This window comes from Cottoperca gobio, chromosome 11 (genome assembly GCF_900634415.1).
Source record: "Cottoperca gobio chromosome 11, fCotGob3.1, whole genome shotgun sequence".
Taxonomy (NCBI): Eukaryota; Metazoa; Chordata; class Actinopteri; order Perciformes; family Bovichtidae; genus Cottoperca; species Cottoperca gobio.
Window position 1 is genome coordinate 10,834,173 of NC_041365.1, and position 142,252 is coordinate 10,976,424.

The following is a 142,252-nucleotide window of genomic DNA, read 5'->3' on the forward strand; positions in this document are numbered from 1 at the left end:
CAATCTATTCTTATTTACATAGAAACAAAAATGTGCATGTATGTTAACTGCTCATAAATAAGTAATGACTTTGAAGTAAGGTGCTATATGATAATGTAAAACAGTTTTGTTTGGCACATTTTGGCAGCAGCTACGTGCCTTTGCGTCACCATGTTACAATCAAATCAGCTGGCAAAATACAATTTTAACTTTCCTAAATTCTTAACCATCTATGTTCATATTTATTTATTTATTTTATAAATTGTACATCTTCATTAAAAATGAAGCTGCAAATTATTTCCTAGATTCACCATTTCATTAGTTAGTCTATAAAATGTAGTAAATCTAAGAAAATAGTGAACAATGGCCATCACAAGTTCCCATCATATCCTCACATAAGAAGCTGGAACCAGTACATTTTGGGCATTTTTGCTTGAAAAATAAATTTTACCGACGACTAATGCTTAGGGTTAGCAATGATCCTCTGTATTTTCTCACTTTCATAAGTGATATGTTCTTTCTATTTTTCACCAGTGTTATGAAATCCTCTACCGTTAGGGCAGCGTCCCACAAAATGAAAAATTACAAAACTGAGCACTGACTGCTTTTACACATTACCACATGTAAAGTATTTCCAACATCTTTTTAACTTAGTAAAAGTAAATAGAGTGCAATAACCGTGTAATCAAAAACCGCACTGGACAGTTACGGGTTAATGAGTGTTTCTCTCCTCCTCCTCCTTTTCTGGTTTACATGCCTTACAGCCATTACAGCCTGGCTCTGTGCCAAACTTTACCCTTATGCAATCAAGTGCGTCCGATGCCGTCACTCTGGCTGGCATGCAATGGCACCTCCATGTGGTAGCAAGGCCAGCTAAGGCCAGCTAAGGAGAGTCAGTTGTCGCTTGTTGTCATGATGTCGCTTGAGGACACTGAGCTGTCCTGTGTAGCAGGGCTTTCACAAGGGGAGGGCAGGGAACTCTCAGACCGCTTTTCTATCTTGATACATAAATATGACGGCCTGTTTAAAGTGCCAATGCTGAATGTAAACTTGTGTTCCTCAGCTGATTCAACGCTTTCTTCCTCTGGAGCGCTCGGTTTTTTAGGTGATCCAGGAAAACACGTGGAGACGGTGTTAAGAGGAGTCGCAGCCAGGCAGCTCCCTTGTTGATAGTGCTTATGCTTGGTTGGGACCTCGCTGCAGTCTTTGGGGTCTGACCAGCTCAGCTTTCTCTTCTGGAACAGAAAAGTAAAACCAAAAATAAGAACCATAACAAACCAAGGTCTTAAAGGGAAACTACAGTTAATGTCAACTCTCGCGTTGAGCCGAGTTCTTTGGAGGTACGATATAAAACCCAAGATTTAATAAACCATTCTTTTAAACAGCTATGAAAAACACAAGTTTAAGCTGGCAGACTCTGTGTCATCTGCTGAATAATGCCTTTAAGCCTCTTATAATCATGCGTTATATATTTTCTCCAAGTCTTTATGGTAACATTGTTCTTCAATCTCTTTTCATCTGGCTGTATATTATAATATATTTCACATAGATGCTTGGTTGTTCCAAAAAACAAGCTGTTTATAAAGTTTAGTATTGACATTTTAACATATCAGGGTCATGAGGCCCATGGTTGATTAATGCACACTTGTAAAGGCACTTTCATACGGTAACAAAGGTAACATTCAATATGAAGCTCACCTTAACTGGCATGTGGAGCTGATTTTGTCGCCAGTGTGGTCGGAGTCTGGGAGTGGTGGTCTGTTTTGGTATATCTGTGGACTGAAATGCCACCCGAGGGAACCATATTTTGAGCATCATCTCTATCTGCAGCAGGTTTTGGAGGTATTTCTCACTGCAGGAAAAAAAAGATTTAAAGAACAAGCATTAAAAACAATGCTGGGTATGGACAACAATGACAATATCCCCTTTGTCACTACGATCGTAATAGATAGATAGATACTTTATTCATCCCGAGGTCTAATATTAGGCTTGCTACAAGTCTTACCCCATTTCAGGCCTCTGTATAATTCCAAGAATCCTCTGCAACCTGTCTATTGCAACACTCTGCTGGAAACTTGATAGTCCTGCCACAATTAAAATAGAACATTTTAAAATCAAACCATATATGGCACTTTAATTACAGGATGCAATAAAACAGAGGTGGTCATAATGTTTGATATTGCTCAACCACATACCTTTGTCAAATCGCCCGGTCTTTAGTCCATGTAGAAGCTCAAGCAAAGGACAGATAAACCTCCGCAAATCTGCACACTGAGAAAATATGAAGAGAGATTAGCTCCACTACTACGACTGATCAGCTATTTGGTTGACAAAAATACGGAAACAAAGACATTGGAATAATTTCCAGGACGCTCACTTTCTGAGCGAAGGCCAGGTCCCCTTGTGTCGCTGAAGATGAGCCTAACTTGGCAGCTGCAGGCGAAGAGGCTGGGGCGAGATGCTTAGTTTCATCAGGGCAGCGCTCAGGCTGGTCGCTCTCAGACCTCGAGTGCAGCTGATCTGAATGAGCTGGGAAAGCAAGGTAATTTCCAGAGAGTGTGATCTCTTCATCCCCTGAGAGGGACTTTGTTATTCCACTGTCTCCTTCTCCCTCTGAGAAGACGTCTGCTTCATCCTCAGTCTGCTCACTCTCACTGAAGAGAAAGCTCGAGGTGGAGGTTAGCGAGTCATAAGATGGCCATTTGGAAGAACTGCCCAAGGAATTCATCTGTGGAGATAGAAAGATAATAATGTCAAAACAACTTTTGGTATTGGGCAAAATCAACAGGTAGGGGTTACAGTATTACATTATCACTAAACTTCATACTGAAGAAAATCTGTTGATGTTGATGACATTTCAGTCCCCATGGTGACTATTCTGTTGAATATTTGGTAGAATGTGGTACTGGCAAAATGAAAGGTCACTATACTTTTGTGCAAATATTATGAATTTTTAGAATATTTTGAGATATATTACTCATATACAAGAATTCAAGTTTAGAATTTGTGTAATAGACAAGGAAAATACAAGCTATAATCACTGCAAAAACATCTGTTCATTACACAGTAAAGGGTGTATATAAACCTTGTTATTCATATCGCAATCCGGATATCCAGAAAAATAACCCAATCACAAGCCTTTTGTAAGTATCATGCCGTACAAATTTGAAATGGTATTAGTTACCAAGAGTTTTGTTAGATTATCACATAGGAAGAAAGCACACAAAGGACCTAAACGACTGTGAAATCAACTCCACCATGAATCGCTGGTATTTCCTCAAAGAAAGACACGTGTGTGTGCACGTACTCAGTGCTCCAGCATTAACTTGTCATCTGAGGACAGATGTTTACGTCGACTGATTACCTCGTCTCACCTCAACAGCAATAACAAACATTTACACTTCTGTGTAGTGGCGGGGTGTAGTATGTCTGCTTTACATTAAATGTCTTGTTTTCAGCATGTTTGGCATGACTGAACAATTTATACAGCCATGACTACATTTGTTTTATGTTTTAATTCTAACTTGCTTTCCAGTTACACAATATCGTTGCGAAAAACAGAAAACATGCATAACAAACATAACGTATGACGGTTTAATCCTTAACTATTAAGATTAATAGATTAATATTCGAAGTCATGACCAAAAGTTGCTACTTATCAAATGTAACGTCGCACAACAAAGTATAGGCCTACGTCGAGTCTTAAAAACTGCGAATATTATCTCGAAAAGTGGCTGCTAATGAATAGACTCTGAAAAACAACCTACGTTTAATAAAAACAGGAAGTTCGCAGGAGACTGTTCTTACCTTCGAGCAGAACTGGATTCACAAAATCGGTAAAAACCAGACGCGTGAGAGGGCACGTTACGCTCCTTGAACAAGTTCAACAATTTCGATTCTTACAGAAGTAACCTCAACAAAGTGAAAGCTATCTTTGGGCGCATATATAGATATATATATATCTATATATATATGTAAATGAACAGCGGTTACGCTTGTTATCCAGTTTACTCTCAGTCAGGCCTAAGCTGCTTCTTCTCTCTGCCCGTGTTTCGTTCACTTTGTCAGATTTCCAACCTGTTCGAAATCCACGGAGCACAACACAGCGGACGCTACACGTGCAGGGTAGGTAGAGAGCAGCGATTGGCTGAAGGGCGTTCACTCTTTTCCCTCATTGGCTCAGAGGTCTGACCAATCAGTAGCCTTCGCAGCACCGGTTGGCTTGTATATCCGTAGATCTCACCGCACCTCTCACTGCAGCACGTGTGGGTGGTGTGGCTGCTGGAGAAAACGAGACTAACAGCCAGCACGCGGCAGACACAGCATGTGCTTGAAATTTTGGTATGCATTGCAAATCAGGTCACATTTGGCCTTAACAGTTTAGTTACAATACTTATGGGAAAAATAATAAATGAATTACATGTCAGGCTGCTGGAAGTATTTATTTCATAAATCCCACTCCTCTTTCAATTTTGTTATGTTTTTTGTTAGTATAAAGCGGTTATCCTTGTTTTAGCAGTTTGGCTGTTTACTGTGTATGTATGAAAAACCTTGGCCATTAAAGCTGATTCTGAGTATGTTTGTGTTAACCTTAATGTAAAGTTGTCCTCTATTTCTCAAAAAAAGGAGACAGGCTATATGTGTAAACATACAGATACTGCATTAAAAATTGACACAGTATAAAACAGTTGTAGCGGTCAACAATCAGCGGTCAGATTTATCTGTACAATTTAACAATACTTAAATATATGGCCATCCTTCTAGTACACATTCTCCAAAATTATCATAAAAGTCATGTCATTTTGATAAAGTGCATCTGTTAGGTTTAACAGTTATGGGCATTTATAATACACTTATAAGGAATAGTGTGCACCTTCAGCAAATTGAGCCAAATGAGACTTTGTTTTTGTTTGTGCCGAAGAAGCTGCAGAGAAGACTATGAGATTATGAGATGTGGCATCATAGGCCTATTAGAGCCAGACACAGAACACTTGGGACACAGTCTTACGCAGTTACATAATACAATTGCTATATACTGAAGAGTGAATCACTTATTTTGTTGCATGCACAATTAGGTTACCATTACCTGCAGGAGGCTGTGGCAATTACTTGATTAGCTGTTTACAAAGCTGCTTACAACCAAAAGGCAAATATTTGTTATGATCATGATAATAATTATGAATGATAATTTGTTTTATTAGTTTAGGGAACAAGTAAGAGGTACTGACGAGGCTGTCAAACATCTGTGGAGAGTGGCAAGAAACACATTTATAGTTCAAACAATACTGTTGAATTTTCATTGCTAGTTTTGACAAAATGACTTAATTAAAGTTGAACAGGACTCCCAAGAGCCCGTTGAGTTTCCAAGTCTTACTGGGTCACCATGCATATCAGCAGATTAGTGATCTTCTTTTTATTGTACATTGTTTGTCATTTTTGCCAGGAGCTCTATGAAAATGAGCTTGATGCATGCTCCTGATTTATGAATCAGGACATTCAGTTCTAGATCTTTTTGATCGCAAAAGAGATATGGTATAGATACGATCACCACGCAAACAGCATTAGACAATACTGTGTCAGGTGGTTGAGAATCCACACAAACAATAGTGGCAAATACTAACAGCTCTTTATGCAGAAGTGTGAAAATCTGAAGGCTGGTTCTATCATTTCTTCTTCTGTTAGAAAGCTTTTGATGTGGGTATTTTGATGCAAAATAAAGTACAAGCAAGCTCAGTTGATATTGTTTTAGATAATATCTGTAAGAGAATAATTCTAAGCTAGTTATTATCAAGCCTTGGAGCATATGGCATATATCCCTTTACTTTTTGCAGTGGTACTTAGTACTTAGTTTGTCTAAATGTACCAAATGTAACAATATGTATAGGGAAGACAGAACTGTGGCCCAGGTTCTAACCAGGTGTGATCAGGTTAAGTTGACAGGTGGCTTAATAAATGAATATTTAAAGCAGTCACATGTTTGTACACTGTGGTTGTTGTTTGTCATTGATAAGGAAGTGGCAGTGTATTTTTTAATGTGCATCTTGGGAAGGTGCCAGCAAAAACATTTGCACGTGTCACAATCATATTACTGAACATTGACACTGACTGCACAACAAATGTACAGTATATTACATACAGTAGACGGCTCAAGTGAAGCAGATTTCAAACCTTGTGTGCCCTCTTTACTGATAAAAACCTCCTGACGACACTTATATTAACAGACAGAATGAACTATTTAATTACAGATGTGCGCAGCCAATGTGTTTCACTTACGGGAGTTTGTGGGAGGTGGCCAACATAAATCAATTCACGCCACACTGTGCAGTAGTGACCTTGAATTAATTAACAGTGATGCTGATGCTGCTGACCTGAGACTACATTCCCACAAAAGCGTCCCCCGCATTGTTTGAGTTTTCTGCAGCAAATGAGGTCAGATCTAGGTACTTAAGTACATAGCTTTTATTTAGTAACATCGATAAGTCAATCAACAGAGAAACAATCGGCAACTATTTTGATAATCGATTAATCTTTAAAGTAATTTTTAAATATGGAGATTTCCTGCGTTTCTGTTTTATATAATTAAATTGAATATCGTTGGGGTTTTGTACTAATAAAACAAGGAACGATTATCAAGAAATACTTGTCAGATTAATCTATAATGAAAATAACTGTTGGTTGTTGCCTTACTTATGTGGGCAAAATATCGATTAATGCCGTATACTTGACAAAAGTAGATACCCAACTTAAGATTTTAGGAAATGTCACATATTTATTAGCTTTTTTATTAGCAAGATTGTGTGGGAAGATTCAAAACACAGAATGTCATAAATTGTCAATAACCGGCTCATTACAACCAAGAAGTACACCACTGCACTTTTAATGAAACATTTTGTGGAGAAAAATAACTCCAAAGTTGACTTGACAATGAATTCACGTCTTCAAACGTTTTCTTTCTTTGACTTTTAAACAATGAAAGACACTTCTCTCAGTATTTTCAAATCCATTTAGATCAGAGTGACATTGTGTTGGTCTTCGATTGCTTCTTCCACTTTGCGCAACACGTCCATAGATAACGTCATGATTCATCATACTCCATTTCACTAGCAGCCAAGCCAGGGATCTTCTCTGTTTTTCATGGAGACAAAGGCAACTTTCCTGTGCATTTCTGTTTGGTAGATCCGCCTGCAGCTCTCATAGTTCTTTCGCCGACGCTCGACGCAGGGCTTCTCGAAGAAGCGCTTGCGATTCACTGTTTCAATAATCCCATCCTTACTCAGGAGCCTGGAGTAAGTAGAGAAAACATGTGAATAGCTGAAACTTGGGGTTGCAATCAAGTCACTAACAGGTAAATGGAAATAGCAATACAAGTGACACTGGCAGACCACTTACAACTGAAAATGAAAAGTAGTGCGGCAGAAAACATTTAATTCATGTAATACTTGCATTACTCTAGGGCTGTAACTAACTTCATAATTATTTTCATAAATCGTTTATTATGCCAATTAATTGATAGATTAATCAATTAATTGTTAGGTCTATAAAATGTCAGACAATAGAGAAAAATGTCAAACCCAGTTTCTAAAAGTCAAAGTTCTTTAAATATCTTGTTTTGTCAGTCTAAAACTCAAAGAGTTTCTGTTTAATATGGTATAAAACAGAAAATATTACCTTGAAGTATGGATTTATGGATATTTCTTAAGTTAGGTTTGCACATGTTCTCTACAACACAAGAAAGCATCAAGACTGCTTACATCGACCAATACTTTACAGTACTTGTAATTATCATTATTTTAAATAGATTATTTAAACTGTACCTGGGTATTGGGTTTGAATCAAAATACACATTAATAAATCCAATCACCAGATATGGTTTGTGTGCAGTATTTGTTTTTCTATAATAATAATAATAATAATAATAATAATAATAATAATAATAATAATCATCATTATACAGTAGGTCAAACAAATGTCATATTTTGCAATGTCAAGAACTCATCTGGTTGGACAAGCATAACAACCCCAATAACCTTCTAGTAAAAGGAAATAATTATCAACCGATGTCAATTTCTAAATTTGGCTCGGGATTAATAAAGTATCTATCTATCTATCAATTTAATCTCAAAAGGACATCAAGTCTGATGTTATTTCATCCTTCTTATTTTGTGACAGTGTTAATGAAAATAAAAGCAGGCTTTGAACATTTCTTAGTAATGTCTATAATGAAATTAAAATTGTATCCAATGAAAATAAGTTAATATGGACATGAATGATAATTTCTTTTTTTTTATATAATAATGAGCTTCTTCAATTATTTCACGTGCTGGTTCATTTACATATTTTAGAAAATATATTCATATGATTATTTATTTCATAATGCCTTAAAAAAATGTAAACACTGAATGTTTACAAACACATTATGCTGCATGAAAAATAGTATTATTTTTACTCCAGTTTCAATTTGAGATTCTTATTCTCAGTCGATGAATGTACACAATGTTATAATATTGCCAGAAATAGCGATTAAGACGCAGCAGACTTTAAACCCTTTTAATTTAGTGTTGGCGTTATCTTATTTACCTCTTTATGGATCTAACGAAATCCCTAAAACTATCAAAACATCAAAATGACCGTAAACCGTGACACCACTGCGCAGGCGCAGCTCTGTGACATTGAGCGGAAAGCTAACATTAAGTTAGCTAACATTAGCTTCTCGTCCCCTACATAACAGCAACCTTTATAATATATTTCATCTTAAAATCATGAGTTTAACCTGGTTAAAGTCTTGTACGCCCACTCAACGTCGCCGTCTTTGACCATCAGTGTCCGCGAAACGAACCGAAGGTGCCTCGACATGATGAGACCGGTGCTTGCTTAACACCCAACCGGCTGGAACCATGCAACTACAAGAGGTTCCGGATACAAGAAACTCTTAAATCAACGCTAGGTGACGCTTTTCCCCATTCTCGTGAATGGATATTGTCGTTTTAGAGTTTACCCTTTTCCAATTCTATATGTTTAGCAGCAAATGCCTTTAAAATCAACAATACAATTGTATCATATCCACATATATTTGTAGTAACATTTCTGTATATATATTTAGTATCCTACCCTTCAGGCATTTATAATTCAGACACATGTAGGAATGTTTTGATCTATGCTTGGTATATGTGCACATACATCCTTTAAATTATTCAGTGTATTTTTACTAGACCTTATGATTTCCTGAGTACCATCATTTTACATTGTTTGGTAGGCCTATACATTGAAATATTCGGTCACATTGTTGGTTAAAAAGTCGAGGACAGGGCTGCCCCCAAGTAACGCACCACAGACGGGCCCCATGTACGAAGGCTGATTCCTTAGCAGCGTTCCCTCTCCACAGCACAGGGAGCAACAACAGTTATTGTAGTTTATATAAAGGGAGATTGCTTTCAGGGGAATCACAGATTAATGATACTACATCCGCTGTCATAGCAACAGGGACAGCGGTGTCCAGTGTTATCCTTTCATCAGGGCCATTCTCCTCTTCTTCTTCTCATCCCTGAGCTGCTGTTGTCCTCTGTGTGTTCTCAGTCTGAGGTCAGCCAGCGGTGAATGCTGGCCTGGATGGTATGTCTAATTTGCATTCAAAGGTGCTTTTAATGTTTCCCTTCTCTGTATAAAATACACGGTGAGGTTGATTCCCTTGTTGTTGTAACTCTATAGGGTACAGTAGCTACATGGTGCCACAGGGAGGAATGCTTGAGACAAACCTGCGCTGATAACATCATGCCTCCTTTTGTTAGGTGAATGCACTGCATCATGTTTCCAGAGGTATCCCTTTTGATCCACACCTGATGAAATATTCTTGGCAGTGTGTGTGCGCATGTGTGGGAGAAAGAAAGAACAGAAAGAGAGTCAATAACATAAAGAAAATTAAGTTTGCACTAAGAGGCTCTGCCAAAAAATGGTAATCCATATGGGGTGCTATTATGAAATACATCTCCCTGACAGTACTTGAGGGGAATTTAAAAAATGTTTACTCATCTATTTTTAACTTGCAAAACCAGGACATCGGAAAAATATATTGAGGCCATGATTTACAAAATTACAAACCAGATATAATTCATTACCTTACTTTAATTAAATTGTTTCTACGTTTTGACAGTGCACAAGGCCAAGTTATTCATTCCTGCCACCAGCTGCTTCAGACATTTGTCCTTGTGGTTGTAGATATTTATGGATAGAGTAGCTATGTTGGACATTCTGTTGCTATAACAACATCTACTGGCACAGTTGAAGTTTACCTGACGTTGTTACATACATCATTGTGTCACATGTGACCACAGACAGTATACTTTTATATACAGTCTATGGATGTGACCAAGCAAATATTGTCAAGCATCTTTATCCATCCTCTGATTTAACTATTATCCGTGGCACTCCACTTCTCATAGCTCTTTTGAGGTTAGCAAGATTGTGTGAGTTGTTTGAGGTATTATTTTTTAACGCTAACCAAGCTAGCCATTCTCATAGCTTCCTGAAGCTAATGTGTTGCTAACATAACATTCGAGCCTCGGTAACAATTAAATTACTGTTGGAATATCTTTCATGTAGTTTTACTTTTGTGAGTGTATGTTTACTAGATGAATTACTATTTTTTCCTGGCATGAAGAACAATGTAACAAATTGCATCTCTTACGTATCTCTTCTTTTTTTTGTAACCTCTATCGTTGAGTCTGTTGTGTTTTATAATAATGCTCATTATTGCTTCCAGTATGTGTTCAGCGCTCCGCAGGACAGAATAATATTTATTTAGTTATACAACATCTAATTTCCTTGTTTCTTTTATTCTCTTTTTTTCACATTTTGATTATATATTATATTATTATTTATATATATATATATATATATATATACAGGACATTATAACCCCTGAATGTCCTGAATTACCAGCTAGGCCAATTTAGACTCGAATGTAAATTTAAATTTGAGAGAAATAGATGGCGGGTCAGTTCCAACTCCCTTGGGGTGTAAACAGTGTTTGTTTACAAAAATAACATGTAGCCCTGAAGAGATGTCACCCAATTCAGATAAAGACAGTAATGTTGGGTAAATGAGTATGTGCTATTCAATTATAATGAATAAACTAGACTGATGTGTCTCTTCTCACTCAAATGTTAAAATTAAGTGAAAATGCTGATGGCACCTTCCTGGATGGATGCCTCCAGCTGTAAGTCTTATCTTTTTTTGCTCTTTCATTACCAGCGTTACAACCCCCCACTCTGAACACATTAACCCTGATATCTGATTTCACATTCCAGATCTAGGAACACATGGCTTCAGGTTAGTATGAAAAGTTTCATCCTATTTCATTTAATTGCTCACTTATTTATGCTGCCTATCACTTCTTACTTCTTGTCAAATAATTGGGACTATACTAAATTGGCATCCACCTGAAAAACAAAACAATTAACACTTAATATCTGCTGCACATCAGCATCAAAGGACTTACTGGAAGTGCATTTTCCAGCTCGTGTCCAAATCTTTCACCATGCTGACAGAGGTGGAGGGTACAGTCAGATTCAGGGGGAAAGTCCCTCCCTGTCAGCGGCCTCTGTATTGGCTGGAGCAGCATCAGATGCAGGCGAGCTGTCAGCCAATCAATGGAGGCGCAGATGCAGGCAGCGGAGACTGCTTTACAAGCCGGTTAACGGAGGGGGACAGACAGACAGACAGAGAACCGGAGAGTCTGCAGTCAGAATCGGCGTCTAATCTGCAAAAATCATGGAAATGGAGAAGAAAACCACAGATTTCTCAGGAAAATGGAAAATGAAGACTTCGGAAAATTTCGAGGAACTTTTGAAAGCTCTGGGTAAGAAATTAATTTGAGGCATTTTATAAAGCAGATTATTTATTTAATTTGTTTAAACATCCCCAATAAATTTGTTTATGTGCAGAGGTGTAGCGTAGACCCACTCAGATATTTTACATAAATGAAAGTCTTAATTCCACAGTGTAGAAATACTCTGTTACAAGAAAAAGTCTTGCATTCAAAAAATTTAAGTAAAAGTATTAGCATCAAAATATACCAAAAGCACTAAGTAGCAAGTACTCATTCTGGTCAAAGGCCCATTTCAGAAATATATAGGCCTATTATATTATTGGATTATAATTATTGATGCATTAATGTGTTTCTTACTTTAATGTTGCAGCTGGTAAAGGAGGAGTTTATATTTTATAAACTGCAGGGTAGCTTGTGAATTACACCAAGGGATCAACAAACTTTATCTTAACCTATAATGATACGTGATACATTATTTATTGATTAGATTTTCTATTATTATCTGAATCCGTAAGGTAACTAAATTGACAAATAAATGTGTTGGAGTAAAAGGTACAGTATTTGCCTCTGAACTGTAGTGGAGTATAAGTATGAAGTAGCTGGAAATGAGAAAGTAGATTACCAGTAGGCTACCTCAAAATTGTACTCAAGTACAGTATATTTGTAAATGTACTTAGTTGCTGTCCATCACTGTTTATCTGTCCTAAAAAGATTTCCAACACAAGACAGGGTTGCATCCCGTTTTTTTTCCATCTTTAGATGAACATGCTTTACATGCAAAATGCAGTTTAGAGTCAAGCATCATATTGTTATCTGGTTTATCATCAACCATTCTGCTCCATTGTTAAAATGCAAAAGGGAAAGGGAAGCATCTCCTGCACAAAGACCTGTCAATCATGTTGTCAGTTGCATTATCTACTGGAAATCCACTTGGCTTAGAGGTCAACTGGAGAACCAAAGTGGTCTGAAGTGGCTCTCTGTGGTTAAATTGGTTTGCTCCAGTCCTGTTAACCTGTGTCCATGGGAATATTGGTCTTGTTAAGCTATACGAGTCAGTATGGACTCCAGTTATAAGAGAACGCAGGACAGCGAGAGGTCAGGTGAGGGCCAGCCAGTGGCATCCATTAAAAATCTGGAGACAAATAGCCTGTGGAGGAATGTTAGATTAGACTCATCTGAAGCAGGGTCCTCCTCATGCGGTTGTAATTAGAGCCAGAGTAAACGGAACTAAGCCTTGACATGGGCCCCAGCAGCCAGCCGGATCTGAGTCTGACTTTCCTTCACTGCCTTGGGCCTCCCTGACCCAATCTAGGGCTGTGTGTGTGTGTGTGTGTGTGTGTGTGTGTGTGTGTGTGTGTGTGTGTGTGTGTGTGTGTTGCCTCCTTTAGTACCACTCCATGAGCAAGTATGGTCTTAACTGAATCAGATTTGTGGGGTAGTCTTGATCTTTTCTGTAGGCAGTCCAGTATAATGTAAAAGGATCAACAGACAGTTTACATTTGTTTTACATTTCTAAAATATCACCTCACATCTCTACTGACCCAGAACCAACTCATGGATGAATAATGATCCTACCAGGCTCCTGGGCCCAAGGGGTGAGGGCACCAGGTCCGGAGCGGCTGTTTGAAACGACTGATAACATTGCTTGTTGGGGCGCCCCAGGAGCTCACCTGGTAGAGCGGGTGACCCATATACTAAGGCCTTCTGCAGCAGCCCGGTTTTGAAACCAACCTGTGTCCCTTTGCTGCATGTTGTCCCCCCTCTCTCCCCCTTTCCGGTCTATCTTCAGTTATACTATGATTAATGGCAACAACAAAAAAAGTCCCCCAAAAAAAAACAAAGCAAGAAAAAACATTACTTGTTGGATAGTCAATCAAAAGACCACAAAGAGACAGACAATTATGCAAAACAACAACAAAGAAACACAAAAACTACGACAGACACATAACGAGCATACAAAGACACACAAAGAATCGCAAAACTACTACAAACAGAAACATAACAACGACATGTAAAATACAGCTACACATTTTTATCACTTACAGACCATACCTGTGGTTTTGCATGTTGAAATCTGAAGCATGCCATAAATTCTTTGATTAATTTCCTTGGTTTTAGTTAATCAAAGTACAACTACAGCTAAACAAAGTCAGCGTGTAGAGACTTGAAAACAAAAAACGAATCACAATGAACATTTCATTGCCTTTTCTTTTCATCAAAATGATGTTATTATTATTTGGCAATGCAGCAGCACAGACTGCTATGTAAACTTTGAGGCTGCCAAAAACAATTGCATTCATAACCTTTGTTGTGGGACCGTCAAACTGAGAAGACAAATATTAAGCAAACACAGACATTGTGAAAAGGATGACATACATTTGGATGTTACTTGTGTAATAAAGACTGCAGTGTGTCCCTGCTCGCAGCTGCGTCACCACGCAGCTATAATGCAACATTGTCAAAAGAAGGAGCTTAAAGATTCAATTTGATGGAATTAATTTCATGCTATACTGAATGAACTCAGTGCTAAAAGTAAGAAATCAGAGTACAAACGTATAATATGCCCTGGATGAAGTTTGGTTGTTTGAGCTATAAACATTAAAAACCACTGGTATGCTCCTTATATTCTTTGCACTCATCACAAACAAACACTGGCAATGTTTTCACCACAGCTGACCGTTTGAAATGATCCTTTTTTTGTGTGAACAGGTGTGAATGTGTTCCTGAGGAAGATTGCAGTGACAGCGGCCTCCAGCCCGGCAGTGGAAATCACCCAGCAAGATGAGAGTCTGTCCATCAAGACATCCACCAGCGTCCGTACCACCCATGTCTCCTTCACCGTGGGTCAGTCCTTCAATGAGACCACAGTGGATGGACGTCCCTGCACGGTACACATTCCTGTATAATGTCAATGCATGCATAGCAGCATCTAGATAGCCACAGTTATGCACAGATGGAAATCATTTCGGTGCAACTCCAGAGTGAGTCCTGGTGATACTACATGGATCTGTTCTTCATCTCTTCATGCTGAGTGAGTGGTGAAGGACATACTTCCTGACAGACAAATGAATCGACATGCAGCGATCAACACACTTAGCTCCAGTTATGTTGAAAAATACAAACTTTGCAATAACTTTATGGAGTCCAAAGCACATAAATGATTCATAGTTTTCTTCTTATGAATCCCTGCAGAGTTTTCCTAAGTGGGAAACCGACAGCAAGATCAACTGTGAACAGACTTTACAGAAAGGCGATGGGCCGAAGACGGCGTGGACCCGAGAGGTGACCAACGATGGAGAACTGATACTGGTAATTATTTTATGTACAGCACCAATACACAACTTTATAGAGAAGTGTATCAGATTTTTTAAAAAGAGAGCTTTACAAAATATATTTTTAAATAACACCCTTCATAAAGGGGTTGATTGAGAAATGCTTTACTCATGTTTTATATAGATCATTTATAAGAACAACTTTTAGGTCTCCAGGTAGTAAAATAGATCAAATAAGTCTACAGCCTTGCTAGCAGCTTTGTGAGCTACTTAAATTATACTACACATTTAGTTTTCCTGCTTTTTACCATTAGTTACCGCTTATAACCCATTTATAATGTGTGTGCCCTGATAGAAAAAGTAAAAACTCTTCCCTGTTGTTGCTGTTTTTTTCAGACAATGACTGCAGGGGATGTTGTCTGCACCAGAGTTTATGAGAGGGAATGAGGAAATGTTTTCACCGTCATGCAATACTCCTGTTTTGTGCCTCATGCATGGTTTACATTTACTCGCCTTGTTTTCTTCTTCTTCGTATTTCACCCAGCCAGACAGATGTTGGGAAGATCTCAAACAGTGCACTGTGTAGAAAAAGCCTTCAGTTTCCATCAATGTATGTTGGCACAGTAGTTGCTTTTATAACACCAAAGCTGAACTTGCTCTTTATGTATCTTATAGAAATGTCACACATTCCTTTTCTAAAAGCTGTGTCTAAATCCTTTTTCAATATGTTAATAAACTGTTTTATATGGAAGTACCATTTGATGATTCCTTTCCAAACACTCGTTCTTTATGTTGCCTCCTCCCATTCCCCTGCCGACCGTCTGCATATCATTTTACATCATTGTCCGCCATTCGTATTCTCCTGATTATTCCACACCCGTTCCCCTCCTCCATCTTTCCATTTGCAGTCGAGTACCTTCTCCTCTGTGTGCTCTTGTGTCATCATAGCTCACTACAATATGTACTCAATTATCTTTAAAAACTCCCAAAGACAATTCATATTTGATAAACTCTGCTTTGAGGGACGTTTGGCAAAGACAAGAGGGAGTAAGGGAGCGGAAAGGAAAATGAGAGGGGGAAAGAGAGAGAGTGGTCATGAGAAAGTTATTTCTTAGCATCGGGAGAGGTTATACTTTGTATGTTCCCCTCTCCAGCTGTACCTACTTACAGAATGAGCTCAATAAAAAATCCCCCACCCCTTTTGCTTTGCACCCAGGTACAAACTGTTAAGTGGTTTTCTCTTTTAAAAACTAACCAGTAAAATACTGAAAACAGAAAGAGAGCTGAAAATAATGGATTACCAGTATTTACAGTCCCTACAGTCTGAGGCGGACTTCACCTTGCTGTGAAAAATGGACCTTGAAGGTCTCTCAGGCACTTCCTGAGGAGAGTGCTGCTGCGGTTCACAGTCTGGCAGTGATGGTTTTTCCAGTTTTTTTTAACAGTGTGAAGGCAAGCGCCCCTCTGAAGTGCTTTCCAGTTTATACACAGTGTTGAGCAAGCCGCGGGAGGACTGGGCCTTGTCCAGGATGAACGTTCTCAATAGCCTCTGTGGGTAAATTCACTCAAGTAAAAGTACCGATACAACAATGAAAACATTTTCTATTAAAAGTAAAAGTCCTGCATTTAATGTTTTCTTACAGAATTCCTTTTAGCAGAATTTAATTAAAATCATTTGTTTCAACTATTTCATTGTTAGATTGTCAACACTGCTGCATGATGCATCATTGTAGCAGCTTGAGGTGCAGCTAGTTTGAACTACTTTACATACATTTAGGTAATCTTGTCCAGTGGTTCCCAATCTAGGGGTTGGACCCCTAAACGATCACAAGGTAAATCTGAAGGGTCATGAGGTAATTATCGGGGCAGGAAAGAAGAAAAAAAAGGTTCTGCCACACAAAATTGGATTAATTTTTTTTATATAGGAAAATTTGTACATTTATTTAAATGAAACCATGTGAGAGGTTTAGATGGGAAATGCCTCTTTGGTGGAACAAACCCGACCTGCTTTTTTGTGAGGTTTCACAAGACAAAAACGTTGGGAACCATTGGTTTAAAGGGATAGTTTGGGACTTCTGAAGTGGGGTTGTATGAGGTACTTATCTATAGTCAGTGCATTACCTACAGTAGATGGCGGTCGGCACGCCCCCAGTATGGAGAAACAGACAGGAGTATCGGCAAAGGTGAACATTTGTTTTAGGTGGCTAAACTACAGAGAGAGCACTCGTCCACAGCAGTACATTGCTTTGCTGCTGTGCTGGTACTCCTGTCTGTCGGGCTCAAGCCGACCCGAACTATCCTTTTAATTGTTAATCATATATTGTATTTTATACACTAGTTATATGTCTTTATTTATAAAATCTTAATCTGTAAAATAACTTGTAACGACAGCTGGCAAATAAATGCAGTGCGGTAAAAAGTAGCAGAAAACAAAAATGCAGAAGTAAGAGTGGATTAACTGTACTGTATCAATGATCTGCATATAAAGTTTTTGTCTGCGTGAAAGAAAGTATGCATGGCTTGCACAACTACAGACATCATTTTTCGTGCTTTTATGTCTCCCAGGCAGAAAGTATGTTTTCAATGGCCTCAGTGAAAACCCATGTTATTGTGTAAGCACTCATCTAAACCGCAGCGCTTTAACTGCACTCTGGAGGAGATGGAAAGTTCCCTGCTATTTGCTTAATAAGAAAATTGGCACTGCACACACACACACATCCAAATACATGAAATGCCTGATTCTGTCTAAATGACCCCTTTGACTTATAGTTGTTATAGCCTCATAGGAGCAGGCTAAACCACACGGTCCCTCCTTGTTAGCCGGGTCCTTTTCCACACTCAACTGTCAGTCAGTTCATTCCTCAGGCAGTGATGTCATGGAGCCTTTCATTGCTCGATGGACTGAGGAATGCTGTGGTTTTAGGACAGGGAGACACCCAGAGTCCAGCGCTTGAATCGGGTCCATCTGGACCAATCATGACATGGCAATTAGAGAAAATGATGAGTCACAGGAGTCAGCTGACAGACACACGCATAAACACAAATGACGCGGAGTCTGTGAGCAGGTTCAGTCAACACAACAGTTGATCTAAAGACACTTTCATCTCTAATTTGGCTGCTCATTCTTTGCTATTCATGTCATCTATTTCCAAGCATCTACATGTGATCACTGCTTCTTCATGGGTGTCCATATAAAAATGTTGTAATTAATTAAACTTTCAGTGGCAGTAATTTAAGCCGGACCAACCAAAACAGAAGTTCCACTTTCACCGTTGGACGTTAACTTTGGCCGTAACTAAGGTTTATTTTCATCATCAATTCATCTGCTGATCAGTAGTGGAAAGTAACTAAGTACATTGACTCAAGTACTGTACTTAAGTACAACTTTTACTTTTGATATTTTAAGTATATTTTTGATGTCAATACATTTGTGCTTTTACTTAGGTAACATTTTGAATGCAAAGCTTTTTTTTCTGTTATTATCGTTGACATTTTTATTACTATTATTATTATTATTATTATTATTATTATTATTATTATTATTATTATTATTATTATTATTATTAGCTTATATTTCTACACTGTGGTATTGCTACTTTTACTTAAGTAAAATATCTAAGTGCTTCTTCAACCACTGCTTCTGATTATGTTTTTACTTAATTAATCGTATGGTCTCCACATTTTTTTATTTACAGTTGCATAAAAGCAGCAAATGCTCACATTGATGAAGTTGGATCAAGCTAATTATGTAATTAATCTGTTGCCAAGATACTCGATTAATTGACCATTTGTTTCATCTCTGAAAGACTTTGCTTTTTGTTTTCCCATAAGTAAAAACAAACGCTTACATACATCAGTGGTTCTCAACCTTTTTGACTCTTAACCTCTTAAAAACAAACATCTGTAATCGTTGGACCTCTTGTCACAAGTTGCATACGTGAGCTCTCAGCTTTTTTACTTTTTGGATTGCTTTAAAGGCCTGAAAAGGTAAAACATTCAAGTGGAGAGCCTAAGGTTTCCAGAGATGCCAACTATGTCAAGCTGAATTTTAGAGAAATGCATTTAAAATGATGCAGAACATTTCCATTTTATAAAAGGGTGCAGCCATAAAAAAAAAAATACGCCGATTTTTCCAACCTTAAAGCTTCTTGAAGGGGAAATTAAAGAATACTGGAAGCAAAGTCGCTTGTGATCTTGTGACCCCTTAAGGCGGTCCTGACTCCCACTGATGTACATTATATTTCCATAATGCCCAACTCCTATTTATACATATATATTTATTGTTAATAAATGTGTGCCTATACGTGCATAAATAGCAGTAGCTCTGTTCATCAATAAGATGGTCCAGAAACGGTTAATGTACAGTATGAACAGGAGTGTGCGAGTACTGTATGTGTGCGTGACAGTCTGACCTATGTAATGAAATCATATGACTACCCCTGTCGACTGCCCTAACCCATGTGACCCCATGTGACTTGTAGGAGAAGAGAATGAAAAGAGACCAGGCTGAATTGTACAAGGGCATTAGGCCATGATGTTAGTATAAACTAAAGGTGTAATCCTTTCTGCTGTTGCTCAATAGGTGACTGCAAGTGTCATATATGAGCAGTACAAAGAGAAACCTATGAAAATGTCCTTTAGGAAATGCACCCTTCGTACAAGCACAGACCAAAAACAACTCTAGGAAACTCACATGGAATAAATTCCATAAAAATAACAAGCAACAATGATACAAGAGGGATTTTTGATGTTAAAGTGCATGTGTCCAATGTAATAAATAAATCACATTTTTGTTTGTTTTACTGCACCTGAACAGTTACCTGAGGTTCAAAATCCCACATTCCTCCTGAATCACAGTCAGCTGAGACAAAGAGAAGTGACGTAAACTATTCCTTCAAGACACAAGAGTGACATCTACTGGAAGAGGAAGAACGTTTCTTTTTAAAACAACAAAACATGAATATTAACCAACAGTTACATAAACACCAGGCAAAGAATGAGATCAAACAGACATATATGTTTAGCCTCCAGCAAAATGTTAAGAGTGGAGTTAGGTGCCCAAATTAGGATTTGCATATTGAGTTTTTGTCAAAATTATTAGGTTTATAATTCACTGTGAGTTTAGTTGCCATTGTATGCTAAAAAGCCAATCAATGACAAATCTACACTGCACATTTGAGCAGTAAATCAATCAAATGCAAGATGTATATTTAATATGAATCATTTTAATTAGGATAATTTTAATTGTATAAGATAATTGTTTTAACTTTTTTCTTCTTTTTTATGTTATTAACCCTTTAACCCCTGTCTTATTTATACTATTATTGTTTGTATTTCTATATTTTTAGAATACATAAAAAAACTAAATTATGATAATTATTTTTTGCGTATTTTAATTGGTTTTTGAAATTGTGTTTTTAATTCCTAATACATCAAAATATCACAGCAAACTACAACTAAGACAGGACAAGCAAAATAAACGACAATAGAGACAAAAGGAATATAACAAAGATAGAGTGTTATCATCATATTATATAAACTAAATAACCCCAAAAAAATATACATAACGTATAGCAGACTACATCACATTATATATATATTTTTTATTTTTTTTATTAATCTTTAGCACATCAGGTTACTGTAACAAAAAGGGCCTCATATTTTCATGAAGGCCTAGATATCTAGACATCAGCTATTATTTTCATTAATTGATTCCCGAACAGAGGTGTCAAACAGGCGGCCCGGGGGCCAAAACCGGCCCGCCAAAGGGTCCAATCCAGCCCGCGGGATGACTTTGCAAAGTGTACAAATTAGTTGTTTTGATCATAAAGTAAAATACTATATTGTTCAGTTCCAGATACCTGTGACGAAATGTTTTGTGCCTTTGTAGATACAATGTGATCTATAAGTTTTAATGCACATGTGTAAATGATAAACTGAGGCATAATAATGTTGATATTGCATCTTCTTTTCTTTTGGCCCCTGAACTAAAAGGAGTTTGACACCCCTGGCCTAATAGCTCTCCATCTTTAGTTATCAAGTGTTTATAGAACCTGTAATACATGTTATACTGCACCAACAGATCTGGTGGGCATTCAGACCATATGAATTAATTGTATTACATTCTTCATTAATTTTATTTTTTTTACCTTTTTTTATTTGTTGACAGCGCACATGCCCGGCCACGCCTCCCCGTGTTCTCACGTGCTTCTCTGCCGCAGCAGCAGTCACATGACCGCGAGACTTCGGCTGGTTACTTCCTGCTCCACGGCTGTTTTTCCTGCGGGAGAAAATAACAAATCTGCTTTGGTGTAATCCGGACCCTGATAGTCAGGACTGGAGAGGAAACACCGAGGAATTCAACCATCAACCTGCACGTTACCGTGTTCACCTGTTAGCTAAACTGCGGGGAGATGACCACCGGAGGGGCGGGTTGCTAGTTGACTGGATAAACCGACTAACACCGCCCGCCCTTTCGAATTACAAAAGAAACAAACGCATCTTCTTTATCTGCTAGAAGAGACACCGCTACTGCTTTGTGTTCCTCTCCGTGACTAACGTTAACATTAGCACCGAGCGGTGGCTTATTGACGTTAGCTCTCCTTTCCCAAACAACCCGCCATCGATATGTCAAAATACACAAGCTTTCCAGAGCCGATGGACGACCCCAACCCTTTCCAAGTGGGTGAAATGAAATATTAATCTAATATATTAGTCTGTGTCTGTACAGTCTGGGATGTTGTGTTTGATGTGTGGACGTCACTGATGTTGGCTCTGTGTAATTGCAAGCGTGTTGTTGCTCATGTGACGTGTGGCTTTTTATCTGGGCCTTTCTGTCCTCCTTTTAGTCTTTGCACACTTGTGGCTACTATTATTGACAATGAATACATCAGTAGAAGCAAGTCAGGTTCGTTGAATGAGGATTATTTTTCCAGCAGACCAAGTTACATTTATTTCTGTGCTAATTTAACCATAAACCATTTGTTTTTTGTCTGCTAGGACCCTGCAGTGACTCAACACAGCAGCAACACAGGATATGCCACACTGGACCTTTACAACCCTTTTGATAATACTACTGGGGTGAATATGATTTCTTTCTTATCTGTGAGATGATAGGGGATAATTGCTGATAATGTACTGTACAGATAATGTGAAACATCAGTCTGCTTAAGTGTCTTGCCTTGCCTTGTTTTCCTTTTGTGAGGAAAATAATAATTAGTCTCTGAGATTTAATGATTGATTTTTACATTATTCTGGTGTTTATTTTGTTTTTTCCTATTGACTTTTATTTATTTAGTTTTAGTTTTTTTTTGTCTTGCTAAATTATATTTTATAACATTATATTGTTTTCTAAGTGAAGCATCACTTCGGGCTACATGTTTGTATCAAATGTGCTACATAAATAAAGTATATACTTTATTTATTTATATTATTTTTATGTTTTTATAATTACAATATTATTCAGTATCTAACATAGTTTCAAATACTGCATGCCTACATCATCCATTTATGTTAATCTGAAAAGCCCCCATTTTAAGATTTGTGACAAACTGAAAGAACTGGCTTCCAGTTTACTGTGAGGTAATCTGAATGAATAAAAGTTAATATAGCCATGTGTAAGCAGAAATGTAGCCAGATAATCAGACTGAATGGCCTTTTAGTTAAATGTTTAATCCAATAGTTTGTAGCTTTTCTATTCAGATGTCTGTTGTGTTAGTTTGTCTGTCAGAGATGGCTGCATGTTAAGGGTTGTAAAAACTACTGAATAAACTCTCATCTTAAAAGTGAATTTGAACATTTTACATTTTCAGATAAAGTAACTGAATGCATTTAACTTTGTAAATCTCTGCGGTGCTTCAGTAGTGTGATAATCAGACTGAAATGCCATTGTGTTTCACTTCCTTCATTCATTCTATTTGAATCGCTGAACAAATTGCAGATGGTGACAGTTCAGTTGTCTGGAGTCAGGCAAGAAAAACCTTGAGTAATAAAACTGCTCCCCCAACTTAACGCCTTTTTTATGTCAGCTGATCTTGTGCTTTAGTGGTGTAATATATCAACTGACGTAACATTTTAATTAAAATAGCCCAAACCGGTTGACATACAGTAAGGCTGGAGAGTTACGCTGCCCGGCTCGTTATCCAGCCTTAAAGGCACAATGAGTGGGATTTGTCGGTTGTGGTTTGTAAACTCAACATTCAAAGTTAGCTCCAGCAGCCGACCCCAGATTCACATCCAGCAGACGTCAGGGTCTCTGCAGATACAGACGGCGCCGCACATTTCTAGTGGGTCATAAGGGATGATTGAGAGAGATTCTTTCGGTTTTGAGTCCATACATTGTTTTTAGTCGTACTCATTGTGCCTTCACTGAGGACTGGATTGTATACACATGTAATTCATTCTTTATGTCCTAAAATGTTCATCAAAAACTAAGTCATTGCCATGAAAGCAGACATGAAAGAAGAGCTGAAATATACACCTTGCTTTGCTAAAGGCATCTTTATAAAGTGTTTCTGTTGCTAGGAAACAGCTTGGGTTCATGTGTACTTCTGGACAGCTGTTGATATTGGCAAATACTGAACTACAAGAACTACATTTGGACTTGTTTTGAAGCTGAACTAGTATTTGTAAATCTGTGATCGCGAACGCCTCATGCCCACAATGACTGATGACGTATGAGTTGGGAAACGTTGGGAAGGTCTCAAAAACTGAAAGAAAGAAATTGATTCAATCGTTTTAAACTCTTAGCATCAGTAAAACTCCCCTTTTGGCATTATCCTTTTTGTTAATGCCACATTATTGTATTGTAACTGCAGTATTAAGCTTTTTATGTGAAGCTACACTAGATTTAAAAATAACAACTTTCAGTGCAAGGCTGGTGAAATTGAAATATAACTATTTTTGATCAAATACAGTTATTATGATATAGATATAATATCGAATATATTGCCTAACACTATTTCAGTGTGGAAAGTGGTGAAAGCATATTCTTTCTGGGCGTGTTTACAGGATGAGGTCAAACTGATGTATGATGTCTGTTTTTTCTAACCAGCCTCCACCTCCGTATGAAGCCACCTCTCCCTCTGCTCCATCTGTGCCTGCACAGACCCCACCCAGCAGGACGACACCCACTGAGCCTCGCAACTATGGCTCCTATACCTCGCAGGTACACGCGCTGCGATGTGAATACACTCGTTGCTGCATTTGTCACTCAGAGACTAGGATACCATCTGACCTTAATGTCAGCACATTCATTGGCAGTAAGACGCTAGTTTTTAGTTCTCCTTTTGTGTTTTCTGTCTCTAACTATATCTTTTTATTTATGCTGCTGTCCTGATAAATTGGTTAAATTAAGGTTAAATAAAAAAAATAAGATGGGATTGTGCTGTCATTGTCATCGGATCGTGAAAATCAGAAATGTGTGTTAACGTCGATGCTGATACATAAATTCCTGTACACGCCTCAAAAACCTGTGACTCTCTTATGATACTGGATCTATTGCGTAATACTTTTCATTATTTATGACACGTACACATCCCTTTTGCTTTTGCAGTTTCACTTGCATCTTTTACTTTATGTCTTACTCTGTTAGACGGCAGTGAACGCTACCACAGCAGAGCTCCTGAGGAAGCAGGAGGAGCTGGAGAAGAAAGCCCAGGAGCTGGAGAGGAGAGAGCGGGAGCTCGAATCACACAGTCTGGGACCTGGAGCCTGTAAGAGAGGGAGGAGAGGAGGGGAAATACATACCTAAATGTATTATTGATTAAATGATTTCGAATAGAAGTCGCCGTTAGTGACGTTTTCCCACTGTTCTCTTCATCAGCCCGTCAGAATAACTGGCCCCCGCTGCCTTCATTCTGCCCTGTGGGCCCCTGCTTCTACCAGGATGTCAATGTGGAGATCACGCAGCGCTTCCAGCGCACCGTCACCATCATGTACTACTTCTGGATGTGTGAGTTCCTGAAACTCTTAATATGAATTCTCAGCATCATTGTTGCTGTGTCATAACGGAACATCATTATTAAAGTGTTTAAGCTCTCCAGAGGTTTAGCAGGGGGGGGGGGGTTGCTTGCGATGTCCGAAAACCTTTAATACAAAAAGATATTGTCTTAATGTAAGTAATCAGCTGGGAAAGGTGATATCAATTAGTAAATGCTTTTACCCTATACATCTGGAGTGTCTCCGGTGGAAGGTGGTGGCTTTGTAACTGAGAGAATCACTTAAGAAATTGAACCTCGAGCTGACTCATGTCCGTGGGACTCCTACTGTACTGTGTGGAGTGCGAGCGGGAATGTTTGTACAAAGACTCTGACACTTGACTGCCAGATCAAGGACTTTGGCAGGAACCAACTGAAATCAGTGTCCCCCAAAAGGTGAATATGTTTCAGCTGTCTTTAGCCGGGGGATCTACTGTACACAAATAACAATTCACCCTCCCAAAGCGTCATCATTGCTCGCCACAAACCCTGTCAACAGGCACACTGGGAAGAAGTTAAGAGTCTAAAACTAAGTTTGGGTTCTGGGATGATTTTGAAAAGACAGAAAAAAATAGCGTCTGCACCGAAGAACATATATTTAATTACCACCAAGTGTACGTTTTGAGCGTCAAGCTCTTCTTAAGACTCTTATTGATGGTAACTGAAGTTACTCTGTTTCCCGGGGCTGCCGCCAGCTTTACACTCGGCGAAACAGCCTCCTGGCAGCTGTGAGGACGAAGCGAGGGGGTGCGGGTGTTTTTCTTCTTTCTGCCTTTTTAAATGTAATCCAAAAAACAAACTATAAAACAGACATGGAACATGGCTGTAATATTTACAAGTGAGTCAGGCAGCTGTGCTTCTGTACTCTGGTCTGAGGGAAGACTGCAGTGACTCTCTATCACCACCTAGAGGAACAAGTGGTATTACACACTGGACGGAGCAGAACAAGTCAGTTAGACTGCTTATCTCAGTAGATATCTCTGCAACACAATGTCAACACTGTAACCTCGTCACACTCTGCTGGTAATGTTAGTTTATTGTTTTAATGTTTTAATATTTTAAGTTAAAATTCTGGCACATTGAACCTACTGACAGAGAGCGAGAGAAAGTGAGGCAGAAAGTGACCGCATAAGAGCGGGAGTGGGCGAGCATAAAACATAATATTAAACATAAATCATGAGGCTTGAGCCTGGACTAAGGGACAACTCTAAACGCAGCAGCAGGCAAAGGAAGGTAATATATTCCATCATATTGCATCAGCCAAAGTCTGGGGTGTGTTGGGTTTATCCTGAAACTGCAGCACTGTTCATTCTTGTTCAACCTCTCCCATTCATCCTTCTGACTCCTTTTTTATGCTTTTTCAGTCAGCACTTGTACGATGCTCTTCAACCTGATCTCCTCCCTGGCCATGTTCTGCGTGGACTCCTCGGGTGGTGTTGGTCTGGGCCTCGCCATCCTCTGGGCTCTCCTCTTCACCCCCTGCTCCTTCATCTGCTGGTACCGCCCCGTGTACAAAGCCTTCAGGTGTGTTAATATGATGGAAAACTCATTTTTAAACTTGTTTTTTTTTTGTGAATTGGGATTACAAAATATTATCCTGATAATCATCTTAGTGCTTAAAACTCTTGAATTGGCACCAAGACAGTACTGGAATCACTTTATCTAAAATAAGGAAATCATAAGGTCCCACTGCATAAGTAAAAGATGACACATTTAATAAATCAGGCTCTTTATTTTAGTTCGCTGCCACTTTTCAATAGATCTTCACGATCAACCCGATAATGGAAATTATTATTATTATTTTTATCGAGATCTGCAATAAAAAATGATGTCGTCCCTTAAACAGAGAAAAGTCAGAAATCTCCATATTTGAGAGGCATAAAACATTTTATCCCATTTTTGCATGAAAATGTACGTTAACAATTAATCAATTATCAGAATAGTTGCCGATTCTTTTTCTGTCGACAGCTTTTATATAAAGCATAAAGGGCTTTGAGCTGTTACACTAACAATATGTTTTCTCTCCTCTAGGAGTGACAGCTCCTTCAATTTCTTCGTCTTCTTCTTCGTTTTCTTTGCCCAAGTGGTCACCTACGTCATCATGACTATCGGTATCCCTGGATGGGGTTTCAGGTACGCCTAATGGCCCAAACCATCTCTGTGTTAAGGCAGATGCACGAGGCTTTCCCAGTTTATTTCTCTGTCTCACTGTCTCTTCTCCCCAGCGGGTGGATCGTGAGCCTGGCTGCTCTGAAGACCAGTGTCCCTGTCGGTGCGATCATGATGATGAATGCCGTCCTCTTTACTGCTCAAACCGCCATAGGGGTTGTCATGTTGAAGAAGGTGAAAACTGAATACATTTGTTTGACGTGCAGGGAAAATAGACAGGTAGTGACTCATATTAAGGTTGTACTTTGACACGGTGTCAGTCACACTGTCCCCTGTATCTAATTCAGGATGTGGTCTTTTTATGAGACATGAGAAACCTAGTTGTTCATACAGTATCTGTACAAACATGATCATAACAGTATCCAGGTTTCTGATCATCTGACAGCAGATGTGTTTTTAAATCCTGAACATCTCACCCACTCGCTTCTGAGGATAAAGTTTGAACCGTGCTGCATTAACAGCTCTGCAGAATTTAACATTCACCTTCACATCATTTCATTTTATTGACTTACTTCTATGTTGCTTGAGTTGAGGACGCATCTTTGCACACGGCACAGAATTCTCAGAAACCTGGAAAAGGCGTTTACATGCCCTCGATCCAGCTAACATATCCAGGATTGGATTATGTGAATTAAGTGCATCCAATGTCAATATGTGAGGTAAATGTTACATGTACTGCACACAGTTCAGAGAGTGATTCAGATCTCTGTTTTAGTCAGACAGATTGATTACAACACAGGTTAAAGGAATATGTACTCCCAAAGTGATAATTTGTTACTCAATTACTCTCCCCGTGTTTGTTAAGGAAACTTTGTTTTTCTCGCTTGCCTGCCTGTGAACGAAGAATCCAAAAAATGGAGATGAATAAATGTAGTATTTGAAATGCAGGCAATGAAACAAAAAGGCAACAGAATCATCAGAATTGTTCGTCCATGTAAAGTACTCATTTAAAGCCAATCAATTAGCGAAAGGACGAGTAGGTCTAAGTCAAATACTACTTGAATATATTATGTATATGTTATATATTTTGCTCTGTGCGTGTAAATGCTTTCCAGAAAATTGTCAAGCTGTATTTGCACTTTCTATCTCATCTGTGGAAATACTTGCACCCGCTGTGCCCAGGTGGTCCACCTACCATGAAGCAGATAACAAACAGTCCGAAGAATAGGCACGATATCGGGTTCTGTGTATCATTTTCACCCACACAATGTGCATGATATGAGGATGAATTGCTACATGTATCGGGTGTCACCACGCTCTTCCTCTTTCCCTCTTTAGATCCACAGTCTGTACAGGCAGACCGATGCCAGCTTTCAGAAGGCCCAGGCCGAGTTCGCCACCGGAGTCATGTCCAATCAGGCCGTACGGCAGGCTGCCACCACCGCAGCCACCACCGCTGCCACCAGCGCTGCCCAGGGGGCCTTCAATGCACCTCGATAGAGAGGGACGTGGGGGGTTGGGAGGGTAAGAAGGGGGGCCCTTTCAGCTTGATGGAGGATCTGTTTGGTATTTATTTCCCCACAGGTGATTAGAATTTGTCTGTATAGTTACCCCTGAGCATTCGAACTTCAGGGCACCTGCATGAGACCGAGGTGGGGTTGTCTAATTTCAGAAGGTGTACAGGACAAGTTAGTTACATTGCCAAACCAGGAGTTAACAAATCTTCAAGTGTTGATTGAAGGAAAGGAAAGATGATGTGAAATGTAAAAAAACCGATAAGATGCTGAAGCTGTATAACACTAAACACAGTCGTAGTGTCAGTGAATGCAGGGAAAATACTTTCTTTTGTATGGAAAAACAAGCTGTGTGCCAAGTAGGACAGTGTTAGCCTGGATAGTTTTTATTTTAAATGACTTGGATGTACATTGTGTTTACAAGGAGCCATGTTTGAGTCGGAGCTGAACACTGAAAAGTTGCCGCTTTAACATTTGATCCATAACTGAGTGGCTCAACGCTATTTTTATTTTTGTTTCTTAAATGTAAACTAACACATTTTGTTATTATTCCAAATGAGAATGCCTATTTACCTGTTTGCCAAAACCTCTCATACTGTAAAGATTATGAACTTGTGTTGTTTTGGTTAAAATATATCTGTTACTGTTCTGTTGGTGCTGCTTGTGGTTCTTATGATGATTATTACAGGTCACTGTCTTGGTTTTAATAAAAATATATTGTCATGCTTACACGGTCTACTGCGCTTATTATTGCCTTATCTTAGTGACACGTTAATAACAGGATACTACGGAAAGCATTAGGGCCAGGCATAAGGAGGAAAAAATGAGAGGAGGAAGGTTTTTTTAATTCCTTTTTGCATATTGAAAATAAAGTCAAACTGTTGAGAATAAAGTAGAACTTTTAGTATATGTGCTTACATGTGTAGTTGTATTAATTTTGTTTATTGTCAACATTTCCATTTTATTCTTGGAATGGGATAAAAACATTCTCCTTTTGATTTATCTGTTGTTATGCCAGGCACGAATACTGAAAATTCAACTTTATTTTCTAAATAATTCCCCCCATATGCCTGGCCCTAATTCTATTCTCTAGTATCCTGTTTTTTTATTATTGTATTTAAGTTTTAATTGAGTCAAACCTTCCGTTTTAAGCAAGTTTATCATCCTAGAATATTAACACATTATGTTAAAATTGTATATATAATATTACGGAATTTTATCATTGGTATTGTGTTGCTAGGAGACCGCTTGGGTCTAGTTCAAATTTGTATTTTTTTAAAGGAACATTTTTTATTCTCCGTCGACACGCAACATACTTCTGCATCAGCGATCCAACAACGTGTTGCTTTTTGAGCCCTTGGCCTCATTGAGCAACTTGGTCTTTGCAGCAGTGACCGAAGCAAGGCCACAGGTTGTTTAACAAATCTCTCCTTTATAACAATGACAACGAGCGCAGTGTGTTGGCTGATCCGTAACGATGTTAATGTGCCATCTGCAGCCGCGCTTCTCTGACACGGAGGACCCTCTCTGACCTGTGAACAGCCGTGTGGGACTTTTATGGGCTGCCACACCGACGTCAGGCAGTGCGCGTCACCGTGAAGATGGCGGAGGCTGCGGAGACACCACAACACCGGTTTTTCTGTCACTGCTGTAAATGTGAAACAAACCCCAAACTCCCGGTGAGTCACTTTGGAGAGTGTTTTTGTTCCACGCGTGCTGCTGGGGATCATTTATGCGGACATGGAGGGACGGGTTAACATTTAACAGCTCTTTCTTTTTTTAAACTTGCAAAATTAACTGATTAATTTCTGTTTGCTCTTAAACTATAATTAGTGTGACCCACTAAAACACACATATGTGTGACAGTCTGTTGGTGGCTGTTTATGTGCGTAAAGCATGCGCCAACGTCTTATATTCGAGAGAGAGAGGGAGTCAAATCTGGTGATTCACGTTGCCATATTTAGAAGCACCACTGCTGGCGACTCTGTGCAGTTGTCTTCTGTCAACTGCTTGTGAGAGACGTAGGAGGGGCTGTCTGGGACTCACCACATGCACCACAAGCGCGTTACCTAAACTGTTAGATGCCACAGAGCCGCAAATAGGTGGTGCCTTGTTCCCCTAGTTGTCCCAGTGAAGCCCAACCTAAAGACACAATTTAACTTTTACTGATTTAGTTGGATATTAATTTCTCCTGATGGTTTAATTCGGAGGAACGGGCTCCCGTTCAGCGCATTTGTTGCGCAGCTGGCACTTTTGATGGCACGATTACGCAACGATATTGTTATGATGAGCAAATGCGCACGTGGGTTTGTGTGTGAGAAAGAGAGAGAGATAACATTGATCAGAAGTATAAGACCAAAAATATGTGGAGACCCCTATGCAGACATTTGTATGCTATATTTTAAAAATCATTTTTTGGCATAGCGTAAAAGGGATGCCTTGTGAAAGGTCCGAAGCCGGAATCAAACTGAGGACAATGCAATCACAATGTGCCTAACCTTAACCCACAGTTTGGGATCCTTCATTTAAGCTACATTTGGAGGTTTTTGTGGTTTGGGCTATGTCCCATACTTCTAGTTAAGGTAAATCATAATGATATCATAATGTGTCATACAATAATATTTGTGACTGTCCTGCACGGAGCCCTGACCTAAGCCCCACCCAACAACCTCTGGGAAGAACTGGAGCACTGACTGTGAGCCAGACCTGTTCACTCAATATCAGTGGTGACCTCACTAACGCTGTTGGGGTTGAATGAGAGCAAATGTCTGGTCCTAAAATATTGCCAAAAGCCTTCCTAGAAGAGTGGAGGCTGTTATAGTAGCAGATTAATCCCCATACTTTTGGTATGAGATAAGAAATGTGTGTGCCCACATTCTTTTGGCCATGTAGTATATAGATTATTTTCTCTTCAAGGATTTCGTCTGCCCCAGATGTGACTCTGACTTCATTGAGGAGGTAACAGAAGACTCCAGGTACAGCTCAGTTTTGGTGTTTACATTTACTGTTCTATATACAGTAATTATACTGCTTCTCATGTTTTAAAGCAAGTAATAAAATGCATTATGGTCACTGTAGTTAGGGACAGTGTCAGGCTCCTGAGATTTTTTTATTTTACACCACTGATAATACTGTTTTTTATTTTTGCTGTCTAGTCTCCTGCAGAACAGTACACCTGTGGCCAGTGATGATTCAAACTTGTTGTTCTCGGAGGTATGTCCTTACTAATTATATTTTTACTACGTACACTCCTCTTTCTCTGAGGCTTTGTTTGACACATTGCTTCTTTTGTCTCTCCAAGTTATGGCAGCTGCTGTTTATGGAGCGCTCTGCTCTGCTGTCGCATCCGCCCTCCTCAGAGTCCGACCCGGATGACAGCGAGCAGGTATCTGCAGGTCAGAGCTGTCCTTCCCCAATGTCGACAGAAGGCGCTGAGGCTGGAGAGCCAGAGTCTCCCTCCCAGCCCGAACAAGAGAGGGCGTCCAGGCCTGACCAAAGGCCTGACCAAAGGCCTGCAGTGGAAGGGTGTGTGGACATGGTACACAGAAACATCACCAGTGTGTGCTGAACTCTGACTGTAAAAATCATTAAGTATACCTCTAATGTGCCAGGTGTCAGGTATTGTTTTCTATTTATGTCTTGATTACAGTACATAAAAGGTAGACATGTAGAACCACCAACATACACCCTAAAGCTGTGTTTATGTACATGTTTATACACCTTTGAAACTCTTTTTTATAATGTAAACTCTTCATTGCATGGGATTGCTTTGCTTCAAAAGGTGATTAAACACTTTAGTACGCTGCCATACTTAAGGATCCAAAATCATTCTCTCTCTTCTTCTTCTTTCTTCCTCCTTCTCCTCCTTCTTCTTCGTCCTCCTCTTCTTCTACGCATGAGAGGGACAGGCGATCAGGAGGCGAGGATCCTTCTAAGAAGGAGAAGGATCAGACGGCGAGGGAGGAGTCTGCGTAGGATGAGCCCGGCGGCGGCGGAGTCTTAGGAGGCTGGGCTGAGAGTGCGCTTCGGCTTCTCCTCCTTCTTGTTCACTCCTCATTCTTCTACCTTCTTCTCCTTCTTCTTCTTCTTCTTCGCCTTCTTCTTCTTCTTCTTCTTCTTCTTCTTCTTCTTCTTCTCTTCTTCTTCTCCTTCTTCTTCTTTCTTTCTTCTTCTTCTTCTTCTCGTGCAGTATCAGTATCAGATTTACTGTATATGTAGTATGCTGTACAACACTCCTAATCTGTTCTGTGCCTTGTTGTTTTGACTGACGAGAACAGCTGCATGTAGCAGTGGATTTACTAACTCCGTGTTAAATCAAAAAGGCGCGGCATGAATTGAAACTGCTGAATGTACAGTAAAGTATGTGTTTTCTACCCTCTCAAGGATCGTGCAGCAGTTCTTGGCCGACCTATTTTCCAACAATGGAAACCCCGGTGCTGCCCCAGCTGCCCTGTAAAACCTTTTTACATTTTCAGTTCACATCATTTACTTTTCATTTCATTTCACGTTGTGTGATAACCTCTCTCTCTCTCTCTCTCTCTCTCTCTCTCTCTCTCTCTCTCTCTCTCTTACTGTTTGTCTCTCAGATCCAGTATGCTACAGTTGCACTCAAACCCAGGAGATTATGCGTGGGGTCAGGGAGGTCTGGACGCTGTCATCACAGAGGTCAGTGATATCAGAGGTGGTGATTTCTTCTTCTTCTTCTTCTTCTTCTTCTTCTTCTTCTTCTTCTTCTTCCCTCTCTTTCAACCTTTTTAAAATGAAACAGAAACCCCAAGATTCTGTTACCATCAAGTTACAAACTGTTCATTTGTTATGTTTTTCCCTTTCATTAGGACTCTCTTGTGTTGTCTGTGTTTCCCCTCTCTGCCTCCTCATGTCTCCTCACATATATCCATACTCTTTGTTTCTTCTCCCAGTTGTTAGGACAGTTGGAGAGCACAGGTCCACCCCCTGCAGAAAAGGAGATGATCTCATCCCTGCCGACAGTTTGTATCTCTCAAGAACAGACAGGTATCCCAACACGTCTTCTCCTATCTTCCTTCCCTCCTTCCACCCATCTTTCCTTTCCAGCTTTTATCTCTCATTTCCTCATCTAATCTTTCCTTTCCTCCTCGTATCATTCCTTCCTCCCTGATATCTTTACTTAAATATTATATAATAGTTCCCCCCCTCTTATCTGTCCTTCCCTCCTTTCATCTCCCCATTCCTCCACATTCCCTGTCTCTACTTCCCTCATCCCAGCTTTCCTTTCCTCCTTCTCTCCTTCCTTCCTCCCACTTTTCCTTTACTTTTCCTATCTCTTCTTACTTCCTCTTATCTTCCCATTTATTTCCTTTGCTCCTCCTACATTCCCTTTCCTCTTTGCTTTCCTTGCTTCCCTCTTTCTTTCCTTTCCTTCTCCTATCTTTTCTTTAACTTCTATTATGTTTCCTTCATCTTCCTATCTCTCCTCACTTCCTCTTATCTTTCTTTCCCTTGCCTCCTAGCTGTCCTTGCATCCTTCTGTCTTTCCTTCCATCCTCCTATCATCTTCTTCTTTACCTGTTTTCCAGCCTGGATGCAGACTACTTCTAAGACATAGTGAAAGGTTTGACTCACAGCCTGGTTTTATTTATAAATAATGACTTATGACAAATGACAAAATAATATATACAACAATCACGACAATATGATGACATATAAACATGTTATTTCAAATAATTAGGTTAAAATTTAGAAGCTGAAATATACATATGATAGGTAGGTTAGGGTTTTATGTAGTCCCACTGTTCACTGGAGCCATTTTTTTTTACCATTTCATGTTGTGTTGTGCGACTTTGTAACGGTTTGTATGAAATTACTATTACAAAAGCATCACTGTGGTACAGTCCTAGAGCAGTCTTGCACATGTGAGTAGTTATGAATCAACAAAACCTTTTTGTTTTGTACTCTTCTCTATGTTTCTCTATCACCCACTCTTGTGCTTTCTGTTTCTGTTTTTCTTGTTTGTCTCTCCCAGACTGCAGACTGGAGTGTCCAGTTTGTAGAGAGGAGTATTCATTAGGGGAATCAGTCAGGAAGCTTCCCTGCCTCCATTACTTCCACAGTGAATGTATCGTGCCTTGGCTGGAGCTGGTAAGGGGGCGAGGAGTGGATGTGGTCAGTGGGTTTGAAGCTTGGTTAGATTTACCTTGAAGGTTTTAAGTGTGTGTCACACATCCTGAATTGAGGGCTGTGACGACAGCACAGAAACATTTTGGTTACCAAATGTTTTCTCAGGTTGTAATGATTAATACGTGCATATATTCCTCTCCCTCTCACAGCATGATACCTGCCCAGTTTGCCGAAAAAGCCTAGACGGCGTCGACAACAGCCTCCCGCCAACATCAGAACCCCCAGAAGCTCGCTCCATTAGGACGGAGCAGCAGGAGAGGCAGGCGATCTGAGAAATGGGTCAAGCGACTCTATAACTCCTTGACTGTTTTCAAGAGACACAGATCTTTCCCTCCACACCGACTGCTTTTAAATAAAATACAGTACATGCACCACCGTCATAACTTTCAGCTTCAACTCTCCCTTCATTCATCTCTGCTAAGGAGCTTTATGTTTTCCACTTCACCACCTTTTTAAGCTTCTCTACACACAAAAGGACTGTGCCGTTGCAGACAATGTGGAGTCGATGTGTCCTTCTCTACATTGGTTGTTGTTTTTCTGAATGACTGGCGTTCAGATCATGAAGTTGCCAGTAGTTGTCAAAATGATGGGAATTCACAGAGTTACAAAATAACACTTTTGCATTTAGGCTCTTAGGGTGATTTCTTAATGCAGAATATTTATGTTTTCCCACCCATTCTGATTCAGCATTGATGTCCTCTCTATATTAAATCCTAATTATGTGATCCCCACCCTCTGAACCTTCTTTCATCTCCCTAATTATCACAGATTCTGAGGCAGATACTGTATATTTTTTATGGTAGCGTACAATAAAAGCGAAAAAACGATTCACAATCAAAATACTCTTTTTACACATTCCATGACCAAAAAGGAGCTGGGAGAAGAATAACTCTTATTTTTCTTGCCTCTTACTCAAAACATAAATAAACAATGTTCTGGTAAGTTAGATGGTCTGTCAATTAAAGTTACTTACAACAAATAATTACAGTAACTTGAGAAAAGAAAAAGTAGAAACAAGAGCCATCTATGGTCTTCGTCCTCTGAATTAAAAACCAACAACTTTTCTATATTTTATGTTCTAAGTCTGCTCTTTTTCCCGTACATAACTAATAATGTCTGTTTCTCCACTAAATCTTTAGGTTTCAATAGCCCTGACTTAATAAACTTGAATCCACTTTATGAATAATTCATAGCCATTCTGCAGACTTATTATTAGTCTACCAAACAATCTCTTTAAATATCAGCACATTTGAGGCTTTGCCATCGTACCTTTTGCATTTTGTGGTCAGAACTGTTGTAACTGCTTTATTGATGACATTTGTTTTTGTTCGATCTTAAACCTCAAAAGAATGGAATAGAAAAGTTTACCTGAACATGCAGTGTATGCAGAATGCAAAACAATGTAGCCTAAACCAATTAAATATAATCTGATCAAACAGAGTAGTGCAGTATATCATACACTTGACAGGTATATAAAATATAGAACTCTGTTTCAATATAGTAACATATAATTGTTGGCTATGGAGCAGAATACAGCGGCGTAGAATATAGTGCTGAAACAAGTCAATAAATTGAATAGTTGATTCAAGGTTTATTTATTGTCATGCTGCAACACAGAGTTGCACAACGAATAACAGATCATGTTAATTAACTAATTAATCATTTAGTTAATAAATGAGCGAAAAAAGTAGAAAATGCCCATAACTATATTCCAATCCCCAAATTGACACCTTCAGATCATTATATTTATGTGTGACCCACAGTCTGAAACACAAAGATAAGAGAGATAAGATACTTTATTGTCACCCATCTATATACAGTGCAGAATACATAGAGGAACACAATTGTGATTTCTTAGTCCAGGTGTAAAACAAAAGAATAACACGTGAGGTGAAAACAAGATAAAAAAACAGGTACAGAATAAGATACAAGGTACAAACATATAGTGCAATAACAAACATGTAGTGCAATAATAGAACACAAATAAAATATAGTGTAAATATAATATTTATACTATGTAACTTAAAATGCTAAAAAAAGCAAATCCTCACAAGCTGGAACCAGAGATATTTGGAACCAGAGATATTTGGCTTTTTGTTTGCTGAATAAATGTCCGATTCATCGACATTTAAAAAACATTTGCCGAAAATGAAATAAACTTAAAATGAATAAACTGATAGATTAGTGGACTAATCCTTTCAGCTCTAAAATAACAGAATAATTGACATCCTTATGGAGCAGAATGATTTATTTATAGGCTAAAGTGCTCCCGTCGCCTGTCTGTTTATACACTGTAACGTGATGTTGACACTCTGCGCCGCCGGTTTGACAGATGACTGTTGCATTCCAGCAAACACACCCTGAACCGACCCGAAACACAGCTCTAAGCAACCGAACATAGTAAAATAATGAAACACACATATTTTGTCAATGACCAGGGACCGCAAGAACCGCGTACGACGACCGACATTTGCTCTCCTCTCTTCCCCTCCAACCGTCCTGCTCCCCTCCCTCCCTCCTCTGTCCGTTTTCCTCCCCTCCCTCCCTCCTCTCTGGGACTGAGAATGCCTGTGTTGTACTGACACAGTAGCGATACGGGCTGAGTAGACATGGAGGCCCGATTAACGAGAGAGGCCCGTGCTGACACATCCAGGCCTAGCTAACGGAGTGTCGGAGAGGATTTCGGAGCATCTCGGGAGATTATTACGGATACCAGTTGCTGTAAGGAAAAGGGATTTTAAAACCGAGGAAGAAGAAATAGAAGAAGATCCATTTCGGGTCTCTGTTGATTCAACGCAAGCCGCCATTTTGTTGACAGTTAGTGTTTTTTTTAATAACCTACACGGCGCTGCATCTGTTATTTTACAACCGCTTGAATTTAACTCGCCGCGTTTTTTGCGTGTGTTTTTCTATCGATTTAATTGTGCGTTTGTGTTTGAATCAACGTTGGAAGATTTTTCTGTTTTAGCTGACATGCTAGTGCATCGTTAGCCGTCGTAGCTGAGATGTAGTAACACGAGTGCCTACGAGAATGTGACGGAGATGTAAGATTATGTGCATCACTTGTCCGGGGTTGTGTCATATTCACTCGGTTTACACTAATTGTTTGAAAGCTGTAGGCGTTTGCTACTAATTTGCAGCCTTCATACGGACTAAGTTAAAGCTGTGCCGGGTGGAATTTGCCTAAATCGTCCTCAATCCCTGCTGATAGATGGCTAGTTAGCCGCTGCCAGTGCCATTGATACAAAATGTAGCATAGGCTGTCTATTATTGGACGAATGGTAACTACCAGCTTGTTACGAAATAAACACCAACCTTTCACAATGCATGGGTTATATTAAGCGCTAAGTAACCATGCTGTCCCCATGACTTTACCGCTTTGCCTGTTATTATCTTACATATCATGGAAATGCATATTTTGGGGGGGATGCTTTACATGGTGACACTCAGTGTACACCATCGCAACTTCGTGTTTTGGAGGTGGCAAGGTTAACATTATTTTTTAGGAGGTGGTCAAGAGCTGTGTGCATTGATTTATACTTTGATTTGTGGCTGCGTTCAAGCTATTATTACCTTGTTATAACCTATTTGGCACATCTGAAAACAGCACAAACATGTGTTGTGCAATTGTAGCTTATATACTTGAGACAAATGCTTATTATTTAGATTGATGCTTTAGCTTAAGGTACATGCATTAGATATATAACATTGTTATAGCTCAAATCTGACATTTGTCATGTTTTGGTTTTTGGCAATTCAGCACTTGGAAGATAAAATATGTGGCCACCACGTTGATACACGCGAAGGGAGGACACAGAGCCAAATAATGTGAACACCGTCACTGGACAATTATAGAGGTGAGTGAAAATCATCTGATACATTTTAATAGATTTGCTGATTTATTGTTGTCGTTGCGAAACAGGGAAAGAACCACATTGCTCACTTTTAATGTTATCAGTCTCTTCCGCCGTTTTAATGTTTACGAGCAAGTAGATGTTTATTAAGTAATGTTCAAGTTCATGCATTGCAGTGTCATCTTACAGGCTTTCATAGTCTCTGAGGCCGGATTTCTTTACGATTGAGACAATAATTATGCATATGACTAAACGGGGATGGATGTGCTGAGTGAATATGAGTAAATTACGGGTGATGCGGTTGCAGTTTTACGAGTTGTTGCCTTGAGGGGCAGTGTTGACTGTACAGAAAACCGAAAGCAGTTATTTAGTTTGTTCAGCTCTCCGCAGGACAGCCACGTTTTTTGCATAACATGGGGGAAAAGTGTAATTATTCAAAATGATATACAGTGTATTTTCAAGCAGTTAGTGACATAACAGGAAAGTAACTTCCCCGTGCTGCTACAGACTGAGGTTTGCAGGGTGCCGCTCTGACTGACACCTGTCATTCCTGTCCAATTTATTGCCCTCTTCTGCAATATTCGAGGTTTAAACATTATAACTTAAGGCCATTGTGTGTATCAATCAAGTCTGAGCACTTCCGCTGTTAGGTGATTCAAACTAATGGTAGTAGTAAAGGAATTTGGCTGTTTCCCCCCCTGAGCACGGTTCTGTATTGGGCTAATACCGATAGAGTAAAAGCCCCTGAAATGACACTGAGCTCTGAGGGCAGACGCCAGCCCTAGTGTGAATGATGTGGGGGGTGGGTGGCGTTGGATACTATTGCTATGGCCAAAGGGAAATCAGCAGTTATGAACAACGTGTGCAAAAGTGAGGGAGGGAATAAAAGGAGGGAGGGAGGGAGTAAGGGGAGGAAAGAAATGGGAGGGGGCGCTGGAAGTTGTTTACTACGTTCCTGCCTGCTCGGCCATTTCTTAAGGTTGTTGGCCTAATATTGATTATTGATTCTCCTGTTTTTTCATTTTAATTTCTGACATTTGTTCTTTTTTTATATGGTAGTCTTTCTACTTATTGCACTGAAAGTAAAGGCAAACAGGCATGACTGATATCTGTCTTTAAAACCAGTAGCGCTGTCATTCTCCTATTTTGCAGGATGACTGTAAAACACAATATGACTGCAGTGCTTATTGCTTTGTAAATTCAGAAGTAGCTTAACATGAAAATGATATGCTTTAGTGTTACAGCTTATCATTCACAAATTAAAAAGCAGTTCCGGCCAGTATCAAGTCATTTACAGGAGAACATGTGCCAGTAAATTACCTGGCTTGGCTTGTTAGAGGTGAGAAGAATGTGTCGACTCCCTCCGGCGGCTTTTCACAATACTTGTGTCAGTAGCCTCTCGCAGAGTTAGGTACTACAGTGGCTTATTTTTGGCATAGCTGCTGTCAGGCAGCGGAAGCAGCTAGTATCACTAGGAGCGGTTAGTATAAAAGAATGAGGAGAGCATTTGTCACTCTGTGAGAGAAGGACACAGGGAACAGAGTTGGGGGGGGTGCTGGGTGAAATGTGTTCTTGGTTAAAGAAGGAACACGGTGACTTAAGTTTGTGTGTTGTAACTACTGCTTTCCAAGTTTGCAAAATAGAGGAGGAAGAGGACGGAAAAGCTTAAAGAAAACGGTGAAAGAACACAGAGATTGATGGAGTGTTAAAGAAAAGAGGGAGGTGTGATTTGAGTGTGGTATGTGGAGCGAGGGGGAGTCTGCACAGTTTTGAGGCGAAATGGAGTGAGTAATTGAAGTAAACACAGAAAAGAGGGTGTGGGGGAACTGCAGGCCAGACTCCAAAAATCGAGTTGCAATAACTGTGGTTCAACAAAACAAAATCTCTACTACTGTTTTCCACAGTCGTCATCCAAAACAAACATTCTCTAAGACTCCGTGTACGGTAGATTTCCTTTTTTTTCTCTTGCTGTGACACTTTAGTGATGTGTCGACTTGTATGACTTTCCTTTAGCTCCATTAAGTGGCTCCTTTAGTGCTCTCCACTAATGTAGGGTGCAGAGAAACCGCCGGCACGTTGACGCTCTATCACTCACTCTCAGTTGCTGCTGGCGAGGGCTGGGAAAGGCGGCCGGATCCTCTGTCTAGTCCCAGAGGGCCCAATGTGCTGAGGTCACAGTTCTGAATTGCCTCCAAATGACTTCACCCAGAGAAAGCACCTGCTTGGGGGCGAATCTGCATTAAATCACTCAGTGGCCAAGGGGAACTGTAGACAACTTCATTGAATTGGGCTGTCCTTTTCGGAGCACAATTAAGAAACATCCTGCTCTCTGCTGCTGCTGTGCTAACGTCGGGTATGAGCACTTTGCAATCGTCACACTCCAACTAATGAGGGAATTTAAGGGATTGCTCATTTGGCATCTTATCTTGTAACACCAGAAGGAAGTGTCAGCACTGGGATAGAGTATTGACTCGGGACCTTATGGGATTTGTAGTTCTCAGATGGACAATTCAGAGTCCTTGAGCCTAAAATTACATTTCTCATGTAGAAGAGCCATGGCTGTGTATGTAGGTCACAGATTGTTATAGGCCGTGAGGACGGACACACCATAAAAAGTCACCCAGACAAGATGAAGGACGCCCTCTAACCAAATAGATGATACAAATGGTTGCCCTCTGTCTGTGTTTCCACCATCATTCATTATAAGACATTTTGTAGTACTCAGTTGCAGGGCACCGTTTAAAACGGTCAATGTTTGGTTGATGTTCTGTGTTACTGTGCCGGTGACTAATGTGGAATTTGTTTTTCCCCCCTCCCTTTCCCCCTCTCTCCCTGCTATACCTGTCTTTACTCCGACAGTTGAAGGACGGAGAAAGAGGGCTGGACAGCCGAGGAAGGGATAGAAGCCACCTCAAAACAAGGAGAGCTTCACCTTCACCGTTATCCCCCTCCCCCTTTTCCCCCTCAACCCCTATCCCATCCCCCAACAAAAACTCTACCTCCACAACATCTCCTCCCTAGTAAACCTGCACACCCTGTGAAGTTGTGATGGATCCGAAAAATCAGGGTGGAACTGCAACGCCACCCCCTCTTCTCTCAGGTGTCCCCTCTGGGGAGCGAGAGAAGGAGGCAGGGGGTGGAAAGAAAGAAGAGGAGGAGGAGAAGAAGAGAGACAGAGAGAAGGAGGGAGCTGTAACTGTCTCTGCTGGTCCATTAGGAGCAGGAGCAAGTGGGCCAGGAGGCGCCGGCGGTGACCAGTCCCATTTCGCCATCAAAGAGAGCAGCCTGTCCGAGGGCAATGTCAAACTTAAGATTGGCCTTCAAGCGAAACGCATGAAGAAGCCCCCTAAGATCTTGGAGAATTACGTGTGCCGACCAGCCTTCAGGGCCACTGTGAGGCACACAGGGCGCGGAGGAGGCGGTGCTCGTGGAAACCGTGCAGCGGCTACTGGTGATGGGGCAGGCATTCAAAACCAGAGTTCTTCAAATGGCAGGGGAAAAGATAAGGAGAAGAGCCCCAGTGTCAACCGACCAGCCTCATCATCTTCATCAACCCCCTCCGCTAAAGCTCCCACGCCACCTCCTCCTGCTCCTTCCCCCACCAGCACTACCACCCTGTCACCCTCCCAAGTGAATGGGAGTGCTCCGGCAAAAAGGGTAAGGCGGGAGAACATGGTCATATGTATTTTATAGGTGTGGGAATCATCAGAGACTGATTACTTATTTCACTATATATATACAATACGTCACAATACGATCTTATTACGATTTTAAACATTTTGCGATTGATTGATGTAGGCTTTCAGTCTGTTCATCCCATTTTACTATTTTTTATTGCTGCAAAATAAGATTGTCAAGCAGACAGACTGACCAACATTGTCAAAAAAAACATGTCATCAATGTTGCGTGCACCTGCCAAACTGAACTGTTTGTATTACAGTCTACAAAGTTCAACTTAACGGAATTTAAACGTGTGGACTACTACGGGTATTTTGAACAAAAAAGGTATGCAGGCCCTTCCGCAACTGGGGGATTTGAAAGAAAGTTACTGTGAAATATATATATATATATATATATATTAGGGCTGTCAAGCGATTAAAAAAATTAATCTAAGTAATTACAAGCTTTGTGATTAATTAATCGCGATTAATCTCATATAACAATATTAGCTGTGAGAGCTCCGTGTGACGGGCGCCGGCGACGGGTGCTGTCAGAGCTCCGTGCTCCGTGCTGTCGGACCAAAAGTCAGGGGCATCTAGGAGCGCGATTATTCTGCGTTAATATTTTTAACGCGTTATTTTCTCTGTGATTAATTAATCGAAATTAACGCGTTAATTCGACAGCCCTAATATATATATATATATATATATATATATATATATATATATATACATACATGTACTCTTTAATTAAAATAAAATGTTAAATAAATTAAACATGTACTCTTAAATTAAAATAAATAAAATGTGCTAAAGGTTGCTGCTGGCCTTTTAACTAAATTAAAAAAGCTAACTGAAGGTCTGTCACCAGAAAAGAAGCAATTGATAAAAATGTTTTACTACCAAAAAGTTAAATTTGTATCTGCTATATTTATAACATGTATAATGAAAGGTTGATACGTGGCGTCCATGTATTGATACAATGTTGCCACGCAAAAATATCGAGATACTATGCTGTATTGATTTTTCCCCCCACCCCGAGTATTTTGATTCAGCAATGGATTCATTTACTGCCAAAAGTGAATGTTCAGTATTGCCAGCCAGCATATTCACTAATCTATTATATTTATTTGTTGTACATACTTGTGTACATTTACCATACTTCCTTAAAAATGTATTATTCAGTCCTCAGTAAGGCAGTGGTCCACAAAAGGGTAATAACCATGTTATTGCACAGATAAAGAGCAGAGCATAAATTGTTCTTTAGTTTTCTTTGTTTTCTCTGTTGGCCTGTCCCTATCCATCATGCACTGCCCCCCTCCAGTCGTCCTCCGTCTGTGTCTCTGCACGGCCATGTCCTCTCCACCCCCTCCCCTGCATGACCCCCTCTCTAGCTCTCCCTCTCTGTCCCCAATCTGACCCTGATAATTGTTATTGAGTTGAGTGTAACTTCCCCCCTGGGCATGCCTGGGGAGCAGCAGACAGAAATCTTATCAATGAATTGCAGTTTGTAAAGGGGTATAGAAACCTATTTCTGATTGATAGTTGGTACTTCTAGCGGCAACTGTCTCTGGTCAGATGGGTTATGTGCAGTGCCGTTAGTGGCACCATAGCAACTCTCACATCTGTCATTAGATATCACAAATTACTTAAAGAAAGTTTTGTTTAGAGAAAAAAACTATACGTACATCCATGTAAGTTAAAAATGCTGGATTGTGTATTTCTTAAATGTAAAAATTATTTTAATAATTATTAATAAATTGCCATTTTGTCCTTTTTTTGTGCGTGTGTAGGGTTCACCAAAGATGGATTGCAAGTCTGATGCAAAGTCAGACTTGAAAACAGCCACCATTACATCTGAGAGACCCCTTAACCTTCACCGCCCTCCAACAGACAGCAAAACGCATCCCTCTGGGAAGAAAACACCAACACCAACTCCACAGCCCAACCCCCGGACATCTTCACCTTCTCCACCACTACCTGCATCAAAAGAACCCAGCTTTGAAGCTGGTAAACCTCCTCAATACAACTACAGCACTGAAAGTCAGAGAGACAAAGACAAGGGTGTTCAAAATTGGGGAGCACCCACAGTCACTGAGAAATTAGCTCAACTCATAGCAACATGCCCACCATCAAAGACACCTAAGCCAGCCAAACCCGCAAAGATTGACCCCGTTCCACCTCTCCCAAACTCAGGCTTTATGGCCCCCACAGCTAAGCAACGAGACAGGGCTATGGCCAATAGGAACACATATTCAAGAATGCTACACCTTTCTCCACCACCTCCTGTATCACGGCCACCTGGTCGGCCCTATGGTTCTAGGAACAAAGACAGTGTTATGGAAAATTCACCCACCCTGACACCACTGAGGACAGAGGACACAGAAGGGGCTGAGAAAGCTAGTAGCAGCAGTGGTAACAGCATAAGCAACAGCAGTAGTCGCAGCAGCAGCCCAGCACTCACCTATGGCAATAACCGCCTGTCAGCCATGTCAAAGGACGGTAACAACGACAACAGCAACAGTAGCATTTCTAAGCCACAGTCACGTCCAGCTCACTGCCTACCCCACGCCACATCTTTCCCATCTTGCCCCCTTTCATCCTCTTCCAGCACTTCAGCTGAGCAACGGACATTGTGTGCAGTGAGTCACCTGGGCTCCCCTTCTCCCTCACAAGGACACCATGCACGAGAGAGTCCTGCCTTGGCAGAGGAAAGCAGTGCAAGTGAGAGAGAGCAGGACAGTGACAGCCCCAGAGACTTAACCAACTGCCCTCTTCCAACAGGAACAGGAAAGCCAGAAGGGAAAGACAGGGTTCTTAGTAATCAGTCACTGCGAGTTGAGAAGAGCTCTAGTCCAAGTAAGCGCAGTCCCAATCGGGATATTAGCCGACCTGGTCGGACTTGCAGTCCCCCTGAGCCTCTAAGACACAGGTCATCTTCTTCACCAGAGCCAGATGGTGACGAAAGCCCACTAACGCCTCTTAGAGATGATTCTCCTGATTCCTCCATAGACTCTCCAGCAGAGCAGGACAGCAAACCCCTTAAAAAACGCAGGGGAAGGAAACCCCGCTGGAGCCGTATCATGAACAAGACGCAGGGTCAAAGACCAGGCCAGGACAGTCCCTTCGACCAGAGCAAAACCACCTTGCCTTTATCTTTAAGCATGGAAATGCCATCACCGCCGGTTAAGAGACCTGTGGGCAGGCCTCCAAATCCAAATAAGATAAGACCAAATCCTGTGCCACAAAGTCCAGCGTCACAGCTCTTCCTACCCCAGGCTAAGAAAAGGGGAAGGCCAAAGTCCAAAATGCCAAGGCTTGACGCTCCGGCCCGTGGGTGCCTTCCTAACAAGCTGGCCCCCTCCAAGGTCTTTTCATCTTTACTGAAGTCCAAAGAAGAGCAGGATCCCCCTGTTCTTCACCCAGAGGTGGACCTGAACCCCCCTAAACCTATGCCTAGAAAACGTGGACGCCCCAAGCGCCTTCCCCCTACCTTACCCCAGGAGGGTCAGCCTCCAACGTTGGCTCCAGAGGCAGGGGACATGGGAGACAAACGGTTCCGCAGCAAAGGAAATGGGCAGCTTATCATGAAAACTATTATTGGCAAGATCAATAAGATGAAAAGTATGAAACGGAAGCGTATTCTCAGTCAAATCTTGTTAGGCCCAAGACCAGAAGACACCCCTAAATGCACCACCAGTGCAGTGGTTGGTTCTGTGGGAGCTGCAACCCAATCATTATCCTCCCTTGCTGCTTCTTTTGGGGGAAAACTGGGGCCACAAATTAATGTCAGTAAAAAGGGCACAATCTACATGGGTAAGAGGAGAGGCCGTAAACCAAAATCAGCGTATAATACTACATCTTCAACACCACCACCAGAACCTTTCTTATCACCAAACACAACTTCCCCTCTCCATCACCATCAATCACAGCACCATCACCAGCTCTCCTCTTCAGAGGTCTTTCCCTCCCCCTCCCTCTCACAGTCTAGTGGAGGCCACAGTCCCATCAGCGATGCCAGCTTTGTGGAGCCTGGCTCTGTGCACTTTGCAGGTCACTCTCACTATTCTAACCCCCATCATGGCCACAACACATTCTCCTTCCCTCCCCCAACCTTTTCTGCCCCTAATCCACGTAACCCAGGGTTGGGCTCAACGTCATCTATGGCCACAGCAGCTTCCCAGAAAAAGTCATCTTGCCGTGGATACCATCACCACCACCACCATTACAGGCAGCACTACCATTATCATAAGCTTTCACCTCCCAGGCCACTCCACCCCACCTCCCCTGCCCCTCTCAGTGAGCTAAAAGAAGCCACTCCGTCACCAGTTAGTGAGTCACACAGTGAGGAGACCGTGCCCAGTGACAGTGGTATAGGAACGGACAATAACAGCACCTCTGACCGTGGTGAGAAAGCTGGAGGCACCGGTGGCTTGGGTGGAATTGGGATGCCACCCGGGATGGGCAGTGGATTATTAATGCCAGGGGTCATTGGTTCAGCTATGGGTCCAGGGGTGGGCCTTAATTCCAGAGGCAGGCGGCGACACTCCGCTGTGCTTATGGAACATCCCTCGCCCTCTCCATCACCACATGGGACTAGGTCATCCCCTGATCCCAGGAGACCTCACCCAGCAGCTCCCGCCTCCTCCTTAATTGGACACAAGGAGAAACATAAGCACAAGTGCAAACGCCGCACCCATGGGTGTCCTGGCTATGACAAGCTGAAGAGACAGAAAAGGAAACGCAAGAAGAAGTACTTGCAGCTGCGCACCCGGCGGCATGATCCAGACTTTCTTGCTGAGCTGGATGAGATTGTTGTGAGACTGAGTGAAATACGGATAGCACACCGTACCACAGGGCACCGGCTCGGAAGTGGAATAGGCATGGCGGCAGGAACAAGTAGAGTGCCAGGAGTGGGGAGCAGGGCCGGTGGTGGCATAGGAGGCACAGGCGGCCCTCCTCCACATCATTATGTCCACAGGGACCTCCTGCCTACAATCTTCAGGGTTAACTTCGGCAGCTTCTACTCCCATCCTGCATACTCCCATTGCGATCCATTGCACTATGTTCGTAAACCAGACATGAAGAAGAAACGGGGACGGCCACCCAAAATGAGGGAGTCCATGTCTGAGGTTCCCTTTGTACCTGGACTTGGATTCCCACTCTCCAGCGGAGGCTTTTACCACCCCTCTTACAGCGTTCCCTACTCCTCTGGGCCCCTGGGTTTGGGCTATTACAGAGGCTTTCCTCCAGCTAGCGCTCTGTATCCCCACCCACACCACCAGTCACCCCACACAGCCCCCTCACACCACTCTCACCACTCACCGTCTTTCCCCCCTCCTCCCCCCACATCTTACATGCATCATCACCACCCTTCACATCTCCTACTTAACCCCTCTAAATTTCACAAGAAAAAACATAAGCTGCTTAGGCAGGAGTACCTAGGAGGAGGAAGGTCCCCTGTCCTGTATCCACCCATGTCCTCTGAGCTTTCCTTCAACTGGCACCACAAACACAAACACAGACACAAACACAGAGAGCGCTGTGCCGAGGAGGACAGAGAGGAAGCAGCAAGAGGAGGATCAGGGAGCCGGGCTAGTGCAGGGATTTCTGACAGTGGAGCGTCAGGGAAAGCTGAGCGAGTTGGCAATTTAGGAATGGCAGAGTCTTTACAACGATGCCGCTTTGGACGAGACACCACCAGCACCAGTGCCAGCAAGCAAGCTGCATCCACGTCTGCCAACTCCCCTTCTTCTTCCTCATCCTCATCTGCAGAAAGGTACAAGCGCAAAGAGAGCACCATGTCCTGTCTAGGCCCCTCCAGGCTTGCACTGGGGAGCAGTTCAAAAGGTCACCACCCAGTCGAGTCCTGGTTCAGGATAGGCAGCTCTAAGGCAGAGTACTCTAAGCTTTCACGAAGTCATGTGGCGCCTGGCCAGGGCCCCTTCTCAGATGGACGGGCTGAAGATCCAGCGGGCTGCTCGGATAGCGAGGACGAGGAGCCTCTCAGCCCTGCGGAGGATTTAGAGCCTGGAAGCCATGATTCTCCAAACCTTACAAATCTGTTTGCCTCTGCTCTCACCCGCACCATGCTGAAGGGGGGCAGGAGCAGAAAGACTGAGGTAGTCACAGAGAGCGCCAGCTTCACCCGCATGGACCGGCCGATGAGGAAGGAGCGCTCAACATCAGCAGAAAGGAGAGAGTTAGGTAAGTGTCATTTTTTTTTTGTTTAGTTGTAAATGGATCTTTATGAATGGGCTGCCTACATCAGATCATCCACTGATAAACTGACATATTATATGTTACAACAGCATCTTCATAGTTCATCATTCATTTTGAAGAAAAGACTGTATAGGAACCAGTAACAATAGCTGCAGGGAGCTATTTGCATTAATTTGCTCTTTGCCATTCCAGTCACTGCATTGAATTCCATATAGTTCATGTAGCCCTATACAGACAAGCTATTAATCACAGGAAATCTTTGACCCAAAATAAATGTTCCATCGTTAAAAGCTATTGTAGTCAATTGTGCACCAAATTCATTTTCCAAAAATAGTCCTGTGCATGCAGTTGTATCAAGAATCCTGTGGCAGAATATGATAGGCTGATATCTGATGAGCTTTAGGGCTTGCTCTAACTATGGTGAAACTGGCACAGTGTAAAATCAATTAGATCCAGCACTAGTTCCAGGACTGTATTTGGGCAATAGCTGTTTTAGACATTGCCATATGGCACAGTAACTGGTCTTTCAAATCTTGCTTGATCTCGGCTCAGTGAAGCCTATGTATCTCCAGAAAATCCTTCATAGTACAGAGAAGTTGTGTAGTGGTTACAATTGGAACCATCCATACCTCAGTCGTGGTTAGATCAAACGGCACTAGAAAATGATCTGTTCTGCCTCAGCAGCCGCCTCAGCTGTCTCCCATCTGTACAAAGAAAACTCTTAAGTGGATTGGGCCACTTATTTTAGTGAACAAAAGTCCCCTTGAAATCCCCTGTGCGTACACTGTCTGACATTTGGTAGTTCTTACTAGTAGTTACAGGCACGGCAAAAAAAAAAAAGCATGCATAATGACTCAAACTGGCTTCTCTTTGAGTGTGGATGGCCACAGTTGATATATCCTTCCAGCCAGAGCAAAGTCTTTTGTTAACATGCTATATTTAGTAGACATTTCCCACAATGTGAGGCCTAGTCCTATCATTCAGTCCAACCAGTACCTGGGCTGAGCTAATGTTGCTGATGTAAGACACTGCGCCTCAACAATGGTCTTCATCAATTTAACTCCAAATGTCCCCTAGCAAATACTAATGTGCCTGTGTGTCTGTGTTTATGAGCATCAGTAGGGTGGGTGTTTATATGAATCTTAGTTATCGAGATGCTGCAAGTGTGGATGGGATGATGTAGGATATTTTTGCAGATTGCGATAAATAGCACTCACAAATAGTTAATTGTGGGGAATTTCTATTATCTGGATAGTCGAGAATGTTCTCTTGAGTGACTTGAAAAAGAGGTCTAGCTCGCTATCAGGGTAGAAAAAGGAAAACAATTTTGCTATTTTTTATTTATTCTTTATTTATGCAGGAGGACCTTATGATTTATGATTTCCTTATTTAAAACTGATTTTCACTAAAAAAAGATGTGTGCTATTAGTGAATATGTGTTTCTTACCAATTGTAAAGTAAAATTTTAAGAGTTTTAAGCCAATTATCATTCATCATTATCAATTATTATTATCAGGATAATATCGTGAATTGCAATTCTTTTTGTGAGGATAATCGTGACATGAAATTTTCATATCGTCCCATGCCTAGCTGTAAGGTCCCTGTTGAGGCAGCATTGTGCAGTTCAAACCACGCCAGGGTAATCCTGGATTAGAGCTCAGGATTTGGGGTCAACCAGCGGGCGCAGACTGGGATGGTAGAGGAAGCCATGGGTGGGGACTGTGCTGGCACACAAGACAAGTGGGGAATGATGGAAGTACATAGATGCATCCTGACTGAAGAGTATGGGTTGAGAATGAGAGTGGGAAAACAATGACTGTTAGGGAATTGCTTAGATTTGAAGTGAATGCCCAAATTAACATCGAGACAGCTGCAACTAACGATTATTTTCATTATCAGTTAATCTGTGGATTATTTTCTAGATGAATTGATCAATCGTTTGGTCTATAAAATGTCAGAAAATAGTGAAAAATGTCCATCCCAATTTCTCAAAGTCCAAAGGGATGTCAAAAACGTATATGTTAATAGATATTCAGTTTAATATGATATACAGCAGAGAAAAGCAGGACTCCAGGCAACTTGGTCTTGGTTCCCTTCATTTAATGTCTTTGCCTGACATTGAAATTTCTGTAAAAGTAAATGATTTAATTAATAAACATCAGTGATGGACTACTTTGCCACAGGACTTTCTCCACTGCACTAATGCCACTTACAAATGTTAAGAATGTGTGCTGTGTGCATACTTAGTGCTACATATGCAGTAATGATTTTCTCTTCTTTTTTGGCTAGGGTCATCAGGTATCCAGTCAAGAGGCGTCTCCCTCTCGACCCCTGAAGGGCCTGAAGGATCCATGCACCACCGGCAGCAGCAGCACCATCACCAACCTTCACTGTTTCACTCCCACGGCTCTGCCTCCACCTCCTGCCTCTCCCCCTCTCAGGACTGTTGCCTGGATGCCTCCCTGCCCCACCACTCCCACCGGGCACAGCCATCCAAACACAGCCTGCACCACGTCAACAAAATCCTGCGTGCCAAGAAGCTGCAGAGACAGGCTCGGACAGGAAATAACGTGGTGAAGAAGAGGGGCCCTGGACGTCCCAGGAAACACCCATTACCCTCCCCGCCGCCATCCCCGCCACCAGTTGTTGAGTTGAATCAGACCCGGCACAAGGACAGAGGGGCAGAACGGCCAGCTGGGGGCCGAGGGTGGGAGGAGGACACTGTGACAGAGGCTATAGAGTCTGTAGTCCAGGGCCAGCGCAGAAAAAGTCAAAAGAAGAAGCACTGGGACGGAGCTGGGGATGAGGAGGAAGAAGAGGAGGAAGAAGAGGACGGGGAGGTAGAAGAGCCTGAGGAGCGATTGCCGGATAGAGAGGAAAACCTGGGCAACCTAGTGGCAAGGTCCAGAGCTGGGACAGGAAGAAGCTGGCTTACTCAGGACGAGCTCCAGCAATTTCGTGGGTAAGCAAATTTTCCACCCCACTGTTCCACATTTTACTTCCAAATCTCAGTTGTGGGACACTGACACAGATTTAAACTGAGTATTAATGTTAGGATTCAATGCTGATATATAAAGGACCATTTATTAAATCCAGTCGTCACTAGAAACCAAGTCATGGTTCTATTTTTAGCTCAATGGAAAGCAAGCCAGATGGCCAGTGCTCCCCGGAACGTTCAGCCACCATCTCTGGGGAACAAGCTCCGCCCGTGCCCATACCCAGCCAACGGGAGAAGAGAGCAGCCAGACCTCCAAAGAAGAAGTTTCAGAAGGCGGGACTTTACTCTGATGTGTACAAGACTGAAGAGTGAGTTGCAAAAAAATCTTAAACTGAATCTTCTGACCTTGATGTTTATTTTACAGGCCAATGCACAATATACAGTAAAACATATTTGACCATTTCTGTTCTACACCCTGTAGCCCCCGGAGTCAGCTTCTGCAGCTAAAGAAAGAGAAGCTTGAATACATACCTGGGGAACATGATTATGGATTGTTTCCAGCTCCGATACATGTTGGTGAGTCTCAAATTTGATCACTTTTTTTTTTCACTGCAACTCCTATTTTAACTAAATAAATTGACCAGTCTTTTAAAACACTCAACAAAGTAATTTATGTTTTCTTGTGCTGTTAGAGGTTTGATCCGTCTTGCTTCTTCAAATGACTTTGGTATTTATTGACTTTATACATACACAAACACAAATATAACATTTAAACATACAAATGCAAAGAAGAGGATACAGTTACTTACTAGTTATGTGGTACTATTTCCTTATCAAAACTTTTATACGATCATTTGCATTATGGTCAATAAAAAGATACTGTGCCGATGTCTTTATTTATAAACCTTATCCATTTCTTTAAAACTCATCTTATTTTACTTATTTTAAATAATAATATTTCCTGTTCTATATCTGACCACTGTCTGTGGGTCCGGTACAAGCCAGTGTCTTGTAATGGCCTTCCTGCCAGCTGTGAGTAGGATTTTGACAAAGTAATTATCTTCCTTCAGCACCACTTTAGTTTAAATTGCCCAGGCATAAAATGGAACCCTTCTTGGAGATTATATATGCTAGTACTTCATTTAATACTGAATTGACTTTACCCAGAATGGCTCTATTTTGGGGTTAATCCAGAAGATGTATGCATGGACTGCATCTGTATGGCCACATTGCCTCCAGCATGTTTGTTGCCTTAGAAGTTGTTTGCTTTTTATGTTAGGCGTAATAACGAAACAAATTAGATTTTTCCAATTAAATTCTCTTCCTTGATGTAAATGTGTGGATGTCTGTAGTGTTACACACACATGGTATTGTGGTATTCTTCTTCTGAAATTGTGATGTTCAATTTCTTTTTCCAAGTTTAACTTAAAATTCAGTTTAAGCCTGACTATCTATTTATTGACTTACCAGAAAACATGCTATATTTAAGCAATAGCTCACGACAGGCCGTGGTATATGATCATTATATCACAGTTAAGGGGCGTGGTTCGGCCCTTAACTTTGATATAATGACCATATAGAAGTGAGCTATTGCTTTTCTAAAACGGTTACCAAGTGTGGCAATATGAAAGAAAAATACACACTCCAATTTAAATAGTTTTTATTATTAAATAATGATGTTCAAAATAAAATAGTCCCTCCGTTGCCTTCTGCACAAAACATAGTGCGAGGTGGTTGCTATGCAACAACACTAACAGCTGCTCTTCACATAGCTCTGCATGTCGTCTTTTAAGGGCTTTTTTCTCTGGAGATAGGCACTGATGGATCCACTCCTCCAGAGTAAAGCTTTGTAAGTTTGTTTCTTAACGGACGTAATTTAACAGCTGGAACGGTTGTAGCTTTTTCTCAGACGCGGAGGGATACTGACTTGTTGTGAAAAGTAACTACAATTCTACCCGTGATATACGCTCATTATACCACGGCTAAGAACCAATCAGATTGCTTGATTTGACATGTCCGTTTTATAATGTGTTACATATCATTATGGAGATATGAAATTACCTATATCCTGTTAGAAGATTTTTGCCATATCACCCAGGCCTACTGGATTATTTTCTTGTGGTGCCTGCCTTTTTTCTATCTGTTCAGTTTCTACGTGCAGAGGTAAAAACATCGGCCTCATAAAGTTGGCTATGTCAGTTTTGCTGACTAATAGCCACAACCACTCTGCAGTCCCCCGGGGCTTCTGGGGTTACTCATCAAACTTTCCGGATAACTCAGTAAAGCTGTTAGTAGGAACAGGACCCTTCCCTTTTCAGTAACTGCAGGCCTATACTTTCAGCTATGATCAGATGAAAAAGACTCCCATGTTTTATCAATAGGCCAAACATCTCATTTCTATACTGTTTGTGAATATAAATATATAAATGTGATTTATGTATATGGTAGAGATGTAACGGTGACACAAATGTCCACGGTCTAGTGTTGCGGTTCTGTCTTCAGTGTTCTTTAGTGTTCTTGAACTGTTCTTGTAATGCTCTTGGTAGTTGATTTAATAAAACCGAGAAACCCCCTTCCACTCACCCCCCCCAAAAAGGAAACCAAACTGTGTCTCAAAAATCGAGGTCTGAACCGAACCATGAATTTGGAGAATCCTTACACCCCTAGTATATGGTCAAAAATTGATTCCCTCTTCTCTTACATTTCAATTTTATTTCCTCCTCTCAAATTTCCCCTGCTTTGTTTTTTTCAGGGAAGTACCTGAGACAGAAGCGCATTGATTTCCAGTTGCCTTACGACATCTTATGGCTGTGGAAACACGATCAGGTGATCAATCATGTTGAGCACTAAGCCTTTTTAGGGTTTTCCGTTGCTCACAGCAATTTACTGATGGGTAGTTTCAAAATGTAGGCCTACACAAGCATTTGTTTCTGTCTTTAAACCCCCTTTGTGTTTACCATTCTGTTTTTGTGTTTTAGCTTTACAAGAGGCCGGATGTCCCCCTTTATAAAAAGATCAGATCAAGTGAGTATCCGCCGTTGTTCCTATGTTTCAGTCAGAATGTCATTTGTCAATAACTGTAAATGTAAAATGGTAATCCCCGTTTATGTCACAGATGTCTACGTGGATGTAAAGCCTCTCTCTGGTTACGAAACAACGACATGCAGCTGTAGACCGCGCGAGGACTTGACTGAAAAAGGCTGCCTGGATGATTGTCTGAATAGGTAAAGAAAACCTCACAGCATATAGTGCCCACTTTTAAAAAAACAAAAAGCTGTACTCAGGTTAAATCATATTTGTTTAGAGGTGTTGTTGTAAAGTTGTTTGGTAACAAAACAAAAGTGGAAAGAGGGTAAACATGGTGTTAAGAGTCAGTCTCATTTTTTTTTTTCATTGCCTATTTCCCCAGGATGAGTTTTGCTGAGTGCTCTCCCAGCACCTGTCCATCTAGTGATCAGTGTGACAACCAGCACATCCAGAGACATGAGTGGGTTCAGTGTCTGGAGCGATTCCGTGCTGAAGGCAAAGGCTGGGGCATCCGCACCAAGGAGCTGCTTCGCTCTGGACAGTTTATCATCGAGTACCTGGGAGAGGTCGTTAGCGAACAAGAGTTTAGGTGAGACAATCGGGTCAAGAAAATCTGTCTGTCATTCTGCCTGTTTCACCTACTTAGTTCAGGACCTAATTTATCTTGACATGGAAATTAATGAAAATGTCTTTTTTTTAATCTACCACTTCCTCTCTCCTATAATATTTCAGGAGCCGTATGATGGAGCAGTACTTCTCCCACAGTGGCCAATACTGTCTGAACCTGGATAGCGGCATGGTGATCGACAGCTACAGAATGGGCAATGAGGCACGCTTCATAAACCACAGCTGTGAACCCAACTGTGAGATGCAGAAGTGGTGGGTGTCATGGAAGCTTTAAACCAGTTCCCTCCTGATGTCCTTTTGGTGCTTTTGGGTTCTCACCAAAGCACAGATTTGGCTAAGCCCTTTCAAGCACAAGCATGTCCAAGTTGAGGACAGATAATTGAGCCAGACTTGGCATGAACTGCATTAGTTTGACTGAAGACATAGAAAACATACAGCATGAAACCAAATACGTTTTGGTTTCTGATTTTTCTTTTTCTTTCTCAAAGTAGAACATCGGACATGTGATTTACAGAGCAGATATGTATGTTGTAGCAGACTGTCCTCAGTCTAGAGAACGAAAAAAAGAGTCCATAAGAAATCCATGGTCCGTGTGCGTTTCAATAGTTTGCTTATTGGATTAAATCCAAAGTTTCAAAAACGAGAAGATAAGTTGCACCCTTCCCCTGGGAGACTACTTTGCCTGGATGGTGGTGTCCTGGCCGTAGGGCGAGACAAAGGTAGTTTTCCCATTTCTGCCGCTTTAGTCCAATAAACAAACTATGGTGGTGATAGCCTAGTGGCCTAGTGGTTTGGTGGTCCAAACCAGAAGGTTGTGAGTTCAATACCAGGGCTGCCACCATTGCAAGTTTCTTCAGTTTCTCCTGTAGTTCAGGGATGGGCAGCCTGTGCCCAGCTATTGCTCCTTTTTTAAGCATTTTAAATGCACCATTGTTTAGTAGCTTGCAGTCTTCTTCTGCTCTATCTTTGTTGGCACATTTCGGCATATCTTTGTGTGTTACTGACCGTCACCTGTAGATCAGTGGAATAGTGTGACGCCATTGGTATGACTGTGTATTGCATCACGTGCATGTGTGTTCTTGTGTTCGTGCGTCAGACAAACAAAACATGGACCCACTCATAAAAAAACGCAGCTCTGTGACTCTACAAGAAGTCTAAAACTCCACAGGGAGCCTTTAAGGACTGTGCGGGACATCAACAGTCACACAGTATATTCAAGAGGGAGTGCTAAACAAGTGAAGCTGAGAATCTTGCTCAATTGTTGTGAGAGGAGAGTGGGAGAGGCTGATTGGGAAATGTTCCAGCTTGGTAATTCAGTATTTTGTTTTCTAAATGCTTCCGTCACTTAAAGTTAACGAACTGGAAAATACCAACCTATTACCTAAATAGTTTCAGTTAATTGTTATTTGTTTGTCTGCCTGGTGATTTGGGTGAGCTGGGTTATTTCTTACTCATTCTTTACAAAATGGAGTGAAAGGAGAGAAAGATAGTCATATGCATAGAAATAATTACTATGGTACGGTATTATCATAATAGAGCCAAGCCACACAAATCTTGCTACAGCTATTTTATTCCTGATTTCTCCCTCATGATATCAGATACTGGGGTTTTCAGTAACCACACGTTATAATGGCTCTTGCAGCTTTACATGTGTGTACTTTAATGAACGTAAATGTGGGCTTGTTTGTGGTGGTGTTGGATTCTCTCTTTGTGGCAGAAATTCTTAGTTTTATTTTGAAGTTGTGTGTGGATTCATTACAGTTAACGGTTAAACCCCTTTAATCCAAGATATGGATAAGTAGCCGCAGTGTATGTTAGCCAATATTGGGTTGCCCTTGTTTGGGTATTTTACACAAGCTCTAAAAGGGACACGTGTAGCAGGTGCACTTCATTGTAAATGAGAAAGCTCTGCCTTGAAACCCCAACCATATTATTGTGGTTGTGTGGTGGTAATCTGATGAGATCACCTCAGTGGGTCTTTGCCAGTGTTCAGAGACTTAAATGGCTTAAAGACGTTTCACACCATAACAATTCACTGTTTTCCTGAGGGATTGTTCTCACAGCATGGCTGAATACCCTACAATTGGAGACATGGTAGAGCAGGCCTTCCTGTGCTTGACTTTTATAAGTGAGAGTTAGATTTTTCTTTAAGATGTATTTTACCTGTATATGGTAAATGTGCTCAACATGTGTCAGCACAGTTTAGAGGTTTTGATTGTGGACAGACCTCCAGAGAGACCACTATCGAACTCTGTACGCTCTGCCCTCCAGCATAGGACTCATAATCTAGGACACTGGTCGGTGTATGTGTGTGGCTGCTTGTGTGTGTAATGTAGAGTGGCTGGGCTGAAATAAAAGACTCCACAAGGATGGAGGATTTTCAGCACAAAGCCTGACGAGTCATCCATCTTGTCACAGAAGAGAGATTACATGGAGCCGGGCCTTAGATACAGCTGTAGTGCCTGAAGACAATGCGCTGAACCAGCTTTTTTACCCCTATAGAAGGAATAAATTATCAAGTGGCTGGCGAACAGAATAGTGTGCTTTATTCTTAGAAGAATGGCGAAAAGCTGGAGCGCTGCATCCGTTTGGAGAAGGGGATAAAAAGGCAGGACAACGTGTTGAGCGGTTTCCAAATTGAGCAAATAAAAACCGGGCCAGTCTTCTTCTCTTTTTGTCCCTATTTTAAAATGACTTCATTTAATTGTCATTCTAACTGGGCTAGTTTAACATTCATTTAAGTCAAGACAGAAACTTGACCTCAATCTTGACTAAAGGCAGATTATGTCGTTTACTTCCACTCCTCTTACACAATGCTCTTCATCTTGTTTCAGACGTTGTTTCTTTCTCCTTAGACAGGAATGCTTGACCTGAAAATGATTAGATTTTTCAATGCTTTTGTTTGGAGATTTATATTGTTCTTTAATGCTTTCTGGTGCCTGCCGCATAATAACACCAGAATGTGTTAGAAAGTAACTTCCCTATCAATATATTTACCACAGTATGATCGATGGTCATCTTGAACATTTATCAGTGAAATACTTCTCTAAACATGGAGGTTAGAAATGAGCACCAGCCATATGCTGGTAAAATATGCAAACAGCTGCTAATCTATTTAGTGGCTGGTACAATTTGAACATTCACAAAAAAAGTTCATTTTGCTCGCTGACTGTAAGATCCAGTCCCCTCCTGTCAAAACACTCCTGAGGCTTTGTGCACTGAACTATCTCTCCTAATATACTTTAACTTTCCTCTCTTTTAACTTCAATTTGGCATATTTACGGTCGCTCATTTTAATGTTGGTTATTTAACAAACTTTCTCGTGCTTTATTATTACTGATACAATTCATCATGTCAATCAATGCTGCACCCACTCACTCAACCTCGCTGTGACTTCTCTCTCTCAGGTCGGTGAATGGGGTTTACAGAATCGGTCTCTTTGCTCTGAAGGAGATCACCAGCGGCACTGAGCTCACCTATGACTACAACTTCCATTCCTTCAATACAGAAGAGCAGGTGAGGCACCAACGACCATCTTTGGCCTCCTCATGGAATAACACTTTCACATATTGCATCGCAGCTGCTTTTATTTTGCCACGACCCTTTTCTCACTAATTACAACTCATTGTTGTTGTTTTTGCACTCTACAGCAAGTGTGTAAGTGCGGCTCAGAGAGCTGCCGAGGCATCATCGGAGGGAAGAGCCAGCGTATTAACGGCCTGCCTGCGAAGACGGGAGGGACACGGCGGCTGGGTCGACTCAAGGAGAAGAGGAAGTCCAAACACCAGCTCAAGAAACGAGTGAGTGGTCAATTCACACAAAAATACTGAGAACGTGTGTTGGTAATAGCTCACTCGTACTTAAGATCAGATATTACTTTTGTGAGAGAATAGCAATAACTGGAGAAAGTACACTCCAGTAATTGTGTCCTTTTTTAATGTTTTTATCTTACCTACTCGATTCTATCTATTTTTTGATCACTAAAGCCTATTGTTATCTAGCTGAAGTTATTGCCTGGTGGATAAAAGTGTTGCAGTGTCTTTTTAAATATCAGGTGTGTGTGTGTGTGTGTGTGTGTGTGTGTGTGTGCGTGTGCGTGTGTGTGTGTGTGTGTGTGTGTGTCTCAGAGGTGCTCCTAGTGGGCCACAAGGTGTCTAAAAAAGTAACTCAGAATAGGTTATACTTTTGAATTAAGGCTGAATGGTATGACCTCAAATTTACAGTATATCATTTTATAATTCAAATATATGCTTTCATGAAATTAAAACAACACGTAACCTCATAAGCTAAAGGGTGTTTTCCATCAAGATTGGTGCTTTAATACAACTTTCTTTATCTTCAGGAGGAAGAGTCGAGTGACAGCAACAAGTTTTACCCTCATCTCATGAAGCCCATGTCCAACAGAGAAAGGTAAACGCACACACAAGCAATGCATAAGAAAAACAGAACTAAACAGCTGTATTAAGTGACAAACCTCTTTAGAAATGCTCTTAATCTCAGTACTTCCTTAACAGAATGTGAAAGTGTGAGGTGATGTTTGTGCTTAGACACCAGGTCTTCACACTCCTGTCCTCTCTCCCTCAATCATCAGAAACTTTGTGCTGAAGCACCGAGTGTTTCTCCTGAGGAACTGGGAGAAGATGAGGGAGAAACAGGAGCTGCTGAAGAAAGAGGGCGAGCGAGATAGGGATGCCAGCATGTCTTTGTATACACGCTGGGGAGGAGTCATCCGGGACGATGGCAACATTAAGTCAGGTGAGTGTAGAGAAAGCAAGAAAACTTGAGAATAACTTCTGTTTTGGTAGTGTGTCGTGATGTTGGCTAAGGTAACACTACTTTTGAATGCAAATTTCATTTGTGAGTATACTTTTCTAATGTAGCTGTAAACAACTTGCTCAGCTTGTAACTGCTAAGTATAGCACAAGTAATCAGAAACGATGTAAAACTGTGTAAAACTTGATGCATCATGCTCGTGCCTTGTTTCTAGACGTGTTCCTGACACAGTTCTCGGCCCTGCAGACGTCACGGTCGGTGCGCACGAGGAGACTGGCCGCCGCTGAGGAAAACACAGAAGTCACACGCACTGCTCGCCTCGCGCACATCTTCAAGGAGATTTCTGACATGATCACCAGCTACAAGGGTTAGTGTCAATGTTGAGAAATGTACAGTACGTGCCCACATTGGTGTGTGTGTGTGTGTGTATAGGCATCAGTCGTATAGTTATTATGTCATAGTCTATTAAATATTCTCATTAGTATGACCTCTAGTCAAATCTGAGGTCTGATCAGGCCCCTCAAATACATCTGTCAGTGCCTCTGATATCTAATATTCACTGAACAATAAGTCTCTAAGATTGAAAAATGGTGACAAGAATTTTTATTCTTCTGTCTTCCCTCAGATTCAGCCGGTCAGACACTTGCTGCTCCGTTGGTGAACCTCCCATCCAGGAAGAGGTAAGAGTGTGTAAAAGTAAAGCATTTCATCTGGTTCATTCATAATATTGAACTGTTTTCCAGGCAGCAGTGTTGTGTTATCTGGTCTGTCAGTCTACAGCACCCACATAGTGTAACAGTTTTATCGTGTTCCACACATTTCAGCCGTGACAGCCTGTGCTTTGATTCCTGTCCAGTATTGATAGTTATCACTCTGTGTCAAAACATTAATAGCTCACATTTCGTCTTTGGCTACATGGTACTATCACTGTTTTGGGCATGTGACGTAACTGTCTGTGTCACTGCACGAGCGACGCAAAACCACCATGAAGCACATGTTTGTAAATTTGACCGGCATATATGGATATATGAGACTGATCAGCCGTTCGCAACCTGCTGGTTTCGACAGGTGGCCAATGGATTGGTGCATCTCTGGCTAGACTTATCCCGTTTTAAATGTTTACAGAGAATACAGACTGATGCTGCTGTTTTTTTGTTTACTATCAGGAACAGCCAGTACTATGAGAAGGTGTCCGACCCTCTGGACCTGAGCACCATCGAGAAGCAAATCCTCACCGGCCACTACAAGACTGTTGAAGCGTTCGACACAGACATGCTCAAAGTGTTTCGCAATGCTGAGGTAGGCAGGTGTCCCATCAGCTGCTAACATTTCTGATCCCCTGCTTTTTGTGTCTGTTTACATATATAATGTCCTTGTTCTGTCAGTTGAGCAGCACATGTTGCTGGGAGAAGACCTGAGTATTTGAAAGGTTGAACTTTAGTAGTTAGTCACCAAAACTGAACGTACACCCAGTGCTTCCTTGTAGTCCGTGTGCACATTGGTCAAACACAGACAATCAGCGACATTAAGCCTTGCAAGCACCACCAGAAAGTATTACCCCCGGAGCAGGGACCTATTTTACACTTTCAACTATCTTACAGGAGCTACATTTAGTCCCTGGTTCCTCTTCTCAAAGCTCAGGTTTAAATCCTGAGTTCTTCAAAAGGATCTTGATCCCCTGGGAAACGGTGGAAACGCCCTATTAGCTGGTGCTGAAGGATAAACCCACTGCCAAGAGAGTACCTATCAAACCAAATGCTTAATTGATGTTATAGATCTCCTCTACCTGTCAGGTTTATGTCAACAATCATTAGAAAGATCGGTAGTATGATTGCACGAAGGAGGCTGCAACATCCAGTCTTCATAATTTAATAACGCTTATCACAAGAACACTTGTGACTTGAGTACAACAATCAGTTTAAAAAAGCCTCATCAAAATGATCATTCAATCTGTTACTGTGCATCTTTAGCACATTCTTCCTCCCACTCACTCGGGTAAACCCCTCCCGAATGGGATGTAGCTTCATGATTGCTGATGCTCTGCGCACACGTTGCAGGCCCTTTTGATTTACATCTGTATAGCTGAGCAGTTTAAACAAGTGCCACTTGAAACCTCTCAGAGGAGCTTACTCTTCCAGTCAGAGAAGTCTGAAGTGGATGTCTAAATTGGATTCCCCAGTTGGTCCAAAGACCCTGTTAGCCGGAATGAAAAGAGTGTGAGCCACATTTTCGGTGAAATTTCAGCAGCTGCAAAGACGGTTTTGCATTCTTTCTTTGTCATGACCTTTTGTTAATGACTTAATTTATATATTAATTTCTAGTGAGCAGTCAAAGGGCTGATGGTGATCAGGAGTTTACAACAATAAAATAAAGACTGAGATGGTTCTCTGAGGAGCGATGCACCATCCTTTTCTTCCCAAGGAAAACGTATTTTTTCAAATTGCCCGTAGACCTGCAGTCAGATCTGCTCAAAGTCTCGTCTGAGTGACTGAATGATGAGGATTCTGTGGCCCTTTTTATATAGTATTTATATTTATCTCTTTATGCTGTTAGTGAGGTCTTGTTGCCCTTGTGCTGTGCGTCAGAACACAGATTCACGAGGATGATTTCCTGTAAATGTATTGTTTTTGGAACAAATAAATAATGCAGTTGCATTCACAACTTGTATTGTTTTCCCACCAGAAATATTACGGCAGGAAGTCATCGGTCGGCAGGGACGTGTGTCGGCTACGGAAAGCGTACTACAGTGCTCGCCATGAAGCTGCTGTGCAGATTGACGAGATCGTGGGCGAGACCGCTAGTGAGGCCGACAGCTCGGACTCGCTGGAGCGTGATCACGGAGGAGGGCCGGGGTCCCACGACAAGGACGACGACATCATCCGTTGCATTTGTGGAATGTACAAGGACGAAGGCCTGATGATACAGTGTGAAAAGTGCATGGTAAGAAGTGAGGTGTCGAACACGTGCAACTGAAGAAAGTGGGAGAAAGATCTATATTTATACTGGCATAGGCATGATTTATTTTAGTCTCACTGGCTGATAGGTTACACCTGTTTTAGTGAGTGCTGTCTCTTGAGACTCCACCTAACTAAGGAGTACTTTGTCTAGAAGATTTTCTAAAGTAGAGTGTGCATTCATTCCTCCTGTGTATATTTTCTGTTATTTTTAGAAAACGAGGGTTGCAAATATTGATTGAAACTACCACAGTTGTGAATAAAGGTTGTTTTAAATGTATTTATCTTTGTTAGAAGTACCGACTCAAATCATCACTGTTATTCTTTTAAGAGTGAGTCACTGTGGATGTCAGTTCAGGAGTAATTGATTTAACTATCCATTTTTGCTTTCATGTGATTCAACAATTGTTTTTGTCACTTTAGGTGTGGCAGCACTTTGACTGCATGCGGCTGGAGACCGAGGTGGAGCACTACCTGTGTGAGCAGTGTGAACCGAGGCCTGTAGACACGGTACGTCTTTCCTCTCGAAACGGCCATCAATGCTAAACCTTAGTCCCTATCTGGGCCTAAATAATCACCTTCTTTCATCTGATCATCCATCAATCTGTGTATAATAATATGTGTTATTGTTGTTACAGGAAGTTCCCATGATACCCCAGCCTAGCTACGCCCAGGCTGGCTCCGTCTACTACATCTGCCTCCTTCGAGACGAACTGCTGCTACATCAAGGTATTACTTTGAAAACATAATGCGCACCATACACTGATAAACACGGATAATACTTGGCCGGAATGTTTCCCATATGTATGGGCAAATTGGAATCTTCCAGGACACATGGACTGGCACCAATTCTTTCTAACGGAAACCCTGCCCTTACAACACCAAACCACATCTATCAGCGATGCTGGGAGTGATCAGAGGGCAGAGAAACTCCTGCCCTGTGAAGTTTTCTTGTGAACAAACAAAAGTTATGTTTACATTGAGTGTTACTCCCCAAAATGCACTGTGTGTATACGTGAGGTCCAACAAACATGTTTAATGCATTTCCTTCATGAAACATTTGCAAAGCAGAGGCATTTTAAATCCTACAATGTTCACATCCATACTTCTTCCTTTTCTGGAACATTGGTTTATTTCTTGGTGCATTAAAGCCACCTGTAGATCAGTGTAATAGTGTGAAACCAATGGTTATGACAAAAACGTGGACCCAACTGCTGCATAGTGTTACACCAGTAACACTATGCAGCAGTTGGGCTCTGCATGGATTACATGTGTTACTCTTTAAGCTAGCTTATTACAATTGAGTCAAGGCAATTTAATTTCATCTCATTATTTCAAAGGTTATTTGTGGAAAACCAACTGGCCATGTATTGTGTCGCAGGGTTGAAGAACATCTGATGTTTGCTATGCGATCTTTTGGCCTTTAAATGTTTTGACTTCACCAAAATTTGATCCTCTCCAAAATTCGGGAAAAAGAACTGTTACTGCACTGAGATGTTATACTCAACCTGTCTGCTGGCTTTCATATAAAGTCAATTTCACTTTAGCAGACAAGTAACCTGTCAGTGTCTTGTGTGCAGGTGACTGTGCGTATCTGATGAGAGACAGCAGACGCACACCTGAAGGACAGCCGGTCAGACAGTCTTACCGTCTCTTGACTCACGTCAACCGAGACAAGCTCGACATCTTCCGAATTGAGAAACTCTGGAAGAATGAAAAGTAAGTTAATCGGCTATAGTATATTTGAACAGCTTGCATGATGTACTGTAGATAACTTCCAGTGAGAATACTAACATGCTTGTGGATTACTGTGCTCATCAAGTTGTATTACATTGTTTAATTTGCGTATTCCGTATCCACCCAAACTCTATAGGGGTGAGAGGTTTGCCTTTGGCCATCACTACTTCCGTCCTCACGAGACGCATCATTCTCCATCACGGCGATTCTACCAGAACGAGTTATTCCGCATGCCGCTGTACGAGATCATTCCCCTGGAGGCAGTGGTGGCAACCTGCTGTGTCCTTGATCTCTACACCTACTGCAAGGGTGAGTGGAAACACACGTATGCAAACTCACACACGCTGGTTTGAATGGAGTTTTTCTTTCAACAACTATTTCTGAAGTGTCCTTGTTGCTCTGGTGAAGCTCACTGATCTGTGAAAAATGCAGATGTGCTTATCTGCTCTCAGGTGTGAGCGTGTGTAAATATGAATATGGAGCAGGGCAGTGCTGATAAATGGAGGTTAACGATCTCATTAGAGTTTACTCATAAAATATAAAAATATAAAAAACAAAACCTTTTCATACAATCATGCAGACCAAAGATTAAAACGGCTCAGACAAAAAAGAAAGAATAGACAACAGTAAATATAATTTTGCAAGACAAAAAATTACAACATTAAAATGTTGAAATAAATCAACACAAGAGGTAGAAATGGTATGAAAACCAATTATTAGGAAAATGACAAAGACAACAATTGACAAGGCACCCCAAGTAAAATGGGGTCGTAGTGGTCTATGGGTTAGGCTTACAAATAGAACATCGGAAGTTTGTCAGTTCAATACCACGGGCTGCCACCATTGTGTCCCTGAGCAAGGCTGTAAATCGCTCTGTATAAGAGCGTCTGCTGATTGACATGTAATGTAAAAGATATTTCTTAAGGCAGGGTTCCCGCAGATCCTTAAAAAGTCTTCAAAGACATTACTTTCATTCATCCAAAAAAGTCTTCAAAATGCTAAAACATGGAAAGTATGATTTTATAAATTGAATTCTTTTTTTTTTCTTCAATTTTGGTTATTGTAAAGTTGGCCTTAAAAGAGGATCTGAGGGTCTGAGGTTTAGCCCTGACCTCAGACAGGCTTTAACAAAAACATACTACAGTAAATGTACAAATATTTATTAATAAATGACAACAGTTCCTGGCTGATACAAAATGTTTTCCTTCCTACAGGACGACCGAAGAGTGTAAAAGAGCAGGATGTGTACATCTGTGATTACCGCTTGGACAAGTCGGCTCACCTGTTCTACAAGATCCATCGCAACCGCTACCCAGTCTGCACCAAGCCATATGCCTTCAACCACTTCCCCAAGCGGCTCGCGCCCAAAAGAGACTTCTCGGTGAGAGTGATGGGGTCGTGACAGGGTGGGGCTGCTGCACTGGGATCTGTTACTGATTTATAAACTCTGAAAGATATTTTAAGATCGGAGATAAAATTACAGCCCAGGGCACATTTTTCCTTTGCGCCTCCTCGTGCTCGGTGTTTAGGCAGCCTGGAGCAGGTGGAGGTGGGCCAGAAGCAAATGAGAGAAACCACAACTGCTCTTTGTTTCTGATCCAAACCACATGCTTTTGCAGTGAGCCACATCCAAATATCTGTGGGCTGTTTTGTGTGTGAATGTATTTTTTGTCATGTTGACAACTGTGTATATGTTTGGCTAATTATGCCCAATGCAAATTGTAATGCTAGCAGACTTGGGGAGGAGAGATGACAGCATCCAATGCAAAGATCATTAGTAGTTCAAGTCAAGATCATTAGTAGTTTAATAAAGTTAGTAGTTTAATAAAAAGTCTTAAAAATTCAGATTTATTTGCAAATATAATTTTCACTTTTAAGTTTCCTGCCACGTGGAACTTGTGTAAACGTTTTTAGAGCTTAAAAGGAAGCTAAGTTGCATAAAATACAGTTGAGGGTTAAATGTTCAGGTGGGGAAATGTCAGATAGACTTGGGACTCTGGCTTTCCAACCATTTCGGAACCACAAAGGTCTATCTGCAAAATTAATTTTGTTTCTACCCATAATACGCACTGGATGGCCCAAATAGTCTTAATGTCACTACCTAGTGTGTAGCATGTGATATGTCAGAATTGGTTGGAATTGGTTTTATAGTGTCCACGTTATGAACTGTTGAATTTTCAAATGCGTTTTTCTCAAAACTCGTCAAAGTGCAGATAGACCTTGATAACCCTCAGTTGACGAATTTACAAACCCTGACCACCTGAACCTAAGTCTGCTCAATCAAGCCATGATAAGTATTTGCTAATGCTATTTGTCCCGCGTCTGATTGTGACATTTTTGCAGCCTCACTATGTTCCTGACAACTACAAGAGGAACGGGGGCCGTTCTGCCTGGAAGAGCGAACGACCCAAAGGAGCAGGAGGCTGCGAGGACGACGGCTCTTCCTGCGACCGCGGTGACGACTTCCCACCTGAGGCTGAAGACGGGAGAGGAGAGGATGACGACATGGACATGAATCCGGAAGATCCTGAACTTCTTTCAGCTAAGCCCAGAAGAGCGGAACGGGAGGGGGAGGGAGACGAGGATGAAGACGAAGAGGAGGAGGAAGAGGAAGGGCAGGTGTCTGAGGAGCGCAAGGAGCTGGAGGACAATTCTGCGGAGAGGATAGGAGAGATGCTCGAACTCCCGTCGTCGTCTGCCTCCTCGCCGCTGCACCACCCGGTGCTGGGCAGGAGGGAGGCCCAGAGGGATCGGCTCAACAAAATTCTGCTTGATCTGCTGCACAGAACTCCCAACAAGAATGGTGAGGGAGCGGGATCAAAGCAGGGGGGTAGGTCAACAGATACATTAGGGTTCAAGTTTCATATCACTTGCATCATTGTTGTTGGATACACTATTTCTGAACGGTTGAGTTCAAAGTTTGAGCAAAAAACTGTCCATTAGAGGGAGTTGGGGATGAAGAGGAAGCAGAGCAGATTTAGATGTTGTTCATATTTATGTTCAACTCTATTTAGCATTCATCTAACAGATGGCAACCTCTGTTTTCGGATCTTTGTCAAAGTCCCTTCCTCTTATGCAGTGTTTCTGTCTGGTGTTTCTCTGCTTCAATATGCTGCCAGTATTACAAACAAGTGTATAATTATAGACCAACTTATAACACTAACATTCAGCTGCTTCTCTTAGTGTTTAAAGGATAAGTGGTGATGTGCTATATTTTTCTTGAAGACCTAAACCAACAATGAATCGACCCCTGATAACAAGTGTTGATAAACATTAGCGCCATTTATTGCGATTGGACGATAGGAGAAAACGCTGATGACGTTGGTAGTCTTTCCAATCTTAGCTGAAGTAAAACAGGAGGCGCATAAAGTGAGAGTGAAAAAACGCGACACACTCAGCAACGCAAAAGCAGCAGGCTAATAGCTTCACTCATTGATAACAGTTACCAGAAGCCGACCCAGGCTGCTAAAAAGAGCTCTGTCTGATCTTGCAGCAGCTTCACAGTGATATCTTCCAAAGGCACTACCAAGCACAAAGCAGCTGCAGGAAGTGCTGAGGAAAGGTTTGCTAAAAAAGCATGACAAACAAACATTAAGTTTGACTTTTAATTTGTTGTTTACTTGTAAGAACAGCAATAAAGGAGCATGCCGAGACTTGGAATGACTCTGAACACGCATGTCAAAAGTCTGATAGCTGGTTTCAGAGAGCTACAAATATTTTTGGATGCCAACCCTGTCGTCACACTTTGTTTACTTTTACCTTGGCTGTTTCTTTGATATAATACCCTCTGTGTCAGCTATTTCTGGCTAAGCTCCTAATCCCCTTCCCTCTGTGTGTTCTTCCAACAGCCATAGATGTCAGTTATCTCCTGGAGGAGGGTGCCGGGCGGCGGTTACGGCGTCGGACGCTCGGATTCGGTGATTTCGTGTGCAGAAAATAATGACGCTACGTGCCTGTCAAGCACACTGCCTTTCACTTTTGTGAGCGAGGGGCAGAACATGGAGAGACAGCAAGAAAGGGAAATGCAGCATTGTTTGTTGTCCGATCATTAAGGACCACAATGCATCCCTGGGGGCCTCTTCCAGTTTACCTCTTCCAAGACTATCCTCTCGACTCTGAGAGGTAGGAGGGGGTTTGGAAGCGCTGACTCCGTGGCAATTTCAGCTTTTCAAGAGTTCTCAAGGAGCACGAAGAGAGAGCTGACCCAGACTTCTTGCTTATTTAAGTAGTATGATGCAAAACCTGTTTTTTAAAATATGAACATAGGAGAAATAACCCATGCACTTAAATGCATTGAATATTACAGACTTGGGTAGATGAGTTCCCCTACCAAGCATCATAAATGTGGTACTGAATAGGGAGGGATAGATGGAGGGATGGTTTCAGTCTGTGGGGATGTGAATGCTGGAGGATTGTTCCCCCTAGTGGGACCTAGCTGCAATGACAAAATATAACAGATGAGAGAAGATCAGCGCCGGGACACGTGGGGGAGAATGGCATAGGAGAAATGTAAGTTGAGCAGTGTGCTCAGATGCTGCTCATGAGAAAGAGAAAGAGGGTGGTGAACTGCACTTTTGGTACCATGGATTTTTCGAAGCCTTGTGTAATGTATCTATAACAAAAACACACTAACACTCACAGTATTGGATGATGCAGTCTGAAAAAAAAAAAGCGAGTTAAAAAGTCTATTATCTTTTTCCTGTTATACTGTAGTAACTCATTTAGGAACAGAGGAGGGGTGTGTTTGTTTTTAGAGTAAAGGGAGGGGGAGGGATGATTAAGTGTGCGCTTTTGTCAGTCAAAGTGTCTTGTTGAGGTTTTTAATTTTAATCTTTAATTTTCTCGCGAGGCAGTCAGCTTCGGCACTCTTTTTTGAAGTAACATGATTCACCAGCTTAACTAAATCAGGCGTTTCGGGGGGACACCGGCTTCAACTGTAACGCCTTACACAGCCGTGCTCTCCGACTGCCTTCAGTGCGAGTGTGTGCGTGCGTACACACTTACTGTGTGTCTGTACTCTGCCAGATTTCTTGAAAATATACCTTTTTAAAAAAAAATGGAAAAAAAAAATTAAGGGCTCGATGGCAATTAACAGTTTTAAGAAAACTATGGAAAACAATACTTTACTTAACATAAAATGTATCGTGATGGTCATATTTTCTTATATTCTGTGAGACGGGTGGGGCGGTGTATACTGTATATTGGGAGGGGAAGGGACTTAAGATCTTTTTTTGTCTTTTATTAGACTATGTTCCTGGTTGCCATGGAGAATGTTTTAAAAAGAAATTGTGATATTTGATGAGATTTCTTTCCCCCCCCCCCCAAATGCCTCTGCTAAAAAGGGACAACCTGCAATGTCCCAGTGCGGTTAACTGACAGAGAAGTGACAAGAATGAGAGACTGACAGAGGGAGAGAGGGGGAACGGGAAGCTGTACAGTGCCAAGTTATGTAAATATACACACTTTACATTGAGGAGTGTCTCCAAAAGCAATATCTTGAAAAAAGGATTTTGTTTATTATTGTACTGTACAGGACTCAGCCCTAAATGTATTATGATTATTATAATAATGATAATATTATAATTTCTTCCGTTTGTATTACTATAATGAAGACACTTAAGCTCGGAGGAAAATGATTTTTTTAATGTCCAGAAAATCTCACAGTAACTGTCCTGACGACATAAAAACTTAAGCTGAGTTTTCGTTGCCTATAAATGAAATTCATCTATGTACTGCATGAGCGAGAAGAATGTCAAATGGACACAGAAGGCATTGGGACAAGTCAGTGACTCAGCAACGACACCTTTGTTACTGAATATTGTTAATAATATTACTTTTTAAGGAAAAATGTACTCCTTGTTTTTTGCTGCAAAGTGTTGAACACTAAAAAAACAAACCAACATAAAAATGTTATGATATTTTTAAAACGGTGACAGAAACAAAAGTACAGCTGTCAGCTCAGTATCATGTTATTATTTTTGTTTTTCTTTCAAATAGGAAATGGTTCCGTTTTGTGATAGCGGTCATTGTATAATGCTTGTACTTGTATGTGTGCGTTTTGTGTGATTTGTTTAGTTATTTTTAGACAATCACAAAATAAGATGCAAGCATTGTAAATGGCAGACTGGCGGACATTTTGTGATGTGTACAGTTTGTCAAAAAACTTCTTCCACTCGTTTAAAGGTTTGTAATTATGATTCTTAAGTGATTCTTAAAATGCTGTTGGTTTTTACTTTTTGTTTTATATTTGTTTTTGTTTTTTTGTTTGTTTATTTTTTAATAAAAAGCACTACATTATTGTGAATATACTTTATGACGTCATGCTTTTAATATTCCTTGGATATTTCACAATTCATTTTAGCATAATCAATCAATCAAACTTTATTTATATAGCAACTTTCAATCAAATAATTAAATTCAAACAAATCAAATCAAGCAATTGACAAAATGTAGAAGTTAAAAATAGTAAGATGTCAGTTATAGAATGGGAAAAAAATCATAATGACAAACAGTATATTAATAAAACAAAACAGTAAAATAAATAATGATGATAATGATAACCAGACATGTCTGTGTTTAATGAAATAAGGGGATAAAGTGGTGTTGACCTTTTGGCTGGGAGTGAAGCAGTTCTTTCAGGAAGCAAAGCTGCATGGGACACAGTGCCAACGATTGGTACAATAAATATAACTTTTTAACATGTTTACATTGTAATAACTTTATTAAAAAAGATGTGTGCTTGAGTATGTAAAAAAGTATGTTTGATTGTTTAAATACTTATTTTGTTTTTAATGATGTACTAAAACTTTTTTTGTTTGTTGCCTTAGGCCAACATTGTGCAGTTAGACCACTTTTGTTCAGGCAATATCATGCAAGTGTGGAGATGTGCCTGGATGAATAATTATGACCATAGTCACTTTCTTTTACTCGACCACCAACTGATACATATAGGAAATGGACACCTTTTATGGGCAGAGGGAACATGATCGAGCAGTTATCCGGTTTGAGAGACAGTTAAGAGGTCAGGGGTCAGTCATCAGAGTAGTGTGTGTGTGTGTACGTGAAAATCAAGATGAATTTTAAATACTGATGCAAGAGAACCATCTCGTCCTCAGATTTTAATCTCTAAACAGAGTTTTACAGGAAATCAATTTTTTCTGTTTTGGCCATCTAACTGTCAATTGGAAACTCTCGCGATATTACGACAATTCGACTTTGATGAGTTAAATGACAGACTATCCGTGAATATTGGACACAAAGGCCACATAAACTACTTCAATATTATTATTTACGGTATATGTTTTTTTAAAACACACAAAAGGAAAGCTCGAAGTAACTTGCCATAGCTCTCGCGATAAATCACACAGGTTGGCCCGAGAGTTGGTTACCGTAGTAACGCCAATGACGCCTAGGAGTTCATTAGCTTGCTAATATCAGTACAGCGACGTTAGCTCCGCTAACTCTCTCTATAACTATATTTAGACTTCAAGACACAATAATGTCGAGAAAGAGACAAAAAGGCAAACCAGAAAAGGCAAATGCTGAAGATGAGACCTCGAAAAATACAGGTTAGATGTTGAGTCTTTCATCAGCAGGTTGAGAATCAACGTTACCAGCTCCTTCACTGCCGGGCCCGCTGCCAATGACGAGACAACAAGTATTATTAATCTGTAAATTATAAGACGTAGGCTTTTAATTATGATATAATAATACAAAGGTTGTATGTTACTATTATTTGTATAACTTCTTAATTTTCAACGGCTACCCATAATATTGAACCTAAGTTTTGGGATTTCATTTTGACAGGTTTAGTTAAATACTCAACTTTTGCAATGAGCATTGGTGGAAAAAGTATTCAGATCGTGACAATGCCTTCTCCAGCTTATCCAAGAGGATTTTTAAATAGTTTTTTTAGCTTAGGAAGTAGGAGCATTTTTCAATGCTGTAAACTATGGCCTTTCTGTTGTTTTTAGTACCGACTCCAGATGAAAAATTGTCTGCTCAGACCTTTGGTAAGTAACATTATCAGACGTTTTTTTTAACAGATGAGAGTTGTATGGTCAGTGTTTTAAACCCACTCTCCCATAGATGAATATCAGTGCTCAGGCAATGTGGAGGTCGACTTCCCTTTGCTTTGTGCTCTTCTGGACATGAAGGATATCCCAACTGTCAGCACCAAGCAACCAGCCTCCCTCACCACTGAAACTGAAGGAGGGGACACAGGTAAACAAGCGCTGCTTCTGAACTGAACGCCTGACAGACACATACTATCTTGTTGTACCTTGTATACAATATTTGTATATTATCCAGTGTTAATTATTCAATGACAGGAATGTTTTGTTCACTGCAGCTAATGTCTTTAACTGATGTAAGTGGTTAGTTGAATTAACATTTATATTATTCTTTATTACTGGAATTCAACTACAAAATGTCACGTTCATGAGTGACGTGCAAACCAGGGAGAGATTAAAAATGACCACCAAGAAACTTAAAACGGCCACAAAGAGACTCATAACGACTATGAATAGAGGCAAAACAACCATAAGAGAGAGAAATAACTGCAAAGAGACTTAACACAACTACAAATGACCAGAAAGAGACCCAATATGGCTATTAAGAGACGCAAAGCAACTACAAAGACATCCAAAAGGGCTACAAAGGACATACAATGAATACATAGAGACACAAAAAGACAACAATAAGTGACAAAACAACCAAAGACAAAAGAAAGAATAATAAAATATTACAAAGTGACACAAACATCTGGAACGAGACGCACAAACCAGAGAGAGATGCACAACAACTACAAAAAGAGGCTAAACATCTATAAAGTCTGTGTGTCTTGTTTCTATGTAGGAGAGGTGGTGGGGCCTTTTGCATGCCTGTGCGCAGGAGCCCATTGTCTCATCGTCCGTCCATGATTCTATTTGACTGTCCTTTGAATCTGATCTAATTTCAGTTTTTTAAACAGTGTTGGAAAAATATTCTTAATAAACCCACAAAGTCAGGATCCAAATCAAATAAGAGTTTTAATCAATATTCTTGCAAGAAGGAGCAAAGTTATTAAAGATTACAAAAGATGTACAAATTCACACACGTAAGTTTGTAAGACTTACCGTGTGCTGCTCAGAGGAGTGACTGTCATATATATATATGCATAGATCAAAGGAAATAACTGATACAGATCAGTTCTTCCTTGGTTTATTGCTTGTTTACAGTAAAGACAGATGTGGTGATCAATAGACTGAGGAATGTTCTTTGCTCTATAGTTCAGTAGCAGTTCACACCTCTGTCCTCTGCTGTGGCTAAACACTCAGTATTTTTCCTTTTTACAATCTCATCTTCAGAGGACAGCCCATCTCATATAAATGCTGCACCTTCCTGGCCTAAGCCATGTCTCCAAGTGGAGCTGGAGAATGAAGATCCCCTCAGCGCCAAGAACCTGAAGCTTTCTGGTAAGAACAAAACACAACAGAGAAATATTTGCAGCCATATTTGTCTCTGATTTGACATATTTATTCTTTTTAAATTCTCATTTGTCTTCCTTAACAGTCTGAAACCAACAATCCCACCTTGTATTTGATGTAATTATTGTCATTATATGTTTTAATTGTGCTTGTTTTAGTATCATTATTTGTATATTTTTATATGCAATTCCATATATTTTGCACGTTCTCTTTTATTGGCATTATATCTGCTTAATATGAGATTATTATCTGCCTTGTATGAAATCACCACTTATATTTGCATCTTAATTTGATAATAGGTGTTATTTCCTTTACATACATTTCACCTGTTTATTTCTCTTACCCAGTTACTTAATGAATTTATTTATTTTAATTTAGGGGGTGGGGGGCTTACATATCATTCCAATTTTGTTTTATTTTGAAAATCAGGGATATATAAATAAAAGTATTATGTTTATTGATATGATTATGATTATTATTGTTATTATTCAGTAGTTCTGCTGGATGTTGGGGGAAACATAATATAATCTGTGGTAAATGTAAACAGGGTGGAAGGTAGACGAGCGGATTGCCAGAGTGCTACAGAAGATGCTTCTCTCCTTGAGCCAGCTACAGAGCCTTTAGTGAGTAATGAGCGTATGCACTCTTGTTACAGGGAACAGGGTTACAGCTGTCACTGTTTCGCTCTTGTTTGTGTGTGTAACCTGTCCTCTGTTTTGCAGTTTTTGGCAGGCGGGACTGACGGATCAAATGTTAATCTCCCTCATGAACCCAATATCACTGTGCTCCAACCTCAGGTGAGCGGATGCTGCTGTCATTCTCACTGTGAGGCTTTGTTTTGTAGAGAAAAATGTTGTAGAGCTGCAGAGAAAATTACAGCACAGTATGCAATTAACATTATCAGTTAAACGCTGAGGGTTACTGATGCTTCCCCTCCTCTTTTTTTTTTCTTTTACGTTAGAGCTGTGACATTGGAGGGGAACCATCTTCCAGAGCGGAGCTACCAACTTCTTCTCTCTGAAGACAGCGTGTGAGTCACCAAGCAGCTACATGTACAGTACTCACTTTTAATCCCGATACCTAGACTCTGGGTATCGGCCGATACTGAGTAACGATACGATCCCAGTGTTAAATTAATAAGATGTGTGCCTCAGTGTGTGGAAGAGACTGGGATCATTCTTGTATGAGTAAGGCAAAACTTCATTGTTTTCCTATCTTTTGTTGAACTAAATATAACAAGTAAATACCTAGATATACATGTACTAAATTATTAAAATAATAAATCATGCACGAGCAATTTGGTAAAAGAAATCTTCAAAATTAACCAGAATTTAAATTCTAGCTCAAAACAATACAACTGCATAAAATGAGAACAAAATGTAAACATTAAATCACAATTCAGTCACAAACTAGTGCCAACAAACTTGATAAACACTAAACATTTGCTCCCTCACCTATGCGGTCTATCGGCGTGCTGCTCAACGTAGTAATCAGACATTGTCACCGATACCTGATCCAGCTATTTGAGTCAATATTGGCCCGACATCAGTATCGGATCGGTGCGTCCCTTTATCACTTAGCAGTACAGAACTTGTTCAAATAACCCTTGATTTGCATTCACACACACAAATAAAAGCATTGACTCATGCCGTGTGTTTCTTTGGTCAAGACTCGCCCACTTGTCCCTGCGAAATAACCAGATGGGAGCCGAGGGCGCTCGTGTAATTGGGTCGGCTCTCTCAACAACCAGATCTGCTAACAGGAACCTCTTGTCCCTCAACCTGGCATTCAATGCTATCGGTGATGCAGGGGCTACACATATCGCACAGGTATAAACAAGAACTGACTCCATATTTGTCCCTTTTATATTCTCGTCATGACCGCAGAGGCTTTGTCTTCATCCTGTTTTGTCCCTCAGGGCCTGCGGTTGAATCGTGCTTTGCTATTTCTCTCACTGTCCAACAATCAGATTGGAGACTCAGGAGCTGCTCATCTGTCTGCGGTATCTATTTATATTTAAGATTTGAACCTGGGATATAATACATTTAAATCAGTGGTTAAATTGTTTGAATGATATTCTGCTTATTATATAATGTAATTTAATAAGCTGCCACCCCTTAACCATTTTCAGATACTATGTGAGTTTGCTCTCACTCATGAAGAAGTTGTGGAGAGGAGAAAGATGCTTCTAAGTGCTGTAAGTGCAGCAATGTCTAACATGAAAATACCTTAAAATGAATCCTAAATATAAAAAATACTCTCATTCAAAAGGGGTTCTCACAAGCATAGAAGTGCAAGTACATGTATGAGACATTCTGGTAAAAACATTTAACAAGATGTTTTTTGTTTTTTTCATCTTTAATGGTTGATTGTGACCAGTCTGCTGACCAGCTTCGCTCAGTAGCCAGCAGCAGTTCCCTGAGTTCCATCAAAGAGGAGAACAAAGCTAAAAAGCAGATAACATGCCAAGAAGGAAAATATGGTGCAACTCATATGGTATCTGTGGTTTGTAAATCGCCACAAGTAATCTTGAGATCTTTTGACTTGCAGGAGACATCCAAAAAAGACAATAAACCAGCCAACAAAGATAACCTGAAGTCTAACAAGAAATGTAACTGATTCCGTCTCAGATAAACAAACACTTGTTTTATTATGCTCTGACAGTCGGAGTGTTTATCTTTTCATTGCTGTCTCTTTAAATCTCTCCTATAGCTTCTGATATAAAGGTGCCTCTAAGTCAGTGGTTCTCAACCTTTTTTGGGCCTGTGCCCCCTTTCGATTATCCAGGTCCCTTACTGCCTCCTCCCCCAACAAATGCAACTGGTGTCATAGACTGCAGCCAATCAGAAACGGGTCAGACATTCAAACTTTAATAGGTGTTAAACACAGCAGCCGATCAGAAATGCGAAACAATTTTCCCTCATAAGTGTTCGAAACGAGCAGCCAACAAAGGAACAAGTCTGAGGCGCTGCCCCCCCCCAACGGAACCCCGTGTTTTGTTATATAAATATATAGCGCCAAATCACAACTCACTTTTCACATTAAGCAGGTGCTATTTTATTAAATAAACTAAACACCTATGTTATTTATCAAATGTATGCCACACGTTTCCGTGTTTACTGCGTTGCTACTTTGCGCATTCACATTCTCTCCTCTGCTCTGTTTCACGAAGACCGGGGCTCCGCTCTCAACACACACGTGCACGGGTACACCTACAGTCAGAGACAGAGCGGAGGAAAGGAGAAGAGAGAACTACAAAGTGCAAAAAAGTAAAAAATCCATCGCATTAATTATAAATGGAGCAGCGTCGACCCCAAGGTTCAAAAACTCAGGCGAAAATATCCACGTTTTTTAAACGCACACAGCCTGAATTGTGCACCAGTGATGCAGATGTTAGCTCTGCTACTACGCTCAGATTTAACAACATAGCAGAGCCTATAAAACAGGGGTGGGGAACCTTTTTCCTATCACGTGCCATTTCAAATTTTACAAAATCCTTTGAGGGCCATACTATTTACTGAACTCATAACCTTTGTTAAGACACCGCCCATTCATTTCACCGTTCTTTCATGTTGTGCAACTTTTTCATGCATGTATCTCTCTGTTTTATCTTTCCATGTTTTTATGTTACGCTCTGGAGAGAGGGCCGGATCAAATGGTCCGGAGGCTCCCCACTCTATAAAATAAACGTCCCCCCAAAAACACATGAACGACCCCCTTTCTAAAATATTGCTTCCAGCCCTGGGGGGGGGGGGGGGGGACCCGTTGAGAACCCCTGCTCTAAGTAAATGTGGCAAGCAGGGCGGCAAAGAGAAGCAACTATCTGCACAGGAGGTACCAGAGACATGCTTTTCTGAATCTGTGCACTAAGTACCATATGGATATAAACTCACACAGTAGGAGTTCTTTTAATAATTCAGTTTTATCACTTTGTTTCCCCCCCCCCCCCCTGCAGGATAAATCAAGTAATGCCCTAAATGAGGTTTGTTTGAAGTGAACCAATTTTATTTTCAAGCAAACATTTTGTTTTCTCATGCAGTTGTTTACTTCTCTCTCCAGCAGCACGGAGAGTCGGTGGAGATAGTGAACCCCCTGCTGGATCAGTCGGTGCAGCACAGGGACGGGGAGCTTATTCTGCCTGGAAACACGACTCTCTCCTCCCTCAACCTGGCAGGTCAGTCACTATGTTGTGTTCATCTCTTGATTACAGAAAATCTAATCCGGAAACATTTTACATCAAGGTATTTCCAGCACAGCTGCTGTTAAGTTTCATAGCAGGAATAGTTTCAACTGTCATAAACATCAATTTTGTTGTGAGTTCCTCAGAATCAATTAAAGCTTTCCTACATTTTTAAACTACATGTAAGCCTTTTTTATTGTAATTTGTGTGGAAAAAGAAAATTAAAAGCTTAAATGGGAGGTTTATTATTTCAGGTCATACAGGTCATATTAGATTAATGAAATCACTATATATTAAATTGTTTTGTGCACACTGGTCGCTAATTAGCAGCTACTTCTTAAGGGATCTGCACAAACAAAATAAAGAAATCTTACAATGAAGAATTACTACTGAAGATTTGCATAAAATGGTTATGTTGTGTGTGTTTGTGTAGGAAACAGAATTACAGAGAAGTCGCTGCCTCTGTTTCTGACATCACTAGAGATGCAGGATGAGGGAGGAGGCCTGCTGCGTCTCTGTCTTGAGGTGTGGGTGTTTGTGTGCGTGCGTGCGTGTGTGTGTTGGTAAAATTCCGTCAAGTAAATTAACTAAATTTGCATCTAAGCGCTAAATTGTTCAAGGTACTGTAGAAGAAGATTTTTTGACTACTGTCCTTGCATTGGTGTACTTTTAGTTCAACATTTTTGAAAATCAGTATTTTTACTGTAACGTAGATGATAATTCTCATTTACTACAACTTGGACCTTATTTTATATACTGTAGGCCATCATTCCTATTATAATGATCTGAGCTAATTGTTGAGATCTGGGAAGGTGGCAACATTGATCAGGTACATTTTAAATGAGCTACTTTTAACTTTCTTTTTTTTTTACACCAGAATCATTTTAATTTGACTTAAGTAAAATATTTTAGTAGACTTGATTATTTCAATACATTAGTTTCGACTCCTAGTGTGTCACCATACTTACCTTAAATACACCACCTCTATGGAACCTACAGTGTTGATTGAAGATGGTTTATGATGATTTCTGATTTGTCTTTCAGAGAAACCGCTTCCCACCGGAGTGTGAGTGTTATGTGAAGATAAAGGAACTGATGACACTTGCAGATCCACTGAAAGAAACCCAGCTCTGAACAGACAGAAGAGGAGGAACAGGGAGCATAGTGCTGAGAGAACTCATCTAGCACATACGTATACTATATACTCTTTATTTGGCAAATAACAATAAAGATACTTTGTCCTCTGCTGTGAGATGAACAATTAACAAATGGAGGTAATAACAGTAGCAGTCTGGTGGGACATAAAGAGGCGGTGCCTGAGCAGGAGGACAATGTGGAACATTAAAATCCAGATGCTTTTCCTCGGACTCTAATCACAAACCTGTTTACAGATCCGTTTTACTGCTTTGTTTTGCTCACAGTGGAATTTACACCAAGGTCAAAGACTGAGAACAGCAACATACCAAGTGCTTAATATAAACAAACTGTTGCTATCATATCTCATCAGTTATCAGCCCGTGTGATGGTTAACACTTGCTGATTTATCTTCCACAGACTGCACAAGTTTTAAACTTTCGCTGGTGTTTTAAGCATGTGTGTGCCAAAGGTTGTTTGTACATGTTTGTACTGTGTTTTCCATATGAAGTTCCCTCTTTGTGTTTCCACTGGGTTTCACTGCTGAGCTTCAGCTCAACTGTAAAGATAATTATTGCTTATTATATATGCTCGGGGCCCTGAAGTGCCACCAGGGGGCTCTCAAAGGAAATTAAAATAAAATTACTTTTTCATGTTCCACTGTTTATTGCTTGATTATAAACACCCATGGTGGGGGAAAAAGTATTCTGATATTTGATTTAAGAAAGAAGCAGTGTAGTAACACAATATTTTCCTCCAAATTGTAATGGAGTAGAATTATAAAGTAGCATAAAATATAAATACTCAAAAATTGAACATAAGTACAGTACTTGAGTAAATGGACTTTCCACTACTGATATACACACACTCTTAAAAAGCAAACAGTCTAATAATTGTTACTTTACATAGGAAAGACATTGTAGTCTACATTTTTGTTTTTTGTCAAAATGTAGTTGTGCTTATGTTGTTGAGAAATGTGCATATATGGACACTTGGGAAGAATATATCAAGTTTAGAACAATTCAGTACATTACAATTTCTAGTAGGAATATTGATTTTGCATTCCTCAAAACAATATAAAGAATTGAGAATAAGTAAAAATAGTTAGGGTCTAGATAGATAAAAAATAAAATAATAATAGATGTACATCATTTATATATATTTGTATATCATCTAATATTAGTAGAGAAGAAAATAAAATATTTAATTCATTGCTAAAACAAGTTAATGAGGTTTTCTGATTCATCCATTTACATGAATGAATGTTATATATATCTAACAATTATGATGATATTGACAATTACAGCTATTTCTTTTGAGAGGTTATCTTTGTGTGTGTCAAATGGTGAAATATATAAAGGTTTGCCGGGTGGAGGGAGCAGAAATCTTAGCAGACAAAGTTTGCTCAGACTCTGATAAAGCCCTCATTCCAAATAAAATGAAAGAAGTTAATATGAAAATATTACAGAGATGCTTCGCTTGTGAACAATTATATACATTTAAAGCAGATCATTCTCCAGTATGCTCTTTCTGTAAAACAGAAATTGAATCAATTTCTCACTCATTCTATTAATGTACTTACTCTCAAGAGTTCTGGATTGACGTTGCTCTATTGTTTTTTTATTTATTTAATGTTACTGAATTATACAGTCTAGCAATCTATTAACAATGCTCTCAGGCTTATTTGCTGCCACCTAATATCCGACTGTTTTGTAAGGAACGAATATCTCTCTGTCTGTTTCTAAGATAGATAGTTTCTAAAAAATATATTAAGACATCTCAAATAATAATACTAAAATAAATAAGATGTATAATATAGCCTATGTTTAAGTTTAAACATCTCCTGTACAGTTCGATATTTGTTTTGTTATATTTGTTATTGTTGTTTTACGTATTAACATAAGGTGTTAACATTATTGTTTTTAATATGACCAACTGAAATATATATTTCTCTGTACAATGTAATATAATAATAATGTATAAAAGAGCAGAGTTAGGACCTCACTAAAATGGCCGCAACGTCCTAACAACTTCGTCACATCCGGCTCGTGCTCAAAGGAACCACCGATATCAACCCGTCGCTTCCGGTAATGCCTCCTTTTCGGCAGCGGCTATTTCCTCGCCAACATGCCAGTGAGTATCCTCAGGACGGTGTAAAATAACATTTTAACCATTTAATGAAGTGTTGGAGAGCCGCCAAACGGCTCAATGCTTACGTAAAGAAGTAGCGATTCGACTAGTGCTGCGTCCAGAGGCTTTCGTTGAGTTTTGGTCCCAGTTTTACTCAAATTATTCTCCACATTTGAGCGCATTGCGAGCGCATTGTGACACAAGATGGCTGCGCACACACTGCAAACATGGAGCCAGTTCAACGGAGGATCTGAACGGGAGTATAACCCAGACAATTTAACATTAACCGCAGTAATCTCCTCTTGATTACTGTTGTTGGTTTGATTAAGTTATTGTGACTCCTGATCCTAAATATTTGGAGAATAACCCGAATGCGTAGCCTGCATTAATCCAAGTCACGTAGGCCAGCCGAGGAGCCTGATTTAACGTAGCGGTCGTTTAGCAGCACTGAGCAATGCTAACACTAAAGTTAACTGTTATTTTAAGCAAAGTACTACATTTAAATGACCACCGTTTTATCTTTTCACTTTGATAGCCCATTATCTCTATCAGTTTTAATTGATCAATCACAGATGAGGTTAACTAACCTTTTTGTCCATTCCCCCTGTTTTTCTTTAAATGCAGCTCGCAAAAGACTTGTTGCATCCATCCCCTGAGGAGGAAAAGAGGAGGCACAAGAAGAAGCGTCTTGTACAGAGTCCTAACTCTTATTTCATGGATGTGAAATGCCCAGGTAAAGTTTTTCTCCATGCAGTTTCACATCATCGTCTTTCAGCACAGTTGGTATTTCTTAATCTGCCTTTGTTTTGACATAATGGTTTTATCTGGTGTCTGTCTTCTTCCAGGATGCTACAAGATCACGACAGTGTTCAGCCATGCTCAGACAGTCGTGCTGTGTGTTGGCTGTTCAACAGTCCTGTGTCAGCCCACTGGAGGCAAAGCCCGTCTCACAGAGGGTCAGTATTTACCCACAACAATGTCCACAATACAATTTTAACAGCCTGTAGTTTATACATACCTGAGGGTATGAAAGGCTAAAATGTAGTGAGTAAAAATGGCTGATTTAATAATCCACAGCTCTGACTAAATTAATCTGACATCACTATTGTTGTACAGAAAAGTAAAAACAAAAACAAACGTGTACTGCAATTGTTTTGTTTTCCTCTGAAATTGGCCACAGTGATGTGTTTGTTCATCTTTTGTGTTTATTGGTCGATTGCAAACCAACTTTAAAGGTGCAAATCAACTTCTACTGCATGGGAGTCAAACTCCGTCACGGAGAGGGACACAATTTAAAGCATTAATTGAACCGGATAGACCTATCTGATAATATTCATATCACGGGTCGGATATAATTGTGCCCTGGTCAACTTGAGACATGTGATCTTCTGTATCGGATGTGTAGTTGCGCTCAGTGGAAGCGTTTTGACTTTGTCGACCAATAATACACATTTTCATTGTTGGAATAATGCGTAGTAATATCAATTTCCAATTATCGGCCTTTTATTCATCCCTAAAATATAACATATTTAGAAGAAAAACAAGTTATACAAGCTCGGGTTGTAATCGAGTTTATTACAATGTCTCATGCATAGTAGACTGAGTTTTTCTCTCCTAGATTCAGGCCATATGCCCACCATTTTTAAGTTGCTGAAATAGATTGTCCTGTTTATGTTCACCATCTTGTGCAATATTCATCTATTGATGCTAACATTTGGTGAGGGAACCCTCACCAAATGTTACCAGCAACAGATCCTAAGAGAAGAATGCATTACCATTTGATGTCTTTTTAAATGAGCTTTTACAAATCAGCGCACTGATTGTTCTTCAGTAACGGACTATATTCTCTGCACTAGACTAACCAATAAACAACTTAATTTAGGCCTTTCAAGAATTGGTTTAAAACGTAAAGCTGGTTGTTTGTTTGAGCCCAAAATACTTTTGTTTTTATCTGCTTGGGACTTAAATTCATGTATTGAACTTGTTGCTGTGTGAAAACGTTCTCTTGTTGAGCAGAGCCTTAAGCAATGTTTGATCCAGATGCTACAACTTTGTGCATTACGGTCGATCAGCGCCCTGTTCACTGCTCTGTGCTCATGATCAGATCTTAAAGACTTATCATCTCAGCCGTGTGACGAGTAACATTTTCTAGCACTTCAACTGATTGTTGGCATTTGGTCGGTTCTTCAGACCCGGAAAAAAAACCCGACTATTTGTGAATGAATTATGTTCATATGAGACACATTTTCAAGTTAGTTACCGCACTGCCAAGTGACTGGACTTCCTCTATCGTGGTTTTCCAATCTCATTCCAGTGCCAGATCAACCTCGGTTTGCAGAAGGGCTGAGCTAGACCACTGGCTCCCTCCTTTCGAAGGCTGAGAACAAATGTCTACTTTATAGCAGCAGATTATTTTTATTCTGTCTATAAACTGTCAGATAATAGTGAGAATTGTCCACCCAGTTTCTCAAAGTTCAATTTGATTTCTTGTTTTTGTCGGTATAAAAGACCTAAAAGGTATTGAGTAGTATATTATAGAAAGCTGTAGATTGTTTTGCTGTCAAAGCTTCCACGTTTGAGCCTGGTGTTGCATTAGCGAGCGTCACTTCTCAGTGGAAGTGAAGTTGTCACATGATGGCAAACGATGACACTGCATTATTTCTGTACTGTACGGCTTCTCTTTTGTCTGACGTTCATTGTCTCGTCTGGCAGGGTGCTCATTCAGGAGGAAGCAGCACTAGCTGTTCTCCCCGGAGCTGAAGGGGAGAGGAGGGGATGGACCGGTTGATATCAGCACCTTCTTCCGGAGACTGACACGGCGGTCCGATCTGAAACGAGACCTGAAGACGACTGGACAGCAGATGGATTTCCACTGTTCATGTCTACGGATCGATTGTTGCTGTAACTCCACCCTCCAACCCTGTCTCTCTTAATAAAATATTGTTTTGGCTAAACCAATGTAGGTTCGTTTGCTGTCTGAAGGAAATGGTTTTCTTTGCTGTCTGAGACATTTAAAACAAAGGCAGTTTTATTATTTTATTACAAAGTTCTACAGGTTATCTTAATTCTGTAAGATTATAAATTTATAACAATACCAAACTGTATTTAAATTAATGCAAATTTGGTTACATGATGAAAAAAGTGCAGCTACTCTGACATGGGAGTGATGATGTCCGGGTTTATCTTGTTGATGTATTTGTTTGGACTGAGACTTAAATTATTTTCATAATCGTTTCCTCCATAAATCCATCATCACTTGATCTATAAAACATCAGAGAACAGAAAAGCCCACAAGTTTGATCTTTATTTAACTGTCCAAAACCCCAAAATGCTCAATTTATTACAATGTAAGACTAAAAAAAAAAACAAGTCTATTAAGACTAATTTCTACATTTTGGTTTGATGGTATTTCTGCTAAATACTATTTTTTACGTAGTTCTGTACATCCTTAATTTTCACGACTAAGAAAAATGTCCCATGATTATTTTAGCTGCTTTATAGGCAGATGTCCCTCTTCTTCACCGATCCACACTTGCACCAGCAGCCTCCGTCTTCACCTCCCTCTCCCTGAGCAGGTGGCGGATGGAGGAGTTCTGCGTAGACAGGGTCCTGGACAGGAGCGGCATCAGGCTCCTGAAGCCCTCCCTCAGCTCCTCCACGTGCTTCTCCAGGCTGTGGATGTGTGTGTCCAGCTCCCCCCTGCAGCCCTGCACCTCCGACAGCACTGTCATACATCATGGTTTGCATCTGCATTGGGGTTCATGTCCATGTAGAGAAGAGAAAGAAGGCATCAGGGGAATATTAGATGCTAATTTGTAGAGGTTTTGTGATTATGTGTTCACTTGCCTCTCTCACCTTACAGAGGTCCACAAGTGTGTTTCCCTGGTCTGCAAGAATCCTCTTCTCTATCTTCACACGCCGCAGCCTGGGTACAAATATATACAGATTTAGGTGCTACAGGAAGGTTAGTAGGAAATGACTACTTTTATAATACGAAAAAAGTTCATCCACGTTATCAATGAACAAGTTGTTAAAGAGACTTTGTTTGGTAAAACGTAGTCTCAGCTATACAAACACTTCTACACCCAAAGCTTTGTATACTTGCTTTATATACAGCTAATCATAACATTAGAAGGAGACATATCTTTTTCAGTAATAGTTCTGCTTATGGCCAAAAGAGTTATTGAATAAATTGATATCTGAATTATCCACAACTTGCTGTAATGGTGTCCTATATTGTTGTGTGTTTGTGTGAGGATATATACATATCCTGGGATGTGTGTGTGTGTGTGTATACATATATATATATATATATATATATATATATATATATATATATATATATATATATATATATATACACACATACCTGTGTTAAGTGGATGTTAAAATCAATAAAGACATTGTTATACTCAAACAATTATGCACACTACATAGTCTATTGTTGGTGAAAAAGCTCCAAAGAATCTTGCAAAACAAAACAAAAAAGTAATCAATTTTAGAAAAAAACATTTAGATTTTTGATTGTGTGAAGTTTAGCACATATTATATATATGTATAACATGGTAAATGATGTTGATATTGTTGTATACTAACTGCTAAGAGAGCGTACTATGACGTGTAGTATGTAGTACATCCAGTAAAGAACTGGGATGTAGGATTTGGTACAAAGTTCCAGAAAGGTTGTAGCAGCACAAACCTGTGAGTGCAGAGCATTTATTGATCATAAGTTTAACTTCTCATTTGTAAGAGGTAGAATTTCTTCTTTCAGAGGTTTGTCTCAATTAACAGAGAATATATACAATTCTCAAGCTATAAAACAATTTTCCAGCTTTTTCAGCTATTTCTATGTCGTACTATAAACTTTTAAAGGCATACTAAAATAAATGATGGCATAATATAACTTTTAAAAACCCTTTTTGAATGGGTTTGTACGGTATACTATACTATGACTGTTTTTAACTACATGTTTATGGCATTAAAACACTTTTTAATAACTTTTTTGATTACATTTTTATGGCATAATAGCCAATGACATTTTGTTTTTGACATTTGTATTGCATGCTATACTATGTAATGGCAACAAAAATACTATATACTTCTATACTATGAAAACTAGGTTTTCTTTTATTATAAATACATACATTTAGTCGTTTCCTGTTATCGGGTGGCTGATCATGTTTGGACAGATCATTCAAAAGTCATAAATCTGTCAAATATCAGTTAGAGTGAGAAAAGTAGGAAGTAAATGGTGTGTGTTTATTGGTTTGAATTAAACTAGAGCGGGAATGTGGCCACAGAGAGAAAACATATATATCGAGGCTACAAATTACTCATTTGTGCGCACGAGATACAATTATTTCCCTCAATTGAATTACATCGTTCCCACTTTGTGATTCGTGATTTGTGCGCACGAGATAAGTGTCTCTACAATGAGTCAGCACAGCCACGCTGCAGTCTCTAACTGGAGCGATGTTGCGCACTGTCAAGCCAATTACGCACAGCAGATCCGCTTTTGTTTTTAATGATGATCAACAGGCAAACCAATGTGAATCACTTTAAACGTATCGCTCCGCTTATAACTCCAGCCTGACTGTCAGGTCCGGTGTCTCCATCCTAAAAACCGTTCAGAGTAACGCTGCGCGTGTCATCTTTTGTTAAACGAGATGGTCTGAATTGTCGTCGGGAACTGCACATTAATTATAATATCCTACAGGTAGATGTGTGGCTGTGGATGGAAGATTTTAAAAACAGGAATAAGGACTATTTGACCACTGAATGCACATGTCCTGTTACTGAACACTGCATGAGTTGAGCTGCTTGTTTCTTTTATGGGAAATTTGTTTTGCAGTTTGTTTTAAGTCTGTGGTTTGTTCATTCATGTGAAACTTGTTATGCTGCTGTCTCGGTCCGGTAAAAGATATTCTGGATTTCAATGGGGATAATGGTAAAATAAAAGTATAGAAATAAAAAGTTTATTTCACAATGATACCATGTAACATGTAGCACATGTATGATAATAAGGTGAAAAGGCAGGGCTCGCTGTGACAGCACAGCTTGGGTTAAGTGTCTTACTGGTGGATGGCCAGAAGCAGCTTCCGCTGGTGCATGCGAACTCTGGTGTTGTCTCTTTCTCTTGACAGCTTAGTGTGTTTGTAGATAAGCCAAGTCTCTCTCAGCACATTTGCTGCAGCAATTTTTATCTAGTGAAAGGATGAAGAAAATCACTCAATAGTTATTTTATTTTAATGCTCACGACCTGAAAGCACTGTTATTTACTGCACATGCTGAACAACAACATAATAAAACAAGAGAACTAAATCTGCTTCTGGGGGGAAAACATTGAAATTGAATTTGTTTTAGAGTAAAATTAGTTGATATCTGATGTGTGCGAGAATAAAACTTCACACTAAACTGTTACAATTTAACAAAAAAGATGTAGTCACAGTCTGTGCAGAATCTCTCTCACTTCTAGGACTATTTAATCTACATTAATATGTCAAATAAAGCCACACTGAGGTAGATTTACCCCCTTGGTGATGTGGGAGTCCATCATGAAGTTGTGAACATGTTTCTCTGCTCTGGTCAACTCCAGCTTCCTGGCAACCACCGCCACCACCAGGACTGTGCAGCCAGCTCCCTGTGAGAGTCAGAATATATATATTTATATATATATATATATATATATATATATATATATATATATATATATATAATATATATATATTATGATATACAGTCACTCTCGACCCTTCGTCTCACCATTATCCCAGTGAGGAGGCAGATGCTGCGACCACAGTAGGTGTGAGGCACCACGTCTCCGTAACCGATGGACAAGAAGGTGACAGAGACCATCCACAGCGCCTCCATGTAGTTGCTGCTCAGGTCCCTGTAGTTGTGGTGTCTGTAGGAATAAAAATGATATTATATTATAACATTTCCACATAGCTTATAGCTTTAGCGTTTTCTGGTCTTCAATTCTGCTTTACTGAACGTTTCTGACTGCTGTAGCTGAATAACACATTTCTGCTCTGCTTTCCCCCATACCCACTCCTAGTTTACATTGCATTTTGTATTAAGGACACCAATATTCAATATATATGGTTGATTTTGAGATGTTGGAAAGAGCCTCAAACTCCTACACTGAAAATGTGGAGGGAAGAAATGATGCAACATTTCTGAAAGTTCAAAAGATGCTTGGAAGGTTGAACTTGAAAAATGATATGGGACAGCTTAAGTGGATAAATATGTTCAGCGCTTCTGTAATTGTTCCCATATGCTAATGTACCAAATATTATTGTAACCAAATAAAAGCTTTTATTGTATCAATTGTATTGTCTTTTTTTTTTAATCTCTATTTGTTTTTGTTGTCCTTTTTTCATCTTTTTTCTTTTTGGTGTTGGATATTCTAAAATTCAATACAACTTGAGAATGATCAGGTGACATTTGATCTCGTCAGTGTCGTCCAGCCAGTACAGATGTAGCACAACAGAGTCACATTTGGATTAGTTGTTGCAGTACAAACATTACATTAATACTGTAATTAAATATTAAATATATACTGTAGGCCTTGAGCACCACAGACTCCAATATATCATCACCCACCTCTCACAGACATGTAAGCCCCACGCTGCCACTATCCACAGAGAGACGCTGAAAATCATCAGCACGGTCCCGGGGTAGGTGGTCATTAGAGTTTTCCCCACAAACCGGGTGTTGAAGTGTATCTAAAGATCACAAGAGGGATACATTTGCGTCATGATTTTGACAGTAGGGCCCTACTTAGCCAGACTATTTAGGATAGTACCTGTCAGATTATGATTATATAATACAGAGGAGATGAGGGATAAGAAAACTTGTTCTCAATCTGGCTTGATACACGGGTGGTAGGTTTGGCATTGCAGTGGGGAGACAAAGGTCATTTCCATCACTCTTAAATATTATTTATAAGGGAAGGGATTAGCCAGGTGCATATTATCAACCGTGGAAAAGAAAGCAGACAAGCGAAGGAGAGCTGGTGAGGGGCATAATCAGCATGTGAAACCACTGTCATAGCCACACCTCAATTGTCACACCTCTACAGACCCCTCGGCCCACCTGGACATAAGACATAAACACATGTGCAACAGATGAAATGTTCATAAAGGAAGCCCGGTCCAAATCACTGTTCAAAATATAAACTTTATGTCTCTTAGCAGGTTTCTGCCCAGTTTATAAAATCATATCACAATAGACAGTGCAAAGCCTCTTTCATTTAAAAGTGCTATGAATGCATAACAGTACTATCCAAGCCAGCTGTGTAGAGTGACCTCCCACCTTGTTGAGCGCTCCGATGCTGCGAGATGCGGTGTCAGTGAACAGGCGATGGTGCAGCATCATGGCGCGGCCCAGCAGGTAGAGCCTGAGGAACATGGGCAGAGCCAGGATGATCTCCAGCTCCGTCTCCGACAGCAACAGGCGAGTCGGGGTGTGCTGGAAGGTCTGTTGGAAGTACGCCATCAGACCCACCGGGTAGGGATGAATGACCACCACTGCCAGCTCCAGGGATACCAGAGCCAGACGGTCGGTCGTCATGGCAATCCACCAATCCTCTGCACCGATATCGTGAACGTAGAGCTACGAGAGAAGCGTGAAGAGTGATACTCCGACACACAGTCAAAGATGAACAGCTGGGGGCAGTAGGAGCTGAGGAAGTTTTACAACCGTACGTGTGCATCTGTGTTTCATTTTTACCTGCTCATTTATTATTATTAATATACTGCACCCGGCCTCCATATGTAAATAAAGTGTCAAACAAATATTCCATGGAAGACCTGAGTTTTTTGCACCACCACTTTTTTATTGTTGGATGGAAACTACAATGATTAAATGGGCACTCCCTCAATTTCACACCCTAATATCACCAGAAGGGAGCTGCAAGTTAAAATAAAATAAATTGCTCAAAGTCAAAGATCTGGTTCTTCTGCTCTTGTAAAACTTCCCACCATGAGTCAGACAATATTTGTACTTTTTTAAAGGACTAAAAAATAAAACATATGTTTCTGATTCACACAGTGATTTTCATTTTTCCGATTTTCCTTTCCCTAAATTGCTTTCTGCTTTGAAGTATTGCACTTTCACTTCAAATGAAACAGCCTCAGAATGAGAAATTATTGTTTGGGTTTGCTCACAGTGCGTTAACCTAACGTTAAGTTCAAGCTCACTTTCAGAAGGCCAACAGACTAAAAGGTTGGGAACCATTGTTGTGGAAACTTCAGTTCCTTATACCCGGACTGTTTTCAGTTCTCCATGTGATAACTATCCAAAAGAAAGAAAAAGCTGTAGGAGGTGATTCCTTCAGTACAAAAATACGGATTTCTTTTTGCCAAAGAAACTTTTACATTTGAGAGGATGAAAAGTAAACAGCAATATGAACAGATAAGTTACCTGTATCTCACAGCAGTGGTACGCGATAATGAGGCCCAGCAGGATGATCGTAGAAAAACTGATGACGGACTTGAGTGCGAGGGAGTAGACGGAGCTCTGTGGGTGACACACACACACACACACACATACACACACACACACACACACACACACACACACACACACACACACACACACACACACACACACACACACACACACACACACGACATCATTATCAAGCTGATAGCGGTTTATCATTACAAAGCTCAATCTATGAACCTCAGTGAACCTCTGTAACCTTATAATCATACATGTATTGTATATTATCCACTTGCATAATGTAATGAACATGATTGTATGGGCGCACTGTGCATTTTCCTGCAGCTGTTAGGAAATCAATTCTCATACAGACTCAACCCAATTATGAAGATCATGTGGGAAAAAAAGGGGGGAAGATTTATAGTTTTTCTTTAAAAGGCAGTGAGGCTTTGAGAAAAACTATTGAGCTCTATTCAGTAAAGATGATGACTGCACTTGTACTGTGATTTCTTTTCTTTTTTTACTTTAACATCTACATTTCTCAGGGTCTCAGCCTGGTTCTCCTGTCTCTCTGACCTTGCTGTAGACGCTCCAGGAGAGTTCAGTCTCCATCACCATCATCACCATCCCAAATAACCCCACTGCCAGGGCGCAGTCGTTCAGCCGCTGCCTCCTTAAAAACAGAGCCCTCCTGTGGACCAGCCGCCAGCCGATGTTGTGGGTCTTCCAGTACGAGTCGTCTTTGCCGTCCTCTTTGTGGTTTGGGCTGGTCTGGGAAATGGTATCGGGGTCCGTAACGGGACATTCGGCTCCTGGCAGCAGGCCTGTGGCCTCAGTCGGGTCCCGGCGATGCTGGAACGTCTCATTGTGTGGCTGGAAGTCGTCATCTTTGCTGGTGATAATGATCTCTGGGAGACTGTGGTGGTCGTGCATCTCCAAAGAAACGTTGCCCGAGTTGAGGCGACCTCTGCCCTCAACTTCCTTGACGTCTAAGTGTGACCTGCAGGGGCTCGGAAGGGGTGACCCGCAGGGAGAAACGGGGACGTCAGAGAAAGAGGTGACTTTCTCCTGCAGTGTGTAAGATCTTGCGATTTTGGCTCTGCACTGGTGATTGCACTCCTTGTGTGCTGGATTTTGTCTACTACCCCCCTGAACCTTTCACGCATTTCTTCTCTTTGCCTTTGTGTCCCTTCCTGTTAGAGCGAGGTGAAGGTGTGACGTAAAGGTGTCCGTTGTATAAAGGTGTGGTGGCCATGGCCTGAGTTCTGTCCAGCCACACGATGTGATCGGCGGATGGTTGGACTGTGTGGTGTATCCCGCACTGAGGAGAGCAGGCCTGAAGTGGAGGAAGCCCCCTGGGCGGGAGGAGGGGGCGCTGGTCCTCCACGTCCTGTCTGTCCAGCACTGACAAGTTCATAGAGGGGGAGTGCTCCATGGTGAGAGGGGTTACAGGTGATGATTCACCAAATCTTATTAAGAGGTTTGAAGCAACAGATAGAGATGGAGGATGATATTAGAGGCAAGTGAGAACAGAAACATTCACTGATTAGTAGATTTGTCTTTAGAGAAGATTCACAACGCTCATTTTAATTTGTATTTATGTGTCAATGTTTTAAAATGATGGAAAATCAATCATTTGGCTCATCACAAATTTAATTAGTCACAAACCTGACTAGAGTGTAAGATCAAAAATGTTCATACATTTTCTATTTCCACACAGCTCTTTTAATTCTTACCTTTCCAACTCTGGTTTTCCAATGTGTGAGGAAGAAAAAAGGGTCTGAGCCCTTACGACAACGGTTTTATCTGGAAAGTATTTTCGTATTCAATCTTCTTATGATCCTGAAGGTCACATCTGCCTGACTCACAGAGATCAGGCAGATCCTCCATGTAAAATCCTGTTGCAACCTTGACTCAAACACACCACCTTCATTCAGAAGACGTTCGAAAATTAAAGTTGAACCATGACAAGTAATGAAGCTGCAACACTAATGAGCTCCGGCGTGATCAGCTAACAATATTCCAAATGTCCGTGCTCTGCATGTATAAGCTTTCTAGCAATCCATTAGCAGCCTCAGCACCACGGAGCCCCTCCCACAGATTCAAGCCGAGGTTACGAATTTGCATATGACGACATACAAGGTAAATACGCGTGAATATCCATTACATTTTCAAGCATTTATTCCCTGGTTGGGCCGTGTACGATTGTCCACCATCAGGGCATCTTCCCTAAAGCTTGAGGGGCTTAATGTCTGCAAAGTCTCTAAGTTGCAGATGTTGCATGGAGCAAAGGCAAAGGAGTCATCTGTCAGTTTTTTCTAGCCCGGATTGGCAGATTTGCTCCTCCCTATATGTGTGGGTGGGGAAATCTCCTTATATATGGGTGCCCTGGTGTCAACTATCAGCCTGGAATCATTCCCACAGTCTGATAAGAAATGCTATTAAATCGCTTTTCATTTGTAATTGTATCAATTCACATTATTCTCACGGGAGAATTGCAAGTGCGTTTTATTTTGTGTAAAAAAGAAAAAAAGGAATCTAATCTTCGAAAGAGAATAATGGTCCTCAATATCAATTCTGCAGATTAGTATTGCAGATTAATCAAGAGAGACAGAGATCTGATACTTATGAGCTTATGAAATATCAAATATGTCACCCCTTAAGCGAACAATATGCACAGAGCGGGGTGGAGTATTAAGCATTAAAGTCATAACAATGTCATTCAGCATCATTTATTTAACTAAACCCTTGTGACAGATGGGTCTACAGATAATAGAGCTCCCTCCAATAGAAAGACCTAAGGAGCAAAGGGGTGGGCGGAGTTCATCCAGATAGTAGCAGGATAAAGCAAAGCATTATCTAATCTGAAGACGACTTGTATTTAAAGATAGTTAGAGGGTGAAGGAGGGGTGGGGTGGGGGGGGGGGGATATGACTGTGCAGAGGTGGGAGAGTTGATCAGCTAGTCTGACGTCCCTGCAGATGTAAAACAGATTCATTATGATAAAACTACTATGTACTCTGAGATTTAGCCAGATGCTGCTGTCTGGATTTTTTTTTTTTATATTCTGCAGGCAGGAAGCTCCAAACTCTCGGTGCCTCGGTGCATGACTGTCAACACTGCAAACCCTTGCGGATGGTATCTGGTAAATACAGACCATATCTCACATCCTTGCAGAGAACTAGATCCTTAAAATTTGACGACTTCGTCTGCTGAAGTAACACTCACTCTGCCCTGGTGATAAAGACTATGAATGTTCTTAAATTAAGTTGTCCTTTTAATAACAAGATGCTGAAAGGATATATGCACATCTGCAAGCCTTCAAATTAATTCAAGCCTCCAGCCAAGGGCTTGTAAATCCTGGCGGCTGTAGCTGGTAGCTAAGTATGTCAATTCTTCTTGCCTCTGTGGCCAGTAGCCAGCAGGTTTTCAATTAGTCTCTTCTACTGCAAATCATCCTTTGGCTGCTAAGAAAGTGAAATTAAACCGGGATATTTTGAGTCCACTAATTGCTCCGGCTGGTAAATGGCAAATCTGATTCATGCCCTGAATCTTTAGTGCATGCAAGTTTCATCTTCTGGTCAGGATATTAATTGCTTCAGTCTGACCTGTTGGGAGACATTGGTCAAGAGATAAATGAAGTCCCATTATGCAAACAGCGGTTACAAATGTTTGTGTTTTAAAGGTCAAAAGTTACGATTAGGGTTAAAGGAATAGTTTGACATATTGGGAAATGGACTTATTTGCCAAGAGTTAGATAAGAGACTTGCTACCGCTCTCATGCATTACCGTTACATTTGAGTCATATAGCTAAGCTTAATTTTGCACAAAAATACAAAATAAAATAAAGTAGCATTAGTGTAGAAATTATATACAAATGTAACTGATATTGATTTGTTTAATGTTGGTTCATGTCGTTCTATAAGACATGTGTCATTTCCGGCTACCATCTTTGTTTGGATTAGGAAACAGAGTCACAATCTTATTAATTGTTTAGTGAACTGGATTATTTTCATTCACATGGTTAGAAGAGTCTTTAAAGATTCTAGAAAAAAACGTCAGAACAGCTTTTGTCAACTAAACGACCTTTTGGGTATTTTAAAGGTCACATGGTATTTACTCTCAGTTAATACAAAGTTGCAAGAATAATATCTATGACCATAAATAAAGAATATAACATTACACACAACCTTTCACAATATTAGAGTAAAAAATAAGTACATTTCTGACTATATGCAAACAACTTCCTTATTTATTCAACCTAATTATTCAGACTATTCAAAATACACTGTATTTTAATCACTTCCATCATTTAGCATTTGCAAAACAATCTTATTTTATTTTCAAAATCTACCTGCATCTAAATTCAACACATCCATCCAAGAACAATATTTCCAATAGTTTGGCGGAAAAATATAACTCCGTGTCGACAGAAATCGCTACAAGTCCATTTGAAGTTTCAATCAGGAAATTTGTTAAGTGAGATTGCCAAGCAACCAGCCAAGAAATAGCCTGGCACACTGGTGTCCCATGTTTGAAAAAAAAAAACGCACAAAAAGGGCCCTCTTGGATGCCTGTGGTAGATTAAACATGATAAAGTGCGCTTCTAGAGTGGCCTTACAACATGATGCAGTGACATATAGGCGCCCTGCATGATAGAAAACGTTCTGCACGCTGGTGACGCACCGCATGCAGCTGGTGCCTTTTTATTGTTTTACACCCTGGCCCCTCAGACAGCCTGAGTGCGCCACTGGCCTGGCACATAATCCACTATAAAAATCACAATTTGTCATTTTTACATGTCAGATTGAACAGAAAAGACACAATATGTTAATTAGTGAGGTTTAAATATGCTGGTAGGCGGATTTTGAAACCTTTGGACTGAACCAGGCTAGCTGTTTCCCCGTTTCCAGTCTTTATGCTAAACTAAACTAACTAGCGCGCGTCTCAAGGCTACACGAGTCGCTACTAGCAGAACACACCCGAATCTCTGCCGAACTGTCACGATGGAGTCGCAATGTGGGTAACGGAAGCGCCGAATGTGTCCAATAAAAGACGATATACAGTATCTGGTTCTGCGTCATCAACAATGTCACAGAAGTGCAATGCTAAAAGGGGTACTCTTAAGACTTCACACTATAAAAGTTTATTGGATAACAATTACTTATGGCCAACTGCTCCAGGGCTTGCCGGGGCAGGGTGTGTCCATTAGAAGAGAACTTCATACACTCAACTCCATTCAAGACAGAAAAGGCCGCACAAATCAGATATTACAAGCGAGTGGATGCATGTGCCGGTTTTGTCGATAACACCCTATTAGGAGGGGACGTGTCAGCGTAGCAGAGGGCCTAATCCAATCAGCAGAGTAATTAAAAACACACAGCACAGCAGCCCCGATGGCTGCAGTGTCAGGGACGGCATTCAGCATTTAGCACGGAGAGGGATGAGCTCATGCCAGGTCAGAGCGATGGCACAATCAGGATCAGCAGAACAAATGAAAAAAGACAGCAAATGTGCAGCGGTCTGTGGCACTATATTTGTGTTCACAATCCTCATTCTCTCCCTCCAACTGTCACCATCATTGATATGGTTTGAATCCACACTTCGCTCAGTGTATTCTTTAATCTGCAATTATTACGCAGAATGGCTAATTTTTGCTCTCTTTACAGCATCGGCTCTTATCTTCTTCTCGTCCTGTTTTTTCCTCGTTAATTAACACCATCCCCTCGCTCCTGCTGCCAGTGTCGATGAGCTCCAGCCAGCATGCAGTTGGAAAACAATCCACCAGATGTCACCGACGCCTCAGTGCCTCCAATCTGTATTTTTATGAAGCCTAATGAATTTTGTTTTTTGGCACTGTGTCACACTAGTGCTTGGCGCATAATAGCGCAGGGAGTCCTTTTCTTTTTCTTTCACGAGATGAACTCAAAGTCAATTTTGCACACGTTTAAGCAGCAATATTTCCGGGACGCAGCGGCAACAGGACGATTCTCCTCTGACGATACATTTCTGATGCACATTGTATGTCCTCGCTCCACGCTTGATGCAGCTTTCTCTGCTTTAACCGGTGACTTAGCCATCCTTCTTTTCGCCTCAGAGGGCCACTCTCCATCCTGTGTGTGCAGCCGAGCATGAATCTGTAGCTCGGGAGCGCTCTGGATGTGTGACAGGCTTCCTAGGAGAGGGGTAATTCCGAAGGGCAGTAGAAGTAATAGGGTAATCTATTATACAGTCAAACTCTTTCTTCCTCCTTTCTTGCCCTCACCCCCCCCTCCTTTCTCCTCACCCTCCCTCTCTCCCAGTCTTTCGCTTTCTCGCTGCCTCTGCCCTTGCATCAGCATTTCGTGAGGACAAATGAGAAGTAGAGTTTAACTATGCACATTCCCGATGCCCTCCTGCAGAGCCCAGCACTTTCGCAATTAAACTGGAGTCCATCTCCTCCTATGATTCAAAGCTCACCCCCCGCTGAGAGGGGGCACAACACACACACACACACACACACACACACACACACACACACACACACACAGCTCCAGTCCATCAGTGCGTGACTGTAACCACTGTGGTGTTTTATCATAAGTGTAACCAAGCTGCCATATATTTTTGATACATGTCGTGCTAAACATGTCATCCAGCCTTAAGACGCACAGTGGGAGATATCGAAAGGGCACGAAAGAGGGCATATGAATGATATGAGTGACAACAGTGGTTCATCTTTAACAATTTTCACATAGAAAAGAGGAATGGAGACATTAAATAGAGGTGATCCTTTTCCAAACATTCTTTCTGTTCCTGTTCTTGTTTTCGTGCTCAAGAGGCAAACACATTTCCCTCTTCTCTGCATTGAATGGCTCCCCTTCTTTTTTCCATGAGCTACTTTCCCACTTCTTTACTATATGGATCCCTTTTTCTTATCACGCTTTATCAATTAATTTTCCATTCGTGTTTTAAATGGTGTGCATCATCTTGTTCTGTTGTCTTGAAAAAGGTCAACTCATGGTGACGGACCAATAAAAACCTCTCCCTCCTCCACTTTCTGCTCTATCTTCAACCCCTATTACCCCCATCTCTGACATTTTTCTCTCTTGTGCTCTCCATTTTAGTCCCACCTCCCAGAGAGACAAGGAGAGAGAGAGAGAGAGAGAGAGAGAGAGAGAGAGAGAGAGAGAGAGAGAGAGAGAGCCCACAGCCACCATCTCCTCCTCCTGCACTTCCTCTCTCAGCTCCCCTCTCCTCCAGCACACGCTCACACTCCTTCCCTCTGATGCCGACTGGATGCAGACCGGGGGATTTCCAGCAGCTTCCTGAGTCTGTCCTCCCTCTCCTCCCCTCCTCCTCCTCCTCCTCCTTAACCGTCCGGAGCTTCTCCTCTTCTGCCTCCTCTTTTCCTCCTGTTCCTCAGCACCAGGATGTGGCACTCGGTGGCTCTGCTCCTCTCTGGATTCTCTGCTTTGATCCACGGTGAGCCTGATCGCCTCTCACTCTGTTTTTCATTCTGTTTCCAGGAATCAGAATCGCAGCAGCAGCGGCACTTTAGTCTCAAAAGTGTGATTTTATAGGAAATTCATGGATTGGAGTCAATTTTGTTGACGCTTGATTTGTGAAGTATAAACGCTGGAATAAGAATTCAAAGTAGACTCCAGGAGAAGAAAAGTGAGAATCTGGCTCACCTGTTTGCTTTCTTGTTTACATCTCTGGGATTTTTTAAACTGTGATTTTCTGGATATACATGCTGGGTTGACCTAGGGGTTGGATGTCTCTACATGAGATGTTTAAACAGACAGATTGATTCTGTGCAGCGAGGCAGATGACAGAAACAGTGTGTGGAAGAATCTTAATATATCGCTTTTCTCCCCTCATTCCACAAGCCTCTTTCTGTCCAAATCCGCATGCATGATCTTACCCCCACAGATCAATTCAATTGCACGTATAGATCGGCTCTTCCATTTTGCCTCCCCCTTTTGTGTTGTGGACGTCTTATTGCAGCCGAGCTGACGGCGCTGCGAGCAGCAGAAGTGAATATAAAGGCTGACAGCTGATGGCAGAGCTGAGTGGAGAGTGGGTGAACTTTCCCTAAAGGCAGAAGTACCAGCAGTGGCTGCTTTTCAGTTTGTTTGTGTTTCCAAGAAGAAGATTTTGTACCAGAAAAGACAAGAGGACAGAAATGTCAAAAGTTTCAGGCTGTACTGCTGCACACTGAATTTTAAAGACACTAGATTTAACGATACCTCGGGGCTTTTCCATCACTTTGCTTTGACCAAACCATCTTTCAATACCATGAGTGCATGAGCATGTCTGCCACTGCTCCACAGGGATTTAAAGCTGTTATGCTCTTAGCACTAGAGCCCATTGAACCCTGACATTCCCCATAAATAAGCTTCAAAGACAGAAACAGACAACATATTCCACACTGTTCGACAATGTCCCACATACAGTATGTTCTGCATCTGCTTTCCTATTTATTGAGGTTATATAACTGACGAATCTTCGAATCCGAGACCCCATTTTTTTTAATTGCTCCAATATTGCACCGACTGGAGAAATCCTAGGATGTTTTGAGCATCATTTCATGATAATTCTCTGTACTTCAGCATGGAATAAATGGTTGGTGTAGAAACCTTTGGGTCTCAGCTACAATAGTCAATAATAATTAAATAAATAAATATAAGAGTTTGGATGAAGCTGTGTTATGATGCACCCACTGCTGGGAAACATAGAAGAGAGTGATGCGACGTCCTTTACATTTTAAATGGGTCTGCACATATTTAAATGGCTCTTACACTCCCTCCAAATCCATTCCATTAGTCTATAAATATCTCTATTTAACAATGTATTTGTATTACGTGTGAGCATTTCAAACTAACCTAATTATACATTCATTTGTGCCAATTATGCCGTGATACGGTTTCTTACTATTTGTAATTGCTTACTGACTGTTCTACACGCTTTCTGAATCTTTCTCCTGTTTGTTGATTTGGTTATATATATAAATTAAAAAAAGTTAAATATTTAAATCTGAAATGGACCTCTCCTCAATATTTCATTAGCAAAACCATAAAAGTTTGAGACAAAGTGTGACTAATAGAATAAATATCAGTTTTTTTTATTTCTGCTAATTTCATCATTAAATTCCGTCTCTACTTCCTCTACGGCTTTCCTTTTTAGTCTTGTTCTTCTGGTATTTATAAATAAGTTTAGTTCCTGAGGGCTACATTTTTCTGATTTGATCAGCAACGTGATTTCTTTTCTATATTCAGCGTCCCTTCCTGCCTGAATGTTCCCACCCAAAAGTCTCATGTGATTCTCGAGTGATGTATTTGTTGGAGGTAATTAGAATAATGTAATTAAGAGCTTTATAGCTGAGCTAAACTTTAATTTACAGAGGTTATCCTATGGTGTGGCGTGCGGCTTGTTTTAAATAATCTTATATTTTTCATCCAGTGTCGTTGCAGGGTCCTCACCAGAGGAACCTGTTAAAGAACCTCCTGAAGGACTACAACCGGATGGAGCGGCCGGTGGGCAACGACTCCCACCCGCTCACCGTCATCTTCTCCCTCAGTATGATACAGATCATGGACGTGGTAGGTGTCTACAGCCGCATGTGTTTCCTGTTCATCATCCACCACTCGGCTGTCTCATTTTTAAATATATGATGTTTTTTATCTGCATGATGAAGCTTTTTTCAAGTCAATAAGCCTCTAATGTTGTCTTGTTAATTAATACGGAAATTAGCCTGAAAAAGGAGAATTAAAGTCATCTTTAGGTGTCAAGTTAGGCAGTCTATGCCAGAAATATAACTTTATGTTATTATGTTATTATTAATAATAATACTAATAATACTAATAATAATAATGGCCATAACAGTTGACTTTGTTAATATTTGTGAATTTATTTGTGCAGGTAAAATGGTAACTTTTCTGTAATCTTTAATTAATATGGATGCATAATAATATTCTACTCTTTGCCTCGTGGTTAACAGTGCAAAGGAATTCTTAGACAATACATTTGCTAAAAATATTTCAAATGTTTTGCAGGATGAGAAGAATCAGGTGCTCACCTCGAACATGTGGCTGCGGATGGTAAGGACCCCGAGAGACATGATTTGCTGCTATTACGGGTTGAGGGGATTTTTTATCTGTTCTTGTATAAATGGTCTTTAACATGAATACTAAGGTGATGACTTACACTCTGTGAATCTAATGATAATATATATATATATATGTATATATATATATATATATATATATATATATATATATATATATATGTGTATATATATATATATATATATATACATATATATATATATGTGTATATATATATATATATATATATATATATATATATACATATATATATATATGTATATATATATATATATATAAAATTAAGAAGAAAGTGAATTTGTTTATCAGAAATAGCTCACCCTTTTGCAGAGAAGTGGACTCAACTCACTGTTTTGATGACTTGCAACTTGACATGACAGAAAATATACGACCTGGACTTGGAAGTTAAAGACTTGAGACGTGATGACTCAAATTACTTTTCTGTGTTCATTTACGTTTTCAGTTTAGACACTAAACATTAAAAATGTTGACATTGCAAGTGCACACTGGGAATGGCATTGTAATGATTGGATTTTTTCTTTTTAAATTATGGGGGGGGGGATTTCTTTTTGATTAAGAAAGAAATAAGCTTAAGTTATTAGTTTTTTGTTTGATAACATTTCTTTCTGAATATCAATAATAATAATAATGATACATTATATTTGTAAAGCGCCTTTCCAAGCTAAAAGCAATCTCAAGGCGCTACAATGCAGGACAACAACAACAACAACAACAACAACAACAGACATAAGATTTTACTATATTACAAACTCAATTTATTGTCATACTTTTTGAACATGTTGGATAAATTGGCAAATAATATCATTATTAGACAGGTGCTTATCTGTTACATCTAAACTGAGGGGATTGGAGCTGTTTGGCTGTACTGTCGTCCACCGGGATACAGACTGTATGTGTGTCTGTGCGTCTCAGAGTTGGTTCGACCACTATCTCCAGTGGAACCAGAGCGAACATCCCGGAGTGAAAAACCTCCGCTTCACTACAGACCAGGTCTGGACACCAGACATCCTGCTCTACAACAGGTAAAACACGCATAAACACCTTAACACGCGGCTCATGCATACACATAATATTCCAACAAGTAGTGTCACGTCCTCCCCTGCCCTTCCTCAGTGCAGATGACGACTTTGACTCCACCTTTAAGACCAATGTTCTGGTGAACTCCAGTGGCTACGCAGAGTATCTGCCTCCAGGTGAGTCTCTCTCTTTTCTTTCATCCAGCACTCACTATTCTTCATCCCTTCTGATCACTTCAACATCTCTCTGCGAGGCAGCGGCAACATCTCATTCTGCACTCTCTGCACGTCTTCCCTGTTTGTTCGTTTCGCATTCATATTTTATTAGTATAAACAGCATCTCTGGTTACTCGCTGGTTACAGATACCCAGTGCTGTGAGGAACACCTATAAATAGGAGATGCTCGTTTCCTCCGTTTTCCTGTCTTAACCCAAATGCAAGCAAATGCAAATGTGGAAGTAACAGCTCCACTGGGTTTCCACGGGTCTTCACTTGGTATTTTCTCATCTTTTTTCTTTATGCACCAGATTACAGCGGGCTGAGATTGAATGCAAAGTGTTAGAGGGGCTTGAGTTGAATTGGCCTTCTGAAGTAAAAGTGGAGGACTGCGAGCTCAGAAAGCCACCCTATCAATTCTATTCAGCGGCCATGTTTATTAATCGGCTGCTGCTGGATGTAAATACAGCTCATTAATGCTGGAATTTGGATCAGAGCCAATTATGAAAAGAATAAAAAGATAGCGGTCTGCTTTGGTAAAATAAGGAGGTTTTTTACTACAAAGAGAGCGGGGGGGAGGTGGAGTACTTGGGAAAATGAAGAGAAGAAAAAGTAAAAAAAGAATAAGCATTAAACCAGCTTTTTAGATTTCCTCACAGTAGCCTGGTTGCAATTCCTGAGGTATTTAGTGGGCTGGTATTATCAGGGAATAAAAGGCAACAGGTCTGTGGGTGGCGTTCTTGGAACAGGAGCTTGACACATGGTGAATAATTCAAAGGCGGAGGATCTCAGGTGTCTGCTGCACACAATCATTTGAAGAAAAAACCTCTCATAGCTGCAGAGGAAAAGGTGTTATGGTTGGGTTTAATGGTATAACATGAGATAAAGCGTAACAAGTTTTTAGCTCATATCATGATGGATGACATTTTCAAACGGGGGAATCTTGTCTCCACGCTTTGCGATGCCTTCTTGGGAAGCGATTTTCAGAATGATGGCGTTTTATTTTAGGAGCCGTGCTGCGGGAGAGGGAGATTATTCCAAGCTGCAGAAAAATCCAGGTGTCTCGTTTGAGAGCATTGCTTCAAGGTTATTGGATGTGTTTGAGAGGCGGGGAACAAAAATATACTGTGCACGAAGGAGTACGGATCAGTGGACTGCAAAGGCAGACAGAACTACTTTTACCTGATCAGTGTAATTTAGGGTTCAGGGCCTTGAGAATGTCATAACGGGAGTAATTATAAAGACATCATCCCCATATAGCAAAGGCAAGAACTTGGTGTCAGTAACTGGATTTGAGAGGGTATAAAAATAAAATGAATAGCTACTACTTCATTTGATGTGATCAACCTTTGCTTTGAAAGCAGCCTTCAACCTGCTAACCTCCCAACTCTGCTTTCATTCCCCTCTGAAGGCTGATTTGCACGTCAGCCTGATAATTAATGTCTCTGAGCACCGTAAGGCTTCATTGGCATTTTGGTACTGCGTGCGTCTGAATGTCTCAACCAAGCTTCATTGGTTTATTTCAGTAATTACTTTAACAGCCGGAGTTTGCCAGCGATCACTGCGAGCATCATTGTGATTCTTCGTTTGGGAGTGGACGCCAGCATGCAAATGTATCTGGATGATGTTGCGTGTGCCTATGCATGTGGGGCATCTATTTTGCATAATAGAAGTAGTAATCTGATTAGGGAAGTGCACAATCTCATTTTTCAGTGTCACTATTGATGTTTCCTTCTATCACTGAGGCATAGCTAACAGCTGTGTGATTCAGAGCACAGAAACCGTGTTTGTTTTGAAGAGCATAATATTTGGGTGACAACACTGCTGGCATGTTTTTTCTTTTTAAAACAGACATTTCTTTGATGAGGTTGTTTCTAGTCTTTGCTTTCACTTCTTCACCCTCTAAACTCAATTTCAAAACAGGTTACTGTCTTACTGTGTAGACTTGCACAATGTTAATACAAATCATTTTGCAGTGCACCCACTTGGTTGTGATGCAGCACATTGTTTAGCTTTTCTTTATAAAAATGTAAGGTGGTTGAGTTCAGAGCTCAGTCCTTGGAGCTGGCTAGATATGAAAAGAATGAATGATTCTCTCTGACAAGAGACTTGATATTCAGCACAGGTTTTCTACACAACTCAACTCAGTGGTTCACCGGGTAATGGTCACCTCTGCACAGGAAACTGCAGGGGTCAATGTTGTAATTTAGTAAATTGATTTCGCGTTGACCCTGCTGTTCGTTGGTCTTCTTTTTATTTTTTATTCTCTCAGGAATCTTCATGAGCACATGCAACGTGGATGTTCGCTGGTTCCCTTTTGACATCCAGCAGTGTGAGCTGAAGTTCGGCTCTTGGACGTATGACGGGTGGCTCCTGGACCTCCAGATGAACGATGCCGACATCTCAGGCTACATGCCCAATGGAGAGTGGGACTTGATTGGTGAGTATGGTGACACCTTTGCATTGTATCCTCATATAAAACATCCAGGGACAAAGCAATAGTCAAATTCTCTCTGTCCTCGACTGTTGTTCAGGGGTTCCTGGCACCAGAAGTGAGGCCTTCTATGATTGTTGTAAGGAGCCTTATCCGGATGTGACGTTTGTTGTGACAATACGGCGGCGGACTCTCTACTATGCCCTGAACCTGCTCATCCCCTGTGTGCTGCTGTCTTCGATGACCCTGCTCATCTTTGTGCTGCCAGCTGACTCTGGGGAGAAGATATCACTAGGTGGGTAACACAAGAAGTGGGAGATGTTGTTAGTTTTACGTCACCACTTTTAACTCGGGGAACGTGCGAGACGCAGGCCAGTGTGAGCTTCAATCATATCTTCGGTGATTTACTGCAGAAGTCACATGACTGACCAATAGATGCATAAAAGAAAAGTGAATAGTTGAGCAACACATTTTAAATGTTGTTAGAGTTATTACGTTGAAAAGGTGTACACACCTTTCCTTCAACGACCATAACCATAAAGCGTCCAAATCAAATCTGTAACTTGGGTGCTCCCATGCTCCAAGGTGTGAACGTGAAAGCATATATAGCATGACCGCCTATAACTGAGGGTTCACAACAAGCAAACCTTCCTAGAATAAAGGCAAACAATGAAGCGGTGGTGCTGAAGACTATGGAAAAGGGCAAAGGGAGAGAGGGTGGAGCTGAGAGAGGAGAGGGATTACAAGATGAAATAGAAAGATGAGAAATGCGAGGAGGAGGAACAGAGACAGATGGGTGTGGGAAGGTAGAGAAAAGGGAACGCAGACAGGAGAAGAATTTGAAAAGGATGAGACAGGACAGCACAAAAGAGATAGGGTGGATTGATGAGGAGGGAAAGGTGAGAGACAACCAATTCACACTATAACAGGCTGGAAGAGAGAGAGAGGATAAAGTGGCGCCATCGAACAGCGGCTGCAAATATATTTTAATATCTGTTTCAACCCGTTTAGAGCACAAGATGGATGATGTTCACCTCATCAGACACCAGACAAAATAGACTGTGGATTATCCTCGCACTGAAAGGATTGAGAGTTAATTAATTGTGTAGGGGATCGGCAGAAAAATAATTGGCAACTATTTTGCTAATTTATTATTTGTTTTATCCATTTAAAAGAAAAAAGCCAGATTCTCTCGTTCCATCTTCTCAAGTGTGTATTGTAAATGGAATATATTTGAGTTTGTCAGATTAAAAAAAAAGCTACTTTAACATCAACATGGGCCCTGTGAAAATTCATCACTATTTTCTGATGTTTTATATACAAAAAGATTAATTATTAAATAAAACAAGAAATATAATCAAATAAAAATAATTGTTAATTGTAGACCTACATCTGACATAAGACTATTGCATGATGTCTTGATCACTCACCAAAATACCACACTACAAATACCAATACTAATACTACTATTACGACTAATAATAATACCAATAGTAATACTACTACTAATACCAATACCAATACTACTATTACTACTACTACTAATAATACCAATACTACTATTACTACTACTAATAATACCAATACTACTATTACTACTAATAATAATACCAATACTACTATTACTACTAATAATACCAATACTACTACTAATAATAATACAAATACCAATACCACTACTACTAATAATAATACCAATACTACTACTACTAATAATACCAATACTAATACTACTACTAATAATACCGATACCAATAATACTACTAATAATAATACAAATACCAATACCACTACTACTAATAATAATACCAATACCAATACTACTACTACTAATAATAATACCAATACTACTACTAATAATACCACTAATAATACCAATACTACTACTACTACTACTACTACTACTACTACTACCAATACCAATACTAATAATACCAATACTACTATTACTACTAATAATAATAATACCAATACTACTACTATTACTACTACTACTACTAATAATACCAATACCACTATTACTACTACTACTACTAATAATACCAATACCACTACGAATAATAATACCAATACCAGTATTACTACTACTAATAATACCAATACTACTATTACTACTAATAATAATACTAATACCAATACTACTACTACTAATAATAATAATACCAATACCAATACTACTATTACTACTACTAATAATAATACTAATACCAATACTACTATTACTACTACTAATACCACTACTACTAATACCAATACCAATACCACTACCACTACTACTACTACTAATAATAATACCAATACTACTATTAATAATACCAATACTATTACTACCAATAATAATACTCATACCAATACTACTAATAATAATACAAATACTACTATTACTACTAATAATAATACCACTACTACTATTACTACTACTAATAATACTAATACCACTACTACTAATACCAATACCAATACCACTACCACTACTACTACTACTACTACTACTACTAATATAATAATACCAATACTACTATTAATAATACCAATACTATTACTACCAATAATAATACTCATACCAATACTACTAATAATAATACAAATACTACTATTACTACTACTAATAATAATACCAATACTACTATTACTACTACTACTAATAATACCAATACTAGTACTACTACTAATAATACTAATACCAATACTACTAATAATAATACCAATACTACTATTACTACTAATAATAATACCAATACTACTATTACTACTACTAATAATAATACCAATACTATTACTACTACTAATAATACTAATACCAATACTATTACTACTAATAATACCAATACTACTACTAATAATACTAATACCAATACTACTACTAATAATACTAATAACAATACTACTATTACTAATAATACCAATACTACTATTACTACTACTAATAATACCAATACTATTACTACTAATAATACCAATACTAATAATACCAATACTACTACTACTACTAATAATAATACCAATACTACTATTACTACTAATAATAATACCAATACTACTATTACTACTACTAATAATAATACCAATACTATTACTACTACTAATAATACTAATACCAATACTACTAATAATAATACCAATACTACTATTACTACTAATAATAATACCAATACTACTATTACTACTACTAATAATAATACCAATACTATTACTACTACTAATAATACTAATACCAATACTATTACTACTAATAATACCAATACTACTACTAATAATACTAATACCAATACTACTACTAATAATACTAATAACAATACTACTATTACTACTACTAATAATAATAATACCAATACTATTACTACTAATAATACCAATACTACTATTACTACTAATAATAATACCAATACTACTATTACTACTAAGAATAATACTAATACTACTACTACTAATAATACCAATACTACTATTACTACTACTAATAATACCAATACTACTATTACTACTAATAATAATACCAATACCACTATTACTACTACTAATAATAATACCAATACTACTATTACTACTAAGAATAATACTAATACTACTACTAATAATAATACCAATACTACTATTACTACTAATAATAATACCAATACTACTATTACTACTAAGAATAATACTAATACTACTACTACTAATAATAATAATAATACCAATACTACTATTACTACTAAGAATAATACTAATACTACTACTACTAATAATACCAATACTACTATTACTACTCATAATAATACCAATACTACTATTACTACTAATAATAATAATACCAATACTACTATTACTACTAAGAATAATACTAATACTACTACTAATAATAATACCAATACTACTATTACTACTACTAACAATACCAATACCACTATTACTAATAATAATACCAATACTACTATTACTACTACTAATAATAATACCAATACTACTATTACTACTAAGAATAATACTAATACTACTACTACTAATAATAATACCAATACTACTATTACTACTACTAACAATACCAATACCACTATTACTAATAATAATACCAATACTACTATTACTACTACTAATAATAATACCAATACTACTATTACTAATAATAATACCAATACTACTATTACTACTACTAATAATAATACCAATACTACTATTACTACTAAGAATAATACTAATACTACTACTACTAATAATAATACCAATACTACTATTACTACTAATAATAATACCAATACTACTATTACTACTACTAATAATACCAATACTACTAATAATAACAATACCACTATTACTAATAATAATACCAATACTACTATTACTACTAAGAATAATACTAATACTACTACTAATAATAATAATACCAATACTACTATTACTACTAATAATAATACTAATACTACTACTAATAATAATACCAATACTACTATTACTACTAATAATAATACCAATACTACTATTACTACTAAGAATAATACTAATACTACTACTACTAATAATAATACCAATACTACTATTACTACTAATAATAATACCAATACTACTATTACTACTAATAATAATACTACTAATAATAATAATAATACCAATACTACTATTACTACTAAGAATAATACTACTACTAATAATACCAATACTACTATTACTACTAAGAATAATACTAATACTACTACTACTACTACTACTACTACTACTAATAATACCAATACTACTATTACTAATAATAATAATACTAATACTTCTAATAATAATAATACCAATACTACTATTACTACTAATAATAATACCAATACTACTATTACTACTAAGAATAATACTAATACTACTACTACTAATAATAATACCAATACTACCTATTACTACTACTAATAATACCAATACTATTATTACTACTAATAATAATACTACTACTACTAATAATAATAATACCAATACTACTATTACTACTAAGAATAATACTAATACTACTACTACTAATAATAATACCAATACTACTATTACTACTAATAATAATACCAATACTACTATTACTACTAATAATAATACTACTAATAATAATAATACCAATACTACTATTACTACTACTACTAATAATACCAATACTACTATTACTACTAAGAATAATACTAATACTACTACTAATAATAATACCAATACTACTATTACTACTACTAATAATAATACCAATACTACTATTACTACTAATAATAATACCAATACTACTATTACTACTAAGAATAATACTAATACTACTACTACTAATAATAATACCAATACTACTATTACTACTAATAATAATACCAATACTACTATTACTACTAATAATAATACTAATAATAATAATACCAATACTACTATTACTACTACTAATAATAATACCAATACTACTATTACTACTAAGAATAATACTAATACTACTACTAATAATAATACCAATACTACTATTACTACTACTAATAATAATACCAATACTACTATTACTACTAAGAATAATACTAATACTACTACTAATAATAATACCAATACTACTATTACTACTAATAATACCAATACTACTATTACTACTACTAATAATAATAATACCAATACCACTATTACTACTAATAATAATAATACCAATACTAATACTACTACTAATAATAATACCAATACTATTACTACTACTAATAATACCAATACTACTACTAATAATAATACCAATACCAATACTACTATTACTACTACTACTACTACTAATACCAATACTACTATTACTAATAATACCAATACCAATACTACTATTACTACTACTACTACTACTAATAATAATAATACCAATACCAATACTACTATTACTACTACTACTACTACTAATAATACCAATACTACTATTACTACTACTACTACTACTAATAATAATAATAATAATAATAATACCAATACTACTACTACTACTACTAATACCAATACTACTATTACTACTACTACTACTACTAATACCAATACCAATACCAATACTACAATTACTACTACTACTACTACTACTACTACTAATAATACCAATACTACTACTAATAATAATACCAATACCAATACTACTATTATTACTACTACTACTACTACTACTAATAATAATACCAATACTACTACTACCAATAATAATAGTAATAATACTAATAATACCAATAATAATAATAGTAATAATACTACTACTAATAATAATAATAGTAATAATAATAATAATACCAATAATAATAATAGTAACAATACTACTACTACTACTACTAATAATAATACTAATACTAATTAGATAAATGCTTGTGCTTTTTTGTAAATACTTTTTGACTCATGTCTGAGGGAACTCAGAGGGAAGCCGTGGCAGCATTGTCAAAGCATATCCTTAACCTCAATACGGGATGCATTACGAAGCATTTCTCTGCAGAAAATAATGCCAAGCCTTACACACACGGCCAATTAACCTATTGATGTAATTAAGGCTAGTGAATTGATTCTGGGGGGAGAGAGCTTACACATCACCTTGCAGGAAAATACTCTGACACTCATTTGATACACAGGGACCAAGTGGCTGGACCTTTAGGGTGAGAGGAGCATGCTTTAAAAAAGAATAAGTCATTTCTGAGAAATTAAGCAACATAAAAGAAGCATTTTTAATTGTTTCAATATCCTTAAAGGGCGTTCATATTTTATCTCTCGGCCTAGGAGTTTAATTGAGTGCTTCTGTATGGAGACATTTATGCCAACAAAGCACTCCTTAAATTTTGTCTGTTGGAGAAACGAGACAGATAGCGTGGATAAATGGACTCGGATGAGTTTCAGTGCAGGAGTGTGCGAGGTGTGCGTTCGCGTGCACGCAGGCGGAGTATAGACAACTTAAAAAAAAAGGCTGTTCACTGTGCAGAAGTACTTCTTGCTGTAGAGGAAGAGAATGTCAAATATTAATTCGCAGTACCAGCATTAGCTAGTCATTTCCATAAATCGAAACTGATCTCGTCCAGAATGTGACCATATATCAAAAATACCAAACACACATTAATGTAGTTTCTCACGAGGAAGTACCGCTACTCAGGGGAGGAGACTACATCACCATTCTGACTGCTTAGCAAAATGTTCAGGCATTAAAGTTCTCATCTTTCTCTCTATGTGCAGGTATCACCGTCTTGCTGTCTCTTACTGTTTTCATGTTGCTGGTTGCAGAGATCATGCCAGCCACATCGGACTCCGTCCCTCTTATAGGTATGTGAGAGACGTGTTTTTAACAAGTGGTTCACATGGTCCATAATTATGACACCCAATTAAAACCCATTGCTACAATTACATTTAGTGATTGCCAATATGAACTCAAGATGTTTTACTCGTTAGCGATTCTGCAAGTTTACATCTGACAGTGGAAATCTATATTTGGCCTTGAGTGTTCATTTTTTTCAGTAGTGCAGTGTTGGCATGATAATGTGCGAAACACAAATTACAGCTGAGTTCTGGTATTTACAATTCATCCTGAGGGGGACTTGAATGTTTGTACCAAATTTCATGGAAATAGTTATTTACACATTTCACTAAAAACCACAAATGTCAACCTCGTGGTGGTATTACGGAAACAGTCAGAGGATCAATAAAGTCATTAAGATTCGTCTTCTCGGGGCCTTGAATGACTGCACAAGATGTCCTGCTAACACATCTGATAGTTGTTGATATATTGAACATACATTGTCATCCATAGAGCCACACCTGCAAAATCCCAGGTTTGTCACATAGGTCTTTAAAGTCTGTCCAGAATACCACCCTCTATACTAGATAAACATGTAACCAAATAAAGAAGAAGATACACAATTACAATTACAAAATATTACTACCCAGTGGCAGAGCTACAAAGTCTCCCCCAAAAAACCAACATAATTTATTTTAACCATCTGCTCGCCTTTAAATTTAATTGGCTAAATTGATTGCGGGCACACATGCTGCGTATTATATTAAGTGAGCTAGGATTGCAGCCAGAGACAGATGTGAGTCCATCTCTGCCTGAAGACACAAATCCTGGTCATTAAAAACTTTAAGAAAAAAAAGTAGAGTCATAATCACCAGTGCTGCTTTCAGCACAATTCTTCTCGTTAGACTGCCCTGATGCAGTCTTTACAAACACAATGTGGCTGCGAGCAGGCAAGTAGTGTCGGCAGCGGGTCCCAGGATGGCATGGGGGTTTCATTTTTGAATAAAACAGGGAGTAAATTTAACATGAAAGCATGTTTTTATGAGAACTTGTAGCTTTTATCTTTGTTTTTTACAATAAACAGACCTTTATTGGTCTGTGTGCCAAATCCGAACCTGCTATCACCGCTGTGGCTGTCAATAGGCTTGTAGGAAATTGCGGTGTATGGTGTAAAATGACTTCATGTTAAATAAAATATAACACTGATCCATACTCTCCTCCGCCCAGGTCAGTACTTTGCCAGTATAATGATCATCGTTGGGATGTCAGTCATCGCCACAGTGGTGGTTCTGCAGTATCATCACCACGATCCAAATGGAGGAAACATGCCGAAATGGGTGAGGCTGAGCTCAAACTCTTCATGTGTGCATTATCAGTTACATACATCAAGCTTTCCAGCTGGTTAAATCCTGTAAATGGTTGGTCTCTCTATTTCTAATCTAAATTTCACATCATCATTCGTATCATGATCTGCCATTTACACTTCATCCATCTGTCAGTGCTACCTGTGCTATTCTGCCAGTTTCCTTTCTCTACTCATTCTCCGACTTCCTCGACTGTGACTCATCCGGCAGTGTCAGTCTGCCTGAGCGTGTTCATCAAATCCTTTGCCACAGACTTCAACAGGAGTGAGTTTCAAAGCTCTCAGGATAAGTAGGCGGCTTCGATTTGACTCATTCCCTCTTCTTATTTTTCTTGCCTTCTGTGGAAAAAACCGCATGTAGTGTTACAAAAGTTTTGTTCTAATGTAAAATGTGGAAAAGTGTCTTAAATAAAGACATTACACATACAAATGGTATGCACTTGGTTAAAGGAATGGCTGGTCTGCCAAAATAAGAACATTTTTCTCTGTAATATTAATCAACAAATGAAATATATGACGGCATTGTTTGGCATTTAAAAAAATTGACAGGTCTACATTTATTGATACATAAATGTTCCAACAGTCCGACGGCCAATTACCAAGCTAACTGATGTGGTTCAGAGGAGTGCGTCGAACCAGCACAGTTCATAATTGCGGGCCGGACAAAAACACATCATCAGCAGCAGCAACAGGGACCGTCACCTGGCCAGTAAACACACTCGGTGGAGACTAATCGAGCAGTCATCTGGACATTAGCTTCTTATTGGATGCCAAACACCCATCTGGATGCTGTTGGGCCAATATGCCCTTTCAGGGGACATGCAGTCTCTTTCCAAGGGAGCATTATTTCATGCTGTGTAAGAGGAGAAGAGAGGAAACAAGAGTAGAATAAAACCAGCTTTAAATTCAACTTGCGAGAAGCTAATCTTCCCTTTATATTAATGCAGCAGTTTATTGAGACATTATTGGAGGCTTATTACACTGTAGTCTGACAGTCAATCTCAATACTTCCACACTTTAAATTGAATGCTCTCTTTGTAAGTATCCTCTCTGCTGGAAATACAGTTAAAGCTAAAAATCTTCTTTGCCTCAGGCCCTTTAACTGGGCGTCCCTGGTGAGGATCGCATACGTCTACTTATACAAGCGCTGCTGCATTATGAAACAAGATGCAAGGTTGGAAACAGCACCAACATCCAGTCCAAGACAAATGAGGCTATTCACCCATCTTAACCGGTGTTATGTGAAGGTCAAGGCGTGTAAGTGGTTTTCAATACTTGGTGGCTCTTAATGCTTTACAGCTTTCTTATCATTTTCTTGTGCTTCTTGTATGCCTTTGTGCTCTTCCACTCTCATCTTTACACATCTCAAGCTGTTTTCTCAGATGAACTCCAGACAAAATCCGAAGAATCAGTTCTGCACATTGTCCGGAGTTTCCCTTTCACACGTGTAGGCTTCAGTTTCTCTCTTCTCTCTCTTCTCTCCACAGGTGCAGCTCGTCTTGCTGCAGTGGGTAGCATGGTTCTTGCGTATGAAGCGGCCGGGAGAGAATGACGACCCAGAGCGGCCCCCGTGTGCACCCCACTTGCGGCGCTGCTCCTCGAGCTCCCAGAGCGGGAGCATCACAAATCCACCAGACCCCACTCTCCATCTGCTGCACCCACATAACCTGGCACCTCTGCAAACAGGGCCTCTCCATGCGGGGCATCCTCACCTTCACGCCCAGTCCAGCGCTAACAACAACGGGAACCTTCTTTACATGGGATACCAGAGCATGGAGGACCCTTCTATACTCTCAGAGCCTCTCCAGAGAAATAACATCTCCACAGGGCCTCCGCGGGGAGCAGGAAGCCCGCCACCTCACCTTCCATCTCAGTTCTGCAGCTCCCCACCACCTCCTAACCCCAACATGGATACTGTAGGCTGCCCTAGCACTGTCTCCAGTGGTGGGGGCTTTGGAGGTGGACCCGGAGGGTGCTCGACAGCAGGAATAGGAGACCCCCAGCTACAGGCCATCTTGGAGGAAGTGCGTTACATGGCAGATCGTTTCCGGGAGCAGGACGAGGTAGAGAGCGTGGCCGACCAGTGGAAATTTGCAGGCGCAGTCATTGATCGTCTGTGTTTGGTGGCGTTCAGTGTTTTCAACATCATATGCACCATCTCCATCCTCATGTCTGCTCCAAACTTTGCAGACGCTATTTCAAAGGACTTCATTTGAAAGCAAAGGGGACAAAAAGAAGAAGAGAAGCGTGAAAAGTAAGGACGAGGGGAATTAAATATAAGATGAAGGATGGAGTGGGCCCGGATCCAAGGAAACACAATTTCCAGCGGACTGTAGGCTCTGTGATTCGTTATTGCAAGGAACTTGGAAATAGAAAAAACCCCAAATGGTTTTCTTTGCTATACAATACTGTTTTGTAACTGAAATATAAGAAGAAAACAGATGAGGAAGGGAGTCCAGAGTATACGTTAAATGATTAAGGGGAGCAGGGTGCTTTATCAGATTCTTGACAAGGTGAAATGGATTCTTTTGTTAATTCAAAGACTTTCCCCCCACAATTAGGGGAAAGAATGAGTCAGAGAGAGAAAGAAAAAGATTATCAGTCCAATGCAACCTCAAGGAAGAAAGCTCTTAAAGCGAAGAAGAGATTGAGAGAGTAAGAGGGGAAAAGCGACGGATAAATAAGACAGACATTGGGCTGTTTTATTTTCTTGAGTAGGAAGGACAGACCTTCACTACCACATGCTGAGAACAGACTGCATCATTTAAAGTGATGTGGGGAGGAGAGAGGGGGGGGAGGGGAGAAGAAAAAGACTTATAGGGACAACAGAGAAGGAAGAACCGAGATTTCATCCCTTTGACAGAGTTAGGCAGAGTAAACAGCTTGACGCTTGGATATACAAAAGTGGGCGGAAGATCAGGAAGCAGAGAGGAACAGAAGAGGATCTCATCCATTAAATCATCCATTTAAAGACCGTCAAATTGAAAGACCTTGGATAATCTTTAAGACTAATAAGCTTTTAAAGGATGAAGTCCCCTCTCTGCTCGCAAAACCACTTTAAATTTCCAAGGCCTTATCTCTTTGAGACGATTGGCAATCTGCAACAATCAGCAGAGATCAAAAGCTGCTCAGCAGCGGGCACAGTGTGCAGTGCTTATCACGACCGGGAAACTGAATTAACCGGTCATCAACAACGCAATGGCCAATAGCTGCACCACAGTGGAGGCTTGAGCCAATAATAACTCATGAGGCAGTTACCTAACTGTATCTGGCAGGTCCTAACAGACCAAGGATCTCATTGGATTTTATATTAAAGGAGTAATAACTGAAATGGGAGGTCAGGTCTTTCAAAGAAGAATAAGATCATTCAAAATCCTCAAATGTATATGGAGAAGCAACATCCTATCAATTTATGTTGGATCCCTTCAGGGGTTTACAGCTTCATCTATCTAAAATGAAAGATGACATTTTATGGAGCTGTATTTTGATGAAATACAGTAAAGGCAGAGAGCATCTGTAGAAAATGGTAACTAATAAACAAAATGTGTCTTTAATTAGTTTGGGTTTGAGGGAAGTCGACTTGAATGTGTGCTGGATGCAAGGTAAGACTAGCTTAGTGTAATTCATGGATGTCTATGGGTTCGAATGTTAAAGTTTTCCAAGAATCGCTGTCTAAGATGTTTTACAAAATTCACAATTACCAGAGAAATTAGATTATATCAAACTTCCAATTTGCCAACTTGCTTTGGCTGTGTCCAAAATCATTCCTGTTTTACTATATTGAGTCCCTCAACAGGAACCCGCAGTGGAGTGTCTATGGCATGAGTTAATAAGGGAGTGATTTTGGACACAGCCCAATATTATAAGAGAAGGATGAGTCATTCAAAAGGAAGCTAGAAGCAACAGAAATCCAGCTGAAAGTGTACATTTAAAAAAAGTCTTCTCTGTGCAATTCAGCAGAGGTAATCGCTGAGTCTCCCAATGCTTCACTGATTCCAAGATAGTGTCACATTGTCTTCAATATTAGATGTCATGTGGAAAGCTATAGGATTACTATAGGATGTTTCTGTATTTGTGAAAACAGTAGTATAAACATATAAGTGCCCAGCCTACAAAGCCCACACACAAAACATAACTGTTGAAAACAAATGTTTTAGCATTAAACCCTGGATAAAGTGTGTTTCTCTCCATTTGAGTTTCTGATACCAGTCGTGAAATGAACAAAGCAAGCTAAGCTCGTTGTTCGACAAAACATTCAACCTGTAAGCAGAGACGTTTTGCCCGACTGTAGTTGTAGGCCAGACTTACTGTGTATTTTCTTATATTGTCAACAAATCGCATGAAAACACTTAAACCTACAAAACCTCTCAATACATTCCAACACTGTCTGTGGCACACAGTCTCAAGTCATGTGTTGATTATGAACCTGAATCCTTAAAAACAGGTGGGCACTGTATTTGTAATGAAGGAACATTTCACCCAGTACAGCAATGTGCATCTTTGATGTGTTTTTAAAAACAATGGAGGTCTATTGCCCAAAGGAAAAAGCTACATCAGGCTTTGGCTACACAGACAACACTTGCTAGTAGGATATAGGATACATATGTTGTAGGTTTTGGTATTTTCATGGGATTTGATGACGATAAGAAATATATCTGCTCCCTTATACTTTAAGAAATCCATTAATGTTTGCTTTAACACAAAATAAGGTTACTATATTTCTGACTGCACTGTCTCTAGTGGCTATACACATGTATCATATCACTGTGAACAGCTACATAGAGTGTAGAGAGAGTTACAAATACTTCATCTCTGTACCTCTCTTCAAGTCAAGCCTCCTAGCACGCGGAAAGTAAAGTTCTTGCCGGGAGGTTTTGTAGAAGGATGTTCTCCTTCCAGCACATACTGACACCTGAACACTCACATCTGTACAGAACATTTTATCATCCTGAAAATAAAGGATTCTCTCTTTTTTCTACCACCTTTGGTCTTTTCCCTATCTCTCCGAGTTGACAGTGGCTGGCCGGACACCCAAAAAGAGGAGAAAAATGACAGAGGGAGGGGATAAGAAAAGAGAGAAAGTGCTGACGCACAGTGAGAGCTGGACAGGGCCTTAATTGATCACTCGTTCAAGAAGGAGAGAAGAGAGGGAGGGGGGGGGGGGGGGGGAGATGGGGAGGCAGAGGAGGGGAGGGTTAATGGAGGAAAGAGGGAGGGGTGCACACTGGGTAATTCATCGTATTTATGAGGGACAGAGGCAGCAGAGATGGTTGCTCAGACAAGCATAACTCAGTCACAAGCTTCATATGAAAGGCCACTGCAGTATATCACACAAGAGAAAACATATACTGCAGAAATAAACAGAAATTAGAGACATATTTTCATACAACTATATGTCAATCAAGTGTGGGGAATGTGTGTGGCCCCCACTGTGTCACTCAGTCAGTGTGCCAGACTGAGTAAAGGAGTCAGGGGTGTATTAATAGTAGTGTACCGTCCTTCTTTAGCCCAGGCAAGGCCCCCCGTTTGAAGGGCTGAGTCTCTTTCTCTCCGAGGTCGAAAAATGTGCAGTGCAAGCAATCTAGCAGCACTTAGATTTACTGTGTTCACTCAGATGGAATAAAAGAAGAGAGAGAACGTGTGTGAAGATCGTGCGTGTTTGTGTGTGTGTGTGTGTCCATGGGAGAGATGAGCCTCAGGGTTTGCATATGCGTAGAATCAATCAATTGTTGTTGTTTCTTTCTCCCCACGATTTTGATTTGATAAGAGCACGCTGACCTAAAGCTTTCTCCCATGCCACAGATATTTTACCAGATGGGTAATTCAACTGAATCTCACTGGAGGCACATTGGGCCACACACAGCTCTATTATCTTGTAAATGGGGTGGCGATATATGAGCTAAAAAGATGCTATCACTGCAAAGCATACAACCACAAAGAAGCCAACAAGTTCAGTTTAAAAAACACAAGGCAGAGATATGAAACAAAGTAATCCCATATTGCATGAAAACACATTCATTAATAATCTACATAAATAATGTGCAACACATTAATAGCATACATTATGAACTACATATTAAGATGCACCACTGTTTTCTCTAAGGGTCTGCTGCAAGAAAGCTCCCCGACATCTTGCGGCTGAGGCTGATCAATGCCTTTTAATTACCAAGGGCCCAAAGTGTCGGTCGATACAGCTGACGAGAAGCAGAGAGAGAGAGAGATAGAAAGAGAGGGAGAGATGCTCCAGATGGTGATTGATGCTCACTCCTCCCAGCTACCTACAGATGTGTCGTTAGGCTTGATTAATCCTGCCATGCCACATTCAGTCACTTTACAGACCGCCGAATTAACCAGCCTGGGCCACCGCGGTCACAAGGTTAAGTGGACACGAGGTGTCCGACCTGCCAATACAGACCTGTTAAACAATAAGTCAACAGTGGCTGCTTGCTCTCTATAGTATGAGCAACAATACTTCTCTTCTACTCCAATGTCTTACGTGACTGGTAGAGGATATTAGGATAAAATGCATCCAACATGCCGAGGTAAAAACACAAATACATTCATGAATGAGGTTCCTTTCAACAAATGTTGACTCAGGGACCTGCAAGCATTGGCAACGGCAAATGTTTAGTTCCTGGGGAATTTTACTCACTTTCCAGAGGAAATCAATAAAGTTTTATCTATGTCGCTTGCACTGTAAATAATGAACTAAAATTCATCTGTTCATTAACTTCTTTAAAGCAATCTACTATTTCACTTTCAGGAAATTGGGGTACTCACAAAAGACAGGTAAAAAAAAATAAAGATTGATCAAAATTTAAAGCACAAGTTAACAATTGCTTTCACAGGCTAAGTAGAACTCCTCGTGAAGAGTAACCACTGTGCCCCTTTACGTGCCTAATTTCCAATGATGGAATCAGAGCGAGTGCAAAGTCATGGTTGAGCAGCTATTTACGCTTTTAATGCTTTGTCATGAAACTGCCAGGTAAAATGCAATCAGGTAGGAATCATCACACACCCTTGAGCACACCTGCAAATGAGCTGTTTTTTAAAAAGTGATATTAAGCATACAATTGCATTTAAATCTCATGACGCACAACTGAAGTTTGTGGGAAATATTATCTTACAAAACTAACTCGTCCTTAGTTGCCCTTCTCTGGAGAATGTTGCAATTCACTGCAACTCAATGGACGAAAAACAAACAGGAATAATCTGGGACTTCCATCAATAAAGGGCGTCAGGAGTATTGATTCGAAGATTTCAGATGTTCCTATTCTGAGAAGCAGACATGCAACTAGCTTGGCACGGTGGATAAACACACAAGAAAAGACAGACAAAGATTAAATCCAAGAGTTTAAGAACACCTGAGAATAGCATGTTGGAAAGACTCAACACAAGTGGACGTTAAGTGGACTTAACACTCCCTCAGGTGTGACCACTGGGTAAGCCGCCACTCTGAGGACATTATTCAAGCCTGACAGTTAAAATCAGTGGATTGTTCAGAAGAGGTCTTCTAATTGAACGACAAGAGAGTTCCCTTTCTCCCCCTCCCCTGTCACACGTCACAGTACTCAACCATATGATCCATCTTAAGTCTTAATTCTCTGCTCTCACTTTGTTTAGACTGTTTATCGACTGTTCATTTACTAGAACTGTTTAAATTATGCCAGTCAGGATTGATTTGGTGATTCACAGATCAAAAGCTGTCTAAACAATTAGATTAAAAACAAGCTCATTTAATTGGCTACATTTCACTGTGAATCAGGTCCTACTTAAACGTTATAAAAGAAGTCGCCCTCTCTTTCCTTTGACTTTGTTTTAACATCGACATCTTGATGTTCAGATATCCCACCTTAAATATACTCCATTACAAGTCCTGTGCTCAAAATAAAACTGCAAAGATTAATCGCATAGTTGTCAACTATTAAATGAATCGCCAACTACTAAATTCTCTTAAACGTGAAAATGTTCTGGTTTCTTTTCTCCTCTGACAGTAAACTGAATATCTTTGAGCTGTGGACAAACAAGACATTAAAAGGACATTATCTTGGGCTTTGGGAAACACTGATTGACATTTTATAGACCAAACATTTGATCCATTAATTGAGAAAACAATCGACAATGATCGTTAGTTGCAGCCCTATTTGAAAATGCCCCTTAAGTAAAAGTACAAAAGTACTATTAACACGTGTTATTAGTATCAAAAGTAAAACTACTACTTGTGAAGTGTTATACTGTGAAACAGTGCGGTAGTATAAAGAAGCATACAGTAGAAATACTCTATTATACTATAAGTATAGGTCGATAAGTATGAACACTGGTTTTGATTCTACCTTCTCTCGGAGTTGGACGTAGGAAAAATGGAAAGTGATGGCGTGGCGGGAAGTCAAGGTGGTATCCTGCAGTCAGCATATCGTGCACACGTGAGACAGCTCTAATGAGATGAGTATACACAACATTTTATGGGCTTGGTTCCACTGGGCGCATTAGGAGCCCCTGTATTTTTGGTTTGAATAATGCCTCACCTCAGTTTCCCACTACCTCATCACGGACTGGAACAGCTGCTGTTGAGCACAGTGATCGACATGAAGATCTGTCCAGCATGTAACCATCAAAACGTCACCGTTCCCTTTGCCCTGCCAGAATAATGTGCCCGTGGACCTTTTATTAGCAGCCGTGCTCCCTGCCATGTGAACCTTAATGTACTGTACAGCACTTCTCCCTTTCCCTGAAGACCTAGGGCCATTTTCAGGCAGGAAATGTGCATTTGAAATATAAGAGTATATTATGAAGCACTGCAGCAAAGCACGGCTGTTCATAAATTACATATCATCTAATCGTGGTCTGTTCTGTCATATGCTTAACAAAAAAAAAAAGTAGTGACATTGTACTCATCAATTCATTTTAAACCTCTTTAAGCTTCAGCAATGGGGATAAGGGACATTTTTCCTGCCAGCAAACTGTCACATCTGCTCCTTGTCACATCTCTTGCAGCAGGCTGTACACTGCCGTGACAAGCGTTAAGGAAAACAAAACCCAAAAATTAAAATCTCTTCAGCCCCCTAACTCTGTGACAAATAATTTAGCTTTGAACTTAACATTTACCACCAGCGATTCAATACGAAATACATTTGCATAAATGCCTACCACACATGCATAAATGACTTCTTCCCAAACGCAAGGCGGCTAAAATAAACCTCGAGACTGAATGAAGTGCATGAATGGGACCATCACCTCGCCTGGCGGCTCACAACAGAGACACTCATCAAAAGCAATTTGTTCAGCATGGCTGTTACATTTTTGACCAACTCAAATTTAAAGACATTAAAAGCTTATTAGGTGCACTCGTCTGTCCTTCAAGAAGTAATTGGTCCCAGATGAGCACTGCTGTTGCTTTATGTCTTTATTGGAATACAGTCTTGACATTGGCTTGGTCCCACTGAAAAGCAAAAGAATCTATACATAACCACAACCCGAGTGCTTTATCATTTAACAGCTGGTAAAAAAGACTCCTGGAAGTTAATTCAGATTACTGCCAAGATCAAAGAAAATGAGTCCATGGTTCATTTGATGTCCTGGAGAGAGTAAATAAGTTCAGACACACAGCTTTTTTTTTTTTTCCCAATATATAACTTTATTTAAAATATTGTTACAATTTATTACTCTACACAACATTTCAAACCTTTTTTCCTTTTTCTTATATTGGTTAGTAAACCTTCATGTGTATTTTTTTTTTATATATAAAACTCATTTTGTAGCCTAGTTCTGCATCAGGTGTTGATGTTTTTAGATGCTACTTCCCCTCTAAACAGCTTTCATGTGTCGTTAGCCATTCAGCCGTTCCCCACGCACAAAGTTAATGATCAACGGTGGCTCCAGCGTCGTACACTATCATTTCCCCAATTTCTAGAATTTCTGTTTAAATAAATAAAAGTTTTGCGTTGGAGAAACAAGAGTGCATTTTGTCCAAGAGATATTCTCTTTTTCTTTTTAAAACAACTATTTACAGGTTATGCTGAAGACAGACAAACAAGGTTTAGGTTTTTAATTAATGTCACTGCCTACTTGCCATGAAAAAGCCCAGTGTTTCAAAGCAATGGACATAAATTAATTACACAAAGGCTAACACTTTTTAAAACTGCACTTACACCCACTCCTCATGTTAGCCATAGGTAGGACCCAGCAGCCGAAATGGAAACGCTCGCTGCTAATGCCCTTCGAGCCGGATGTGTGTTTCAGAGGTCGACGAAGATCAAATCTACACAAAAGCAGTCATGATGAGACAAACGTAGCGACTGAACCAACAGTGTCAAAGGAAAGAGACTGACTGAGCGGCCTCGTAAATGCCAGTTCGACCACTGGACTGAGCCTGAAATGCCGTAGAATTCGAACTAACAAAAGATCTTACACTATATCTGCCACTGAATGATGTGAAGGAAATCAGCGTTACTACAGCAACATCATCATTCAGACGAGCATTTCAGTGCCGCTTGTGATGAACACAAACTTTCTGAGCCTCTTGTTCAGTCCACACATGGACATTTTTAAATTCTACTGTCACCATGTTTGCTGTACCACTCAACATTCTTTCATCTCTTATCTCCTGTGTGGAATTCAATCCTCTTTCTGTAAAGAATAATTCACTTACAAGCCAAGGCTGTCCAGCATCTCAAACACAAACACAGGTGGCCCACAGCACAGCGCACACTGACGAACAAACACGGGCCGACCATACAAAGACGTGCTTCTTAACATTCCTGTCATCTCTCTGCTTTCACCTAAACACTGTTACAATGACATTTATCTCACTGATGGCAGAAACCGACGACAACAGTACGCACACCTGCCTGTGACTGAGCGGAAGATGGCACCTGGCGCAGACATACAAACCGAGACACAAAAAATATATAAACCGGCAGCTTTCTAAAAGCCTATTCACAGCAGCATGAGCCACGGGGACAGAGAACAAACATCAAACACAAAAAACACTGCTTTGAATACATTATTGGGAGTGAGTCAGTTGGCTGACAGGAATAAAAGGAACAGAGGCTGCACTGAGCGTGTTGAGCCAACGTGGTGCTGCCACGGCAACCACATCCCGTGATGACGGGAGACCAACCTGGACACTAGTACGAGCAGAGGATAGAAAAGCCAACACACACACACACCTCTATCTGCCTCTCCCTCCACATCTTATAAAGAAAAAAATAATCATCATCATGGTTGAACAGCTCCAATACTTATGTCATCCATCTCTAAATTGGCTATTACTCTGTCTGTCAAAATGACCATCCATTGCAATTTCTTTCACAATTCAGAGAGATATATATATATATATATATATATATATATATATATATATATATATATATATATATATATATATATATAGATATATATAGATATATATAGATATATATAGATATAGATATATATATATAGATATATATAGATATAGATATAGATATATATATATATATATATATATAGCTTAAGCTGTTGTATAACTGAGGCCTGTCCTCAGAGGCAACAGCTGAATGACAAATAACAAAATATATTTTTCCATTTGTTACACAATTTTGTCAAACCATAAACACAGAGTAGCAGGGAGACGGGAGAGATGTGTGTGTGTTCTATGCAGAAAAAGCAAGCATTCGCTAAACAATAGGAGACACCTCCCATTTGTCTCCATCTCTCTGGCGTCTCTGCTGTCATACAAATACAAAACACCATCTTCATTTGCTGGCTCTCACACCAACAGCTCATCAGACACATCCAATCAGAGCCTAAAAGCTTATCAGCAATGTCAATGATAAACATAGAGGACACACACACACACACACACACACACACACACACTCCAAGGTATTTGACTGAAATTATGACTAAACCTCGGCATGAATTAAACATTTTTATTGAACCGAAAGCTAAGCTCAACTGTAAAAAAAAAATTGTTTTATCCCAAGTGGAACTTGAATTTGTGCTCTAAACGTCGCTGTGAATAGAAAATAAACCAACATCACTCGCGAGTGAATCTCATGAATGAGTCAGTAATGAATCAGCCAGGATAAACCTCTAACCATTAGGACAATAAACAAAAATCTATTGCATTCAGGTGAAATTAATACATTTACTCACATTGTCTTTTGTCAGCATGTAAACCTGCTATCTACACACTTCAAGTGAAACAAAAAAAGGTTTATTTTAACTGAACATCTACAAAGAGAAGAAAATAAAAACATGTCATGTTGTGGGGGAAAAAAAACTGGAAATGCTCTAGAACACAAAAGACTCTGTGTAAATTGTAAAACTGTCATATAATCTTATGTCATGTGCATATACACACAACTAATACTGTACCAATGTAGGTGCAGTACAAGGCAGACATCTGCTATGCATTGCTATGTATGCTAATGTTTGTGGTTGCAGTCACACAACTTTATGCATCTACCTACTCTCTGTACGACACACACACACACACACACACACACACCATCTGGCCTCCCGACGTGGTTAATGGATAAACTGCAGAGGAGTGATACTTTTGGGTGAGTTACAGAGCCCGAGGGATCACTCTTTAAGGAGCTCCGAGAAGATTTTTAGTTCTGCTCAAAGCCTAAAACGAAATGTGTCTTACACTCTGCTGCTCTCTGCTGCCTGTTCACAAAACTGCAGCTCGACAGACAAAACTGTCCTGTCCCGTCTTTAAATTCAATCTGTCGGTCAGATCGAGTGCCATTTCAAAAACATGTTTGGACCATCAACATTTTTTTTTTTTTCTTCAAGAGATCCCAGCACTGAGCTGAGAATGGGAACGCCTCGTCCTCCTCACCACAATAAAACACTTGCGAGGGTGATAAATACACATACTGACCTTAATGGCAGAATGCCAACAGATGTAGCGTGAGTTAGGCCAGAACAAAAGGTGAAAATTAAAATGAGTTAGAGCAGTTTCTATGCAATTCAGTTAGTGTTTCCTCACGTTAGAACAAGAAAACAATTATAATAGCTCTTATATTAATCTATATTTTATCAGAACTAGGATTGTTAAACATATACATAATTATGAACCATCCCCCCCCCCAACATCCTTTTTTCAGTTAGTTACATTTCTGTCGCCTATGTTTGGTGACAAAGACAGAATACTTCTGACCTTACAGATAGAAAACATCATTTAGTGTTAATGTCCATCGTCGGTGTAAAGCATGATTTTGCTTTCTTTCTTTATCACTAACTGTTAAAGAAGTGAAAGCCCCATTTTTCTGTATCTATTCTTATTTTCATCTCCATCCTGCCGGCTCCGTTCAGAAGACGAGGGCCACGCTGAAGGCTCTGGGCCGAGTCGATCGTGTTGGACAATCCTATCCCATGTAGGCTCCCTCGTCAAGTGGTGATTCATTGAGGTGCTCCCTTTGCGCAAATGGTGCCGCAGCGCTGCAGTGACCCAGACCAGTATGCATGCGTTACATCTCAACCAGTGGCGAGAATTTGCTAGTGACCTGCCACACATCACAGGGCGGATGCATGGAGGAAAACAACACACGCTATGGAGATCTAGTAAATTACATGAAAGTTGGCTTTTGTTTATTTTCCTTCATTGCTCTTCTTGCTGTGTGTATCCCTGGGGTCGGTTAAGTGTGGCTTTTCCATTTGCCCAAAAAAAAATCGGTCACTTCCAGATTGTTTTTCGGGGCATGGATCGCCTCAGTCTGTCACTCAGTTCTGTGTTTGTCGATGGGCGCTCTCTGGGGTGGCTGTGATGATGCAAGTGGACCAGTTCTAGTTCGAGTGATGACAAATGATTTTAGGAAGTTGCAATCTCCCCCCCAAGGTGGCACCATCCCTTCTGCTGTGTTTCCAGAGGAGGCAGATACTCTAGAACACAGAGAGACGGTTCAGGGAACAAGTCTGAATGACGGGCGCATGCCATGTGACTTAAGAAAATGCAGCCACAACATAACACACATTGGTCAGTGTCTCAGCAACTTTGTCACTAGGAAAATTCCCTGAATTTCAACTGTGCTGGAAACAAGTGATTATGATTCCACACGTGTCTTTGTGGCATGCTGAAGCTCCTCGTCTTATATCTGGATGTCCTCAACCTTCTCAGTCCTCAGCTGTTTATTATCTGTCTCTGTTCCTGTAACTCCAAAAGGTTGCTCACTCATCCTCGTGCCTTGCAGTTGCCTGTCCACACACGTGTATTACTGGTCTTGTGATATCTCACATGGGACAATTAGTTTCATAACTCCCTTTAATGTGCGTGTCTGATAGCGAGTTACAGAGTCTACTCTGAACACTTTCTTCACTGTATGCCACACATACATCAGTGCACGTCTTCTCACAGTAAACTGATAGCAGTGGAGAAGAATCCACTCTCTCCGTATTTAAGTACATTGTGAAGCTCCGGTGAACTGTCTATAAAGTGCAGCCTTTACCTCGTGACTTTGTTCAGTTCCTTATAATAATAAAAAAAAACGAGCTTCACAAGTGAGATAATAAAAAACACAGGCGTATCTGAGGGCACCTTTTTAAGGCCGGGTGTAATTCAATGTCACTGAACTATAGTTACTTATAAACTAGTAAAACGTTCACATATATTTTTGATTTAAATACACAGAACAAATAAAAGGTAGCAAACATGAAATCCTCTCCCTGCCCTTGCAGTTTTTAGTCAGGAATTTAAAGCACTATTCAGTACAACATCTGAATATTTGCCCTATATAATATCTAGCCTCTTAACCTTAGTGTTGGTGCTCAAATGTTTTCACTAAAGTAATTGCTTTGTATTTAGGACAAGAAAGACTTGCTGCTTACCATTGTTACTGCAATTTTTGTTGTCTTTGTCAGATGCCTCTTCCTCAACCTGAGAGCAAAGAAATCAATACACAAGAAATTAATAATTTTTTAAACAAAAGCCTGAGGAAATCATCTCAGGAGTCTTATTGTATTTCTAGAAGAAAAAAAAAAAAAAAAAAAATCTAAGTTTAGATTTTCAAACTTGGCATGCAGTCACGTGCTTCCCACAGAGGAAAGGAGTGGCCCTTACCTGTTTCCTCCACTTCAGCTCACAAAAGACCCTCTCAAAGCACTCGTGCATGTAGTTAAACTGGGAGAAATAAGCAAACAGAACGGCCAGTTAGCCTTCCAATACAGCACAATCAACCTGCGAAGTCAGGGGTGTGTTTTAGCTTTTTACTGCTGCTATTATTACATGAAGGAATGTGTGTTGACTATTGAATCATATATACCTAATGAAATGTTAGTGCAATTGACTTGTTCTTTTTAAAATCACACCATTACCTCTTAAACAGCAAATTCAAATAAAACCTTCAAAACATGTCAAACAGCAGTGACAGTGCACACTCACGTATGGTGTGAAGATCTTGACCCAGCGAGGTTTCTTCTCTCCTCTGGCGTATTCAAAGCAGAAAGCCATCCCCTCCTCGTCAGTGTCCCAGCGCTGCATCTCTGCCCACTCAAAAGCTATCACCTGGTTCTGAGGGCGAGAGAGTCGTGCGGTATAATTCAAGTGGCATTTATGCAGTTGTATGTGCGAGAGTTTGTAAACGGATGTTTTGATACAGTTTTGCTAGTGCTAAACCTGATTTGCTTCAATTCATCAAGAATTTTCTCAGTTTTTTGATTCTCTATTCACTGTGGAGAGATGCATTTTTTAAAGAATATTTTTGGGCTTTTTGCGCCTTTATGGATAGTACAGCAGGAGTTTATAAAAAGGGGGGGAGAGAGAGGGGATGACATGCAGCAAAGGGCCACGGTTTGGATTCCAAACCCCGGTCCTCAGCCTTTGCATACGAGTGGCCTGATCTACCTGGTGAGCTACACCGTGTGCTGCGGGAGTATGGGGTGAGGGGGTCACTTCTGAGGGCCATCCAATCCCTGTACGCCCAAAGCGAGAGTTGTGTCCGGATACTCGGCAGTAAGTCGGACTCGTTCCCAGTGAATGTTGGCCTCCGCCAGGGCTGCGCTTTATCACCAATCCTGTTCGTGATTTTCAAGGACAGGATATCGAGGCGTAGTCGTGGAGGAGAGGGGTTGCAGTTCGGTGGCCTGAGGATCTCATCGCTGCAGATGATGTGGTCCTTATGGCATCATCGGTCTGTGACCTTCAGCAGTCACTGGATCGGTTCATTGCTCTCAGCAGGAAACCGGTGGATTGCCTACTCCGGGTAGGGAATGAGCCCTTACCCCAAGTGAAGGAGTTCAAGTACCTTGGGGTCTTGTTCGCGAGTGAGGGAACGATGGAGCGAGAGATTGGTCGGAGAATTGGAGCAGCGGGGGCGGTATTACATTCGCTTTACCGCACCGTTGTGACGAAAAGAGAGCTGAGCCAGAAGGCAAAGCTCTCGATCTTCCGGTCGATCTTCGTTCCTACCCTCACCTATGGTCATGAAGGCTGGGTCATGACCGAAAGAACGAGATCACGGGTACAAGCGGCCAAAATGGGTTTTCTCAGACGGGTGGCTGGCATCTCCCTTAGAGATAGGGTGAGAAGCTCAGCCATCCGTGAGAGACCCGGAGTAGAGCCGCTGCTCCTTTGCGTTGGAAGGAGACAGTTGAGGTGGTTCGGGCATCTAGTAAGGATGCCACCTGGGCGCCTCCCTAGGGAGGTGTTCCAGGCACGTCCAGCTGGGAGGAGACCCCGGGGAAGACCCAGGACTCGGTGGAGAGATTATATCTCCTCACTGGCCTGGGAACGCCTCGGGATCCCCCAGTCGGAGCTGGCGGATGTGGCCCGGAAAAGGGAAGTTTGGGGTTCCTTACTGGAGCTGCTGCCCCCGCGACCCGACCCTGGATAAGCGGTAGACGATGGATGGATGGATGTTTACATGTGTTAATGTTCAGAAAGAAAAAGAAAACGACTAAAAGAAAAAATAAATTCTCATACTGTCCGTCTGATTATACCTTTATTCACGCTCTGTCTGAAACGCTCCTTTTCAGCACCTGTCTCTTTAAGACCCCCTCCAGAAAAACCCCATTGTGCTTGTTAAGGTTGTACATGTTTCCTGTGCTTTTGTCCTTTTCCCCTCTCCAGGAGATCTGCCCAGGTGTGCTGCATTGCTCTTCATGATGCACAACGAGGTGCACCTGACGTGGGAAGAAAGTGCTTCAAGCTGCAGCAGCAGGCAGCGAGGCCTCTGGCATGGGGACTGCTGGTATTGCTGCCTCTCAGCCTAGGATTTTATATTGTGTTTGTATGTCTTCATGGTAATAACTCCTATAGATTTGATCATTTTAAAAAGTATCTTCTGTGGTTGATTTTGGTCAGTGGTGGAGTTTTGTTAGCATCATAGGGCTGCCTAAGGGTGGGGCGTAACAGCTCTCTGATTGGCTTGCTTGAAATATATGGTGCACCTTTGCAAAGGTAGCTCTAAAGCCATTGGTGGAGATACTCAGATGGGTGGTGGTATATTCTAATGAGCCTGCATGTGACATAGGAAGAGGATCAAATCTGAATGGCTTATTAAATCTCATGTTTTATGACCACACAAACCTTACAGAGTTGCATTAACTACCAACCCACAGTTACTTACTAGTTGGTAGTTACTCCAGAAACCCAAATGTCTGCACTATCATTGAAAAGGTGAGTTTTTCATAATGTCCCCTTTAAGAAGATACAGGAATGATCGTTTTTTACACGTTAAAGCCCAAATTGTTTTATACAATAATGTAAGACAATCCATAATTTCACTCAATTGAAAAATCTATGTTGCCTTAAAAAGTGATGCGTTGAATACTGTATTTTTTAAACTTAGCGAAGACAAACACTCACCTCCAGCGTGCCGTCCTCGGTACAAGCGTGCAGCTTGAAGTGATGGATGCTGATCGCTGTGATGACATGTCCCTTCCTCCTGGAGTCACAGGAGCAGTTGGGGAACGCCACCTCATTGTAGCCCTCGCATGTCCGCAACAGACTCAGGTACTAACAGAGTATTAAAGAGCACACACAGCAGTCACTAATACTGTAAGTAACCGGCTTACGGCAATCTAAATAAGATTAGGTTTACATCTCTTTCTTTGGTCCAATTACTCTTAAAACCCCAGTTAACAAGCAGTGTGGGCTGTGACCAGAGTTCCTAACCTTTGTTAGATAGAAGGAACGACAGAACATGAGCGTAACATAATGTACCAACGATGGCGTAGTTGTTTTTCAGTTTATGACAAATTAGTTTCATGAAGTGATTTCTCTTGTTAATGCAGTCGGACCGGTGGAGCAGCGAGTGGACACATTCTATGGTCGGAGCGCGTGCAGTTTGAATTTACAAAAAGAGAAAATTGTTACGCAGTGATAAACTTAACTTATAAGTATAACTATTCAGTTTGTAATGTAAAAATGAATGCAATAATATTTAGTTTAAATCAGTAGCAGCTGTCAGTAAAATCTTTACTTTTATTTCACTACATTGCGATATCGCCACATTCACAGTCCCGTGATTCTTTCACACAAATACAGACTTTGAACGAGATTCAAGTAAAGATGTACGTAACCAAATATTTTGGTTTCTCCACTTCTTCTTTTTAGTCCCTGAACCGGACGAAGTAAATGTTCTTGTTTGCAGGAACATGACACATTGAAATGTGTCATGTTTCTGCAAACAAGAACATTGCCAAATACCAAACATTTGGAAATGTTGTGCTGGATGATGACATAACTGTCAATGTAGATTAAATGTTACACACAGAATCCCTCACACTCGCACAATATTAACCGTTGAGCTAATATTGTCAATATTAGCACAACGGCTTGATGTCTGTTTACACCACAGAGGGCTGTATTCTGCAGTGTGAAAGGATTTCTGACTTTTCTTTCCATTGCTATTTGGTAACATTTTGGTGATGGCTCTGGTCAGCAGGCAAAAAGTGTAGTCATCCCAATCCCCTCCCCGAACAAAGCGTGGTCTGTAGGACTGACCGTGGCCATCTTGCGCTGCTCTGCCAGTTTCTGCAGCTGGTAGGATTTGTCCTCTGTTTTTATGAATCCCTTTTTCACATCTTCCAATGCCTAGACAGACAGGGGGTGGGGTGGTAGGAAGAGATACAACACCATTTATTATTTGAATGATGATCCATTAAAAACATTCAGCAAGAAGATATTCTGCCTCAAGTAACCAGGTTCAACTAATGACAGCAAAAACCTCCTCTGGACATTTTATTCTATGATAACAACATATCAAATTACATTGTGGAGGGGGTCACTCGTAGTGATGAGCCTACAGAGAATTATCATCGGAATCTGCAGCTCCCTTCGACTTTACAGAGCGGAGTGAGTTTGAAATCATAGTTTTGCTGACTTTACTAGGAGACATCGCAGTGACGTGCTTCAGGGAGTGACCTTTATTGGTCAGCGGACAGCCTGTATGCTGCTATGGTTATTTTTAGTGCATTAGAGGATTATTTTTCCTAGTTCACACTCCATAAAATGTGGAAACATTTTGCTGGCTTCGAGATTATCATGGTTCTTTAGTTTGCTGAATTTGAAAGCCTAGACTATCCCTTTAACACTCAGGATGTCATTTGTAGGACTTCCTGTTTGGTGGTAGCTTGAAATTTCTTTTAGGATGACTTTTCTGAGACCAGTATAGGCAGTTAAGAATAAAAGAATAGAATAATACAGTAAAACACTTAAACCTCCAACAACAGTTTCAACTCAGAGTATATAAACTCTTGAAGGAAAACAAACAAACAGAAGAAACATTTTTGTGCTGAGTCCATGGCAAGTGGGATTCAATTATTGTTATTACCTGGTGAAAGCAGTAGTGCAGTGCCAGCGTGTTGTCTCTTAGCAACTCCTCCTCCTGGAAGCTGAATAACCATTTGCGGAGCGCCAAGCAAGTCCCCGGCACTGCCGACGTGTAATTCTGCACATAAAGCTTGTGGGGAAACTCATTAGGTGCCAGCTTCCGCACTGCAACAAATAATAGAAAGAAGAAGAGGGGTGGGGGGGGAGGGGTGTCTGTTTAGTCATTATCAAAAAGTTTATTCTAGCCTGTACAAAATCACCTGCCCTTGCTGTCCAAAAATGCACATACCCCTCCTAGGCCTAATGAACTTCAACTCAGTGGGATGATACAGGTCTTTATTTAGAAAACTGGTGGTCATGAGATGAAGTCACCCACGAGAGGACTTTTAAATTAAACACATGAGAACACGTGAAAGTGCTCTGTGAATGTCCCAGTGAAACACTCATGTACATCAAACACACATGCAGTTCTTACCAAAGGTGTGGTTGATGACTTCAAAAAGGGCGAAGTAGCTCGCCATAATACTGTCCATTCCAACCTTCATCACTAATGCCTACAGGAAGAGCAACACAGAGTCAGTTATGTAACGAAAAACATTGTTTGAGAATTTCTATTGCATGTATGAAAGTTCAGTCCTATAGTGTTCTGCGTTATTTATTTAATTCAGTAAAAATGTCTGGTATTTACAAGTAGACATGATTTGACTTTGCAATCCTCAGTGTCATAATTCTAGCTAAGAACTGAAAGCTAAACCCAATCCAGATGTCCAAACGATGGTACAATAATCTGTACAATATCAGTGTACAGCATCTTCCTACCTGGTACACCTGGTCTGTGGTGCTGTTCTTACGGACTCGGACAGAGATGGTGGTCTTGTCTGGCAGGGCTATCCGCAGCTCTACATCCGTCACTCCATTGTAGTTCTGCAAGGCGAAGCAACACATAATGAGAACAGTTGTAGAGTTGCATTAACTCAAGGATGTGCACCTGGTTGTATGAGTTTGAATGCATGTGTTTGTTCTACATTACTGGTATGTACTTCTGGATCCTCCTATTTGTTTCTCTTTAAGTGCTGGATTACTTCAGTACCATTACCTCGGCCAAATAAACTATGTTTACGGCTCGGTTTGTCTGTCAACAGGAATACGGAAAAGCTACTGGCCTGTTTATGATAAGAATGTGGTGAAAGGGTGAAGCATGGGCCAAGAAAGATTCCATCACATTTTGGAGAGGATGCAAATTACGGGGCAGATACACAAATGATGCTTCACTTTCGTTATCATTGTGTGTCCAGAGGAATTTGTGCTGCATTCATGAGGCCTCGGAATAATCTGAAAAATAAGTTCCAGACTGGGGAAACTTGTGTGAACGCCCCTTGAAGTCGGCAACAGATATCAACACGTTGTTTAAAACACTTGTATTTTATTGCTCAGTGTCCATGTTGTTTCCAAATTACGACTTAAAGCTCATGAATACCCCAAAGTCGAAAAAACAACTTTTTAACTCGGAAAAAAGGGACCAACCGAGGAGCATGTGAACGCACCGTTGGCCTTGGCGGAGATCTGTGCTCTGCGAGTGCCATTCTAGTTGCATTCGTCTCCGATGCCGTCATTCCTCAAAACACTAGAAAGCCAATGCAATTAACTGTTAATTGTTTTGGCTCTCCCGTTTGAACTCCATGCTGGCAGACATGATGGCCAGCTACTTTCAAGCTATTAAACTCAACTGCCATAACTGATGACGGTCTATGGCAAATAGCCAACTTTTGATTAAAAGACTAAAGGACGTTGAATATATTCATAATTTCATCGTAAATTTTAAATTCCTCAAAAGAAATCTTCTTGAATAGACTCGGAAAGATTTAGAAAATGAGATGCATACATCCCTAACCATAAAATCTATTAGAAAAGCTAAAATGACTTAATTTTGGAAAGCACTGTATAATTATCAAGGAACTGTGGTGCTGTGCAGATTCACCAAGACAAAAGTTTTACATCTGAGAATGTTTTGAAAGAGAAACAAAAACTCAGAAAATAACATTCTCATAGAAATAGCTACATACACAAATAGTACAGTCCATATTAGAGCAACAATATACGAGACGCATACCTCATCTGATTCAGAGAGAAACTCCTGCATGATGTCACTCTCCCCAATCACCCGCACAGAGCAAACTACAAATACAGAGGCAGATGGAGAGAAAGGGAGGAAGGTCAAAGTAAACAAAGGATAGCTAAATGTCACTGTTTGTAGTAGAGTTCAGATTTGTACAGTGGAAAATTCATTACTGCCAGCGCTTTGCCAATTTTTTTTATCTTAAATACATGATTTCTGCATTTACACATTCAATTATTCCTTCTTTAAAAAAAAGAATGTAATTTTTCTTGAACATATGGATTAATAACAGAAAAACCTTTTTGTCCTTGCCGATGTTGAAAATCAACAAACAACTGGGCTTATACACAAGTGACCTTTCTATATCAGCCTACCTCGCTCGAGATATTCCTCCAGGCCTCTACGGCGAGCATCCAGCTGCTGTTCAGACAGGGAGAAGGGCCATTTACCAGGAATCTTGGGGAAGTTGAAGTTGGAAAACTCCCTCTTTAGGTTCTGGTGCAAGATGGCAAACTCCCGGTAGCGCTTTGCGCACAGCTGTCTACCTGACATGTACACATTGTACACCTATGGTCATTGAGACAGAACAGACAGACCGTAATGCATTAAGAGTAGAAGGAACGGATGTTTACAATCAAGAACTACAACTTTTCTTAATAACGTTATAGGAGAAAAATGCTTTTTAATGGGGCAAGAAAGAAAAGGGTAAAGTAATGCGTCAATCGGTACTCACCACAAACCTCTCGGCGTGCTGCTCAACATGTTTGTATGTGGGAACAGAAATGGGCACTGCCTGCTTGTCACTGTAGTCATAGTTGGGTTGGATGTCCTCTCCTCCTTCCAATCCATCACCCTCCTGAGCTGGAACAGACAACACAGCCAGAACCAGCTCCTTCTCTCCTGCGCGGATCAGGTCCACCACCTGTTTATGGGTGGCACCTTCCACACTCACCCCATTACTGGAGGGAAAGTGAGAGCAAGAGAAAGGTGGAGGAAGAAGGGATGGAGAGATGGAAAGAAAGTCAGTGAACCAACCTTTCCCACTGTTTTCACATGATCCATTTATGTAACATGACAGCACAACAGATCAAGCATTCAGCACTGACCAGCGTGGGGCTGGATCTTTACTTTGTTGCTATGGTGTGAAATATGTGTACGCTAAACACTGAAACTGCCTTTTAAAATATTTCAAATTGCATCTCTGGTGCGATTAAACTTTTTCTCTCCCAATACAAAGTCCGATGACTGCGCTCGCAAGGCTGATTATTTACTTATTATAGGTCATTACTGGGCCAACACCAGTGATATTTATTTTCATGCAAGTTTACAAATGTCCGTTGTCTCTCAAAGGAGATGCTGCTATCTGCTAATAAAATGCTGTTAAGTTCACTAAAACTTGTTTTTAATTAGTTTTTTGATTACCTGTGGACATTTATTTATTCGACGCTTTTTATTTTATTTTAAATAAGTGCACTGCACACAGTGCAGATTCATTTAAGCAAACAGAGACAATGCAGACAATAACAGTGTTAAATTAATGTTCATTTAAGTTCAGCAATTTTGTGTCTCTTATTATTATTAAATAGTTGTATTTTATCAGATGCAATAAAAAACAACAACAATATATCAGCATTATATATCGACTATCAGCTGCCCTGTTCTCTATAATAAAAACTCTTCATTTGTCAGGTAATTCATTCACACAAGAGTATAGAAAAAAAGACTATTTATTGAAAACATGCTGTATCGTGATATATCGTTATTCGGTATGAAATGACCTGAAATTGTAAAAGAAGATTTTGGCCAAAACTGTGCTGTGCAAAGCTGTGGCACTAAAGACTGAGTCGGACTGAATGAATGCAACTAATAGCGTAAACACTGAATTTTATAATGACTCGTCTCAGATAAAGAAACTGTAGTTAATGTGGATTGGTCATGTCACAGACAATAACCAATCCACCACTTAAATATAATAATAATGCTACACTCATCTCAGATCTGCACAGAATAATCATATAATATTCTACCAATGCTGCAAATATGCATCTGTTCATTTCCCTATTATGATGTGTGGTAATGTGAGCGGCACATTTTGACCTCCATTGATAAACCCAATGTTAGGAGTGCTGAGTAACCAGGTCAGCTCTAATGTCTTCCTTTCCTTTGGTGCTGTGAGACACCTCCCGTCTTGGCTTTGCCGAGGCCAGATGGCACCCGCATCAGGTGTCTCTGCTAATCTTCCTATGAGAAACAGCGGGACAGACACAGGAGAGGAGGGAGCAGGTATAGGTATGTCCACTATATATGCCATGTCTCCATTATTGCTTAGAAATGTAAATCTGTATAGTATCATGGAATAAGTCAAATGGATAGAAAGAGGGTAGTGGAAAATAAAGTCAAGAATGGAAGATACAAATCTGGTTAATGGACATAAGGGCATTCCTCCTGGTTAGGATGTGCCCAAAGAGATGAAAATAAAAAGGAGACGTTTTGTTCTCAACATTACTCTGATCCGATCATCTTCTTATCACTAAGGTTAAGCCTTATAAGACCACATTACTTTAGTTTTTCCTGTACATATACAACTGCAGAGCCAGTTCATTTTTTCATGAAATTTCTTTCTAAAAAGGTGACTCTAAAAAATACAATGTTCTACACAAACTATTTTCAGGCAGTAGCCTCCGTAGAGTCAAGAATGTCCACAAGTTAGCTGGTTATCACCAGTGAAGCAGCATTGTTTGTTTTGTTCCCCCCTTGTTCATAAAACAATAAAAGTACAATGCTGACACGATTCTTTTGAATTTTTGCAAAAATGGTAAAGCTGGTTAATAAGTCACATGATGAATACTGGCCCAGTCATATGACCAGGGAGATTTTTGCAGTTTTGCAAAAACACAGGTTAGGTGAAACCTTATTGATGTCTCAGCAAGTAGAAGTAGAGCAGTGTTCCTTGTTTGCGGTTTCTCCTCTTCCTTTTTCTAAGTTTAACCTATGGCGAAGTCAACATGAACATGTTCTCACTGCTCAAATCCTAACGTTGAAGCTTATGCAGGGCCACACATACACATTGACTTCTAAGAAACGTATATAACTGTAGAAATGTCACATAAGTGTTTATCATTAACATATATAATTCCTTTTCCACCATTTTTTTTTTATTAGGGTTACGTTTACAACCATGGTTTGAGAATTGTTGATAGTTTGGTTTACTCATGGAGACTTACATTCTTAGAAACCTGTGTGCAAAAATGAGCTGAAGGAGGCTCTTGGGGGGACATTCTTTCTCTTATTAAAAGTATCATATGTTCAGTTAAAGGCTAGAAGAGACTCTTAACAAGTTATTTTCATGAAAGTCGTCTCTAGGGAAAGACTGACAACTTAATTAGGCCTGTCTGACAAAACAAAAATCGCCAACCAAGTACACTGAGAGGGATAAAGGGCAAAAACACAAGAGAGCACTTAAAACCATGTAAACAACGCAGGGACAGTTGGACACACACTCACACCATATGATGTTGAATTTGAGTGACAACACTGCCATCCACTGCCTTTGGACAGGGTCGAAATAAACATATCTACTATTATACATATGACAATACAATGTCAATAAGGCAGTCATTTAATTGATGTCTTTACAACTGCGCTGAAGCATTTCACTGCGCAAAGAGCGAGCTAAACAAGAAGTTAGCAACCTGGCTCGCTAGCTTAAGCTAATCAACATGCAAAGCCAGTAGTCCAACTTATGTAAGCTGGTTAGCTGTTTAACTCACTGGCGTTAGCTTGGTAAAGCTACATCACCAAATGTTTAGTTACGTACATAAACCCGTAGACTGGACACAGAACTAGTTAACTGGGTAAACGTCTACTTTTGTTGTCATAATAGATAGGTGACGTATACCTTGAAGATAGCTAATGTTAACACATGCTTGAAATTGGATCAACACGGGCAAACTGGGTAGCTAGCTTTACATGCCAACTACATGGCTGTATTGAACGGATAGAAGCTGACTTACACCTCCAGGATCCTGTCACCCTTTGCTATCCCAGCTCGGTCTGCCGCACCTCCGGGTAAAACAGCACTGACATGCTGAAGAGGAGCGTACAGTTCCCCGTTGATGCTCCGAAGCTGTCCTCCTTCGCTAACTTGACCGCGAACGTTGAAGCCGTAGCCGGACTCCGACTTGACGATCCTCACCATCCGCGGACCTGACGTTACCATAATGCTAACTGGGATCTGGCCCGCGCTGCCCGCAGACGAACCGACGACCGGACCGTTACGGGATGCCGAAGGGAGAACCGACCGAGTTTCATCGTCTCCTACATCCGCCATCTTATTCACAGGCCCTAGCCCCCCTTCCAGTCGGTGTCTTATCGTAAATTCAAAACAACACTCGAGCTCTGTCTCTTGGTAACGTTAGCTTCACAGACCGACTCTGTTGTTGATAACCCGCCCCTCGGTAGCGTCACGAGACACGGCCTCACAACGTGACCTCCCGGAGGCGTCACTGAAAGTCTGGTCTGTTTACTCTCTCATCTTTTAAATACAAAGTTACTAACACTTTAGCATTACATTCATTCTTTTTAATGTGACAATATGAGTAACATATTTATAGATTGGATTATATTGTGAATACCTTTTTATTTATTTATCTAGAAGCAACTTGTTGTTTTTAAAATATGCACAAATTTAATTTTACAAACAAAAAGCCAAAGTAAGAGATTATAGAAAATACAGATTTTTTTATATACATATATTTACATACATTTTAACATCATTAATTTTTTTATAAAGATGTGTATTCAAATATGTTATTGAAATACATTTAGAAATATTTAAATAATCATTAATTCATTTATTTATTAATACTCATCTATGGTTATTGGTTTCCTACCAATCTCTCTCTCTCTCTCTCTCTCTCTCTCTCTCTCTCTCTCTCTCTCTCTCTCTCTCTCTCTCTCTCTCTCTCTCTCTCTCTCTCTCTCTCATCACACTGATTTGCTGTCTTTGCTGCCGACTGATGCCAAACACTGATATTATTGTGCTTTGTTTCATATTATCTTGTGTGTTCCATCTTGACAGGAACGGTTAATCATGTGCAACAGAGGTGCTGATTTCTAAATTTAAACCGAGAGGGAGAAGTAATCAGTGAAGTCCCCCACTGCAGTATTTGTTAGGAATGAAAATGTACAGGTTGTCAGCCCCTTGAAGCACATGACTCATACTCCTTATCGCCAAAATGCATGGCGTTAAAAGTATATTAGTGTTAAAGCTTCTCACTGCTTCTCATTGAGCCATTGCGCTGGTGCTACTCATCATATTTGATTTATTTTTATTATTTATTGTCTTTTTTGTATGGATAACCTCATTTAGCAACAAAAAAAAAATAGAAAAGCCATAACTTAAATATACTGGAGTATATGACAAAACACATTTTGAGGTACATTTACAATCTTAAAACCCTCAAAGAATCATAAAGTTAGCTTACACAACAACATCTAACATCTAAAGTTTGCTAACATTAGCCATCATTACCTACCAAAAGCTACTGGTCATACCAGACCAATAAATGTATAGAATTGAGTGTTATTGCTATTGAAATGTACACCCCATGTGTAAGAGGAATATTGTGTTTATTACTTCTTTAAAAAGTAAGTCTGGCTTTAAATAGAGTACTTTGGTAACTACATCTATAATATAAGAAACATCTGTGACATCCTTCGTGTCATAACCTGCAGTTATGTTGTGCCTTTTCCTGAAGTTAATCCAGCTCTAAGATTTTAAGACATGAAAGCTTAGTGTCAACAAAACTTCCCCACTTCAAGTCTCACCAGTATCATAAGATTACTTAGACTACGCAGACATGTCTGTGCAACTATCCAATATAGTCACAAATATTGTTCCCCGGCCATGCAGTAACACACAAGTCAAGTGTTTCAAAGAAAGACGTTTATTTCATTGTGCGTTACATTATAATGTTTTGTGATCTAGCAATTTAGTAAATAGTAGTAAATATGTATTCCTTATTCAGAACAAGCTGTCATCTCTTTCAAAGGGAGGAAGCTCTCAATGCTGGCCCCAAGGTGGCGCTTGGATCCCTATTTTTTGATGAAGTATTCGTGGCACATCACAGTGAGGCAGCTGACCATGTTGGTAAACTCGTTGAAGTCCACACTGTTGTCCTGGTTTGTGTCCAGGCCCTTGAAGATGCGGTCCACCGCTTCCTTGTCATTGGCTTTCTGCAGGTGAGAAAAAGTGTTGAAGAATTGTCCCTGCGCATGTGCACAACTGGAAGCTACTACAAGATGTGATGATGCAGAACATTCTACCAAGAGCATTCACCATCCACTCCATACAATGCACCACAGCACACATGTACAGCAAGCCATGCATCCTGTTGGTTGCGAACGACTGAGATAGAGAGAGGTCAGAAGTCACTTACCCCCAGCAGATCTCCAAGTTCATTCTGAAGCAGCTCCTTCAACTCTGTCTTACTCAGGGTGTGCTTGTCCCCCTCCTTGCCAGCATACTTACTGAAGGAGCCGATGAGGAGAGCCATAGCTTGCTGGGTATCAGACATGATGATAGCTGTTTTAAAAGGACATAGAGAATAAAGAGTTAAATAGTGATACATGGATTTTTTCCTCATGTCCCTGTGTTGGTTGCATGGTATATTGTTCATGGGTTCAGGTCAGATTGGCCTTGTATTTTCCTTATATATCTTCAGATTACTAACTGAAGTTTCTTGATGCTTAAAATGAGGAATATTAGCAAAGGACAACATGTACAAAGAAGGAAAGGGAAAAGGCATCTGAGTTCATAGACATAGAAAGCCTTTATTGTCTTTGTAAAGAATACAAAATAAGAGTAAATTATTGCACTGGAGTAACTACTATGAATATGATTATTGTGTTAGAATAAGTAGCCATGGCTCTGTTTGGTAAAACTGGAATTAAACAGATCTAGTCAGTTATTTAATAGTTTTATTTTAAGACCGAGCTTTGGTCATTAAAATATTGGTCATATACATAAAGGA

General features: G+C 40.1%; 12 protein-coding genes and 1 non-coding gene across 21 annotated transcripts in view; 8 read left to right on the top strand and 5 right to left on the bottom strand.

Moving 5' to 3' along the window:
* ciarta (circadian associated repressor of transcription a) overlaps window positions 1-4,080 on the bottom strand; it is a 5,189-nt gene extending 1,109 nt beyond the window's left edge. The window contains exons 1-6 of the mRNA XM_029442482.1: window positions 3,787-4,080; window positions 2,357-2,707; window positions 2,175-2,250; window positions 1,985-2,063; window positions 1,678-1,831; window positions 1-1,214 (exon numbers count right to left, since the gene is read on the bottom strand). The exon at window positions 1-1,214 is cut by the window's left edge and continues 1,109 nt beyond it. Of these exons, the coding sequence (XP_029298342.1) occupies window positions 873-1,214; window positions 1,678-1,831; window positions 1,985-2,063; window positions 2,175-2,250; window positions 2,357-2,707 (1,002 nt within the window). The 5' untranslated portion in view covers window positions 3,787-4,080 and the 3' untranslated portion in view covers window positions 1-872. The remainder of the gene's footprint in view (window positions 1,215-1,677; window positions 1,832-1,984; window positions 2,064-2,174; window positions 2,251-2,356; window positions 2,708-3,786) is intronic.
* A 2,665-nt stretch (window positions 4,081-6,745) lies between these two features.
* mrps21 (mitochondrial ribosomal protein S21) lies at window positions 6,746-8,889 on the bottom strand. Its single transcript, XM_029443177.1, has 2 exons — window positions 8,750-8,889; window positions 6,746-7,260 (listed from the first exon to the last, which is right to left on the bottom strand). Exons 1-2 carry the CDS (start codon window positions 8,830-8,832, stop codon window positions 7,080-7,082), a joined length of 264 nt encoding a protein of 87 aa, XP_029299037.1. The 5' UTR covers window positions 8,833-8,889; the 3' UTR covers window positions 6,746-7,079.
* Window positions 8,890-11,552: 2,663 nt separating this feature from the next.
* crabp2b (cellular retinoic acid binding protein 2, b) lies at window positions 11,553-15,830 on the top strand. Its single transcript, XM_029443258.1, has 4 exons — window positions 11,553-11,833; window positions 14,513-14,691; window positions 14,996-15,112; window positions 15,472-15,830. Exons 1-4 carry the CDS (start codon window positions 11,746-11,748, stop codon window positions 15,520-15,522), a joined length of 435 nt encoding a protein of 144 aa, XP_029299118.1. The 5' UTR covers window positions 11,553-11,745; the 3' UTR covers window positions 15,523-15,830.
* A 5,436-nt stretch (window positions 15,831-21,266) lies between these two features.
* Window positions 21,267-29,404, top strand: scamp3 (secretory carrier membrane protein 3). The gene is made up of 9 exons (XM_029443711.1): window positions 21,267-21,756; window positions 22,075-22,155; window positions 24,128-24,241; window positions 24,668-24,788; window positions 24,899-25,027; window positions 26,417-26,576; window positions 27,084-27,185; window positions 27,278-27,395; window positions 28,500-29,404. The coding sequence occupies exons 1-9, from the start codon at window positions 21,703-21,705 to the stop codon at window positions 28,659-28,661; spliced, it is 1,041 nt and encodes a 346-aa protein (XP_029299571.1). The 5' UTR covers window positions 21,267-21,702; the 3' UTR covers window positions 28,662-29,404.
* A 607-nt stretch (window positions 29,405-30,011) lies between these two features.
* rnf115b (ring finger protein 115b) lies at window positions 30,012-35,557 on the top strand. Of its 3 annotated transcripts, XM_029443274.1 has the most exons (10): window positions 30,012-30,086; window positions 30,174-30,354; window positions 31,592-31,650; window positions 31,831-31,888; window positions 31,977-32,200; window positions 33,059-33,127; window positions 33,262-33,340; window positions 33,595-33,688; window positions 34,677-34,816; window positions 34,981-35,557. In XM_029443274.1, the coding sequence occupies exons 2-10, from the start codon at window positions 30,277-30,279 to the stop codon at window positions 35,101-35,103; spliced, it is 924 nt and encodes a 307-aa protein (XP_029299134.1). In that variant the 5' UTR covers window positions 30,012-30,086; window positions 30,174-30,276; the 3' UTR covers window positions 35,104-35,557. The 3 variants fall into 3 exon arrangements, with proteins under 3 accessions (XP_029299134.1, XP_029299135.1, XP_029299136.1); XM_029443275.1 differs by lacking the exon at window positions 30,012-30,086 and having other exon boundaries at window positions 30,194-30,354; window positions 34,677-34,792; XM_029443276.1 differs by lacking the exon at window positions 30,012-30,086 and having other exon boundaries at window positions 30,272-30,354; window positions 31,977-32,213.
* Window positions 35,558-37,416: 1,859 nt separating this feature from the next.
* Window positions 37,417-70,930, top strand: ash1l (ash1 (absent, small, or homeotic)-like (Drosophila)). Of its 5 annotated transcripts, none has more exons than XM_029442718.1 (27): window positions 37,417-37,552; window positions 38,592-38,688; window positions 41,545-42,342; window positions 44,138-48,551; window positions 50,856-51,528; window positions 51,699-51,872; window positions 51,986-52,080; window positions 54,257-54,330; window positions 54,483-54,528; window positions 54,620-54,728; window positions 54,914-55,120; window positions 55,264-55,410; window positions 58,566-58,674; window positions 58,809-58,958; window positions 59,501-59,568; window positions 59,750-59,913; window positions 60,146-60,298; window positions 60,557-60,611; window positions 61,098-61,230; window positions 62,614-62,871; window positions 63,309-63,395; window positions 63,524-63,614; window positions 64,466-64,604; window positions 64,759-64,931; window positions 65,837-66,003; window positions 66,966-67,452; window positions 68,471-70,930. In XM_029442718.1, exons 3-27 carry the CDS (start codon window positions 41,734-41,736, stop codon window positions 68,560-68,562), a joined length of 8,874 nt encoding a protein of 2,957 aa, XP_029298578.1. In that variant the 5' UTR covers window positions 37,417-37,552; window positions 38,592-38,688; window positions 41,545-41,733; the 3' UTR covers window positions 68,563-70,930. The 5 variants fall into 5 exon arrangements, with proteins under 5 accessions (XP_029298578.1, XP_029298582.1, XP_029298579.1 ...); XM_029442722.1 differs by having other exon boundaries at window positions 66,966-67,425; XM_029442719.1 differs by having other exon boundaries at window positions 37,446-37,648.
* Window positions 70,931-72,037: 1,107 nt separating this feature from the next.
* On the top strand, window positions 72,038-80,060 carry lrrc71 (leucine rich repeat containing 71). The gene is given in 19 exon segments (XM_029443353.1): window positions 72,038-72,190; window positions 72,596-72,634; window positions 72,711-72,845; window positions 73,970-74,077; window positions 74,637-74,712; window positions 74,812-74,886; window positions 75,051-75,119; window positions 75,759-75,918; window positions 76,008-76,091; window positions 76,221-76,286; window positions 76,469-76,551; window positions 76,645-76,700; window positions 76,802-76,832; window positions 77,875-77,923; window positions 78,045-78,071; window positions 78,152-78,263; window positions 78,703-78,794; window positions 79,314-79,385; window positions 79,387-80,060. Coding segments are annotated over 19 exon segments (1,452 nt in total). The 5' UTR covers window positions 72,038-72,120; the 3' UTR covers window positions 79,435-80,060.
* A 1,357-nt stretch (window positions 80,061-81,417) lies between these two features.
* Window positions 81,418-84,491, top strand: rps27.1 (ribosomal protein S27, isoform 1). Its single transcript, XM_029443245.1, has 4 exons — window positions 81,418-81,536; window positions 82,158-82,266; window positions 82,379-82,489; window positions 84,246-84,491. Exons 1-4 carry the CDS (start codon window positions 81,531-81,533, stop codon window positions 84,272-84,274), a joined length of 255 nt encoding a protein of 84 aa, XP_029299105.1. The 5' UTR covers window positions 81,418-81,530; the 3' UTR covers window positions 84,275-84,491.
* Window positions 83,793-83,922, top strand: LOC115016313 (small nucleolar RNA SNORA35). The gene has a single exon (XR_003833138.1). It is a non-coding gene; the product is annotated as a small nucleolar RNA SNORA35 (small nucleolar RNA).
* Window positions 84,492-84,733: 242 nt separating the features above from the next.
* On the bottom strand, window positions 84,734-92,415 carry LOC115015715 (small conductance calcium-activated potassium channel protein 1-like). The gene is given in 11 exon segments (XM_029443244.1): window positions 84,734-85,258; window positions 85,260-85,280; window positions 85,380-85,458; window positions 87,609-87,736; window positions 88,063-88,173; window positions 88,296-88,437; window positions 89,139-89,260; window positions 89,850-90,149; window positions 90,960-91,055; window positions 91,557-92,129; window positions 92,131-92,415. Coding segments are annotated over 11 exon segments (2,064 nt in total). The 3' UTR covers window positions 84,734-85,051.
* A 5,811-nt stretch (window positions 92,416-98,226) lies between these two features.
* Window positions 98,227-118,321, top strand: chrna11 (cholinergic receptor, nicotinic, alpha 11). 2 transcript variants are annotated; one of them, XM_029443624.1, is made up of 10 exons: window positions 98,227-98,441; window positions 100,422-100,561; window positions 101,015-101,059; window positions 102,020-102,129; window positions 102,221-102,300; window positions 104,612-104,779; window positions 104,874-105,068; window positions 111,920-112,006; window positions 113,205-113,314; window positions 114,828-118,321. In XM_029443624.1, exons 1-10 carry the CDS (start codon window positions 98,390-98,392, stop codon window positions 115,554-115,556), a joined length of 1,716 nt encoding a protein of 571 aa, XP_029299484.1. In that variant the 5' UTR covers window positions 98,227-98,389; the 3' UTR covers window positions 115,557-118,321. The 2 variants fall into 2 exon arrangements, with proteins under 2 accessions (XP_029299484.1, XP_029299485.1); XM_029443625.1 differs by lacking the exons at window positions 98,227-98,441; window positions 100,422-100,561; window positions 101,015-101,059 and having other exon boundaries at window positions 102,054-102,129; window positions 102,226-102,300.
* Window positions 118,322-123,014: 4,693 nt separating this feature from the next.
* Window positions 123,015-139,707, bottom strand: snx27a (sorting nexin 27a). Of its 2 annotated transcripts, XR_003832995.1 has the most exons (14): window positions 139,232-139,705; window positions 135,952-136,177; window positions 135,593-135,785; window positions 135,213-135,277; window positions 133,922-134,026; window positions 133,578-133,656; window positions 133,104-133,267; window positions 132,275-132,364; window positions 131,135-131,284; window positions 128,711-128,839; window positions 128,390-128,449; window positions 128,158-128,206; window positions 125,168-127,215; window positions 123,015-124,508 (listed from the first exon to the last, which is right to left on the bottom strand). XR_003832995.1 is itself a non-coding variant. In XM_029442832.1 (13 exons), the coding sequence occupies exons 1-13, from the start codon at window positions 139,546-139,548 to the stop codon at window positions 127,505-127,507; spliced, it is 1,650 nt and encodes a 549-aa protein (XP_029298692.1). In that variant the 5' UTR covers window positions 139,549-139,707; the 3' UTR covers window positions 127,254-127,504. The 2 variants fall into 2 exon arrangements, 1 of the variants encoding a protein (XP_029298692.1); XM_029442832.1 differs by lacking the exons at window positions 123,015-124,508; window positions 125,168-127,215 and adding an exon at window positions 127,254-127,527 and having other exon boundaries at window positions 139,232-139,707.
* A 1,441-nt stretch (window positions 139,708-141,148) lies between these two features.
* LOC115015297 (ictacalcin-like) overlaps window positions 141,149-142,252 on the bottom strand; it is a 2,084-nt gene continuing 980 nt past the window's right edge. The window contains exons 2-3 of the mRNA XM_029442454.1: window positions 141,659-141,804; window positions 141,149-141,455 (exon numbers count right to left, since the gene is read on the bottom strand). Coding sequence (XP_029298314.1) covers window positions 141,315-141,455; window positions 141,659-141,796 — 279 coding nt within the window. The 5' untranslated portion in view covers window positions 141,797-141,804 and the 3' untranslated portion in view covers window positions 141,149-141,314. The remainder of the gene's footprint in view (window positions 141,456-141,658; window positions 141,805-142,252) is intronic.

What these genes read in the sequence shown, in the direction of transcription:
- mrps21 (XM_029443177.1), bottom strand. Translation starts at nt 8,832, where the DNA reads ATGTCGAGGCACCTTCGGTTCGTTTCGCGGACACTGATGGTCAAAGAC. An exon ending in GCGTACAAGACTTTAACCAG is followed by an intron (nt 7,261 to 8,749) that starts GTTAAACTCATG and finishes TACTTACTCCAG; the next exon opens with GCTCCTGAGTAAGGATGGGA.
- crabp2b (XM_029443258.1), top strand. Translation starts at nt 11,746, where the DNA reads ATGGAAATGGAGAAGAAAACCACAGATTTCTCAGGAAAATGGAAAATG. An exon ending in GGAACTTTTGAAAGCTCTGG is followed by an intron (nt 11,834 to 14,512) that starts GTAAGAAATTAA and finishes TTGTGTGAACAG; the next exon opens with GTGTGAATGTGTTCCTGAGG. An exon ending in ACGATGGAGAACTGATACTG is followed by an intron (nt 15,113 to 15,471) that starts GTAATTATTTTA and finishes TGTTTTTTTCAG; the next exon opens with ACAATGACTGCAGGGGATGT.
- scamp3 (XM_029443711.1), top strand. Translation starts at nt 21,703, where the DNA reads ATGTCAAAATACACAAGCTTTCCAGAGCCGATGGACGACCCCAACCCT. An exon ending in CATGTACTACTTCTGGATGT is followed by an intron (nt 25,028 to 26,416) that starts GTGAGTTCCTGA and finishes ATGCTTTTTCAG; the next exon opens with TCAGCACTTGTACGATGCTC. An exon ending in GGGTTGTCATGTTGAAGAAG is followed by an intron (nt 27,396 to 28,499) that starts GTGAAAACTGAA and finishes TTCCCTCTTTAG; the next exon opens with ATCCACAGTCTGTACAGGCA.
- rnf115b (XM_029443274.1), top strand. Translation starts at nt 30,277, where the DNA reads ATGGCGGAGGCTGCGGAGACACCACAACACCGGTTTTTCTGTCACTGC. An exon ending in GAGGTAACAGAAGACTCCAG is followed by an intron (nt 31,651 to 31,830) that starts GTACAGCTCAGT and finishes TTTGCTGTCTAG; the next exon opens with TCTCCTGCAGAACAGTACAC. An exon ending in GGGGGCGAGGAGTGGATGTG is followed by an intron (nt 34,817 to 34,980) that starts GTCAGTGGGTTT and finishes TCCCTCTCACAG; the next exon opens with CATGATACCTGCCCAGTTTG.
- ash1l (XM_029442718.1), top strand. Translation starts at nt 41,734, where the DNA reads ATGGATCCGAAAAATCAGGGTGGAACTGCAACGCCACCCCCTCTTCTC. An exon ending in GGCTGTGGAAACACGATCAG is followed by an intron (nt 54,331 to 54,482) that starts GTGATCAATCAT and finishes TTTGTGTTTTAG; the next exon opens with CTTTACAAGAGGCCGGATGT. An exon ending in AACCTCCCATCCAGGAAGAG is followed by an intron (nt 60,612 to 61,097) that starts GTAAGAGTGTGT and finishes GTTTACTATCAG; the next exon opens with GAACAGCCAGTACTATGAGA.
- rps27.1 (XM_029443245.1), top strand. An exon ending in CATGGATGTGAAATGCCCAG is followed by an intron (nt 82,267 to 82,378) that starts GTAAAGTTTTTC and finishes GTCTTCTTCCAG; the next exon opens with GATGCTACAAGATCACGACA. An exon ending in CAAAGCCCGTCTCACAGAGG is followed by an intron (nt 82,490 to 84,245) that starts GTCAGTATTTAC and finishes CTCGTCTGGCAG; the next exon opens with GGTGCTCATTCAGGAGGAAG.
- chrna11 (XM_029443624.1), top strand. Translation starts at nt 98,390, where the DNA reads ATGTGGCACTCGGTGGCTCTGCTCCTCTCTGGATTCTCTGCTTTGATC. An exon ending in TGATACAGATCATGGACGTG is followed by an intron (nt 100,562 to 101,014) that starts GTAGGTGTCTAC and finishes AATGTTTTGCAG; the next exon opens with GATGAGAAGAATCAGGTGCT. An exon ending in CGCAGAGTATCTGCCTCCAG is followed by an intron (nt 102,301 to 104,611) that starts GTGAGTCTCTCT and finishes TTATTCTCTCAG; the next exon opens with GAATCTTCATGAGCACATGC.
- snx27a (XM_029442832.1), bottom strand. Translation starts at nt 139,548, where the DNA reads ATGGCGGATGTAGGAGACGATGAAACTCGGTCGGTTCTCCCTTCGGCA. An exon ending in CCGAGGACGGCACGCTGGAG is followed by an intron (nt 128,840 to 131,134) that starts GTGAGTGTTTGT and finishes TCTCGCCCTCAG; the next exon opens with AACCAGGTGATAGCTTTTGA. An exon ending in TCAAGATCTTCACACCATAC is followed by an intron (nt 128,450 to 128,710) that starts GTGAGTGTGCAC and finishes TATTTCTCCCAG; the next exon opens with TTTAACTACATGCACGAGTG.